We start from the raw sequence: 104,424 nt of genomic DNA on the forward strand, positions 1-104,424 counted from the left end.
ATCCCAGCCCCATTTTGAATTGTAACATGCTATGCCAATTTATTGCTTTAGGGCTCTCTGTCGCTCTGCACTGGTTTATTATTGCAGAGCAGGCACAGTGCTCTGGCTTATTGTTATAAGGCTATAATGCAGTAGGGGTTGTTACTGTCGTCAGTCATGGGTTATTATTGTATTGGGTTATTATTGTAGGCCTAAACTGGGTTATTACTGTAAAAATGCTACACTACACTGGGCTATTATTATTGTTGGGTCATCATGCTGCACTGTTTTATTATTTTAGGGTTGTAGAGCTGATATTATACACCACTCAGGCTGTGCTATGTTAACTGTAGGACAGTTATGCTGTGCTGGGTTTATTACTGCGGGTTGATTTATTGTACACAGCTAGGCTGAGGTAAGCTGTAGTGTATAACATAGCCGTACTATTCGCAGAGTGCTGCAGTGCAGTGTTGTTATTGTAGGGTTGCTGAGAGAGTGAACTGGGTTATTGTACAGCAGCTAGGTTATTGCACTGGGTTATTGCAGGGTTGCTAGGTTACAACGCTCCGGCAGCACTGTGCAGGGGCAGGGACCGGGTTGTGTGTTGCGCTGGGGAGCGCAGCCACGTGTCCGGCTCCGCACAGAGCCCAACACCATGTTCTGAGCGGCGGGGTAAGGGGGCCAGGGGGCAGGAGAAGGGGCAGGGAGGTTCTGGAGGGGGCAGTCAAGAGATGGGGGGGTCGGGAGTTCGGGGGGGGCTTTGGGGGGGGTGTGGAGAAGGTTTTGGGTAGTCAGGATACAGGTAGGTGGTAGGGTCCTGGGGGGCAGTTAGGGGCAGGGGTCCCAGGAGGGGTCAGTCAGGGGACAAGGAGCGGGGGGGGGTCGGGAGTTCTGAGGGAGGCGGGAAGTGGGTGGGGGCAGGGGCGGGGCTAGGGCAGGACGGGGCTCCTCATACTCTTTTTTGCTTGCTGAAATATGGTAACCCTAGGTTAGAGGGAAAGGCTGGACTCGCGCCCCAGCCTCCCGCAGGCCCCGGGACACGGACCAAACGCCCATCAACACCCGGCTGCAGGGGGCGCTCGAGGGCGGGATTGTTATTGTAGGGTTGCCGGGTTGCCCAGCAACTCCCGCGCTTCGGCCTTCCCGGCAGGCAGGGCCCGATCCTGCGTCCCCGCCAGCCCCCCATTGCCTGCAACCGCCGGTCCCCGCCTCTTCGGGCCGCGCAGGCGCAGTCCCGCCTTCCCCCAACCCGGAAGTGCTCCTCGCTTCCCCCCGCCCCCTCCGGTTTGGTTCGTCCCACAATCCCCCGCGCCTTCCTTTCCGACCTGTGCCCGGGCAGGGTGAGTGGCTCGTTACGGGGCCCGGCCGCCTATCCGCCGCCATCCGCCTCGCCGGGCCCCGCCGAGCCCCGGGCCCCGCCCGGCCCGAGTGGCCAGGGGACCCTGCGCCCGGGGCACCGGGTATTGCGGGCCCGGGGCACAGGAGAGGGGCTGTGGGCACAGGGGGCCGGGCTGGGGGGGGGAGGAGAGGGGCTGTGGGCACAGGGGGCCGGGCTGGGGGGGAGGGGAGGGGAGGAGAGGGGCTGTGGGCACAGGGGGCCGGGCTGGGGGGGAGGGGAGGAGAGGGGCTGTGGGCACAGGGGCCCGGGCTGGGGGGGGGGGAGGAGAGGGGCTGGGGGGGAGGGGAGGAGAGGGGCTGTGGGCACAGGGGCCCGGGCTGGGGGGGGGGGGGGAGGAGAGGGGCTGTGGGCACAGGGGCCCGGGCTGGGGGGGGGGGGGGGAGGAGAGGGGCTGTGGGCACAGGGGGCCGGGCTGGGGGGGAGGGGAGGAGAGGGGCTGTGGGCACAGGGGCCCGGGCTGGGGGGGGGGGGAGGAGAGGGGCTGGGGGGGAGGGGAGGAGAGGGGCTGTGGGCACAGGGGCCCGGGCTGGGGGGGGGGGGAGGAGAGGGGCTGTGGGCCCAGGGGCCCGGGCTGGGGGGGGGGGGGGGAGGAGAGGGGCTGTGGGCACAGGGGCCCGGGCTGGGGGGGGGGGGAGGAGAGGGGCTGTGGGCACAGGGGCCCGGGCTGGGGGGGGAGGGGAGGGGAGGAGAGGGGCTGTGGGCACAGGGGCCCGGGCTGGGGGGGGAGGGGAGGGGAGGAGAGGGGCTGTGGGCACAGGGGGCTGGGAGGGGGTTGTGGGCACAGGGGCCCGCACGGGGCTGGGGCCCAGGCCTTGTATAGGGCGGATGGGAGAGGTGCGGGTGCTTGTTTAGCAGTAGGAGGCATCTCTAGTGCTAGGGTTTGCTCCAGGTTTTGAGGGCAGGGCCAAGGGGGTTTCCTGAGTGCCCCGGAAGCTGGAGCCAAGTGTAAAAGCCTGGTTCTGTGCTTTCGGGGTGTCATGTAAGCATGGGGGGGAAGGGGTAAGCAAACTGAGGCGTGGTGCAGCACCTTGCAGTGGGGAGGGGGGAATCATGGAGTTGTAACACTGTAGCTGCATGTTTTGAAACCTGCAAGGCTTGTGCTCTGTAGAAAGTGGATTAAGCTGAACTAGACTTCTGACTGTAGAAACCCTAATGTGCGAGGGGGAAAGGGTTAGAGATGACTTGCTGGAAAGGCCCAAACCGAGTCCGTGATTTTCATTGTTGCACAGATGGCTCCAGCAAAGAAAGGTGGAGAAAAGAAGAAGGGGAGATCTGCCATCAATGAGGTGGTGACTAGGGAATATACCATCAACATTCACAAACGGATCCATGGAGTGTGAGTGGCTTTTTTCATGCCTTGTTTGTCCCGATAAAGTTGACCTTACTTTACCTGCTTAAGGTGGCTGGTGTTTGGAAATGGTTCCAGTAAGCTTTCTACCTGTTGGCAGTGGATGGTTGTAATTAAAGATGCTGATTTCAGTGTGATGGGGTATATTAGGCCTCAGTTCTGCACCTGCATGTAGACCTGTGCAGATCCAATTGTAGCATCAAGGCCTGAGTGATTATGGTTTCTAGCAAATGCAGTTCTCAGGATGTTTTTCTCACTTTCCATGATTTTTCCTAGGTATAGCACACTGCTATTGAGTTTATAGAGAGTGAAGACTTGTACAGGAACTCTGTCATTTTACTTGGGAGCTGGCTGTATAGTTATATTCAAGTGAGAGAGAGACTTTTTTTTAACTTGAGTTTAGTTTTATAAATTTTAAGGAGCCAATAATAGGAAAGTATCGGATAGATGAGAGAAGTTGTTCTACTGAGTGGAAGATAATTGATAAACGTCAATACTTTTCTACAGAAGTGGGGAGGGGGAAAAACACTGTTTTTTTTCCTCTGGTGATTCAGTCAGTTCCTTTTGTTCTTTCCACTTTCTGATTCTATAAATCTATTTCATTTTATTTACTTTTTTGAGGCTGTTTTTTTTTTCTCTCACTACCAGGAGGTACTTGGTCTGAAACACTGTTTGTGTCTTCCTCTTGTTTAGTCTTCCTGCCATCTTGCTCCTAACCTCTCTTTCCCCACCGACTCCTAGCATTAGATATTAATCTGTCAGCAATATACAAATGGTGCTTTGACATGTGCTGTGCTACCTTAGTTTAAAAATCTCATCCAAGGGGCAACTTGAAATAAGCCCTTGGAGCCAGTTAGTTCAACAGGCTTGTTGTAGTGAAATTTTATTGAAATTGTATGTACATTACACATCTGTATCTATTTAGAAATAACTTGGTGATTTTTGAGAAAAGATGCAGTTGTTGCAACAACAATAAGGTTAGCATAGTCCAACAAAACCTTTTGGCTTTATATGCTTATGGAATGACAGTCTGGCTAGATCCATGGCAAGTTTCCAGTGTAAGGGATATTTATTAAAGATTAGCTAAATAACCGTTTTCTCTGTTCTCAGGGGATTCAAGAAACGCGCCCCCCGTGCTCTCAAGGAGATCCGTAAATTTGCAATGAAGGAGATGGGTACTCCTGATGTACGCATTGACACCAGATTGAATAAAGCAGTCTGGGCCAAAGGGATAAGGTATGTCCCAGGGGCTTTAATCATGGGTAGCGGAGGAAGAATGTCACAAACACACGTGGGAGAATCTCTAAGTATCTCTTCTGTTCACCAGTATTTGCCTTTCGCTTGCAGATGTTTCCTTTCTGGTATTATAAGTGATTGGGTGAGATCTTGGGCTTAGGGCCCAAATCCACAAAGGGGTTTAGCTTCTTAGAAAATTACTGGAAGCCACAAACGCTGGGTTAGGCACCTAGACAATGAATGGGGAGAAAAAGAGGCACCTGAGAATGGGATCCACACGAGCCAGTACACTAGGCGGGGAGCCACCTAAACTAGCCAAGGGGAGATGCCTACTAGAGGGCTGTGTTGAAAGCCCTGCCCCCCTTCTCATGGCTAGGTCTGGGCTGCAGAGGAGGTTCCTATCTGTTTGCAAAATGCAGCTGGGAACTCCCTCTTCAGACAAGGTGGGGGGAATTAGGCCTCCTTTATAATCTTTGGCCAGGTGGCTAGATACCCAGATTTGGGAGACACCAGTTCAGTTCCCCCTCTTTCTGCTGAGAGAGGATTTGAACATGGGTTCCCCACCTCTCAAGTGAGTGCCCTAACCAGTGGACGATGTGATATTCTAATGTAGGGCTCCCTCAATCACTCTTGAAGTCATTCTACTTTGTAATTAAGTAGGGCCAAATGACTCTAGCAGGGTGGATTGATTTAAATAATTGATAAGTGTTTTGTATTTGTACTCTTCTTTTATTTTCATAAAGAAAAGTTGATTCTCATTGGTTGGTAACCGTCAAAATATGTTGAATTGCAACTATATATAGTCTTTACACTAAATTTAGTGCTGCTTTTTGCTTACCTGGGAGGAACTACTGTGTCTATACCCATGTATACAGTTATACAGTAGAACCTCAGAATTACGAACACCTCAGGTTGTTCATAACTCTGAACAAGAACGTTATGGTTGTTCTTTCAAAAATTTACAACTGAACATTGGCTTAATACAGCTTTGAATCTTTACTATGCAGAAGAAAAATGCTGCTTTTAACCATCTTAATTGAATTAATGAAACAATAACAGAAACAGTTTCCTTACTTGTCAAATCTTTTTTGAACTTTCCCTTTATTTTTAGTAGTTAAAAAAAAATACAGTACAGTATTATATGTAGTCTGCTGCCTGATTGCATGCTTCCGATTCTAAATGAGGTGTGTAGTCAGCTGGGCAGTTCGTAAATCTGATGTTCTACTGTATAGCTTAATTTACATTTATTCAGATTCTTAATTTTACTTTATTATGTTAGAAAATGATTAATAATGCATTTGACTCAATATTTTTTTTTACTTTGATTTGTCAAGCTCTTTGGATTGAAATTAAAATTCAATTAAATGCAAAAACCAGCATTTTAATTGTTTATATAAGATTACATTAAATATGGTGCATATGTAAGAAAAAAGTTTAGCAAAACAAAGACTGGCCTATTTATTAAACAAAGGAATTATCTGTAGTTAATTAATTGAACTGATTATTTCTGGTCACACACTCATACCCAGTTTTTATTAATAGATTGGAAGTTGAAAAAGCAGAAAAGCTTGTTTTCCTCTTCCAATCAGTTACTTAATTTTTAATGAACTAGTCATTGAGCTGAACTAGTTCAATAAACAGAGATGAAGAAAATATTCATTCTGAAGTGCTAACCTTTGCTTTTGACAGCAGTAGATGCAAAATCTGGTTCCAGGTACTTAGTTTGGTGGTTTGACTTTTTTTTTTTTTTTTTAACTTGGTAGCAAGTATGTACCATTTAATATTATTTTTAGTATTTAAACGATTGAGTATAAGTAGTTTAGGCCTTAATATAGGTTATCAATTTAATTTTAGACAGATTTTTAAAAAATAAACTTGTTTTCAATTAGTTTTTTATTCCTTATGCTCGATGGTAGGGCACTCGTCTGAGAGGTGGGAAACTCCTGCTCGGGAATCCTCTGCTCATCAGGGCTTGGAGGGAATTGAATTGGGGTCTCCCACACCCCAGCTCAGTACCCTAGTCACTGGGCTCAAGGTTATAAGGAAGGCCTCCTCCCCACCTTGTCATTTTGTGTGGAATTAGGTGTGCTCCGAGCACACCTACTAAATAAGACCCTGCAGGCAAGACCTGCCTATTTTCATCTGGTTTGAGAATCATGCTGGGGTGTAGGTGTCAGACAGGCACTCGGATGCAGAAACTTGGCACCTAGGGTAGGGAACTTTTTACATCAAAAACAATAAGGTTGGGCAGCTGCTGAGTAGGGGTTTGGTATACCAGTGATGCGTAAATTCCTTCGTGAATGTGGGTCTCTCACTGACGCCTATGTCAGCAAAACTTGTGTTGTTACGGGGTGCGAATATTCCACTCCCTATGCAGGTGTGCACAGTGCTGTGTTGGCGGGAGAGCTTCTCCTGCCAACATAACTTATGCTGCTCCCAGGGGTGGGTTTTTTATGCCAACGGGAGAGCTCTCCCCCGGCGGCATGGAGCGTCTTCACTGTACGTGTCACTGCAGCGCCAAGCGTAGACATGGTCTAAGAGTCTTCTCTGCAGCCTTGGGGAGGAAACTGGGGGCAGAGGGCACTACTTAACGCAGTGGTAGGCAAACTACGGCCCGTGGGCCACATCCAGCCCGCCGGACTCTCCTGCCCGGCCCCTGAGCTCCTGACCCAGGAGGCTAGCCCCCGGCCCCTCCCTTGCTGTTCCCCTCTCCCCCACAGCCTCAGCTCACTGCGCCACCGAATGCTCTGGGTGGCGCAGCTATGCTCCAGGCAGTGCGGTAAGGGGACAGGGAGCAGGGGTTGGATAGAGGGCAGGGGAGTTTGGGGTGGTGGTCGGGGGCGGGGTGGTCAGAGGGTGGGGAATGGGGGCAGGTAGGAATGAGAAGGGGTTGGATGGGGCGGCAGGGGGCAAGAAGCAGGGGGGGTCAGGGGCCGGGCTACATCTGGCTGTTTGGGAAGGTACAGCCTCCCCTAACTGTCCCGCCATACAATTTTGGAAACCCGATGTGGCCCTCAGGCCAAAAAGTTTGCCCACCCCTGGCAGTCTGTTCATGGACTCGCATCTCTTCCTCACCACTCTACCCTTATTCCTCTGCAGAATCAGATTCTCATGGCAGGGCAGTTTCAAAATCTTGAATTCTATACTATGGGCAATAGCTATGTAGGTTCTCCTCAGAGAGTTTGGACAGATCATTTTGTGCCTCTTTTCCTCAACGGTTACATCCTCAAAATGACAAACATAAGATATACAGGGATACTAGGCTGGGACTAGCTTTGAAGGACTAAATACAGTTAATGTCTCACAGGCCACTTAGGCTTCAAATATTTTATCCTTTTGTTACATGTGGCATGTTCAAATACCCCCTTTTTTAAAAAAACATGTTCTGCTACCATCAGATGATACCATAAGTATCTGGATAAATCTTGCAACCCCTCACACACACACAAGTTTAGCTGTTGATTCTCAGGTAGTTAGAAAACAGTGCTTTATGCTCTGTCCAGGATGAGACTTCAAGCATCTTTTTCTTAGCATATGCACAACATGCCTCAGGTGGCACATGACCAGAATTCATCCCTGAATTTGGTCTGCTGGTTGGATCATTAGCTTCCCCAGCTGGGTACTGACAGGGAGCGTGACAGGTCCAGAATGTATTAACATCTAATTGTCTGCCCTGTATTACTGTTAGTCATGTGGGAAACACTTGCAAAGATATTCAGCTAGCACACCAGTAATGGTGCTTGTTCCTCAAAGCAGACTGATCTGTCCTTATTTCCAAATGTCTCCCATTTTTATAGTCCCACTGTTTGCTTCTTGGGAGAGCCCTCCCTAGCTCTTCACTTTAAGAAGCCTATGAAAAGTGCTCTTATCTGCCCTCAGGTACAGAATTGGCAGTGACAGTGTAAACACCCCAGATCCATAAGGGCTATAGGCCACTTCTTTTAGTTACAGGAAGTCCTCACTTAACGTTGTAGTTATGTTCCTGAAAAATGCGACGTTAAGCAAAACAATGTTAAGCAAATCCAATTTCCCCATAAGAATTAATGTAAAGTGGGGGAGGGGGGATGGAGGGGTTAGGTTCCAGGGAAATTTTTTTCACCAAACAAAAGACCATATATATATACACACACACACACACACACACACAGAGTATAAGTTTTAAACAAACAATTTAATACTGGTACACAGTGATGATGATTGTGAAGCTTGGTTGAGGTGGAAGAGTCAGAGGGTGGGATATTTCCCTTACTGCTAAATGATGAACTAGCACAGGGGTCGGGAACCTCTGGCACGCGGCTCGCTAGGGATGTGCTGGCCGCAGCTTCCCACAGCCCCCATTGGCCTGGAGCAGCAAACCGCGGCCAGTGGGAGCTGTGATCGGCCAAACCTGTTGACGCGGCAGGTAAACAAACTGGTCTGGCCGGCCCGCCAGGGTGCCTACCCTGGTGAGCCACCTGCCAGAGGTTGCCGACCCCTGAACTAGCAATTGGCTGAGCCCTCAAGGGTTAACGCTCTCGCTCTACAAGGTAGCAGGAATGGAGGGAGATATGTGCATTTCCCCTTTAAGTACACTGCCTTGTTAATTAGATCAGCTTGCTGCAAGCTCCCTCAGTCCTGAGCCCTGGTGTGTCCCCCCCTGCTCTATGGAAGATGGGGTAAGCAGGGAGAGGGGGACACCCTGACATTAGCCTCCCTCTTCCCTCCCCCCGCACAGCAAGCAGGAGTCTTGGGGAATAGCTCCAAGGCAGAGGGCAGGAGCTGCACATGGCAGTGGGGGGAGGGGCAGCTGCTGCACAGGGAACTTAGGAGCGTGGGGAGCTGCCGGTCCACCCTGGTTCCAAGCCCCCACCAGCTAGCTGCAACAGGCTGCTCTTCCTGCAAGCAGTAGCCAAAGCAGGCAGCTGCCAAAGGATGTTAGAAGGGAGCATTGCACAACTTTAAATGAGCATGTTCCCTAATTGATCAGCAATGTAACAACGAAACAGGGATGACTTTAAGTGAGGTGTTACTGTATTTTCTTGGCTAAAACATCCAGGAACTCATTTTACATACCAGGTGTGATAAGACTCACTTTGTTTAAGGGTAATCTGCAACCTGCATATCACGAAACTCAAATTGTTGATCTTAAATTCAACAGACAGAAATTGCATTTATGTAAAATGTATTGAAAAGAAACTACATAAACTTATGCAATATTTTCATTATAGGAATGTTCCCTACCGCATCCGTGTACGTTTATCCAGAAAACGCAATGAGGATGAAGATTCACCCAACAAACTATACACGCTGGTTACCTATGTACCTGTCACCACTTTCAAAAGTAAGTGTACATACTCTTCTCCATTGCATGTTTTGTGAGCAAGGCGGTTGGCAAAGCCAAGCCTACTAAGCATCTGCTGCAAGGGAGACTCTTCTGGGTATCTGTGGCTGTTCTAGTATGTTGCTAGCTAGATTCATTCTTGTCAAAGAACTTTATTCTTAAATTTCTGCTGCAGAGGAAGAAGTGGGGGGCTTCTCTTGCCCAGCAGTTACCTCTGCTGCTCTCGGACCCACACAGACAGACAGTCTAACCTTGAAACTGAATAATTCTGTGAATTTAATCTTAAATGTTGTGGCACTAGTAGATTAAAAAAAATTCATAAATGTGAGTTAAGTTGTACCTTCAGGTTGGCAGTCTATTTGCTGCTTTAAAAATGCTCATCTCTATTAGTTAGCCTAGTTAGTTAATTAAAAGACATCAGCATTCTTAATCTTGTGATTAACTGCTAATTGTGGCTTTGAGTAAAGCTCCTTAGGTGCAGCTAAGATTTAGAGTAGACTATCTTGGTCACTAATCATTTGTATTTTTTTATTTTATTTTTTTGCAGGTCTACAGACAGTCAATGTGGATGAAAACTAAACTGCTTTTCAATACAATAAAGTTATAAAAGTGACACTTATTCTGACTAAGATATCCTATTGAGCAGTGTCTTTTAATGCTCAAAGATCTACAGCATATCCAAATCAGCAGTTGGTGGCTAGGCAGCTGAAATTCCTGCTTGCTTTAGTGGGGTGTTACCTTTATAGCAGAAGGATGATACGTGTTTTTGAAATATATTGTTTACATTAGAAATGGTAAAGCAGCAGTTTGTTGTACCCCTCTCAAAACAAGAACATGGGGACAGGGACAGCCCATGAAATTAGAAGGAAAAAGATTTTTCACCCAATCTGTAGTTAAACTGCTGTAGGAAATTGTTGAGACCAAGAACTTCACAGGATTCAAAAAAGGATGGGGTTATTTTCGGGATATCCATAGTTAGACAAATTTTATGCTTCACGGCTTAACCCCTGATCACTAGTGCAGTGTGGAGGAGATATGCCTCTGTATCCTCTAAAACCTCTAGTTCTTGCCTATCAGAGGCAAGAGACTCAATTACATGGACCTCAGGTTCAATGCTCCATGGCAATGTGTATGTTTGTAAAAATAGTGTCCATACAGTTATTGGTGGTGGTAGCAAAGGGTTTTTTTTTTTTTTTTTAAATTAGGTCTCTTCTCTTAAATCTTCACTGGTGCTTTTAGAAAAACATGAAGAGTAAGTTGTGCAGTATGGTCTACAAACCCCCCCACTTTGAAAAGTACCCTTTACATAGGAGGGTTAGAGTGAGTGTCCTGCGCTTACCTCATGGGTATTCCTTTTAGTTGAAGAGTTGATACAGTCCCCCTACTTAGGGTAAAGTCCAGTACAAAAAGGTTTAATTGAAAAGTGCATGTTTTCACAGAACATCAGAAGCAGTCCATGTACACTTAAGATTAGCAAGACATACAGATCTGAATACAATCAAAAATATTAATAGTTTCAATTACCAGCATTGAAACAAGTCTTCAGGATTAGTGCAAAAAAAAAAAAAAAAAACCAAATCACCACATAAACAAACTGCAGACAGCTGAGGAGGGTTTTCCCCAATTAAAAACAAAAACTCTGTAACAAAACTACTGGAGCCAGCTTCTGCTCTCCCAATACGTAATGGGTCTGCAGTGTCTTCACAGTGCAGACAGATGTTTCCTTTTACATTCAAAACAAGAACATATTTAATAAATCAATAGCACAAACTACACACCCCTTTAGCTTTTAAAGCTCTCAAACTGAGGAGCAAACAAAACAGTGCACTGCTAACTAAAAGCCAGCCTTTCAACACGTCGCTTTGGTGTAACTTCAGTGCAGTCAGTTTCAGGCAACTTTGCTACTGTGTATTTAGTTTCATGTGTTCCGCTAGTGACTGGTCACTCATTCCATTTGTTTTGAGACAGTACTGATTTAGCTTTGCATTCTCCAGTTTTGGTTTCAGTTCTAAAGGCTTTTCAAAGAAATTTACTAGTGACTGTTCAGTCAAAAGTGATGCTAAAATTTGTTCGAAGGAGATAATCCAGTTCCCTTCAGTCACAGGTAAAGATGGAGTCTCTTTATGAGTAGTCTTCACAGTGTCAGTAAAAACAATATCCTGGTCTGAGGCCGAGGCCTCAGAATGTACATCCTCAGTAAATTCATCTGATCCACTCCCCAAGCTGCTACTTCTTTGACCCACTTCTCCAATCTGAAGTAGTAAAGTGGTCACAGTGGCAATGGCTTGATATAAAGAGTTTTCCTCAGGATCTTCATGAAACATGCTGTACAAGGTTTTGCAGAACTGGATGAATTCCCTCTAATAGGCAAGGGGAAATTATTGTAACAGGTCAAATTATTGATCACACCATATCACAGATACAGTACAATAGCTGTAAAAGTTTGGGCAGTAAGTATAAGGCGAGAGAGGATTTTAGAGTACCATGCAGAAGCATCCTCATTTGTAAACTCTTGCTACAAATTTAAAGACTTTTAGCCGTTGGATAAAATGCCAAAAAAAAAAGTTACCAGGACGTACTCTGGCAGTTAGTAATACTTTCCTAATGTAATATGACAGACTGGATTTCATACAAGCCGTCTGTGTGAGTGAGAGAATGAGAGCGCCTCCAGAGAGAGAGAGAGTGTGTGTGGGTGGGAGTCTGGAGAGGGAGATTAGGATTTCATGGGAATGGGCAGTGTGTGATTAGCCTTGGGATGGGGTGACATCTTCAGTCAACCCAGAAACTGACAGTGCTGTAAGCACAACACAAGTGATCTGGGATTTGCATTAGCTGCTTGTTGGTTTTGGCCTGTGGAAAACATAGATATGGCTTGGACCTAGCTATTTGAGAAATTACCTCTTTCCCAGTACTACGTTAGTGTATTTGCAGCCAGTGGAGGTACATGGGCTCTCAATTTACAAGAGAGAGTTGCTGGTGGGGTGGTCAAGGGCCCTTTTGGATTAGCTTCACCTGGTCCAAACTAGTTCAAATTTTGAATCTAGTACACGGAGTAATTTAAGTTTGTTTGTGGTACCTGCCATTAGAAAGAGCTGCACCGTTGGGCTCAGACATTTTTAAAAGGTATTTCCCACCCTTATTTAAAATTACATCCTCAATATAGAATACCTGGCTCATTTTTGGCATTGCTTTTTCAGTTTTAGTATCCTTCTCTTTGGCTAAATCTTTAAGCATCTGCTTCAGTTGCTTCTGGTAATCTACTGTATCACCTTGGGTGGGGGAAAAACACAAACATTAGTTTTAAGTCCACTGCAACAAATTCAAATAAAAACCAGAAACTGGGGAGGAGAAAAAACTTGACCAATAATGAACTTAGAGCTGGACAGCTCTATTATGTACATAATTATACTAACAATTTTATAAATTCGACAGCACATACCATTTGTTTTTCCAAATACTAGTGGCCTCGAAGTAGACAATAAAGGATTCTTCAGTGGTGACTGACTGTCTTTCTCATTTTCTGTGAGAGCTACCAAAAAAAATTAAATAAATTGAGAGAGTTAGTGATCCTTCACATGGTGCATTAATAATTAAGAGCTTTATCACATTTTAATCCTCTGAGCTCAGGAAGAAAACTAGCATTTATACTAAAGGTGATCTTTGCAGGTGATTGTTATTTCAGCATTGCCTAGTTGTATCAGACTTTATGCTTGTGTGAAAACAAGCAGCTTACTGTAATGGAATAGCAGGAAATGTTGCCAAGAGTAACACATTAACAAAAAGCTTCACACACTGTATAAAATATTACTCAAACTCTGATCACCTAATCACATGTTAGACTGGGATTGTATCTCTGCAAGGTCAAACCAGTACTGCATGCAGCAAATCTTTTCAATAAAAATAGAGTACCAACCCCTTAGAACAATTACCTCCTGTATGGAAAAGGGCCCAGAATCGATTGCAAGACATCTCAGAGTATAGCAGCTGTAAGCCACCTTGTTTATAGGAAGACACCCAAAATTTCAAAATTCAGCGAAGAAGAGCTTAGACTGGAATTTTAAAAAATTGTAACTAACTAGCACCATTAGAAATGTAGAGTGCACAGCCTCTCAGTTGAGGGCAGCCATGTATATTCATTCAGCAACTTCTGCTTCCCATAAAGTCTGTTTATGGGGACTGGGAGAGGAAGGGAGGATGATCTTTTCCTTTCAAATTTCTTACCAGGAGGGATGTGCAGCCTGTATAACAGGTTTATCTTTTCATTCATTTCTCCATTATACATAACATCTACAAGAGGAAAATAAACAGTGCACCAGAACATTTACTTCCAGAGTTTAAAATAATCAGGAGTTCTTTAAGTACAACAGAATGTTCATATGTACATACAGCCAGTGTATTAAAATGAAATATTTAAGACCAGCAAGTGACCAGCTAGTGTGTAGGGCTTACTGTTACTAAACATGAAACACATCTAATCTAGAAATATTGGCAAGAATGCAAAGTGGCCTAGCAGAGGCTATATATTGCCACAGCTGAACAAAACCATGCCCTCATTTGGGGGGCCACCATTTTCCTCTTAATATTTCCCATACACCTCCATGACTGTCTTGTAGGATAAGCAGAGCAGTGAGGGCTCCCCTATTTTATTTAAATAACCAATGCAGACAAGGTACTAATGTTTAATTCACTCAAAACATATTGTGAAGGGTTTTTTTAAACTACTCACATCAGCTCACGTTAAGAGTTATACAGTGGCTCAGCTCTGTATCAAAAATCAGTTCTAGACATTAAGTGAGGAGATCTGTGTCTGAATACTGGATTTGGTATCCCACTACAGGTAAGGCAGTTTCAACTTTGGCAAGATATGGAGGTGCACAGCCTCATGCCATTCAGACACTAATTGCATCTCAGGCATACCCGAGCAAAGAAGTCAAGTTCCCTCCAGGTCAGGTTATAATTTTGGCGATCCAAGCACAGCCTGTGTACAGGGAAAGAGGGGAGGAGGTTGCTGTATAAGAGAAAAATAAGGCTCCCAAAGCTAGACCCTAGGTGGGCTGAGATTCTCTACTGTTCTGCCCCCTAGTTATATAAAGACTAAATGGATTATGAAACACAAAAGATACTAGGCAGCTCTCTCAATTGGGGGTGGGAAGAGAAACTAACATGGGAGAAAAGGGGATTTTGTAATCTCCAAATAAAAAAGAATGTTTAGAAAATTTTAAACGTGGTACGTCTTCTAAAAGTTTTTCCTAGCAAAAGTAAAACTTCTGGTGATTGAGAACTGTGAAGCATTTTAATATGATTTTTCAATCAGGTCCTTAGGTTGCCTTATAATTCTGATTACTTCAAAGTGAAATCAGTACAAAAGAGAGATTAGTTAAACTGAACTCAAGAAAAAGATGTCCTTCTCTCACTTTGGCATGCTAACTGAAGCCAGGCCGCCCTGCATCCCATCCCGCCACCAGCCGAGCCCAAGTGCCGGTTGGATTGTCGCAAAGGTAGCTACCTAAACAGCTAGCAAATCCTTTGAATTCGATGAGATGGTCCATATTTTCATCCAGAAGTCGGAACGTTCTTTCAGCTACAATTTGAGTGTGTTCCCCACACGTCCATGGTGAGACAAGTTTATAAAGGTTAGTGAACTGCTGAGAGTCTATTCTGTACTGCTCAGCATACGGCCGACTTGGGTCATGTCGCAGAATTACAGGTCTCATCCCTTGCCAGTAGCAGCTCATTAGATGTTCTCTCTAAAAGGAATCAGAAGCCGTAGAAAAGAAAACATTATTACATAAATTATTAAGAATAGTAGTTGATAGAGACTTAAATATTCATATCAAGGTATGCTGGAACTGTTAACCTCTTTTTGTAGGTGTGATGATACCAAGACAATTCCTAAGGAAAAGAACACTATTCAAGTCTCAAATCCGACAAATTGTCTCATGATTTCCCATGGGTAATTAGTAGGTAACATTTTCAAAACTAGTAAGAGTTTTACAATATTTTCTCCCAATTACCTAATAGTTATTGCTGTAAGGTAAACAATACACAGACAAACGGAGTCAGGTAAATATCACATCATTACTAAAAAAAGAACTGTTTCAAAGAGAATAACCCAAATCCAGGAAATTAAATTAGGAACAAGGCAATTAAATACATTATTTATAAACTTGTCAAAGCCCAGGAAATTGTAAGTAAATGGAATGGACTCCAGGTTAATTTTTTTTACTGAGAGGTGAGGCCTGGCCTCTAAAGAACATTAAGACTAAGAAAGTGAAGGGGATTTTTTGGTACTTAAGTTTTTTGCTGCTCAGCACAGAGAACACAGGTTGAAGAGCTGTGCATTATTAAACCTGTGTGCAGACAGAATTTGCTAGAATACAATAGAACCTGATTTTACGCAGTCCTTTTTTGTACTACAGGGTAGAAGGGGCAGGCTAAGGTTATCTTGTGCTCTTTTAAGTGTCATGAAGTTATTCTTGGCTCTTTTAAGAAGTGTCATGAGGTCCTTGGGACCCAATCCAAGCCCCACTGTCTTAAATGATCATTAAATTTGCTCTTTATAATCTAGCTGAACAGCCACCTGAAGGGAGGAAAACAACAAGGTGCAGTTTAACATCTTATCCAAATGACAGCACCACTGATAATATAGTAACTCCCTCTTTCTGCAGTTCTTCACTGAAGCTCTAGTATAAGGCCAAATAAAGGTCTGCAAACTAAACCGATAGAACACTGGAGCTTTCTGTCTTCATCCCTCTACTTTTCAAACATACCAACCTTAAACAAGTCATATAGTTCCTCTAACTCTTCAGGAAGAATTGAAACATCTGGGATGACAACTCTGAGCTGAAAGGAAAAGAAGGGAAAAGCACAGTGGTGAATACCAGCACTGATATAAATGGCATGGTCAAGAAATGGGTGCTCCCACATTGTACTCTACACAGTGAAAAAGGACAGCCAAGAACTGAAACATTTATGGTTCCATATGTCTTCCAGTCCCCCCTTTAAATCTATCTTAGGCACATTATGAATACAAGCAAAAAAGCATGGAGGCTAAAAAACATCAAACAGATCACCCTTAACTCACACTGAGGTGCCTTTTTAAATTTAAAGCAAGCTTAATTAGAGTAATAGTAGTTAAAAAAAACCCTAAGTGCTAGAAAATTCTACTCACCACATTTTGTTTGGTTGTATCCTCATGGTTTTGTAGAACACGAATCCTGTGTTTATAGCGCATATGCTCTATCTGTTCCACAGAGTGGTCTCCGAATTTCTAGAATACAGGAATAGATTTTTTTAACTTTTCTGAAAATGTAAAAAGTGCATAGTATTATTAGTCCTAGAAAAATGAAAGTGTTTCAGTATATTTAGTCTCTAGTTTATTGACCCAACTAGGTATTTACACCATACCCATCATTGTGGTATCTGAGCACCTTATCCAGGGGCTGAATTACCAGAGGGTTATGCTATGGAAACTCACACTGTTATTTAAGTATCACAGAAAATCCAGGAGATATCAAGTTTTATTTTACCTCATAGGAATCACGGATCAGATCAGCTATTTCAGTCACTGGACAGGGCTCCTGATCATCGCTAAAAAAGGCATGGTGATTACCGATTGGAGGTAGAGGGCTTTCCTCATTTTGAACGTGATCTAAAAACCTAAAGGGAACAAAGCAATACAAACACAGATTACTTCACTGTGTATGCTGTGAGCAGAGTAATAAGTAAGCATGGTCTTCTGGCTCAGACTTAATGGAAATATACAGGTTTTTATGCTACTAAGCTTTTCAAAATGCCTTGACTATTACTCACACTAGAATTGTGATCTAGCCAATAACTGAAGGCAGACACCCCCCAAGGAAGAACGTTTCTGTCTCCACAAAGTCTGGGACAAGAAGCTCTTCAGTCAAGGGAAGAAGCTAAGCGCAGCAGTAAATAGTACACATTGACGCAGTCCCCTGCTTCTCTCAGTATTGCCAGGAAATTTCATAGGGGCTCTATTAGCCAAATTTCCTAAATCTTTGGTTGAGATCAGACACTGATGGGACAGCAGCAACAAGACGAACTTGAATTAGACGCTACTGCATATGCCTATACTATCCCTGATGAACCAAGGGACGCACCCGACCCATGTACTTATCCGCTACACCGCTACTGACTTGGACTCCTTATTCATTCCATGGGTGGCGTACCCGAGCCTACTTATCCACTGACGCTTTAAAAACCCTTGCACCCTAATCTGGGTCTATGCCGGTTATGCGATATGTATGTATCTCTTCATCCTTGCAACCGATACCTGTAACCCCCCTTAACCCAAGCCTGACCCCAGATGTACAGTAACTTCCCTCTTAACTTGTGTATATTTAATTTTAAACATTAACTTTAATAAAAAAATTAAATCTATTCTTCTCTTACTATTGATACAGTAGCCACATTCCTTTGTATTAGTTTTAAAGCAGAGCAATTTGAAAGTACTATATAATTTGAAGTTCAGACAGAGGAGGATACCTGCTAAGAATCATCAAGGCATGTCCATCATCCTTGCTGTTACATAGTTCTGCTGCATTGGCTTCAAGAATAGCCAAGCCCAACTGGAAAATGGCTTTGATTCCATCGTAGAAGAAGCAGTCTACGACATTCACAGCACTTTCTAGGGGCATGATGCTGAGGAACAGGGTAAGGAACCACGAAAGGGAAATGGAAGCCAAGGTGGACAGATCTTTCATGTGTTCAGTCAGTTCTGGAAGTCGCTCCTTTATAAGCTCTTCGAAGACTGACTGGTCTACCTGAGCACCTGTAAGTCACAATGAAACCACAGGGTTAGCTGAGGCGAAAGGATTTGTTGAGATCTACAGTTAACAGCTGCCAAATCAACAAAATGAAATCTGAACCATCAAGATGTGTACGCACCTGACGTGAGTAACCATATTATCCTACAGTGATAAACCTCGTCCCCCACCCATCGTGTTGTGTCTATACTACTTATTGTAAGTTCTTTTGCACAAGGCCTGTGTCATTTTCTGTTAAGTGCCTAGCACCCTTTCAGGTGCTATAAAATAATAATAGCAGCAGCTGCTTTTGGCTACAGACAATTTTATACCTAAGTGCTAGCAAGAACAGTTTTAAAAGCTGCTTACTGTTCAACTTGGGATTTATGCAATAAAAATGAAGCAAAAAAACCCTTCCTTCCGGGGTACATAGTTCAGCACTCCATACACACACCAACTGCAAAAAGATGAGCAGCTGCACTAGAGTGGAAAATAAAAAACTGCTCTTGAAGGAAGTATTTATTTGGTAAAAAGTAGGATGTTTAAAAAAATATATAATTTCCTATCATTCCCAGGCGTAAGTTTTCCTTGGTGCCTTAAAGACAATCTTTCTATATGGAGCACATTCAGGCCCTGATCCTGCAATCTTATCTATTAGCCCACACCCCTGTGCCCATGGATAGCTTCACTGGAGTCAATGTGACTTCACATGCGTAAAGAATCCATGGTAGCAAATCAGATATGCGAGACCAGGGCCTTGGATTAAAGATGTTTACTGTATACAAAAAGGAGTTCTCTTTGCCAGTCATTTTCTGTATTCTGTCTGTCTGCAGTTATTTCACGCAACCCACGTTTCTCCTCCCAGCCCAGATTTCTCCTTATCAGAAAGTTCTGCTTGCTATGAAATTCCTGGCTTTAAAATCAAGCTATACAAATCTCTATGATACATCACTCAAAACTTCTACTGCCCAAACGCAGAGCACATCCTGCATCTCCTGAGACAAGAAGCCCAAAGCTTCAGCTTTCATACCCAAATCCCAAAGCACTGGACACAGCAATTTTGTTTTTTAAGCACTTTCTACATCAAGTCATAAGGAGGCACCCTAGTAGAGATGGGGAGTATGCAAATTATGCTATCATGTGAGATGGTCAGATCCAACCCTGATCCAAAGATGATTATAATAATTTGAGAGCTAAGAGCTCTTGAGAAACAAGAAAGACACAATCCCCACCTCGCAGCACATGCCATCTAACTCAGACATTATTCATCACGTGAGGACCATAAACAGACAAAAAGAGAAGGGAAAAGAGAGGAGGAAGGGAACAGGTGACAATAAGATCACGATTACTCAGCAAAACATGGACTCCACTTGACAGTTCCATTAAGCTGGTGTGTGTTTATCCTAACTCTCTCAGGCAATGAGGCAGAGTGGGTTTTTAGGAAGGAACTGAATGAGGAGGCAGAGGTAGCTTGGCAAACAAGTGTAGAGAAGGCATTTTGTGCCTGAGAGACAGCAAGGAGGATAGATAGCAGATTTGTGAAGTCAGAAGTTTAACAATAGATATACATGAAGTGCTGTACATTTTACAAAAGGCCAGGTTATTAGTAATGTTTAAATTGTGGCAGTGGCCCACCAGGTCTATTTAAGGTACTTTTATGGCCCCCATAACGGGAGTATCTGAGCACCTTTAATGTATTTACACATACAACACCCCATGAGGGAGGGAAGTGCTATTATCCCCATTTTACAGATGGGAAACTGAGACAAAGGGGGGCAAAGTGACTTGCCCAAGATCATACAGGAAGGCTGTGGCAGAGCCAGTAACTGAACCCAGGTCCTCACTGTCCTAAAGCATGGTACAAACAGAAGATGAAAGCCACAGACAAGACATAACAAATAGAGAAGACCAACAGGTCATGGTGGGAGATGGGGGAAACAAGGTAACAAAAAATAACGGGATTCACACAATTCTCAATCAACCAGGAGCAGTGTTCACAGCTTGCCACCTGCCTAGCCATTATTGGGGTTACAGTTGGCTGTAAGCGACACAGAAAAGGTGAGTTTGGAGGAAGTACTTGGAGGAGGAAGTGGCTATGGCTCAGAGGGGGGTGGCATAAAGAAAAGTGCTTGTAGCAGACTCAGGTAATCAAGGCTGCCATCAGTGGAGGAGAGTAAGACTGAGAGGCCCTCACAATAAAGATAAACAGTCAGGTACACATGGCAAGGCTAATTTCTGAAAGTAAGAGCAAGAAGTGTCTCTGGTGCAGTCAGGGAGGGAGGGAGTTAAGGGCTGTGTGTGGCACAGTCAGTGCAACGATTTTAGCAGCTGGATTTTGACTGGATGTGTTACTGTCACATGCCAAAGAGGGGGTGTCAAGGTCAGAGAGAAAGAGATTACAGAATTTATGGAGCAAGATGATCAAAGCTTGGACAAGAATTTTGGCAGAGTGGCAAGTTTAGATCTTGGAAATGTTGTAGAGGAAGAAGCAATAACTTTTAGACAAGGCCTGGATATGACAGTCAGCAGAGAGGGCCAAGTGAAAGATGAAGCCAAGATTACAAAATTGAGCAACAGGAAGAATAACATTGTTGTCTGACCTATTTTGGGGGGAGGGAGGGAGAGGGAGGGCGGAGGAAGATCAGGAATTCCCCTTTGGTCATGTTAAGGGCTAGGGCACGTCTTCAATACAGACTGAACTTGGGCTATTGGCACCTAGGTCTGAGCACTCAGGTTTTTAATAGATTCCAAGGCCAGAAGGGACCATTGTGATCATCTAGTCTGACCTCCTGCATATCACAGGCCGTAGAACTCTGCACAATAATTCCTAGAGCAGAGCTTTTAGGAAAAAAACATCCAATCTTGATTTAAAAATGGTCAGTGATGGAGAATCCTTCGTGACCTTTGGTAAATTGTTCCAGTGGTTAATTACTTTCACTGTTAAAAATGTACACCTTATTTCCAGTCTGAATTTGTCTAGCTTCAACTTGCAGCCATTGGATCAGGACTTCTAAGAATATGTCAGAGCGTTCTTAGTGCTGCAGTAAAATGAGCTATAATTCTTTCCCAATTAATTGTGGGAGAACTTGTCTGGCCTGGGCACACAGGAAGAACTGTGTGAAGGCACTGGAGCAATATAAGCATTCAAGTGGTTTAGCCTACGTCCACAGCACAAAGTGGGCAGGAAATCAGCCTGAATGTAAGCAGCACTGGAGTTTTAGCCTAGAGCCCAGGATGGCCCAGCTAGCTTGGGTGTAAAGCATCACTCCGCTTAGGTAACAGAGTTTTGTGTGGACAGGAATCAAGTTAGGGAAAACATCTGAGCAAAAGCCCAAGTTAACTCTGCAGTGAAGACAAGCCCTTAGTTGATGGAGATACCACAAGGAGATATCAGAAAGACAGGCTGAGATTTGAGTTTGGATGGAAGGAGGCAAATCTAGAGTTGAGAGGCAGACCTGCAAGTCGTCAGATTCAAAATGGTAGTGAAAGCCATGTTCGCAGTTGAGGAGCAGGTTCTGACTGATGGGACACAACGGTGCCTCATCACCAGCTGAGAATGAAACACATTGCCACTGTGTAGGTAGTATCAACTACCACACCATTAACCTTTTTACTAACTGACCCTAGAGCAATACTCCTCTAACTTAAACTAACTGCCTGCACTTATCCCTATTCAGTGACCAGGGGATACAATGGCAGATGGTATAGCTAAGCACTAAGGCTAGCAGTAAAGACAGAAAAATGAATAAAACTCAACATAAAGCAAATAGCTTCCATTTAAAAACAGTTAGGGAAGGACAAGCGAGTGCAAATAATGGAATATGAATATATATATATTCATGTACTATATATATATATATATATATATATATATATAGTACATGCCTAAGATTAGTGTATAAAACGGGTCATTGCATCTGCAGCAAAGCACTGTGCATGTAGTTACACCTTTTCACACAAGCAACTTAAATGCACATTTCTGAAAGTTTGGCCTTCTGTGTCTTAAAGGTACCTATACTGCAGAACAAGTAGACACACCCTGCATGGCATACTGTAGAGCATAAGATGCAGAAAGGGTGGAAGTTGTATCTCCCACAGCTGTATACTCTGAAGCCTGAGAAACACAGGGCTGAGATCAGCTCTTTCTCCAGGTATACAATCCTATCTTCCTCCAGCATCCTGAGATCACAAGCATGGCAGATAAGAAATAGCTACCACAGCGTATCCTTACATATGCCATCCATACAGCTGGGGGAGACATCCCAATAACACTCAATACTTTACAGGAACAAAGATTAGCAAGTAGCTAGCCTGTTTTTAATTAAACATGTGCACGGTTTAACACTTGAGGTATAAACGGAGCATCTCCCTGATCAGCAAAAGAAAATGACTGCAAAGCCAAGATGTACATTAGAAATTTTTTTTTACTAATTTTCAAATATTTCAGATAGACTCAGTGAAATCTGTAATGAGCAAACAGCAATTACACAAATATAAATGGTGCTCTCACATACCAATTCACAGATGGTATTCTGCACAGCTGTAAACAAAATCAGAATTGCAAGTTCTTTTTCATCCTGGTGCCTTGCAGTATTTCACTCCCTCATTCCCAGTGTAATATTTCAATGAAAGAGTGGAAGAGAGACAAGCTTACCTATCACTCGGTGATTAAAGTAATCTGGCAGCATCCTCTCACACACAGCAACCAGCAGCCAAAAAGCTTCCTCCTCTTTGGCATACAACAACAACACCGAGGTCAAAATATTCATAGACTGTTATGAGGTCAAAGAAGAAAATGGGATTTATTAGTTGCAGAACCCCCGCTTTCACCAAAAGCTCCTAGAGCAGGGCTGCTTTAAAAAACAACAATAAAACTTTTCAGATAAAACATCAATTAATTGGCAGGAGAAATGCCTTTCACCCCCAGGGCTCCCACCGTCTGACAGCTTACCACAAAACACTGCTCTTCTTACTGCGGAGATATCCTTTTTTTTTTTTTTTTTTTTTTTTGGCCGGGGGAGGAGGGGGGGGGGGGGGAAAGGAGGGAAGAGAGAGACTGATTCTCTTATTGCAACCCAGCTAAGACTTTAAGCCATAGGGCGATTTGCAAGTTCATACATGCCACTCTTGCATAGATGGTTCATGTTGCCCCACATGAAAACACAGCATTATATCTGTCAAGACGCAAAATGGGCATCCAACTGTGTCATAACATGGGTTTTCTGCCTCTGTAGAGGTGTCTGCATGGAAGATAAGGGAGCTGGCTCATGGGTCTAGAACTACACTACTCCCCTGGTCAGAACTCAGGAGGCTGGAGGGGAGGTGGAGACATTATTAGAGCCAATAGGTTGTAATTACACTGCACAGGTGCTATGTACTTGCCACCAGCCCGGGAAGAGGAGGATTTCAGCTCACCAAATCCCTGCACAGGTCCCCTATGTGAAGCTCATCTTTGCAGGCCAGTTTACTTTGCTCACTCGCTGAGCGCTGCATGAGATAACTTGCACTCAGCACTAACAAGAGTAGTGGGAATTTATTTTTGACTCTCAATGAAAATTCTGAACATACACAGGGAACAAGTCTGAGTCAGAAAGGGCCATTCTTACATCCTCATTTTTCAGAGTAGAACTACACAACATTTAAATTATTCTTTCATTATGTATGCAACAAATCAAAGCACGTTATTTATAATAGAGTCATTGCAAAACCCACTGAGGGGATAACAAAACTGAGTAAGCAGAGAATTGCTCTAGAGAGAGCGAGCGCATCAACATACTTGTCTACATGCTAATAATTCTTCACCTGGCAGTATCCTATTTTGGGGTTCCTATGTGCATAAGCTGTCAGAACTCTCCTCAAGGCTGCTATCCCAGTTTCATTCTGGAAGGCTGGGTGCTCAGGTAATGAGCGATGCAGGTCCCGTTCAATCTCCTCTGTTGCCATGCAACACTTGCCCATTGACGCCTCCACTAAATTTCCGTAGTAACCAGGATGGGAGGCAAAATCAGTCACAGCATCTGAAGGCAGCAGTAAGAGGAAAACATGAGGATTTCAGGTATAATGTCATTACGTGAATTATTTGTCAAAAGAAAAAACGTGAAGAGGTTTTTTTCCCCAAGGTCTATGAAATTAGACATTACTTGCATTTAGTGAACCCCTGAACCTAAAAAGGAGTTAAAATACTAGCAGTGATTTTCTAAGGGGCAATGTTTGCACAGAAAATGAAAAAGCTATTGTTAAAGCCTAAATCACACAGTAGAAGAAAAGCCAGCTTGGTACTGACTTTGTACTGTGAAACATCCCCTGCTTAAAAGCATTGCTGGGATACATTTATTCAGTACTGAATGTAATGTCCAAAAAGAAAAGGATTTAAGCCTTGCAAATGTGTCTGGAACTGGACCCAATAAATTGGAGATCACATTGTAGGGAACAATCCTGCTCAGACAGGGCAATGAATGAAATTACTTGGTAAGTCTTTTCCAGCTATAGATTCCTGCCAATTTTTTAAGGGAAGCAGCAGCACTGCAGACCTAAAGATGCCATAACTTCAAAATAGTTAGGTTTAGCTAAGATTAAATCAATACTTATATTACAGTCTAATTGTTGCCTCAAGAAGAACATTATTTCATAAACACGTGATGGCATTTTTATGCTAATTACATTGACAAAATTGCTATTATATCTGCGCACCACTAACCAATTATGAGACACAAAATAAAAATCTCTTATTGTTCTACCTAGGTATTTATACGGATACTATCCACACAGTATCTGAGCACCTCTCCTTCCTTCCTTCCTTCCTTCCCACTAGAGAATGTGATGGGATTACATGCCAAAATATCTAGCTTGGACACAGTTTTCCTTTGCTGAAGAACAATCTTTTGGCGCTTTCTTGCCTAACTGCATCTGTAGCTGTTTTCAGCCCGGGATCTGGGCTATATCCAAGATGTATTATAGAGTTCTCACCTGAAAAGAGGAGCCAGAGTTTGCCTCGTAAAGATTCTGGGATTCCCATTGCAACAAGTTTTCTAATCTTCTCTGTGCGAAACATGCACACAGTTCTGCCATATTCTGCAAAATGGTCATTCCACAGTCTTTCTTTTATTTGTTCCCTGGACTGGAAACCAGAGGATAAGTTTTAAAACAAGCAGTATGCTTTTAAGGTCTAATATACAAAAAAATATTAAATACCCTCGATTTTCCTCTTTCATAAGGATTTATTTTGGACCAGAAAATGTGGTAATAGACACGGGAGATCTACTTTAAGGGGCAAATCCTGCCCCATTCTGCCCTTGGGGAGGAACCTATGCAGTCCCACTGCACCAGGGAAGAGCAACACTAGGCAAGACAATGAGAGCCCCACTGTGTGACAGAGCCCAGCTCCATAGGGACTGCCTGCGAGCTAGTGCACCAGGGGATGCCCTGGTCCTTTTTTCCCCTCTCACAGCCTTTAGGATGAAGCAGCTCCACTCTGCAGTTGGGGAGAGGAGGTGCTAGTGTTGTGCTTTGGCCACTACTTCATGCTTTCTCTCACTACTAAGCTGCCAGAGGTCACAATTACTTCTCAAAAGGAGCTTACAGCAGCTCGACATTCATCGGGGGAGCCTGGGCAGCAGGGCCCCTTTCCCACACTCATGAAGTGGACAGAAGACTTCCCAAAAAGCCTTCAAGAAATCTCCAGCCATGGTTCTCACAGACCCGAGAGATTAGTTCTTGTGACTGTAAATAACCGTGATTATCCTAAAGATCACAAGTAAAAGGGCAAACAACTTATTTTAAATGATAGTAGCACTGACAATACCAGGCTTCCCAAATCAATTGGGAGTCTGAGGCAGGAGAGACAACCATGGGCTCCACAGGCCCATAAAGCTAGTTTTGTTTTGCTTTTTAAAGGGAAAGCTACACTGCTACCATGAATACTATGAGCTCTTTGCTCGATCCACTAGTTCATTACAACTCTTGTAAGACAGCACTGTTGAGAGGCAGTAGTAATAAGAAAGCCTGATAAAGTATAAGGTGTTGCAACTATGCAGACAGGATCCAACACCACCTCTCTATCAAAATACCATTTTTAAAAATTCACACATTTGTGGTTGTGACATCATGTGAAAAGGAGTACTGTAAAGAGACACCAGGTTTTACTTATTGTGGGAGGGATGGTAAATAAATATTTTGGGGGTGGAATGAGAAAAGAGCCAGGCAGGCAAAGGAGTACAAATGAACAAAGAAGCTTACTACAGTTTAAACTCAAAACACACACAACCACACTTACACTTTCCTGCCAATATATAGTTCACTTTATTAAAAGAAAGGGTTTGGCCAAATGAGTTACCATAGTTATTTTTAAGACTTATTTTAAAAAGTTACTCTACAATTGCACCCTAGCTGTACTTACCATCCTGAAGTCACTCCCTTCAGCTCCGGACTGGTGAAAGACTGATCGTAGTGCCTCTACATTTAACAAGTGACTGCTCTCCTTTTCACCTTCACTCTTGTCTTCGCTTTGGGAAGCCACCATTCCCAAATCCCGGGACTCACAGTCACTGAACACACATGTTGAATGAAACACGAGAGAGTTCTTGCAACATAGAATTAAAGAAAAAGAATTTTTGGAAAGAGTTTAAAAAAACTGTACTGTAGGCATAATGTTTGAGACAACAAGAGCCAACACAAACTAGTGAAGCAGGTAACTTTGTTATAGTCTTAACTTTTCCCCAAATTTGAAAATTTTGACCTAAAATTAAGTACCAAAATCCACAGTTAGGCACCTAATTAATAATGGCCTAATTAGTCATTTTGCTGAGCACTTGCAGTCACCACATAAAGTCAATGGGAGCAGTAGGTGCTCAGCACCTCTAGATCAGGATTCCATTGCTACCTTCCCTCATATTTTTTAGGAGGGAACAGGAAGTGGTTTTCAATTCTGTTTTATAGCTAAGTTAGCTACTAGCCTTTACAACTGTGCTACTCCATCATCTGGATTTAGCGGGGACACTCCCAGGTTTTGATAAGCTACCCCAACACCCTAGCTTGGGAGCCAGAGCACCAGGACAGAGACATACAGATCATCCCGCGTTTCCCGGGGCTGAGTACCAAGTGGGATTATCATGCAGATAGAGGATAGTTAGCTTTGGTGAGGCCTTAGGAGGTAACCAGGCAGCAGTCCAGGATTCAGCCTGTGGCAGGTCAGTTTTCACATCAAATAATTAGTGAATTTTTGGAGTAACATAAACAGTTTCTTAATTGATTGAGGGGAGTGGGGCAGGACGGCTGATTTTTGAACAGAGTGAGCATTCGTTTAAGGAAAAGATTGATTTTTCATGTATAAAATAGAAAATGAGCAAGGAGCACAAAAGGGGCCACCCAGGAGATTGGGATGGGGAGGAATAACACAGGAAAATGACCCAGGAGAAGCCTGAAAGCCCCCTGACGTGAGGGAAGTTCTCCACAACCTTATTCCTCAGTGGGGAGACAGAGTGTGGGAGATGCCTCCTAAAGACATGAAGGGAGGTGTGAAAATGCCTCTTCCTGAAAAATGCTGGGTTCCTGGCAGCTTAGCTGAATCCCAAGTCTTTAAGGCCATGAGAACTGACACTCAGACTGAAACTGCCTGTAATTCTCAAGGATATCAAAGTGCCATGCTCTGCCCTGCACTTCCCCTTGAGATTCCTAGAGTCCCAACTTTTTTCCCCAAGAGTGTCCCAGGAAAACCTTTTGAAATATAGTATCAGAGGGGTAGCCGTGTTAGTCTGAATCTGTAAAAAGCAACAGACGGTCCTGTGGCACCTTTAAGACTAACAGAAGTATTGGGAGCATAAGCTTTCGTGGGTAAAGTGAGGTTCTTACCCACGAAAGCTTATGCTCCCAATACTTCTGTTAGTCTTAAAGGTGCCACAGGACCCTCTGTTGCTTTTGAAATATAAGCAGCTATGCTCTCATAAGAACGGTCATACTGGGTCAAACCAAAGGTCCATCCAGCCCTATATCCCATCTACCGACTGGCCAATGCCAGGTGCCCCAGAGGGAGTGAACCTAACAGGTAATGATCAAGTGATCTCTCTTCTGCCATCCATCACCACCCTCTGACAGAGGCTAGAAACACCATTCCTTACCCACCCTGGCTAATAGCCATTAATGGACTTAACCTCCATTAATTTATCCAGTTCTCTTTTAAACGCTGTTATAGTCCTAGCCTTCACAACCTCCTCAGGCAAGGAGTTCCACAAGTTGACTGTGCGCTGTGTGAAGAACTTCCTTTTATTTGTTTTAAATCTGCTGCTCATTAATTTCATTTGGTGGCCCCTAGTTCTTATATTATGGGAACAAGTACATAACTTTTCCTTTTCACTTTTTCCACATCACTCATGATTTTATATATCTCTATCATATCCCCCCTTAGTCTCTTCTTTTCCAAGCTGAAAAGTCCTAGTCTCTTTAATCTCTCCTCATATGGGACCCGTTCCAAACCCCTAATCATTTTAGTTGCCCTTCTCTGAACCTTTTCTAATGCCAGTATATCTTTTTTGAGATGAGAAGACCACATCTGTACACAGTATTCAAGACGTGGGCGTATCATGGATTTATATAAGATGGTCTCCGTCTTATTCTCTATCCCCTTTTTAATGATTCCTAACATCCTGTTTGCTTTTTTGATTGCTGCTGCACACTGCGTGGACGTCTTCAGAGAACTATCCATGATGACTCCAAGAGCTTTTTCCTGATTAGTTTAGCTAAATTAGCCCCCATTATATTGTATGTATAGTTGGGGTTATTTTTCCCAATGTGCATTAGTTTACATTTATCCACATTAAATTTTATTTGCCATTTTGTTGCCCAATCACTTAGTTTTGTGAGATCTTTTTGAAGTTTTTCACATTCTGCTTTGGTCTTAACTATCTTGAGCCGTTTAATATCGTCTGCAAACTTTGCCACCTCACTTTTTACCTCTTTCTCCAGATCATTTATGAAGAAGTTGAATAGGATTGTTCCTAGGACTGACCTTTGGGGAACACTACTAGTTACCCCTCTCCATTCTGAAAATTTATCATTTATTCCTACCCTTTGTTCCCTGTCTTTTAACCAGTTCTCAATCCATGAAATGATCTTCCCTCTTATCCCATGACAACTTAATTTACGTAAGAGCCTTTGGTGAGGGACCTTCTCAAAGGCTTTCTGGAATCTAAGTACACTATGTCCACTGGATCCCCCTTGTCCACATGTTTGTTGATCCCTTCAAAGAACTCTAATAGATTAGTAAGACACGATTTCCCTTTACAGAAACCATGTTGACTTTTGCCCAACAATTTATGTTCTTCTATGTGTCTGACAATTTTGTAGAAGAACATAATTCTTCACTTCAGCAAGTACTAGTTATCTGTCAGCCAGTGTTTCTTAGCTTCCTGGTTAAAGATTGAGCACTTTTAGTTCTGCACAAAGAATAAAATGCCCTGATGGTTTATACAATACAGTAGAAAAGAATTTACTATAGGTTAATTCAAAAGATACTGTACCAAACACACAGTTAATTAGCCTACAGTTTATAAACACCATAGGAAAAAATCGTTACATTAATCCATAAGAAATTACTAGTAAATTGTAAATCACAGAATCATAGAAACATAGGATTGCCAGGGATCTCGTCAGATCATCTAGTCCAGTCCCCTGCATCGAGGCAGAACTAAATTTCTAGACCATCCCAAAGAGGTGTTTGTCTAACCTGTTCTTAAAAGCCTCCAATGACAGAGATTCCACAACCTCCCTTGGCAATTTGTTCAAGTGCTTAACTACCCTGATAGTTAGAAAGTTTTTCCAAACATCTAACCTAAATCTCCGTTGCTGCATTTTAAGCCTATTACTTCTGTCCTGTCTTCAGTGGCTAAGGAAAACAATTTATTACCCTCCTTTTCTTAACAATCTTTCACGTAGTAGGAGACTATTATCATATCCCCCCCATTCTCTTAAACAAACCCAGTTTTTTCAATCTTTTCTCGTAGGTCATGTTTTCTAGACTTTTAATAATTTTTGTTGCTCTCCTCTGGACTTTTTCCAATTTGTCCACACCTTGCCCAAAGTGTGGTGCCCAGAACTGGACATAATAGTCCAGTTGAGGCCTTAACACTGAGTAGAGTGGAAGAATTTCTTCTTGTGTCTTGCTTTCAACACTCCTGTTAACACATCCCAGAATGATGTTAGCTTTTTTTGCAACAGTATTACATTGTTGACTCATATTTAATTGGTGATCCACTATAACCCCCAGATCCTTTTCTGCAGTTCTCCTTCCTAAGCAGTCATTTTACATTTTGTATTTGTGCAATTGATTATTCCTTCCTAAGTGCAGTACTTTGCATTTGTCCTTATTGAATTTTATCCTATTTATTTCAGACCATTTCTACAGTTTGTCACCGTCATTTTGAATTCTAATCCTGTCCTTAATCACAGGCTTCTGACCAATTTTCTGCTCCAGTTATGATTTTAGGAGATGCAGGCCAAAAGGCTAAGTATCATCATCATTATGCAATTCGAAACAGATCAAAAGTTTAGTACCGTTTCTTTTTTTTCCAAGCAGTTATAGTGCACTGGGTTACTGGTGTTGACTTGTTTTAGTCTCAGAAGTAGGTTCTCCACCAAGCTCTCTCTGTCCTTCAGCTCAATGAACTGAAAGGCCATCTTGCTCCTTATACTAATAATGATGGGATTGGGAAGAAGACTTGTGTCCTCCATCTTCTCTATACTAACCACCTATTCCAAAAACATGACAGAAAATGTATTAGTCACCATTCAAATACACTCCCTGATATACTGTACATGCACTGAAATGTACATAAAGGGATATATTTCTTTGCACACCCATATTAATTATGACTATTCAGATTGTCTAATGGTCAGATACACGCTAAAGATCAAGATTGATTAAATTTTCTTTACTTTAGACAGATGACCTTACCTCCCTCAGTCCAAAGATTTTCAAGAGTAACTTGTGATTTTGAATGCTCAAGTTCAGATACCTTAAAGAAAAATCTGAGCACCTGCCTTCTGAAGTTCAGGCCAGATTAAGGTGTCTCAAACTGGGCACTCAAAATCATTATGCAACTTTTTAAAATCAGCTATGGTTTTGCTGACATTCAAAACAACAATTGGGATCAACATAACCAAATTCTTGAGGAAAAATGGCGTTTCTTCCCAATAGCATTGAATTAAGTTTTTAACCCTGTGAGTAGAACAATTTTTGATAGATATGAAATTAAAAAGCCGTTGTCTCCAATTATGTACATTACACCACTTGTTTTCAGATGCTGTGTCATTACAAGTCATTGCTAGGGTCAGGATATCATTCAGGAGTTGCTGTTATTGGTTCAGGATGAAAGTAGAGCTTCATCATTAAGAGATCACAACTGCAGGCACAGGGATTGAAAAAAAAAAATCTTTAAAAACCAAACAGCATCCCACTCCAGTGCATTTAAAATAGGTGCCTGGCAGTTATTACTTGCCATCTATGAGCCAGACAACGGCTAAATGAAATATATTGAAATGCTCATAATACTTGAAGGCCAGACTTTTTGCAGTGAGGGGAAAATGCCACTTAATTCTGCTGAAAGCAGAAACCAAATTCTATTGATTCTACATCAGAGTCCCAAGAAGTTAATTTTGTCTAAAAAAATCTCCATTAGATAAAAACGTACAAGTCTTTTTTAAAAGACCGGACTATCATGTCTGTGTTGGAGACCTGTGTGTCAGCACTGCCTCCAGAGCCCCCTGCTTCCCTTAGCTCCACAGGACAATCCACTGCCAATCAGTAGTCCCTTGTGTGTGGAATCCCCACAGGCTTGGTGGGGGAAGACTGTGCATGAAATGGAGGGAAAGATGCCATTGTATCTTATCTGCATGTGTTTTCAGCACCCAATGGGGCCCCAATCCTTGAAACCTTTGGGTACTACCACAGTTAATAAAATAAATAAAACTGGCACTCCCTCTTTCCATACCTCTACCTTGGGACTTTCCCAGTTCTCATCCCCCATGTCTACTAGGGGGGGAATTGGGAGAATTTGGGCCACAGTTACTGTCAATAGCAATTATTCCTTGGATAGATCAATATCAATACATTGTATTAATCGGCAATACTACTTTGAGAAATGCGTTGCCTCACCCAACTGCTGTATAGGAATTAATCTGCTAATGAAGATAAGAATAAAACGTAGTGCAACTCTCTTCCACACATGCACATCTCCTCCTGATTGAAAACAACTGTTTTTCAGCTAAGTAAATGGACAGCAGCAGTTTGGATCAGCAAAAAACAGGCACAGTGTAAAATTAAAATCAAACAGCAGACCCTACCTCTCTAAGGGGGATGAGAACATTGCAACACCCACTTTCTTTGCTGGCAAAACAGATATAGCTGTCTGAAGTATACATCCTTCCTGCTGTGTGACAGCGACTAAATGGAGTCCACAGAGAACAGTCTGCAACTTCATGTAGCTTCTCCTTCCCCGGCAGTCTGAAAAAGGCCCGAAAGAACTCACTCTGTGCTCTAGCTTCGAGATCCCTTGTAAAAAAAAAAAAAAGAAAGAGGGGGACAGAGAGAGAAATAAAAAATCTTGAAACCTAATATCTGAGCTTCCTTTCCAAAAGTAACATTAAAAAAGAAATAACAATCATTAAGAATAAGTAATGTAGAGTAAAACTGCTACACATAGCAATCTTGCCAACCAGGTCTTTGTGTGACTGTGGAAGGCTGTAAAGGTGGCAACTTCTAAGTACAAAGAACTTAGCAATTGCTCGTTTTTGACAAGTAACCTAAAAACAATATTACTACCTGTTAAGAAAGGAACACACACAAATTAATGTAAGCTGTCCCTTAGTTTTCAGTGTGCCATAGGCTTTTGTACGGGAAATGTGCACTGGGGGTGCAGGGCAGGGGACAAGGGGTAAAGGATATGGCAGCTGGAACTTGCCATTCAGGGAAGCAGTTTTGATTTTGGGCACCCAGGAGGCAACCAAGGGCTATCAGTACATTCTCCCCCTTCACTCCCTTTTTAGTCAAGGACAAAGAGGATTAATTTATCATGATTATGATTATTATTACTGAGTGGGTGGAGGTCTTTAATTCCTCATTCAATATTTATCAGCATTATCTGCTCCACTGCCACCATTCCCGATTCTTGCCTCCACACACCCCAAAGTGATAGAAAAGCACATTGACTTGATACTCCTGCTAAAACATTCAGCAGTGAAATTGTTAACTATGCTGACATTTAAATTGTCATCATTAAACTTCAGAGCTGACAGCCACTGAGATGAATTAGAACAGTTCAAAATTCAGAGCAATTTTTTGGGGGCCATTTTGCAAACTCAGACAGGCATAATGGCATCAGATACATTCAGACTGAATTTAGAAGATTTCCTTTCTCCCCTACCCCCAAACCATGAAGGCGAGAAAGAATCTATGTAAATAAACATTTAGCTTTTGCCTGGTGATGCAAAAATTTTAAATGAGGATTTACATAGCCATTTATACTTTATAAATTACATTATAAACAAGGCCCTGCTCATTACACCATGTTGTGGTAGTATCAGTGAACCACAGCCCTGATATTCTGAGGATTTCCAAGGAAACAGTCATAATCCATACTTATTTGTGGCATTAAATTTTTGACAAGTCAGTCCTATTATTCTCTTTGCTGTGAATGAGTTTCTCCAACAAAACTCACCTAGGGGGAAACAAGGCTTGTCTTTGTTCCACTGAAAGAATGCGAAGCATGAGCTGACCTATGGAGTGTGGAGCTCCCCACTCCCATACTATGGCAAGCCAAGGAAGAGAAAGCAAAAAAACCCTCGCTCCGCATTACTTAGGAATAAAGGCTAAAGTCTCTTTTAATAAATAACTTAATTTCCCTTTTTATTGAATGTTTAACTGTAGAAAAAATGAAGCCCGGTGAAGTGAGGCGGCAGAGCTGAGAGCAAATTGGAAAAGGGGAAAGGAAACTATAAAGCTAATAAACAATAGAAACAACAGAATGGACTTGAGCAGTGTTTCTGACCCACAATCTTCAGTAATAATTTTATCCCAGGAAAACAGACAAAAAGGCTCTATTCTGTTAAAAATAATGCAGAGAAGTATTCTTTACAAAGCAAGACAAAAGCTTTCTTGAGACTTAAATTTCCATAGCAAAAGAAAAAGAAACTCGGACAAGCGCATGCAACAATCTGCTATTTTGACTAAGCTGGGTCAAGATTTGCCTCTCTGTTAGCTCAGCACAAAAGTATTTTCCACTTCTGCACAACACAGATGAGTGTTAATGATAACATCCACTATCGTTCTATATAAGGTTGTTTTCTCCAGTTATTGTGCTGAGAAGGTAAGTTCCCTCCTGCTGCTATCACTTCTCATGCTTTGCGAATTGTATTAAAGTTAATTCTAGTAAAGCGACAGCTCTGCTGTGCTTACAGCTGAGAGCTGCTTACTGTTTAAAAGACGACCATTGTAAGCACTGTACTCTACAATCCACATGATGATGCAGACTCCCTTGATATTTGCTGTGCCTCATGGAGGTGAGAGAGGGTTAGTGGTCCAAACCTGGGGTCATTTGAGCAAAGGGCCCCAGAGATTACAGCAACCCTAAAAATCATTTTATAAAATCACCTGGTTCTAACTTATTTTCTGCATACCGGGGGCTCAAACTATTATTCTAATCCTCCTAACACTGATCTCAGCCACCCAGGATTTATCCCACCTAACGCCTGGCATCTATTGCCTCTTTGGCAGTTATACTGAAGGGTACAGTTTATAAATCCAGATTGGCATGTGCCAAAAAAGGTGAAATGTGCATGTGCAGCAAGATTAGAGCTCTGTTGAAGCCAGAGGATTTGCAAGGAGTCTTTTCACAATAACTGGGTGTCTCAGGGTGACCTGCTTGGGGTCACTGAACCTGAGCCGCTCCTATGCGGTGAGAGTTCAAGCCCTACTGCCTAGCAGTTTTCAGAGAATATGTCTTCTGCCCATTCCTTACTCTCTACCTGCATTCAGCGATGTTTTCCCCAAAGACCAATATTTAGGGAAGAGCCCACCAAACACCAAAACCAAAGAACTCATTTATTCTCTTATCTCTAGTTCACATGCCTCAGTGCTATTATTTCAGGTCATGTTAATCTCCATGGAGCGTTCTCATTCAACTGTGTTCATCATATTGAGATCAATGGTCCGCTTCATGACTCTCTGAGCCTCCTGATGCAGGCAGATGGATACAGCCCCTTCCCCATAAACTCGGCCCAGATTTGGGGGAGGGACTCAGCATCTCCCTGCCTCCAGCTGGTACATACCCTCTTTACCTCCCCGCGGCCCCTCCAAGCTTACCAGAAACAGGGAGGGTGCAGCTGGCGTGTGGAGGTGCTCAATGCAGTAAGAGTGTATGTGGGGGGGTGGGCTTGGAGCAGTTGGGGGTGGGGGTGGTCAGAGCCATTGGCATGATAGAAGGAATATTGGAGCAGTGGGGGGGAGAGTCTGAGCAGTTGGAGGGAATACAGGGGGTGTCAAAGCAGAGAAGGAGAACGTGGGTGGATGTTGGAGCAGCAGAGGGAAGAATGGAATGAAAATAAGGGGATCAGAGCTGTGTATTGCGGTGTGCTGGGGAGGTTCATCTATCCCCCAAAATCACCCACATCCATGCATCCCCAATGACTGCCCCCTCTCTCCAGTGACTCCATGCTAGTCCCTGTAATTTCTCGACAGCTCCTCCACTTGTGGGTCCTGTGCCAACACCTTCTTCTCTGTGCGAAGGAGGGAGAACCAGCCCTGCTGTACAGGCAGAGAGATGAGTCAGGGGCAGTGAAGGGATTACCATGGAGCCAGTGCATTCTGTGCCAGGATAATCGTACCCAAGGAGCAGGGCCGGCTCCAGGGTTTTGGCCGCCCCAAGCAGCCAAAAAAAAAAAAAAAAGCTGGTGCCTGGAGCCGACCCTGCCAAGGAGCCAGAGGCACTGAAGGGGTGCAACTGGGCTCTGGTACATGATGGTGCTGAAAATTATTTGTTTTAAACTATGGAAATTAAATACCCCAAAACTTCATTAATGGTTAGCTAAGGTCCGCTGGTGGGTCTTGTGCCCTTCCACAGCGTGGAGAGTGGCTAAACTTCTAGAAACCAGGAAATACTAAGTTAAGTATACGGACCACCCCTGCAACACCATCTTAACTCTGCTGCTCCACTCCCAGCCCCTGGAGCTGTCAGGAGCCACTGAAAGGGGAGTGCAAAGGTTAAACTACCAAGAGAAGTGGTAGATTCTTCATCTCTTCAAATCAAGACCGGGTGCTTTAGTCCATCACATATATTAGGCTCAATACAGGAGTAACTGGAATTCTCCGGCCTGTGTTATACATGAGGTCAAGCTTAGACCATCAAATGGTCTCTTCTCGCCTTAAAAATCTAGGAGTCTACAGTAAGTAGACTGAGGAAGGACAAAGAGAATACTCCATTGTTTGTGTTGTGTTCTACAGCTTTGAGTTCCAGCATTTATCTGCATGCACTCCAGCTGCATTCCCTGAGCTAGGTGTAACTGTACTGAATGGTGGAAGGATTAGTTGGAGCAGATTGGCAAGAGTTGTCACTATGATATGAACAGAGCCGCGTGTATGCAGAGAGAGATCAGTTATGCTTTATGTCAATGATTAATTCTGTAGGTTGTGTCAGCAGAGGTGCACAGGGGTGACTTTTTCCCATGGGGATTGTTAGCAGTCTGACATACACAACAGTGGTCTCTAGGGCTTAGAGAGAGGTAAGTGAAGGTAAGGTCTCAGAAGGAATCTTCAGGGCAAGTGGGGGAAGAAGTTGTAACACGTAGCAAGTCTGGCATGGTTTGAGTGGAGTCACTCACTCACTCATGCCCGTCACCCCAGTCGGGGTATGGGCCGCCAACCACAGATCTCCAGAGTCCTTTATTCTGGGCCATTTGCTCTAGCTGGTTCCAGGTATAACCCATTTTTATGCTATCAGCCTGAAGGTCACGTTGCCAGGTGTTTCTTGGACGGCCTCTTTTCCGCTTGCCTTGGGGTTCCACCGCAATGCCTGTCTAGTAATGTTGGTTGGCTGCTTGAGTAGTGTGTGTCCTATCCAACCCCACCTTCTCCTTCTGATTTCTTCCTCTGCTGGAAGTTGACAGGTCCTCTCCAAGAGGTAGATGTTGCTGATGGTGTCTGGCCAGCGGATCTGGAGAATCCTTCTAAGGCGTCGCTCTCTTCATATCCGGAATACAGCAACAGCTCTCCTGTCAACAGTCGTCTTTGTCCAGCTTGCGTCCATCTTGTCTCACTAATGCCTAGTAGGGTCACGTTGTTGCTCCTCATCTCTGCTGCGACCTGCACCATCTTTCTTGACTCGTACATGGTCCTCACGTTCCATGTACCGATGGTAATCCTCCTGGCTGCAAGAAGGGTAATCGGCTTAGTGGCTTCCTCACGACTTTCACCACCCAGCGTCATGCGTCTTCGAGTTGAAGACCCTTCTTTTTCCAGGCTAAAAGTCTCAGTTATCTCTAGGTTGATTTTTACGGGGTGGAGTTGCTAGCCCCACGCCCAACCCTCCTCTCCTCCTTTATCCTGACTTGGGACAGGCAGATGGCCCCAAAGGACCTCTCTGGTGGAGTTTTGAGTGGAGTAGGCTCAGTGTAAAAGTGTAGCCCAGATGTAGGTAGTTCCTGTTTGTGACACCTGACCTAAACCCAAGTTTTGCTTTAAGCCATGGCTACATTACAGGCATTACAGCGACACAGCTACAGCACTACAGCTGGGCTGCGGTAGCGTCACAGGTGACAACTTCTGATCCCGTCGGTGGGTGCTCGACCCCCGTCTGCCCCTGGCCCCACCACGACCCCACCCCTGCCCCGCCCCCATTCCAACCCCTTCCACAAAGTCCCCGCCCCAACTCCGCCCCCTCCCTGCCCGTATTCTGACTCCTTCCCCAAATCCCCGCCCCTGCCCCGCCTCTTCCCCACCTCCTCCCCTGAGCGCGCCACATTCCCGTTCCTCCCCCGCCCTCCCAGAGTAGCCAAATAGCTGTTTGGCGCCGACCAGGCGGGAAACGCTGGGAGGTAGGTGGAGGAGCGGGGACACGGCATGCTCAGGGGAGGAGGCAGAGGAGGAGGTGGGTCAGGGGGTGAGCGGAGCCCCGGAGCACCCATGGAGTCAGTGCCTATGAGTAGCGTAGACGCTTCCTACAGCAACGTAAGAGGTTTTTCTCGTTGCTCTAGGTAATCCACCTTTCTGAGTGGTGGTTGCTAGATCGACAAAAGAATTCCTCCATCAACCTAGCAGCATCTACACTGGGGTTAGGTTGGTTTAACTATGGAGCTCAGGGTTATGCAACTCTAACTTTTAAGAAGAGACCAGGCTCTTAAAAAGCTGTCCTACAGTGCTCATGTGCTCTGTTCCACAAGTGTTCTGTAGCAACTGTGAGAGTAGATTGCTAGTATGTGAAGCAGCACTTGAAGGGGGCAGAGTTAAATTTACATTGCAGGGGTGGAAGATACCTTAACTTTGGATTTCCAGATTTTTGGAAGTTTAGCTACTTTCCACTTTAGGGACTGAAATGAGGCACCACTGGGCAACCTTTAGTATGTATAAATGAAGTTTTGGGGTATTGAAATTGCATGAGAATTTGAGAAAGTATTACATGGTGCGTGCAGTCTCTGTGTATATGGAAATTATATAGCTATGTATATGAACTCCCCCACTATAAAATCGTGCTTATACAATATTGTGTGTATAAACACACAATACATAAATGTTCATTCATATCTGTAATATGAACAACTATTCATTGGCATTTAACAAAGACCACTTTGATGCCTGGAACATTAGGGTTCTCTCCACAAAGAAATAAGCAGTACTAGCTGAACCAATTTTAAAATCAGGCTTTAGCTAACATGGGCTACACGTCCCCTGTTTTAGCATAAACCAGAAAAGTGCATTCGAGCCAGTTTTCTAAATGTGATCTTTACTGTTCCCCCTCTTCAAAACACGTCTTCCACATTCTGCAACACAGACTTCCACCCTGCACGGTGGGTAGTGTAGGACAGGTATCAAATACCTATGCTCGTAAAATGTTAATACAGGAGTATGTCAATACTTGCCTCTGGGCAATGACGAGAAGCCTGAGCGTCTCACGCTGAGATGAGTGTTCATGCAATTTAGAAGTGCTGTGCCTTGTCTCCTACAAAACTGACGCCTGAGCATTTATAAAATGTTACAGACAGCATCCAAGACAGCGGAAAACCTTAAGCTGGCTATGTTTAACACTGGCTGTCAAACATTGCTTTGCTCAGTTTCATCCCTCCTTCCTAAACAGTGGCTGAACTCTGCCTGGCCACTGTGAACATGGCATAATTGTGTTCAATACCTGGCATACAGGGTGCACCCAGCATCCATTAGCACAAGATGATGAGCATACTGTCAGCAGGGGTTGAATATAGTAGCCTCTCTATACCAAAAGAACAAGTGTTTCTGAATACTCCTTGTTTTGTTTTGTTTTTGCGGGGTTGCGGGGAGAAGAGTATGTCTGTGCTTTATCACTCCCATTTTACAGCTGGAGAACTGCAAAGATTATGAGATTTGCTCACAGTCCCAGAGCTGTGGCAGAGCTGAATCCAAATCTCTCCCAAATCCCAGTTTAATATTTCACAAGATCAGCCTCCCTTCCCACCAGAAATCAAACACAGGAGTGCTGTAGTATAGACAGAGATATATCTTTGAATATACCTGAATTAAAAGGGACGGGGCAGCCACATACAGACAGTACTCAGTTAAGAAGGAAAAATAATCTGATATATTTAATAATTTCAGAGAGGTTACACAGGAACAAGAAAAAATACTGCTGTAACTTTGGCATCTTGCAACTGCTGATGGTGCTCACCAATACTTGTTATATTAAAATGAGAACATTTATGCTTTTTTCCTTTAAAGTTTTTTTTCATCTGGCTGGATTTCTGTTACAGTGGAGGACAGACACCAACTCATAGCTAGTAAAGTTACAACACAATATAGATACACTGTGTGTTTCAGCCAAAACAGGTCTTAAAGTATCTTAACATTTTATTTTGCCACAATGTCCTGACTCATTAGCCTCACCTACCTTTGAGCTAACAGAATATACGTTAAAACCTATATAAATTCACAAAGTGCATGCTTGCCTTTTGGCATGACGACATGCACTGCAACACCACATGAAGGTTTTTTTTAGGGGAAAAAGAGGATGCATTAGGTCAGGTCTATACTAAAACATTAAGTCAACCCAGCTACGTCACACTCAAGGGTGTGAAAAATCCACACCCCTGCACAACATAGTTAAGCTGACCTAACCATCAGTGCAGACAGCATTAGGTCAACGAAAGCATTGTAGCTACCGCCTCTCGGGGAGCTGGATTAACTACAGCAAGAGGAGAACCCCTCCCATCACTGCAGTGAGTGTCTACACCAGTGTTACTCAGACTGGCTCTCGAGCCGCAAGTGGCTCTTTAATGAGTCTCCTGCAGCTCTTTATAGCACATATTAAAACACTGTGTGATTTAATTATTAACCAATCTAAGTTATTAACCAATCTATGTTACTATGTTATTAACCAATTGTAGCTGATAAAATAATAATACTTGGTCAATCATTTTGCTGTGAGAATATTTTATATTATATATATATATATATAAAAATAAAAGCTAAATAGTTCCCCTGTCATACGGTTTAAGTATGAATACATAGAACCCCAGTATATGAAACAATGAATTCTCATTACTGCGGCTCTTTTGGGTAATGTTGATCGCTAATTTAGCTCCTGAACCCCTGAGGTCTGAGTATCACTGTTCTACACTGAAGCTCTACAGTGGCAAAAATGCAGCGCTGCAACTGTGCCACTGTAGCAGTTTACATATAGACATAACAGTAGCTTCCCGTCATTAGGGAAGGATGCCAATCCTAACATCACTGGAATTGCCTGTTCAGAATGACTCATGAAGCAAGATCAGACAGCGGCACCAGGAGACCACACCTTACCCACCACTGCTCTAAAAAAAGGTGCTGAGATGGAGGTCAGCTTTGTGGGATCTGGGAAAGAGAACAAATGGCAGCACAAGAATGAAATGCAGTCAGTACTCACATCACTGTGGGCTGAGATGAAAACTTATATGAAAAGAATCACAAGTGGAACAGAAGAGCAGAATTCGGTTACCCAAAGAGAAATGCTATGCATTTCCGCTTCTCAGCAACTGTGTACCCTCATAAATATATCCCAACAAAAGTACAGCATGTGAAATATCTATGGCAGTTAAAAAAAGGTACCTCTAAAGTTAGTTGCTGAAACAGGAAAGGTAACCCTTTAAATGTGATACAGCAAAGATTGAGATCTATGGGCCCATGATATCAGCTGTAAGTTTTCCAGTAATAAATACAATATTACCCTGGAGACAAGTTAAAATGACTCAGTTAAGGTGGTGGACCCAAGCACTGAGGCATGGCCTATGCTGATATATGGACACTGTCAAGGTTTATTATTTACAGAGAAGCATGAACAGTGTTTGGCAAACAAGCTAAGTTCCCTGTACTAAAGAACTTGTTGTTTAGATTATCTTCCCCTTCCTAATTAAAAAAAAAAAAGGGATTCCAAAGATTCCATTCTGAGTTTCAAAACCCCTCCAGCACTGAAACATGAGTGTGATGTCCCAACCTGCTGGGGCTGCTAAACTCAAGCAACTCACCTCTTTTCTTTCTGGTACTGGCAGTTCCATATTTATGAATCAACAGGCAACTAAAACAAGTAGCATTATTTTCATATGTACCAGTGAGAAGATATGATGAAAGTTAAGAAAAATATACCCCCAAAAAGAGAAAAGGAAGAAAAAAAAAGTTGTTTTGTTCCCTATTTTCCAGGGCAATCAGCAGACTACTCTGCGCTTCCCCCCCCCCCCTTTTTTTTTTTTAACCTGGGTTCCCAACTTGCACCTTGTTGGATTCTAGGATTATCTTTGTTTCCAGCACATTGAGTGACTAGTAAGACTGAACTATGATCATCTATATGTGACCTAAAAGTTACCTTTTAAAAGTCTTTTACTTAAAGGAAATAATACACATATGGCTGACAAAAACAATTCCTGGACAGTACTTCAACATTTCAGACTGTATCCTCGCTGTCAAATGTGTTTTCTGTATTTTAAAACCAACAAGGGTCATATTGGCAGGATCTCAGTTTTGTTGAGTCACTGCCTGTTCATATTCAAAGAACTAAAACAACATGTAACTACAGAATAAAACATCTAAATGACAATGTTCTGTTGGTAAGTAGCTAGATGACTTCTCACTTTTAGAGAAAGGTTACTCACTATTTTTTCATTCCGTGGGGTGAGAAGTACCTGATATGTATAAACTGGGAAGTATTTGTAAAAGATTGTCGTTTTATTCAAAACACATTGATATTCTGAGCCTCCCTGTCAGAAGCAATCACATGGATGAAAGCAACACTTGTGATGCAAGCTATTTCATCAACCAGTTTCCATTCAGCTCTGACACTGGCTTAACAATCAAAAGAACTTTTTTGCTTTAAATATTTTGCTTCAAATTCTATGGATTGGTAACTCATCACTACACAACAAGAAAAAGGATTTAAGACAGTAACAGCCCAGACAAATTATTATCCTCTTCAAATCTTATTGGCACCGTATGCACCCAATTACATTTCCACTCAGGCCATTTCCTCAAGAAGTGTTTGTCCTCTACACATCCTGAATGAGATGGAAGCAGAAAATCAAAGAAAGCAGTAAAACAGCATTTTCAAACCCTCACAAAGAAAGAAAATCTAATCTCTTTGGATAAGAGAGTTATCTTATGTAACAGTGTAGTTCATGGCACTGAACTGCATTTGCAATAAAGGCCTTTTGTGGTTATCAACTGCCCCTCAGCTTCACTTTGCTTTTGAGTGTGCTTAAATGGCCATTAATCCCTTTGTAATCCATGTCTATGATCATCATCATTACATTAAGAAGGAAGGAAACTGATTTACTATCTGCTTTGACACTAGGCCCCAATAATCTGCTTTGACACTAGGCCCCAATATTGCTCCAGCTCTGGGGCTGAAGCACCCAGAGGGAAAAATTGGTGGGTGCTCAGCACCCACTGGCAGCTCCCCGCCCAGCTCACCTCTGCCTCCTCCCCTGAGCACGCTGCGTGCCCGCTTTTTCCCCCTAGCTCCCAGTGCTTGCGCCGCGAAACAGCTGTTTCGCGCAGCTGGGAGGAGGGGGAACGCAGCACGTTTGGGGAAGAGGCGGGGCTGGGGCCAGAATTTGGGGAAGTGGTCCAATGGGGCAGGGAGGGGGCGGAATTGGGGCAGGGATTTTGGGGGAGGGGTTGGAATGGGGGCACGGCGAGGAAAGGGTGGAGTCAGAGCGGTGGCACGCGAGCACCCATCGGCGCCAGGGAAAGTTGGCGCCTATGTGATTCAGCAGCCCCTACACATGTAGTCCCATTGAAATTACAGAACTACCTACATGAGTAAAGGGTTGCAAGGTTGGGCCCTATATTACTTTTCAGCAAGATGACAACAGGAGACTCTGAAATATGAATTATAATTATAAGCTTCTATTTTCCATGTGTAGTTTATATAGGATATAATGATCTTCCACACAAGTTCTCATTTTTCCAGAGAAATGAAGGCATCTTTTAAAAAGAATTGCCACAACCCTCCCTGAAATGTAGTGTCCAACCCATCAACAAGTATAAAAAAAATACTAATGGGGGGGGGAGTGTAAAGGAGTCATTTTTATAATACACCTGTACCCCCAATATAACACGACCCAATATATCACGAGCAGCGCTCCGGGGGGACAGGGCTGCGCGCTCCGGCGGATCAAAGCAAGTTCGATATAACGTGGTTTCACCTATAACGCAGTAAGATTTTTTGGCTCCCGAGGACAGTGTAATATCAGGGTAGAGGTGTATATGGCCCAGGGTGGACTAATTTAAATTAAAGTGATTTAAATAATTTATTTTAATCATGATTTAAAAATCATCAGGCAGGAAACCATGATTTAAATATCAATTTTAATCTCGTTTTGCATTTGTACTTTTTAAGTTATTTTCTTAAAGATTAATTCTCATTGATTGGTGTAATTTGCTCCTCTTTTTTGCTAACCAGGAGGGTACACATTTATTTATAGCTTAATATACATTTATTCAGATTCTTAATTTTTACATCTTCTTCTGTTAGAAAACGGTGAATGATGTTTCTCATTTACAAGATGATTAATTTTTTTTTTTTTTTTTTTACTCATGATTTGTGTAAAGCTGCATTTGGATGGAAATTGGAATTCAACTGGAATGCACAAAAATAACATTTTAAAATTGTTTTATTTTATTAGTAAAAATGATCTTAGATGTACTGGATATGTAAGAAAAATAGTTTATCAAAACATGTTTTGCATTTAAAACTAATGGATTTACTAAATAAAGGAAGTAACTGCAGTTAGTGAATTGAACTGTTTTTTCTGGTCACATTGTCCTTCAAGATTTTAGAACTAGTAAGTCTCATTCGCTCATCTCCTTTTTATTCATAGACTGGGAAAAGGAAAAACAAGCTCCCCTGCTTTTTCAACTCTCAATTGGTTTCTCAACTATGAGTGGACTAGTCCTTAAACTGAACTAGTTGAATAATCTTAAATGAAGAAAATATTCTCTCTAAACCTGCAGAAGAGGCTACTGGTGTCAAAAGATGATTTAGAATGTCAACAAACCCTGGTTCCAGGTGCTTAGCCAGTGACTTCAACCAGTTCAGTGGTTTGATTTTTTTTAAACTTTGGCAGCAAACACCTACCGCTTAACTATTATTTAAATTTAATTTAAATGATTGTAATAGATTATATAAATTTTGCTTTGAACATACATTTTAAAATTTTAAATTATTTTTCCCCAAAAGATTAACTTATATTGGGGGGGGGGCGCGGAGGGAGAAATCAGACTTTTTATTTTAAATCAATTTGTATACATCCTGATATGGCCTATTACATTGATTCTGGCATTGCGTTAGAATACATTCTAATATTTGCTTCCAAGGCAAAAAAGGGAATGTTAAGGAGAGAACACAAGGAAAAATTAAGTGAGAACTAGTATTCCCTGAACCATTACAACAGTGAAAAAACAAGTCACTTCAACCCAAATATGTCAGAATTAGCAACTCGTTTATCCACTATTCAAAAAACAAATTTGCTGAATCATACTACATCAAAGTACCAACCTACCTAGCTAGCCACTACCTGTCTAACCTGAGTACAGGAAATGGGATTTCAACATCTTTGTATTTTCCTTTCTGCTCACGCTCTCAAGTTACCACTCGCCAGCATGTTTACAGAATGTCAGGCTCAGGAATTCTCTTGCAAACTATTTCTTCTCTCTTTTTTTTTTTTTTTTTTTTTTTTTAAGAAAAGAGAAAGGAGGGGAGGGGAGGGGAAAAACTGTGTGATTATAGGTGTGGGATGATTTGTGCTCCTATTGCTGGTTCATTAATATACATACTTCTTTTCAAACTCGATTCAGAAAACAATTTGTGGTTTGATTCGGCTGAAGGTCTTGCCACTACAGTATATCAGAATATTAAGTGCAATATTTACTTCTGTGGGGGTGGAGGGTGTTAACTTTTGTTTCAATTAAGATTTTTAATTCAAGGAGTCTTTTGGTGGGAAAAGGAGAACATAAAAATTACAAATTAGGAATCCCCCAGAAAAAAAAACTGGTGTGCAATTTGTGTCATAGCTCCTGTGCATTAGTTTCTTTACTTCAAGACAATATATTTTTAGTCCGAAAGATGAGGTTCGGAGGAACTCGTTTGTTTAGAGGCGGGGGGGGGGGGGGCGGAGAGGGAGTGGAAAGCAGAAAGAGGGTTTAGAAATACAACTGACTCTTCAGAGTAAGAGCACGCACATACACACACACACACACGATTACCAAGGCAAAGTCTTGTTTTAAAAAAAACAAAAACCTCAACAATATCCTTTTAAGCACTTTTTAAAAATCTGGCCCAAATCTTCTAGTTTAAAGAAACCTCTGGCATCACTGAATAGGCGTATATAAATAAGTTTTACTGCTTACTGCCTTCATTAAATTTACAGACTGCTCAAAATATATTCTTCAATGACATAATAGGCAAAATCCTAGCCCCAGTGACTTCAATGAAGCCAGGACTTCACCTATTAAGTGTAAATTTAAAATGCTTGGGAAAAATAATAGTGTATAGGAATCTTCATCTGCTATTAAAGATCCTATAGCACTATTCACAAGAATTTGGAAAAGGGGTTGTAATTTTAGCATCATTGCAGAAATGGCCACCAAAACCGAAGCATATTAATAACGGAAAACAGTCATTGGACACCTGTATTCTCATCAGCAGAACCTCTTCTTCCCACCTAGAAACCATTCACAAATCATTCATTCATGTAGCATGAGTGGTCTATATTTATGAGGGTGTACAGTTCTGACTGCAGGGTCAAGGGACTTGGATGTATAATTGGGAAAACCACAACCTACACGCCTGGAATGACCCCCAGACTAGAAGTATTTGACCCCATGATGTCAACAAGGGTGTCCTAGGTAAATTCCAACTTTGGTCATTATATTCTGCCCACCTAAAATTCCTTCTGCACTTTCCTTAAAAGAGAGAGTGAGAGAGCATGAGTGTGCGCGCGCGTGTGTCTTGTGTAGTGTTACAGGCACAGAATGGCTACCACTTTCCTCCCCTCAGAGTTAACTTCATTTCAGTGGTGGGTGAGGAATCCATATAGGGATTATTTGGAATGAAAGGCAAAGTGTAGTACAGACAATCGCATATGAATCTCTCACTACAGTTTTGATTCCCAGGACTCCCTGTTAAATCAACTATGAGAATAATAGAAGTAGGGACTTTCCGTCTGTCAGAAGTTCATTAGGATGGGACCACAAGCAATAATTACCATGTTATCAGCACTTGGAACGCTTACACAGAACAAAGAGCATAACAAAGAGTGCTGTTGTTCAAGGCAGTTGGAATTCTCGCTTACTGGAATTTACTTTTGGGCAATGAAATGGTACTTTTAAAAGACAAAAAAAAAGGAGTGATGTTGCTTCAGAAAATACAGAAAATGTAGGTGTGTGACTTGAATACCTACTCCAGACGAGTGGCATACACACTGAAAAATTCTATTTGAGAAGATCAAAAATATTATAAAATCTGTTTTTTCCTCAAGACACTGTTATTCAATATTTAATTACCACCAAGCTAATAAAATACTGAAAAATGGGAAATGTACTTCTATAATTCTTCTTGCATAAGCAAGAACTTTGCTTTTTACCTTTTTGTAATCTGAGTAGGATCCTGGAGACCTGGATCCAGTTCAAAGATCTCATTATCTAGTAGCCTTCGGAGCGTTACGTCTGCCAGCTGCTCCATTATCCTGAATGCCTCATCAATATTAAGGAACATGGAGAAGTCTCGTTCTTTACTTGAAGTGGTGATACGGATGATATCAGTCATAAAGACATTGGAGGTTCTTTCCAGTTTCTGGACATCAACCCAGGGAACTAGGAGTTTTACTGCCATTGAAAAAGAGCAAAAACCTCTTAGGAACTGAGTTTAAACTTTTCACAGACTTCAGAAATATGCAAACATATTAAAATTCAGAATGGACTTTAAACAGGTATAAAGGGGAAGAAAAATATTCTTCTGTATATTAAAAAAACAAAAACAAAAACCATAAATGCCTAATATGTACCCACTATTCATTCTCCCATGTTCTAGGCAGAAAGCTTCTCGTTTGAGGGATTGCCCTCTTAAGTCTCTTTTAGTTTTCATGAAAGACACTAAATCATCAAGTAACATTGACAGGAGTCCTCTCCCCACAAAGCAGGTTATGTTTCATTCGCTAGGGGGTGGCAAGAACGTGAGGAAAGGTTTCAGGGCCATCTACCCTACTGGAAATAGGCTATGAGAAAGGTGAGAACTTGGTCTCCTACTCACTTGGATAGTTTCAGGGAAGCAGCAGGCTAGCTTACTTCCAGACTGGATGGTTTTTGGCTGGAAACTAAGTCCAGAGTCTGGAAACAGAAGTAAACTGGATGACTACGCAACACAACACGTAAATGGTTGTACTAGGGAATTCAGCAGTGCACTCTAGAGTATGGTCCTCTCATACTTTTATGTGGCATAAATACTGAGCTAACAGTTTCATATATATAAATTTATAGATATATAAATTTATAGATATACTTTATAAATATATATCAGAAGTCTTCTTTGATGAGGAAGACACTGACACCACCCCTTAACAAGGCTACAAAGATCACCAGAAAACAGTAATAAAACTCAAGGCTCACAAATTACTCTAATTTAACTTCTGTAGGGACAATGTCATCAGAAAATAAATGTGTACATTTCTGTCTGTGTCCGGCTTGAGAGACCCATTTCTATTACCTATATAGTATAATGAGGTAAAAAAGAAGAGTGAGAAATACCACATATGAAATATAAAGGCCATACACACACAGTATAACTGTTACCAATGGAAATCTGAAGAAGGCTGCAATGTCACCCATAAATAGATCTCTCAAGAAAATTACTATGCATATTAATTTAATCTTCCCATTTTAATTTTTTTAAATAACTGACAGCTGTAAATTTTGTCCAGAAACATTTAATTGCATGTGACAAAGTCCAACTACAACTAAGAAGGAGTACAAGATAGGGTTTTTGATATTGACATTCTGTTAAATCATCTGTCACTACCCAAAGAAGAGAAAAAGGATCAGCGCATATTGGATGATTATGGAAGGAGACTAACAATCTGGCTACTATTTACTGAAAAGCACTTGAAAATAAATTAGATTTTCCACCTGAGTTAACCTGGAAGCTCACCCAGGACTCTCGTCACCAATGAACATAAGGACTACTCTACCAATATCGCAGGCCAATCTCTTGTTGCTAATAAGGTCATAAAAAGGCAATAATGTAAAGCCTTGTCTTGATTTGATTGTTTTGTTCTATAAAACCATGTCCATGATAATTAATTACATTTATAAAAGAGCCTGAGTGAGTTTACTGCATAATTCTATAACCATAATCCTGTCAAGAGTGTTCCCTGATTCTAACTTTTCCTATTTAATGTAGCATACTAATGTCACACAAATTGTTTATGAATGACCATAGAATATTTTAGTTCAGCAGAGCCAGACAGCCAAGGGACTAAAGACTAGTTATCTAGAGTTGTACTAATGTTATTACTAATGCTGTTGTCAAACATGCCAGCCAAGTAAGACATAACGGCTTTTATCAGTGGTGGGCAACCTGCAGGCCGCATGCGGCCCATCAGGGTAATCTGATTGCAGGCCGTGAGACATTTTGCTGAGGTTGACCGTCACGGCCCCCTCTCCCCTCCCGCCCACCCCCAGCTCCCAGTGGCCACAGTTCCCTGTTCCCGGCCAATGGGAGCCGCGGGAAGCAGCAGCCAGCACATCCCTGTGGCCTGCGCCGCCTCCCGCAGCTCCCATTGGCCGGGAAGAGTGAACTGTGGCCACTGGGAGCTGCAGGTGGCTGTCCCTGCGGACGGTCAACATCAGCAAAATGTCTCGCAGCCCGCAATCAGATTACCCTGATGAGCTGCATGCGGCCCGCAGGTTGCCCACCACTGGCTTATATTCTTTATGAAACAGGAGGAGCATGCCAAATTACAAAAAAGGTCAAAACTGGTGGCAAAAGATAACATATTTTCAAAGTTTAGAAACAATGAAAACTTAATTAAAAACTATGAAAACTTGACAGTAGCCCTTTAAGAAACTGAACATGCCAACCTTGCAAAATTCTAAATCTTTTGATCGATGTCCCTCCTTTGAGTATCTTCGAACATGTTTCAGTGTAAGTGCCCTTCTCGTTTCAAAGTACTGTGACTTCACATAAAACTCACTAACATCACCAGAAATAAAACAAGGATTTTTTGATCAAGTAGCAGACCCAGAAGATTTAGCACTTTGCCCATATTTCTGTTCATCCAACAGCACTGAAGCATTTCAATAAAACAGAATTAAAATAACTGCCAAGACTTTTTTCTTTCGGTTTTGTAATTCGTGTTTTGTTTCTCCCAGCAGTTGTGTTTGAGAAAGTGCAAGAACCATGTTCTATTGGCATTATTTTCTAAAGCCGTAAGACTTAGGCATTTTAAGTAGCATTCCTTAAATACCTTTGTGGATCTAGCCTAACTGCCACTTTAGCTGCCTACATCCAAAACGTAGATGCTAAAAAACTCCATTCAGCTGTTGCCTAATCCTATAGGTGGCTACGTTTCCACCAGTAAAGTCCCTTAGATACCTAATAATCTGCTGCTGGGCATAAGCACAGGCGCTTTAGTCCTGGCGCCCAGGTGCCAACCTCATGCCTAAGCCCAAGTGGGAAGTAAGCCAAAGAAAGACTGAAATTAACTCTATAGCCCAGTGGCTCACCTGGGATGTGGGAGACCCGAGTTCAATTCCCTGTTCCAATGCTAAAATTTGTACACAGTGGAATCTCTCTCTTGTTGAAGCCATTCCACCGTGTAAAAATAATTAGTCACCGAAGTCTGAGCGCCACCTACCCCAGAATATCCCACAGCCTAGTGACTAGGGCACTCTATTGAGAGGTGGGAGATATGGATTCAAATCCCTGCTTCAAATCAGACAGAGGGGTCTCCTACATGTTAGCTGAGTGCTCTGAGCTAAAGGCAGCCGTCACTTCCTGTTTTTTGTAAGGAAGGGCTTAGGTGCCAAATTCCACGAGAAGGTTCCTGACTGTGGATCCCAAGCAGACAGGGCCGATGAGAGGGGGGGGGAAAGCCGGTACAAATTACCGGGGCCCGGGGACTGGCTCTCCACCCCTCGTCGGCCCTGTTTAGCAGATCTGCCCTTGCTGGGGGGGCCCGAAAAAAAATTTTCACCGGGGCTCGAACCCGCTCTCGACGGCCTTGCAAGCAGAAATAGGTGCCTCCCTCTGACCCAGACTTAGGCACTTAGATAGGAAATGCCAAGGAGAGGAGTGTGACCTATTGGCTAGCTTAAGCGGCTCTCCACTCACCCTGTTGGCTTTTGCAGATCCCATTTTTCAGCACCTAACTCTCCCCATACACTGTATAGGGACCCTGGGTGCCTAACGCCGGGCTGTGGCTGTCATGAAGCAGCAGGGTTAAGTTAGGTATTTGAACACTGAGGCTAAGTCCCCTTTGCACATCTAGTCCTTAGTGACTATGACATGAAAACCAGGATAACAAATTCCTTGCTTCACAATAAGTGTCAAGTTCTCCAATATTAACAATCATTCATAAATAATTATACTTATGAACTATTCAGTATGTCAGTTGACAAACATGACAAAGAGTTGCAAATCATGTCTGTCACCCATATCAGAGATGAGAAAAAAAAGAATTTCAACACTAGACACCATCAAGTAAGTTTAGGACTAGGGCTGTCAAGTGATTCAAAAAATTAAATCGCACTGTTAAACAATAATAGAATACCATTTATTTAAATATTTTTGGATGTTTTCTACATTTTCAAATATATTGATTTCAATTACAGCACAGACTATAAAGTGTACAGTGCTCACTTTATATTTATTTTGATTACAAGTATTGCACTGTAAAAAAAAACAAAAAAGTATTTTTCAGTTCACCTAATACAAGTACTGTAGTGCAATCTCTCTATCATAAAAGTTGAACTTACAAATGTAGACTTATGTACAGGAAATAAGTGCATTCAAAAATATAATAATGTAAAACTTTAGAGCCTGCAAGTCCACTCAGTCTTACTTCTTGTTCAGCCAATCACTCAGACAAACAAGTTTGTTTACATTTGCAGGAGATAAAGCTGCCCGCTTCTTGTTTACAATGTCACTTGAAAATGAGATCAGACATTCTCATGGCACTGTTGTAGCCGGAGTCACAAGATATTTACGTGCCAGATGCACTAAAGAGTCATGTCCCTTTATGCTTCAACCACCATCCCAGCGGACATATGTCCATGCTGATGATTGGTTCTGATCGTAACAATCCAAAGCCATGCGGACCGATGCATGTTCATTTTCATTAGCTGAGTCAGATGCCACCAGCAGAAGGCTGATTTTCTTTTTTGGTGGTTCGGGTCCTGTAGTTTCCTCATCGGAGTGTTGCTCTTTTAAGACTTTTGAAAGCATGCTCCACACCTCATCCCTCTCATATTTTGGAAGACACTTCAGATTCTTAAACCTTGGGTCAAATGCTGTAGCTATCTTTAGAAATCTCACTTTGGTACCTTCTTCGCGTTTTGCCAAATCTGCAGTGAAAGCGTTCTTAAAATGAACAACATGTGCTGGGTCATCATCCGAGAATGCTATAACATGAAATGTATGGCAGAATGGTTAAAACAGCAGGGCACATAAAATTCTCCCCCAAGGAGTTCAGTCACAAATTTAATTAATGTATTATTTTTTTAATAAGCGTCATCAGCATAGAAGCATGTCCTCTGGAATGGTGGGTGAAGCATGAAGGGGCACATGAATGTTTAGCATATCTGACGTGTAAATACCTTGCAATGCTGGCTACAAAAGTGCCATGCAAATGACTGTTCTCACTTTCTGATGACATTGTAAATAAAAAGAGGGTAGCATTAGCTCTTGTAAATATAACCAAACTTGTTTGTCTTAGTGATTGGCTGAACAAGAAGCAGGACTGAGTGGACTTGTAGGCTCTGAAGTTTTACATTGTTTTGTTTTTGAGAGCAATTATGTAACAAAAAGTCTACATTTGTAAGTTGCACTTCCAGGACACAAAGATTGCATTACAGTACTTGTATGAGGTGAATTGAAAAATACTATTTCTTTTGTTAATCTTTCACAGTGCAAATATTTGTAATCAAGAATAATATACACTTTGATTTCAATTACAACACAGAATACAATATATATAAAAATGTAGAAAAACATCCAAAATATTTAATAAATTTCAATTGGTATTCTATTGTTTAACAGTGCGATTAATCGCAATTAATTTTTTTGAGTTAATCACGTGAGTTAACTGTGATTAATCAACAGCCCTATTTAGGACCAAAATTTAGGAAGGGTTGGGGCACAGGTGCTAGAACTAGAGCTGAGGGGGTGCTGCAGTGGTTTCCATTATATACAGAGTTTACAGTTTGGTTCAATGGCTCTCAGCTCCCCCACTATACACATTGTTCCAGCAATCCTGGGGTGGTGTGTTGGGGTTTTTGTTGTTGTTTTGTTTTGGGGTTTTTGGGGACAAGGGGGAGGAATACAGTATATTCTTCAAGAGAAAAAAAAATGTTAATGAAAACTGTTTTGCTTTTTTATTTACTTTCCCAAGCATGAGCCTAATTAATGCATGAGAACCAGGAAGTGAAACAGATTATAAACAAAAGTGAATGAGTAGTTTATTTTCACTGTCCAAGATGAAAAATGAACATAAATGTAAAGTAAATTATATTTATTTCAATTTTGCATTTTAATAAAGTGTTACTAGCAAAGATAAGGGGCTATTTCTGGTTATGTAGTATAATATTTGATAATGGCCCTTCATTATCCTTCAATAATCTCCAGTAATACATAAATGAAGCTTTGTGAATAATAGTAAGGCATTTTTTCCCTTTCTACTTTGATTTGTAATAATCCATTTTATTGTGTGGAGAGGATTTCATATGTTCATCATGTATTAGTGGACAATCAACAAGATATTTAAACAGAGACTGAACTAACTATGCATCAAAACAACAGCGACATTTTTCCAAGCCACATGCAACTTCTGTATTATAATCAGCAGAAGTTGCAAGTGCAACATGATAACTGGGTTCTAATAAAATAGAAAGGAAAAGAGACATCTAATTGGGAGAGGGCATGTATTAAATCCTAGAAATTAAGAGTTAATATTTTGCATATTTTACTGTACTCTAATTCAGCTTTAATCTATAAATATAATATTTGAATAACCACATGATCACAATTTGACTTGACAAAATAACTCTTCTATACATAAACAGTAAAGCCTCCCTGCTCATTAGAGTATAATGAACAAAATTTCATTCTACTGTTCCTGCTGGAGTTGTGTTAGGATTTACAGGAATCCCTATAGTCTTACTCAAGAGCATAATCCTGTTAAGGAGGAGAAGACACACACACCCTGAAAGGAAAAAAAACAGTTAAAAGGTTGTCTTCGTTTATAATTTCCATCATCCAAGACTGAGTATGGAGGGCATCTCATAAGAACGCTCCCTGGGGCTCCATTGGAAACATGGGACCATATCTTTTGGAATGGCTTAGTAGTAGTGATTATCTGGTAGATTTTTCAAGCCATTCTTAAAACTTTAACTTGTCACTTTTGTGAAAGATTTAAAGGTTGAAAAGGGAAAACAAACGTTTTAAGATATTTGGGAGTTGTTTGTTTTATCTGTAAAATTTGTTCAGAAGCTTGAAAAAACAAAATTTCATTCTTTTTCATTTGAAAATACTGGTTTTCCCCTTCCACCTCGTCACATGGAGCACAAGACACAGCTGTGTTATGTTTACTACTCATATTACTTTACAGTGCATAATTGATGTCACATAGTTCTAAGAACAGGGTTTGTTTTTTTTTTAGCCAACTTACACTTCCTTTGCTGTCTCTGTACTAACTGCAGCTATTAACAGTGGCTATTTTTGTGTGTGTGAATGTACACACCAATGGGGGAGGGACTGTTTCTGAATGACTATGTTCTGTATTAAAAATAGGTATTTAAGAATCTGTCACATCAGATACATTTTAAGGCAGATCTACTTTGGGGCCTAAACTATTTAGCACGCTTTTAGAGCAGACTGTTTTCCTGACTTCCACCATACACTTACCACCACGGTCCACTTCACATTTAAAAAAACAACAGTTTAAAGCAATTATCTATGTATACTAATAAGAAAACCGTTTGTTGTAAGTAAAATATAAAAATGGATGACACATGACAACGTAGAATTTTTAAAAGCAAATACACTCAAATTTAACAAGATAGTTGACCCAACAAAACAAGTTTCAGAACTCTTCACTGTTGCATTAGCCAAATACCATAGAAGATTAGATTTAAATACATCAACTTAAAAATTACCCAAAAAGTGATATGTATGTTTACAAGTCTGCATAGGGTATAGGGATAACAGTTTTTATATGTTCACACTTACATTCTTTGCCTAGGAAGAAGGAATAAAAACAGAGGTGGTTGATGCTCAGATAAAGCCAGCCTTGACGAGGAACTTTACCCTTCCAGCAGCAGCATGAATAATAGGTAATTAACTTCTCTGCTTCAGGGAAGTTAAATCTGGCTTCAAATTTCACTAGCGCCTCTCGAAACTTCTCAGGATCCTCCTCCTGCTCTGCTACTTTACTCCTGGTCTCTTCTGCTATCAATGCCTGATTCAATGACAAGATAATATATTACGGCAAACTGGTACTTTGCCCAAACTAGTTATTACAAGCCATCAGTACATTTTTAAAATCTCTCTTAGAAAGGTATCCAAGTTGATGTGAAAGTTATACAGACATTTACTTAGTATTTGCAGTCTGTTTACCCACACTTCCAAACCCAGTCTTCTTTTTGGCCCCAAGTTATAACTGAAAAATATTGTTCAAACTACAATTTATAATTAAAAGCTTGATACCAATAATGGCTTGCTTTGATCACCATGATTATTTCAAATAACCCAGAGAAGGCAATAAACATTATTGGAATTTCACTCAGCATATGATGGCTGTAGAAGCTTTAATTTGACTTACATAGCACAAAGCTACAGTACCAAATTTTTATATTGATCAGCAATATTACCAAGAAACAGTACAGTGAAGTATACGATAATCTGTAATAAGCTTTTAACTATTTTTAAAGACTTAAAATAATTAAGTGCTATGTCTTTTCATTACAGCTCTACAATAAATAAGGAGTAGAGAAAGACAGTTAAATACAAATTGCTTGGCTAAATGCAAATTTACTTCAGGTGCTACAAAATACAAATCAGTCCTACTGGAATACTGTAATCCCATATGCCAGATGTCTATAGCAAAGACCAGAGAGCTGATGTAACAATAAAAATATGGTCCCATTATTCAGTTTGAAACCTGCAGAATTCTAGGTGTCCTGCTCTCACTTTCATGGTCACAAAATTATTAAAAGATGTGAGTTTTATTCAAGCCTTTCAGAGAACTTGGATGTACAGGGTGTAGTAAGGAAAGATAAATCACTGAACTACTGCCAGAAATAGGAATTTAAAAAAAGAAAAACTTCTCAACAAGGTGCACGTTTTACAGATGTTGCATCAAGGATCAAGTAGGTGATGGTGTCATTTTCCCCCATTTAGGGATAAAATTTAGATACAGCAACAGACTATTTGGAGCTAGTCTTTTAAACACAGATGTTTTGAACGGTCTTGAGTCCCTGGATAGAATTTTATCTTTATTTCTGTAACATCACAGATAATCAAGAGTTTAACTGCAGTCCAAGACCAATGATATCACTGATGCTAGAGATTCATGTACTGTAATCTATAGGGCCCTACCAAATTCATGGTCCATTTTGGTCAATTTCACGGTCATAGAATTTTAAAAATAGTACATTTCATGATTTCAGCTAGTTAAATCTGAAATTTCAGTGTTGTTATTGGAGGGTCCTGACCCAAAAAGGAGTTGTGAGTGGGGGTCACAAGGTTATTACGGGGAGGGGGAGGAGGAGCTGCAGTCAGTGGTGTAGCCAGGTCCTAAGAGCAGGGGGAGCAAACATTAAAAAGGTGCCCTCCCTTGGCTCCTCCTCTGGCCACGCCCCCTTGGCTCCTCCTCTGGCCACTCCGCGCCCCCTCCCTCCCCTTGGCTGGCTCCTCCGGCCGTTCCGTGCCGCCTCCACAGCCCCCACATGGCTCCTCCGGCCGTGCCGTGCTGCACCCGCCCCCCCACGGCTCCTCTGGCCGCGCTGCGGGCTGCCATGCTGAGTCCCCCCTTGCTCCTCCAGCCGCGCCACCCCCCCTCCATGGCTCCTCCGGCCGCGCTGTGGGCTGCCATGCTGTGTCCCCCCCCTCGCTCCTCCGACCGCGCCACCCTTCCCTCCCCCCCCATGGCTCCTCCGGCCGCGCTGTGGGCCCCACCTCGCTCCTCCGGCCGCACTGCCTCTCCCCCCATGGCTCCTCCGGCCGTGCCGCCCTCTCCCCATAACTCCTCCGGCCATGCTGCCCCCCCTTGCCTGCAGGAGCCCAGCACCGGCCCAGCAGGTCAAGCTTCAGAGCGGAGCGTGGGCCCCGCCCGCTGGCGCCATGGTAACCCCTAACTAAGGCACCGCTTTTGGAAAATGTGCTGAGGAGAAGCGGCTGCTTCCCCTGCACCCCCCTAGCTACGCTACTGGCTGCAGTACTGCTACCCTTATTTCTTCACTGCTGCTGCTGGCAGTGGCACTGGCTATCTGGAGAGCGGCAGCTGCTGGCCAGGAGCCCAGCTCTGAAGGAAGAGCCACCGCCAGCAGCAGCGCAGAAGGAAGGACGGCATGGTATGGTATTGTCACCCTTGCTTCTGCACTGCTGCTGGCAGGGCGCTGCTTTTGGGTCAGGACCCCCAATTTGAGAAACACTGGTCTCCCCCGTGAAATCTATATAGTATAGGGTAAAAGCACACAAAAGACCAGATTTCACAGGAGGAGACCAGATTTCACAGTCCGTGACGCGTTTTTCATGGCCGTGAATTTGGCAGGGCCTTAGTAATCTAGGGTGTCAGAGCATTTCTGTGTTGACTACCCTCTACAAATTAAAAGCCCCTTGAGCATGGGTGCAGAGGCAGTACCCTCTTAGAAATCCAAGCAACCTCCCCCTTCCAAGTGTGTGTGTGTGTGTGTGTGTGTGTGTGTGTGTGTGTGTGTGTGTGTGTGTGTGTGTGTGTGTGTGTGTGTGTGTGTGAGATCAAGGCTGGCTTCTCACATAAGCACTGCCCCTGGACAGTGGGACCCATCATATCTTACACCTGGATCTTGTGCGTGTAGGTTCAGTTATCTGTCAATTATGTGTCTGGTGTAATTTTCAATCTTGAGTAAGCGGATGAGTGTGAGAGAGTGCGTGCATGGATAGATGTAGATAGGAAAGACTGATGGGATGTGTTAGGAAAGTATGAGAGAGAGAGAGAGAGAGAGAGATCAGCGGAGAGGAAGGAAGCAGGAAAAGAAAAGGGAGAAGCTACACAATTATAGGAACACAATGTGTGCTTAGTGTAGGATCAAGAAAAGAGAATAAACAGATATGGAAGAAAACTCAAGAAACAATACATCATGATCTATTACAGGAAAGAAAATTGGAGTGAAGCCAGAATGGGAAAGAATGTATAATGGACACGAGAAAGATGAAGCTATACACCTCATTTGCACAGGTATTAAGAACCTGCAGCTCCCACTGACTTCAGTTGCAGGTGCAAGCACTCAGCACCTCTGAAAATCAGGCCCTGCAAGTATTAAATTGAAAGGTAAATGTAATGTACTGCCAATCAACTACAGCCCATGACAGACTACACAGCTGTTATTCCTGTAGGTTCCTGAGGCATGATGGCACAGGTATTTTTCACCATAGCTAGTAAGCACCTAGGTATGTGGATATCAGAAATGAAAATATTGTGTAGACATACTTTCCAACTCTTTCCAATGCGGGATGACAACAAACTAATGAGACCACTGATATGGAATGTGGAAATCAAGACTTGAAAAAGAAAGCTATGTACATTTCATGACAAATATAATTGTGTTCAGAATAAATATAGCTGCAAAGTCACCTCATTTTATCAAAAATATTGTCTAGATGGGCAAAAGCTAATATGGACACAAACAGTTGGTAGACTGGTATAGTTCCACAATATCAAGAGTTATTTCTACCAATTCCTTTACTAGTGGGCAGGGGAAAGATGAAAGCAAGACAACTTTTCTTACCTTTACTTTCCCTTTGACAAAACTAACAATATCTTCTTTATTATCAAAAACAGACAAAGTATGGAGTAAGTTTTGCTCCAGCCACTCCCAGTGCTGATTTATCTCCTCTAAAGTGGCACCTAGAAAAGTAAAAAGAGCTAATTAAAAACCACATAGAAGAAATTGTGAAAGAAACTAACTAAAAAAAAATTAAATGCAGTTGTGTCATAGTGCATTAAAAGAAATTAAGTTTCTGAAGTCACAAATGAAAACTATTAGTAGCAAATAGGTCAATAAGATGTTACATTTCAAGGCATAACTAGAGGAAACAAAAGTAATACTATTTTAAGTAGTCGTTTTTAGTACTTTTAGTTTTCAAGATCTGAATACAAGTTCTCTGCAGACAAATGCTGGTCTGACTTTCAAAGCAGAAAAAATACAACAAAGCTTCTTACTGCCCTGTCTGGATGTGGCTCATTTTTGATTTAAGGTTTAACTCTCCTGCCTCTCCCAACAAACACATGCTCGCTCTCTCTCTCTCTCTCTCTCTCACACACGTATGTGCCTTTGGGAGGAGGTTATGTGACCTTTAATTTGGTACCCTACTCATGAAGGCTTTTGTAATAATCAAGATGTCTGACAACAAAGGAGTTTGGTTTTGGTTGTTTTAACACTGCTTGACAAACCTAAAATGAGACTGTCTCCAGTTTTGGAGAGAGGTGGGTAAATAGATTAAGCTTTGAAACATGATGGATTTCTTTAAAAAGCAATACAATTTATTCTTATTAAGTACCACGTGTACCTATGAACTCCAAAAACGTGATTTTAGTCTCTGGCAGTTTGCTTCAGGCAAAATGCTTGTTGAGCTCCACTACTCCAAAAAAGCTGCAGTTGTGCGTCATAACAACATGAGACCAAAAAAGTGCAAGGAAAAGAGGCAAGTTGTAAAACAGCACTACTAGGAAAAAAGTAGCCACCCCACAAGATAGCTCCTGCCAGTCACTCATTGAACAGGATAGGTAACAGGTAAAGAAGGCATGATGTGCTCTTTTCAGTGCCCTGCTGGGAAGAGAGGCAACAGTGAACAAAAAGAGCAGAGCGTGAAGGAAGAAAAAGAAAATTCAAGTACAAATCTCATTATCACAAAACCTGAGATCTGTAAACATCAAAGACTGCATGTCGCCTCACACGGCAGAGATGATAAATTTAGCTAAACATTTTCCACCTTCCTCTGCTAGGTTTCCCACAAGGAATGCCAACTGGCAGGGAAACTTTCCAAGATTTAACTTCCTCAACAGGAAGGTTTTGCGATGGAACTTCATAAATATCATCAATCAAGGCAAAAAATATAGAAGAAATCATGAGAAAGAAGATAGCCATTTAGATGGCCTTTGCTAACGATTAGGAGGACCACACGCTGTAGGATATTAATTAAGACCTATTGTTTCATAGGAGATGTTTTAATATAAAATGACAATTTATTAAATTGAACATTTAAGCCTGGACAATGTAGATAAAGGGTAAACATAGTGGGGATGAATCAGCGGTCTGCCTTTGTGTGTGCAGTCTGGAATGAGAGACTACAGTAAGGAGGAGTATTCCATAGTAGTTGGCATATTTTCTTTTTTGCTAGACACCTTGTCCAAGCACTGATCATCTCTCACCTGGACTGCTGTAAATCTTCTCTCTGCCTTACGGTCTACCCACTCATTCTGTTCAAAATGCTACCCAAGTTATCTTCCTCCTCTCTGACCATGTCACCTCACCGCTTCGTGACTCCCTCTCCTCCCTGAGCTCCCCATCTCTTACTCCCTAAATTCAAGCTCCTTGTCTTCAAACACAAGCATGATCTAAGACTTCATCTACACGACAGACCTCACAGCACCACAGCTGTACTGAAGCAGCTGCGCCGCTGAAAGATCGCTTGTGTAGCTGCTCTATGCTGATGGGAGAGAGCTCTCCCGTCGACATAATTAAACCACCCCAAACGAGCGGTAGTAGCTATTTCAGCAGGAGAAGCTCTTCTGCCGACACAGTGCTGTAAACACGACCACTTATGACAGGGAAACTTCGGTAGCTCAGGTTCTTTATTTAGAACATTGAGCAACACAAGTTTTGCCGACATAAGTGGTAGTGTAGACATGGCCTTACTCACCCCTTCCCTGGCTACTCTCATTCCTTCTCATGCCTCCTATGCTCTTCCCAATCCTTTTGCCTTACTCCTCCCTTCATCTACTCCTCTCATTCTGCTGCATGGCTTTTTTTTTTTTTTTTTTTTTAAATACTGCTCTATGCCCAGAGTCTCTTGTCCCCAGCTGCTAAGCACCCTCTCACTCCTTCTTCTCTCCTCCGAACCCACTTATTCGATAATCCCCACACCCACTCTGTTCTGAACTGTCTTCACGTGTCTTGCCTGGTATTTTTTGCAGCACAGCTGTAGCCGGGTTGGTCCCAGGATATCAGAGAGACAAGGTGGGTAAGGTAATTTATTTTTATTTGAGCAACTTCTGTTGGTGAGAGAGACAAGCTTTTAAGATACACAGAGCTTTTCTTCAGGTCTGAAAAAGTAAGTAGAGTGTCACAGCTAAATACAAGGTGAGACAGACTGTTAAGCACAAGAGGTTACAGGAGACCAGTTAAAATGAAGGGGCAACTGACACCTCTGCGGTCACAGGACAATCTGCCCCACCTTGTAATTAGCAGTGACACTATGATTACCTTTTCCAGACCTGAAGAAGAGCTCTGTGTACCTTGCAAACTTGTCTCTCACCAACGGAAGTTGCTCCAATAAAAGATATTACCCTCATCCACCTTGCCTTGAATTTGTACATCTTATTTTGCTTGTAAATGCTCTGAAAAGGCAGAGAACATGTCTTTGTGTGAAAGCTAGCATTTAAGCCCACAGACCCTATCTAAGTGGACTGTTAATAATTCATATTCCATTTTTCAACAGTATGTTAACTATCCAGCAATGTGGGGGCAACACAACATTACGTACTCTCATGCTAGGAGGCACAGGAGCTGCTCCTTGGCTGCATTTCCAATTTTTACTGCAGTAGAAACTGCCTGTAACCCCCTTCAACCCAGAACAATCTTTGGATTGTTGAGGGGAATCTTGAGAGCCTCTCCAGCACCTCACTAGTACAGGGAGAAATTAATAAGCAGATTCCCCCAGTTGCTACAGTAGAACCCTAACATTGCTTTTCTGCTCCAAGGCTCCAGCTTTGTGGGAACTTACGGGGGCAGAGTCTCAGCACCTTTTCCACAGGCCCTTCCCTAAATAAATGCAGGTATCAGTTTTGGGGAACGAGGATAAGCAAAGAGCCACAATGGAAGAGGCAGCTTGGAAAACTTCAACACTGTACTAAAGAGAGTCGGGTTCTGCTGTGTTACTGACTAGTATTGCCAGCCCTAGCAGGAAGCCTGCTTCTTCCCCAGCTGCTGAAGGCAGCATTTCATAACAAGAGGATTATTAGTCAGAAGCAGGTTACATTTTTATTGTTCTTAATGTCTTTATGGATTTTTTGCTCATAAAACTGCAAACATGCTTTGACTACAAAAGACACATAAGAAATATAAGAACAGCCATACTATGTTACACCACTAATCCGTCTAGTCCAGTATCCTGTCTTCCGACAGTGGCCAATACCAGACGCTTCACAGGGAATGAACAGAACAGGCCAATTATCAAGTGATCCATCCCGTGTCATCCAGTCCCAGCATCAAGCAGTCAAAGGCTTAGCCATTTTGGCTAATACACATTGATCAACCTATCCTCCATGAACTTCTCTCATTATATTTTCAACCCAGTTATATTTTTGGCCTTCACAATATTCCCTAGCAATGAGAGCCATAGGATGACTGTGAGCTGTGTAAAGAAGAACTTCTTTTTGTTTTAAACCTGCTGCCTATTAATTTCATTGGGTGACCCCTGGTTCTTGTTATGTGAAAGGGTAAGTAACACTTACTTATTCATTTTCTCCACACCATTCATGATTTTATAGACCTCTATTGAATCCCCCCTTAGTCACCTCTTTTCCAAGCTGAATGGTCCCAGCATTTTTCTCTTCTCATATGGAAGCTGTTCCATATCCCTAACCATTTTTGTTGCCCTTCTCTGTAGCTTTTCCAATTCTAATGTATCTTTTTTCAGATGGGACAACCAGAACGTCACACAGTATTCAAGGTGTGGGCATACTATAGATTTCTAAAGTGGCATTATGATATTTCCTGACTTATTATCTATCCCTTTACTAATGGTTCCTAACATTCTGTTCGCTTTTCTGACTGCTACTCCACATTGAGCAGATGTTTTCAGAGAATTATCAACAATGACTCTCAGATCTCTTTCTTGAGTGGTAACAGCTAATTTAAATCCCATCATTTAATAAGTATAGTTAGGATGTTTCCCAATGTGCATTACTTAGCATTTATCAACATTAAATTTCCCCATCTGCCATTTTCTTGACCAGTCATCCAGTTTTGTGAGATCCCTTTTGTAACTCTTCCCAGTCAGCTTTGGATGCAACTATCATGAGAAATTTTGTATCAGCTGCAAACTTTGCCACCTCACCGTTAACCCCTTTTTCTAGATCATTTATGAATATGCTGAACAGCACTGGTCTCAGTTCAGATCCTTGGAGGACCCCACTATTTACCTCTCTCCATTCTGAACACTGACCATTTATTCCTACCCTTTGTTTCCTGTCTTTTAACCAGTTACTGATCCATGACAGGACCTTCCCTCATATCCCAAAACTCCTTACTTTGCTTAAGAGCCTTTGGTGAGAACCTTGTCAAAAGCTTTCTGGGTCCAAATACACTATATCAATTGAATTACCCTTGTCAACGTTTGCTGACCCCCTCAAAGAATTGTAACAGATTGGTGAGGCATGGTTTCCCTTTACAAAAGCCATGTTGACTCTTCCCCAACAAACCGTGTTCAACTGTGTGTCTGATAATAATAGTAAAAACCAATGCAAAGAATTAATTCAGCTTTTCTGCAACAGCCTTGTCTTCCTTAATTACTCCTTTAGCCCCACTGACTGACTAGCAGACTTCCTGCTTCTGATGTTGTCAAAAAAAATTTGGTGTTAGTTTTTGTCTCTTTCGCTAGTTTGCTCTTCAAGTACTTTTTTGGCCTGCCTCATTCTATTTTTTGCACTAGACTTACCAGAATTTATGCTCCTTTCTATTTTCCTCACTAGGACCTGACTTCCAATTTTTAAAGGATGTCTTTTTGCCTCTAACCACCTCTTTTATTCTATTGAGCAATAGTGGCATTTTTCTGGTCCTCTAATTATTTTTTTATTTGGGGTATACATTTAATTTGAGCCACTATTATGGTGTTTTTAAAAGTGTCCATGCAGCTTGCCAGCATTTCACTCTTGTCACTATTCCTTTTAATTTCCATCTAACTAGCTTCCTCGTTTTTGTGTACTTCCCCTTTTCAAAGTTAAATGCTACTGTGGTATTTTCCCTCACTCAAAGATGTTAAATTTAATTACATTATGGTCACTATTACCAAGCAGTTCAGCTATATTCACCTCTTGGACCAGATCCTGTGCTTCACTTAGGACTAAATCAAGAATTGCCTCTCCTCTTGTGGGTTCCAGGACTAGCTTCTCCATGAACCAGTCATTAATGGTGTCTAGAAATTTTATCTCTGGATTCCATCCTAAAATGACATGTACCCAGTCAATACGGGATTAGTTGAAATCTCCCATTATTATTGGGTTTTCTTTGTTTGTAGCCTCTCTAATCTCCCTGAACATTTCACAATCATCACCCCTCCCCCCTGGTTTGGTGGTCGGTACCATATTCCTACTGCTATATTCTTCTTGTTCAAGCATGGAATTTCCATCCATAGAGATTCTTTGGTACAGTTTGATTCATTTCAGATTTTCATCTTATTTGACTCTGCTTTCCTTCACATATAGTGCCACTCTCCCACCAGCGTGACCTACTCCATCATTCCTATGTATTTTGTATCCTAGTACTACTGTGTCCCGTTGATCATCATCATTCCACCAGGTTTCTGTGATGCCTATTATATCAATATCCTCATTTAATATCAGGCACTCAAGTTCACTCATATGAGTATTTAGACTTCTATCATTTGTATACAAGTACTTATAAAATGTCAATATTTAGCTGTCTGCCTTCATGTGATATAATTGAACGGGACTCTTTTTCGTTTGACTGTTTTTCTTCAGCTCCTACTTGTACTTTATCAACTTCAATCCGCTCCTTTTTACTAGGACAGAGAGAATCCCTGTTAATAGATCCTCCCCTAAGGGATGTATGTGCTCCTCTGCACCTGTCAACTGTTCCCCTGCTCTTAGTTTAAAAACTCCTCTACAACTTTTTTAATTTTATATGACAGCAATCCCGTTCCATTTTAGTTTAGATGAAGCCCAAAAGGATCTCCAGTTCCTAATAAACCTAAAACCTCCTCCTTACACCATCGTCTCATCCATGCATTGAGACCCTGCAGTTCTGCTTGTCTAATTGTCCTGAACATGGAACTGGAAGCATTTCAGCAAATGCTACCATGGAGGTTCTAGACTTAAATCCTTTACGTAGCAACCTAAATTTGGCCTCCAGGACTTCTCTCCTATCCCTATGTCACCTACATGTACCAGCACCAGCGGCTCCTCCCCAGCACTATACATAAGTCTATCTAGATGTCTTGAGAGTTCCACAACCTTTGCACCCGGCAGGCAATTCACCATGGCGTTCTCCCAGGCATCACTAACCCACCACCTATATTTCTAATAATCAAATCCCCCAATACTATTACCTGTCTGTTCCTAATAAGTCATCTCCCTCGGAGGGGGATCCTCAGTGCAAGAGGATACCATGGCATCATCTGCAAGGAGGGGCCCAACTATGTGACTGTTTCTCTCCCCTCCAGCTTGATGTTCTCCTTCCTGGAGACTTTCATCCTCCGCAACACCATAAAGGCCGTCAGATTGGGAGTGGGACCGCTCTACTGTGTCCCGGAAAGTCTTGTCTGTGTACATCTCTGTCTCCCTAAGCTCCTCCAGCTCAGCCACTCTGCTGTCAAGAGACCGTACTCTGTCTCTGATAGCCATGAGCTGCTTGCACTGAATGCACACATACACCACCTGCCCACAAGGCAGGCAATCATATACGCTGCATTCAGTGCAATAAACTGGTTAGCTCCCCCTCTGCTGCTGAATCCACATAGTATAGATTAATGCAATATTGATCTACACAACCAGAGTTATCTTCTACTGACTTGGAAAAATTAACTGTTACTTACAACAATACATCTTGGAAATCCATTTGGGGAAGGGGGGAAATTCAAGGTCTTAAAGTGTTATTTGTTAAAGGCTTTTCTAAAACTTCTATAACCTACAAAAAAATCTTAACCATTCCAGTCAAACAAGTGGTTCCCCTTGAAGTGAAAAACAACAGCTGCCCTAGCAGACTGAAGAAATCTGCATAGAGTAGAGTAATGATCAACCCCAGAGAGGAATATTACCTACATGCTACTGAGCAAGGGACCTAAGCATTCTTTGAGATGAACACTGATTTGCATTTTAAAATGCCAAACTCATTTTCTTCATTACAAGAGCAATATTTAAGAGCATGAAGTATTCTGTTAACAAAACATTCTCTCTTTAGTGGTGTGTTCTTACCTTCCAAATAAAAAAAGAGTACCAAGTGAACAGCAATTATGAAAATGAGGAAATGGTAGCACCTAACCATAGCCAAAAATAACATGAAGAACAGACTCTCTGCAAGCTTCCCAACACAAATGTAACAATGCACATCAATCCTGACCTACTACCCTTCGCTCCCGTTTTGTATCTTCAAAATACACTAAAAATCATAGAGTGGTTTTGAGGTACAGACAGGCATCCATAGGGCAATGTTTTCCAATGCATGGAGCACTTCCTCAAGGGGGTAAAAGGGAGAGCACACATGCATGCACCTTCAAAATGTGAAATGTGTGCAGCTGAGGAAGAGACATCTACCAGAGTTTTCAGTAAGCCATGAACAACAACTCTAATGTGTGAACTGCCCCATTAATTTCAATGAATACTAAATCTAACACCACCAGTGATATTTTAAATGTCAACATTGTTAACTATTTCACTGCTCAACACCGTGAAAAAAAGGAGAGGAAATATGTTATGAAGATCTACACCAGCATTTTCCAAAACAGGAGGAAGAATGAAGGACTAGCCAGGAGAGCACAGGAAGTGTATAAAAATGCATACATTAACATTGGTAGGCTTTAAACACCACATAGCGGGGCTGCTATGATTTACAACTGGTTTATTTTTCTTAAGGGGTGTTCAGCTTTGAAAAGCATGGGAAACACTACATTAAGAATTAGTTTAAAGACTAGCAAACTCAAGTCTTCAGAGTGCACTATTCTTCACCATAGGGTCACCTAGCACTATGATATTTTAAAACATTTATTATTTTAAAACATTTCATATTTTTTAAAACATCTCTTTCGTGAGATTTTATTGTGATCAGAAGAGCTGGGAGACTTTTTTTTTTAAATAAACGGCAGGTAAAAATTAACTGCCGATACACGTGTTGATGAAAGACCAGAACAAAAAGCCTCCTGCTGCAAGCGGCCTGCACAGGCTACTATCTGAAATGATAAATATGTGAATGGAATGACCACATTTTTTTTTCTTGCTTAACAGAAAAAAACATTCCCTTATGTTATTAATACCTTGAATTATAACCAATAGGTATTTTGGTTATTAAACAAGTCACAGCCAGTAGCCTTTACACACACATGAGGTTACTAATTTTGGTTACCTTCAGCGTCTTGGACATGCAGATACTGAGCATGCTCAGAATTTAGCTTTGGGGATTTTTTTAAATTGGTATGTAACTCACCAGCAGCTATGGCCCAGTAAACTTCTGATCCATTCAATAACTCACCACATGCTATGGCAGAGTAAACTGGTGATCCTGGAACTTGAAGTAAAATTCGAAATGGAGCAACACGTGCATTAGAATCTAGCACTGCATCCAGGGCACCCACCAAACGACCTGAACACACACACAAAAGGAGAATGACATGTTTTAATTACAGCAGCACCAACTCTCACTGAGACCAGTTTATCACTATTAGACCTATTCACGTTTAAGACCCTCAAATTAAGCACTGAACAAAATTATAACAAAGCTCTCTAACATTGGCTTGTAAAATGGAGAAGTGTTCAAATGCACCAGAGACTAGAGGGCCAGGCAGACCAATCGGAAGACCAAGTTTTTACGCTTCTAGTTCGTTTATTATGCTATATATACATATGACTAACAGAAGCTTTGAAACCTAAGCTATGGTTAGAATACATAAACATGTATTATTTAGAACAGTCTCAAATGCATTGTGTCTCAGATTCTATTCCATAATAATTGGCTCCTGAGTAAAACAAGTCTTAGCATATTATTGCTATCTGTTTGAACTGGAGTCATGAATTTGCAGGTGAAAATATAACAAAGTACCAAACCCTCTCCAATTATTACAGGAAAAACAATCCAAAAAAAAAAAAATCAAAATTCCTCCAACTACAAAAGATGAGCACTTAAAATGTGCATTCCCCCATTGCTGCATAAAAGGTTCTAATTCTGTAAGATGATCTTAAAATTCTGTATTTTGCCAACAATAATAATACAATTAGGAGTGTCCTATGAGTCCGCATCCTGTCATCAGAGGAAGCTGTAGGGCAACGGCATAGCACAGTCTAGCCTGCAAGTTTCAAAATATTGAAGACCATGTGATTAACAAAGAAAGAAACAGCCCAGAGACTAATTTTTTCATCCTGATAAAAAAACCTATGAGTAGGGATTTTTAAAAGCATTTAATTTAGGCCTCACCTTGGTCCCATTTAAGTCACTGGCAAAAGTTAGACCAAGCACTTCTGAAAATCCTAATAAAAGGTCAGACTTGTGAAATATGGTTATTTTTAGAGAATACAAGAAATGCACCCATACAATGAAGCCATGTAAGTACATGGGAAATGAAGGGTATTTATCTTGTTTCTCGGTTTGTGCAAATTAAATTCCCTTTTCTGTCCTTGAATGACTGATCACAGCAGCCAATTCCTCTTTTCACTCTGTACTTCTGCTTACCAGTTCCATAATGTTCACTAACTGTAATGAACCAAGTTTCCAACTGAACACAAGTAGTAAATAAATGAAAATAATAAATACCACCCACTCCCCGGATCGGCCAGTTTAGCCACAGTTTAAATATTATAAAAACAAAGTACTGAGAAGTCAAAACTAAGAAGAATCCTTTGAATATATTATTATATTTTAAAAAAAGATCTGAGCCAGGTTCATACACAAACTCCAATGATGATTCACTGGAATATACATCTGAAGTCTCCCTCTTCAGTTAGTTTTGTATTTTCATAATTAATATCATACATGAGGGGCCTGACTGAACTTCCATTAGTTTCTATGGAAAGACTCTCATACACTTACGTGGGATTTAGATTAGGCCCCAATCTATTTTTAATTTGGGTAGGACGGAAGGCCCTTTCTAGTTTCACAAGTAACAATGTTGTCTAGATTTCTGATCTCACATATCTGCTGCTGATTCCAGGGCAGTAAAACAAAGGTGCACCAGTGATGCAGAATAAGCAATTTGTGCACATTTCACACCTGTATTTTGATTATTTTCTTCAAGAGAGAAAAATATTAAGTATTTAGCGCAGATTAAAACAATTTCCTAGTTTGACGTAAAAGCATATCAACAATCTTTCTGAGGTAGCCTCATTACTATGCTTTAGCATGTCTATTTTGAGGTGCTACAGCAATGGCATAGGTTGAAATTTAACTGAACAAACTCCAAAAATAGATCTTTCAAAAATTAATCAGCGAGTGCTATAAAAACTATGCAACGTTAGCCAAAACTTGTACATTAACCTGGTGAAGACTGAGTACAAAGTTTAATATTAAAGAAAGGATGAAAGCTACTTAAATTATTCAAATGGTGCTGCTTTCCAAGTGTTTTTTCTATCATATAAACGCTGAACTCTGCTTAATACTTGTAACATACAACAACTGCACAGTGCTTCCCCCTGAATGAACCAATAAAAGCATGCAAACAAAAGAACTTTCTAAAGGGACACAATTTGAATTTTAAAAATCAACTTTTTCTTCAGATTTTTTTTTTTTAAGTTTCTGATAGAGCACCCTTTAAAACAGTCCTTTTTAAAAAAAAAATATTTTTCTTACACACACACACACACACACACACACACACACACACACACACACACACACACACACACACACACACACACACACCACTCTCCTGTTGATGTTTGAGGGTCTTCTTAACCAGGAAGGAACTGATTGACTTTTACAGGAAAAAGCAAATCTTACTATCCATAAAAGCCTATCAAATAAAATAAACTAGGGAAAAAAAGAAAAATATGTTTTACTAACTTTATTATAGTAATCATAGGTCGGTCTTGATACCATGTATGGAACAAAAATTTCAGAAGTAAATATGATTTTCAAGTTCATTGCATTCTTTTAAACAATACTACTACCAGCTCTCTATTTCAATTTTTCAGCTTCAAACAATGCAAAATCATTTCAGGGGGAAAAAATAAAGCTACCGAGAATAAAACGCAGTTGATTTTTTACTGCAGTACAGAAAGCTGCAGCCACAGGTTTTCTAGTTAGACTTCAGAGTCCAGAAACAGATCATCTCATGAACATCACAAGTCTTTTCATGATTTTATCAAGATTACAAAGAATGTTGAAATGCAAGGGGAAGGTCCAAATCCAATGTGGACGTCCGACAAAGCTTGGGGGGGAGGGGAGAAGAAAATTGCTTTTCTGCTTTAAAATCAGTTTGTGCTCAATAACATAAACACTTTCCCTGGACATGGGATTTCAAAGCAAGTGTTTAACTTGTATTCTTATGGAAACAAACAGCTCTCTAAAACAAAATTTGCACTCTTCCTGTAGATCATGAATCTTAACTACAATTTTTGTTTAGTTACATTTCAAATATCTATCTTTATGCACATTTTACACAACCTAAATAGTTCAAATCAAATACTGCAAAGTTATACCTTATATGGAAAGTACAACCAAATTAGAATTACAATAAAAGTTTCTAATCTGAAATCCATTTTATAGAGTTCACATTATTTTATGCACACCAGTTCAATAAATAAATCAATCCAAGTACAAGCTAGCAGGAGACTGAAGCACTATTTTCAGATCCTATGACGGATAGGCAGTGTATTTGCTTTACCAAGATCATAGTGTAATCTAATCAGCCTGGACGCAGCATGCTACATAACTGTATGATTAGGTCTTCTTATTCACATTAATCCCAACTCTGTGTGTAACACAGCTGTGCACACTTTTTTTTTCCCTTTTGGGGGGGGGGAGGAGAAGGGGGAGAAAATTAAAGTGATACCTTTCTGGTTATCAAATAAACTTGCAGAAGTATGATCCACCATTTGAGCTTATTCTGTATTTACCTGAAACCTCAAAGAGAAGAAGATATCACAAACTGCTATGTATGACCCTACACTTTGAGTCCCACAACTCACAGCTACAATCTAGAAAAGGACCAATTACAGTAAAGTCACCTGAAAAACACTGATTTCTATGTAAACGTATTTATTCAAACTCTCAGGAATGCAGATTTCTCTAAATTGGTGTGAATTATCCATATGATATTTGAAGCATTCCATTAAACTTTGAGGGACTGGATGTTCGAAAATGAAAGGTGGACTCAAAATTAAACACTTTGAAATCTGGGTTTGTGAAAAATATTGATTCTTTCCATCTGTCAATTCAAGATTTTGGGGATGTAATCTAAGATGTAGTTAATTAACACAGGTCAGGCAGCACCTGATCCACAGATCTCTCTTCAAAGAACAAAAGGCTATCTCTGCCCATCTACACTGCACCTACCTAGGTAAAACTAAGGTAAAGTATTAAAAAGTGCGTATGTGCCCATTTACAAAAGTGACCTGGGCAGTTAGGATCCTAAGAGTTTTTTGAAAGTCAACAGGACTAGAAGCCTAAACGCTCAAGCCACTTTTGAAAAAGTCACTTAGGGTGTATCTACACTAGGACTAGAAGGTGGGATTGCAGCAAGTGTAGGCATACCCAAGCAAGTTTTGGTTGAGTTAGCTCACTAAGGCCTCGTCTACACTACCAGGGTAAGTCGACCTAAATTACGCTACTCCAGCTATGTGAATAACGTAACTGGAGTCGATGTAGCCCAGGTCGACTTACTGCGATGTCTACACTGCTCTGTGTTGATGGAAGACGTTTTCCGGTCAACTTACCTTACTCCTCTCGTTCTGGTGGAGTACCGGAGAGCACTCTGCAGTCCATTTAGCAGATCTTCACTAGACCTGCTAAATCGAACCCTGCTGCATTGATCACCGCAGCATTGATCCCTGGTAAGTATAGACATAGCCTAAAAAAATAGCAGTGTAACCATAGCAGCATGGACTAGCCCATAGATGCTGGAACTAGGGGTGCTGGGGTGCAGCAGCACCCCCGGCTTAAAGTTTCCATTATATACAGGGTTTACAGTTTGGTTTAATAGCTCTCAACACCCCCACTATACAAACTGTTCCAGCACCACTGGACTAGCCACTCAGTACAATCCTATCTAGGACGCTGGATAGACACCTGGGCAGCTAGCTCAGGCTGCTGCAGTTGCACTGCTCTTTCTATCGAGCTAGCTCGATACAGTTAGCTCAGGTATGCCTACACATGCTGTAATTACTCCTCCTGATTACTGGGTAGTCACACCCCTCGGGTGCTTTTGAAAATTGTAACTAGTCTAGCAGCAGATCCCAGATTCAAGGGTTTACAAAAGAGCCAAGCTTGCTATAAAATTCTAGCTCTACTAGCACATTATTTTGCTCTGATATATCCATACTCAGTAGCTCATTAAGCATTTTAGTGCCATGTGCCATCCCTGCCTCTCAGGCTACGTCTTCACTACCCGCCTGAATCGGCGGGTAGAAATCGATCTCTCGGGGATCGAATTATCGCGTCTCATCGGGACGCGACAATCGATCCCCAAATCGACGCTTGTACTCCACCAGCGCAGGTAGGAGTAAGGGCCATCGATGGGGGAGCCGCGGAGGTCGATTTGCCGCCGTCCTCACAGCAGGGTAAGTCGGCTCGGATACGTCGAATTCAGTTACGCTATTCGCGTAGCTGAATTTGCGTATCTTAAATCGACCCCCCTGCCCCTCCCCCCATAGTGAAGACGTAGCCTCATATCCTCTCTCATCCAGAAGCTTATAAACATAATCAAAACAGGAAGACGGGAGCAAAATGAGTGGTCAGGTAAAAATGAAATGCTTTTACACAAAAGAGTAATAAATACACTGAATTAAAACAAGATGCTTCCATCTGTTGCAACATGAGTGAGGTTCAAATTCAGGATGACAGCTAATGGTTGTGAGAAACACTTTCTGCTCTACATCCCAGACTACAGCGATGAGGCTTTGGGCAAGAAGAAATACGTGGGGGAAAAAATCACGTCAAGAAAATACAGAAGTTATGTCTTCTCTAAAACTTTTAGAAATAAAAATTGACAATGAAATAACTTCTGAATTGAATTAAGTATTATTCACCCTAGTTCCCTCACAATATAGCTTATTATTTTTGTTGCCATGTAACATCTGAACAGCTCAAGGCACTTTGCAAACAGCAAATTAGAAAGTTACAATACCCTGTGAGGTTGGCAGTTACCTGTATGCTACAGATGGGCAAAGTGGTTAAGCAACTTGCCTGTTATCATAGAGGAACTCAGCAGAGCCAGGAGGAGAATCCAAACCTTCCAACTCATAGACCCCAATTTTTCCCTTATGCTCTGGCTGCTTTACAGGTAGCTTAACTGGTCTCTCCCTAAGGATTCAACCTGCAAAAGGGGAATCCCTGGGTGGGGTAGAGCTATAATAACTGCACTGTTCTGTTGATTACCTCTGAAGCATCTGGCACTGGCCAGTGTCAGAAGACAAGATACTGGGTCAGATGGACCATTGGTCTGACTCAGTATGGCCATTCTTATTTTCTTACCACCCTTCTGATCCTCTTAGCACAAGTGATGTGCCTAGGAAAAAAGGCATGTGGATGGAAACTGCTGTGTTCTAGCTATCAGAACAATCCACTGGGTTCACAGGCAGCTGGGCAGAACTAACTGGAGCAGTCTACGGCTGGTCCAACTCCAGGACAGGTAGCAGCATAAAGGCAGCTTAAAGCACCTTTGCATCCCCCTACTTCTGATCTGCACTGAGCTCATTTCTGATGTGGCTCAGGATCTGGCCCCCATCCTTGTGGGTTAAATATAGGCAAAGAACTGTGTTCTGGTGAACAGGTGTTTGGTATAACAGGCAGGGGAACATCAATACAAGGAAAACCTAACACCAAAATTGGCATCAAGTTCTTCCTAGAACCAGTACAACATGACACTCTGATTGCTTGCAGCAGTTCTAAATGTTTTAGTCATGCAGCAGTGATGTTTAACAGATTCTTGCTTTCACTCATACTTCACTGAGGAACTTCTGCTTTATAACTCTAATATCAGGAACATTTTCAGTTACACAGACAGCTAAAGACTAGTGGATAAATTCTACCCTAGTTTACATCTCATACAAACATCTGTTTAACTCACCGAGATTGCACAGGGTACAGATAGGGCAGGTTTCAAGCCAACAAGACACACATACAGTGCTGTATTTCTTACTAGCTTTCTCAATTCAACTCAACAGAATTTATACAGATAGCAAGGAAAGATATTTAAAGGGGGGGAGGGAGAGAGAAATTAATACTACACTAATCCTGCTGTAACAAAATAATAATAATAATAATAATTTCCTTGGTGATGATGCTGGTTTTACCACATTTGAAAAAAAGCTCACAAAGCTAGATTTCAGAACTAAGGGCAAACGTTTATGCATGTGTAATACACTACATAGGAATAATCCCACTGAAGTCAGAGGACTACTTTCATGTGTGTTTGCAGGATCAGGCCCTTCGACGCTTAGGCAACAAGTCAGTGCCTTAAATTACTTTTTCACCATGTAAAAGTGAACTGAAACTACAACTGTTTGTGTTACTTCTTCAACTGAGTATCCAGCATTATGTTATTTGTGAAGTTGGAAGTTATCATATCCAAGCAACCTAAATTTTTACTTTTAATGGTATTATTTCCCAAGTTTTCTTCAATGTTTTCTGTGGCTTTATATTACTCTGAGGGTTAGCTACCCATTTGTTTCATAAGCTAATATCCTTGGAAATTCAAGATACGATCATGGGGTCTGCTGTCATAGGAGTGCTGTAGGAGAGTGAAAGGGATGTGATATAGGAAGGGGGAGGAGGAAGGAGCAGAAGTATGCACATGCTTCCCCACTTCCTAAAAACCCATACTGAACTTCTCCTAGTGTGTTATGAAAGAACAAATATGTACCATGACCCTCTCTTCTTCTCAGGCCATTTTTCCAAGTATGCTTTTATCCACATAATTCTTGCAGAGGGTTGTCACATTTATTTTAACAGGAGTCAACATGACAGCAGCCTAAGATATACTAAGATAAGGCTGCAGTCCAGTTGGTTCTAAAGTCTACAGAGATAAAGGCTCTGTCGCACTACAAGTCTAGAAAAACTGTTTCCAGCCTAAAATTAATGTACCTGATAAATATGTGGGACATATATGCTCCCTTTTGATAGTCCCCTACATTACCACAATATAAATTCTGTTGAATACTGTCAAAAAAGAATCCCTCACACACATTTTGTTGGTGCCATATAATGCACCCACAAAGTTATTAGAAGCGTTGTAGTATTACATAATTCTAGTAACCACAAAAAACCTTTAGAAATTACCCATCTTGTTGTTCTGCAGAGTCTGTCCACTAGACACAACGGCAACAAACAAATACACATTCCCTCTATATTCATTCCAATCTCATTTTAGCTAGTTAGTGATTTTCAGTGTTAAAGGGGCTGACGTTCACAATTTAAACAGATACAATCCATGCTGGAAGGCTAAACATTAGACTTGAAACCTCTGTTTTGATTTGCAGGTGCATTCATGGCTTTCATGGCATTTAAAAACACACATCACCGCAGTATCTGTGTGTATGCATAAGGCACGGCTCCTCCACTCTGTTTGCTGGTCCTATTTTGCTTTGTAACCTGCAAGCTCATAAGATTAGAGCAGGCAGAGCAAACAGATAATGCCACATGCACACAACAAAAAACACAAAATGTTTGTTGGTGTGGCCCAGCTGAGAAACTGGGCCTTCATGTTACAGCCTTTGTTGAAGACAGTTATTTATGCATGTGATTCCATGTTTTAAGTTATTTGCAGCCCAAATTCACTTGTGGAGAGGTCACCTTCTTCAGGAAAAATTTAAGAAAAACATGTTTTTAAGAGAGACCTTTTAAGATGTTAAAGAACCAAACAAGAGGGAGGGAGAGAAATAGGATATCAGAATTCCAGTTGTGGGCAAGGCTACAAAAACATTTTGATTAAAGTCTAAAGGCAGGTCTACACTTAAAAAGCTGCAGTTACGCTGCTGTGGCACTTCAGTTAAGATGCTACTACACCAACAGAAGAGCTTCTCCCATCAGCATAGTTAATCCATCTCCACGAGAGGCAGTAGCTATGGCGACGGGAGATGCCCTCCCATCCACACAGCACTGTCTACATCGGGGTTAGGTCAATATAACTGCATTGCTCCGGGGTGTGAAAAATGCACACCCCTGAGCGACGTAGTTATACTGATGTAAGTTTGTAGGGGCCTAAGTTATTGAATAGCCTATTGGTTAGAAAGAATCGTTTTCTCCTATGAGGGGGAGTAGTGACAATAACTATAACACCTGTTCTAGGGAAGCTATTCCAAACCCTTAATAATTTTTGTGGTCCTTCTTTGTACTTTTTCCACTTCTAATAGATCTTGTTTGAGATGGGAAGACCAGAACTGCACATAGTATTCAAGGTGTGGCCGTACCATGGATTTCTATAGTAGCATTATGATATTTTCTGTCTTATTATGCATGTATAGTTGGGATTATGTTTTCCAATGTGCATTATCTTGTATTTATCAACACTGAATTTCATCTGTCTTTTTCTTGACCAGTCATCCAGTTTTGAGAGATCCTTTTGTAACTTTTTGCAGTCAACTCTGGTTTTAACTATCTTGAATAATTCTGAATCACCACCAAACTTTACAACCTCACTATTTACCCCTTTTTTCCAGATCATATTGACTATGTTGAATAACAATGGTCCCAGTACAGATCCTTGGGGGACCCCGCTATTTACCTCTCACCACTGTGAAAACTGACCATTTATTATCTTTTACCAGTTACTGATCCATAAGAGGAACTTTTCTCTTATCCCAAGATTGCTTACTTTGCTTAAGTAAAGTGCCTTTGGTGAGGCACCTTGTCAAAGGCTTTCTGAAAGTCCAAGTACACTATATTCACAGGATCACCCTGGTCCACGTTTGTTGACACACACACCCCTCACCCCTGTCCCCTTCAAAGAATTCTAATGGATTGGTGGGACATGATTTCCCTTTACAGAATCTGTGTTGATTCTTTCCCATTATATCATGTTCATCTATGGGTCTGATAATTCTGTTTTTTACTATAAGTTCAACCAATTTGCCTGGTACTGATGTTAGGCTTACCAGCCTGAAATTGCCAGGATCAACTCTAGAGCCTGTTTTAAAAATCAGTGCTACTGTCATCTGGTACAGGGGCTGATTTAAGGGTTAAAGTTACATACCACAGTTAGAGGCACTGCTATGGGTACCCGCATGGCACTACAGTATGCCAACATCTTTATGGCTGATTTAGAACAACGTTTCCTCAGCTCTCGTCCCTTAACGCCCCTACTCTACTTGCGCTACATTGATGACATCTCCATAATCTGGACCCATGGGAAGGAGGCCCTTGACGAATTCCACCAGGATTTCAACAATTTCCACCCCACCATCAACCTCAGACTGGACCAGTCCACACAAGAGATCCACTTCCTGAACACTACCATGTGTGATGGTCACAAACACCACCCTATACCAGAAACCTACTGACCGCTATACTTACCTAAATGCCTCCAGCTTTCATCCAGACCACACCACACTATCCATTGTCTATAGCCAAGCCCTAAAATACAACCGCATTTGCTCCAATCCCTCAGACAGAGACAAACACCTACAAAATCTCTATCAAGCATTCTTAAAACTACAATACCCACCTGGGGAAGTGAAAAAACAGATTGACAGAGCCAGAAGGGTACCCAGAAGTCACTTACTACAGGACAGGCCCAACAAATAAAGGAACAGAACGCCACTAGCCATCGCTTACAGCCCCCAACTAAAACCTCTCCAGTGCATCATCAAGGATCTACAACCTATCCTGGAGGATGATCCCTCACTCTCACAGACCTTAGGAGACAGGCCAGTCCTCGCTTACAGACAGCCCCCCAACCTGAAGCAAATACTCACCAGCAACTACACACCACACAACAAAAACACTAATCCAGGAACTAATCCCTGCAACAAATCCCGTTGCCAACTCTGCCCACATATCTATTCAAGGACCAAACCACATCAGCCACAGCATCAGGGGCTCATTCACCTGCACATCTACCAATGTGATATATGCCATCATGTGCCAGCAATTCCCATCTGCCATGTACATTGGCCAAACCAGACATCTCTATGCAAAAGAATAAATGGACACAAATCAGACATCAAGAATTGTAACATTCAAAAACCAGTAGGAAAGCACGTCAATCTTCCTGGACACTCAATAACAGACTTAAAAGTGGCCATTCTTCAACAAAAAAACTTTAAAAACAGACTCCAACAAGAAACTGCAGAACTGGAATTAATTTGCTAACTTGACACCATCAAATTAGGCCTGAATAAAAACTGGGAATGGCTGGGTCACTACACAAAGTAATTTTCCCTCTGTTGATATTCACACCTTCTTGTCAACAGTTGGGAATGGGCCACATCCACCCTGACTGAATTGACCTCGTTAGCACTGACCCCCTACTTGGTAAGGCAACTCCCATCTTTTCATGTGCTGTATATTTATACCTGCCTACTGTATTTTTCACTCCATGCATCTGATGAAGTGGGTTATAGCCCATGAAAGCTTATGCCCAAATAAATTTGTTAGTCTCTAAGGTGCCACAAGGATTCCTCTCATTGATTATACCAGTTAGTAGTTCTGCAATTCTATTTCTGAGTTCCTTCAAAACTCTTAGGTGAATATCTTCTGGACCTGGGGACTTCTTAGTTTCATTTATCAATTTGTTCCAAACCTTCTCTATTTACACCTCAATCTGGGACAGTTTCTCAAATCTGTCACCCAGAAAAAATGGCTCAGGTGTGGGAATCTACCTCACATCCTCTATGGAGAAAACCAATTGCAAAGAATTCATGTAGCTTCTTTGCAACGGGTTTACCTTCCTGGAGTGCTCCTTTAGCACCTTCAACATCATGTGGCTGCACTGACGGTTTGGCAGGCTTCCTGCTTCTGATGTACATAAAAAAAATTTAATATTAGTTTGTGTCTCTTTTGCTAGGTTGCTCTTCAAGTACTTTTTAGGTCTGCCTAATTATACTTTTCCACTTGACTTGACAGACGTTCCTTTCTATTTTCCTCACTATGATCTGACTTCCAATTTTTAAACAATATCTTTTTGTCTCTAACCACCTCTTTTATTCTGTTTAGCGATGATGGCATTTTTTGGTCTTCTTACTGTTTAGTTTTTTAAATTTGGGTATACGTACAGTTTGAGCCTCTATTATTGGTTTGGTTTTTTTAATTTCCATGCAGCTTGCCAGCATTTCACTCATCACCGTTCCTTTTAATTTCCGTTTAACCAGTTTCCTCATGTCTGTGTAGTTCCCATTTTTTAATTTAAATGCGTATCTTTGGTATTCCCCACCCGAAGGATGTTTAATTACAGTATATTATAGTCACTATTATCGAATGGTTCAGCTATATTTACCTCTTGGACCAGATCCTCTGCGCCACTTAGGACTAAATCAAGAATTGCCTCTCCTCTGGTGGATTCCAGGACTAGCTGTTCCCAGGAAGTCACCATTAATGGTGTCTAGAAATTCTCTCTCTGAATTCCATCCTAAGGTGACAAGTACCCAGTCAATATGGGGTTAGTTGAAATCCCCCATTATTATTGGGTTTTCTGTTTTTGTAGCCTCCCTACTCTCCTGGAACATTTCACAGTCACCGACACTATCCTGGTTGGGTGGACAGTAATATAGTCCCACTGCTGTACTCTTATCATTTAAGCATGGAATGTATAGCCATAGAAATTCTATGGTACAGTTTGATTCATTTCAGATTTTCACCTTATTTGGCTCTTGTCTTTTTTTCACATATAATGCAACTCTCCCACCAGCGTGATCTACTCTGTCATTCCTATATATTATATACCATGGTATTAACATGTCCCACTGGTTATCATCATTCCACAAACTTGCTGTGATACCTATTTATCAATATCTTCACCTAATACCAGGCGCTAAAGTTCACCCATCTTAGTATTTAGATATCTTGCATTTGTGTACAAGCACTTATAAAATTTGTCAATTTTATTTAGTTGTCTGCCTTCATGTGATGTAATTGAATGGGACTCTTTCGTTTGACTGTTTCTCTTCAGCTCCTACTTGTACTTTATCAACTTCTGTCCTCTTTACTAGTATATAGAGCAGGGCTGGGCAAACTTTTTGGCCCGAGGGCCACATCTGGGTATGGAAATTGTATGACGGGCCATGAATGCTCACAAAATTGGGGGCTGAGGGGCGAGAGGGCTCTGGCTGGGGGTGCAGGCTCTGGGGTGGGGCTGGGGATGAGGGGTTGGGGGTGCAGGAGGGTACTCCACTCTGGGATCTAAGGGTTCAGAGGGCGGGAGGGGGATCAGGGCTGGGGAAGGGGCATGGGAGGGGATCAGGCTCCGGGCACCACTTACCTCAAGCAGCTCCCAGAAACAGCGACATGTCCCCCCTCCAGCTTCTATGCGGAGGTGCAGCCAGGCGGCTCTGCGCGCTGCCCTGTCCACAGGCGCCGCTCCTATTGGCTGCAGTTCCCGGCCAATGGGAGCTGCGGGGGCAGCATGTGGAGCCCCCTGGCTGTCCCTACACATAGGGGCGGAGGGGGGGGGGAAATGCCGCTGCTTCCAGGAGCAGTATGGAGTGGGGCAAGACCCCAACCCTGCTCCCCGGCTGGAGTGCCGGAGCTGGGCAAGCCCCAGACCCCACTTCCCAGTGGGAGCTTGAGGGACGGATTAAAACGTGTGGAGGGCCGGATGTGGCCCCCGGGCCATAGTTTGCCCACCCTGATATAGAGAATCCCTGTTAATAGATCCTCCCATTAGGTATGTGTCTGTCTGAAACACATGCTCTTCCGCACCTGTCAGCTTTCCCACAGCCCTTAGTTTAAAAAAGTCATGGGGGAGTTTTTCATTAAATATGCCAGCAATCTGGTTCTATTTTGGTATAGGTGGAGCCCATCCTTCCTGTATAAGCTTCTCCTTTCCCAATAGGGAATAATAAACTTAAATCCCTCCTATTAACACTATCGTCTCATCCACACATCAGTTCCCAATTTGAGTCCAAGATGTTGGTTGTGACCTGTGAAGCCCTAACTGGCTTAGAACCTCCCTTCTTGAGACCTCTCCATGAGCCATACTGCAACAGCTGCTATCAATGGGGATATTTAATGTGGAGTCCCTCAGCATAAGAAGCTGTTAACAGAATGATGCTTTCCAGGAAGGGACCTCAACTTTGTGGCCTACTCACGCCCTTGGTCTGAAATAGCTTGAATTCTGGAGTATGCTAAACGCCTCGTTATTTGCACAGGTGATGGAGGAGGAACAGGCATAGTAAGGGCTAATGTTTGTGAGGAATGGGGATATTGTTTGGACTGGACTTTATCATAGTTTATTATTTTTGGCTTGAAGATGCATAGCAGCTGCTGGCTTTAATTTTGCTTATATTATATTTTTTTGTTTCTGGAAAAGGAATCTAGACCCTAGCATGGACACTTTTTTATTCTAAATCAAAATGCAGTAAATAATTTGGCAACTGGAAATTAAGAAGGGAACCAGCACCCTGTGACCAGCCAGCTCTCTCTGGACTACCAGAAGAAGCTCTGTGGGCAACAACTTGAGAACAGATGCTTTGCATTCTGCATTAGGATGGCATTTTTTTTAAATGCACCCTAATATCTTATTCACTTTAACTAATGCTATGAATTGATCAAAACCTATTTTCTACAGCTTCTGAGGCCAGGTCTACACTACAGGCCAATATTAGTGTAACTACGTTGCTCAAGGGTCTGAAAAATCCACAACCCTGAGCAACGTAGTTATATCGACCTAGCCCACCTTGTAGACAGCACTGTGTCAATAGGAGAGCTTCTCCCGTCGACAAAGATACCACCTCTCGGGGAGGTGGATTAACTACACCGACAGGAGAAGCTCCCCGTCAGCATAGAAGCATCCTCACTTAAGTGCTACAACAGCGCAGCTGTGCCATGCTGATGCAGTGTTTTAAGTGTAGACCTCCCCCAAGTCTACTTTCCTAAAGGAGCACGCAGATTCAGAGACTATCAGTATAGAAGAAATACTGATTATTTTTACCAGTGTTGCTTTACACTTAGAATTAAATGTCACCTTCAATGATACTGCCAAATTCCTTAATGCATTTCCACTCTTTTGCAGCTTCTCACAATCCTCCACGATTTTTTACCCAGTAAAACCATCTATAACTGAACAATTTCATCAGTGTATAGTCTACTTCCTCCTACACTGGGGTGCAACTCTCTCTGAGCTTCTCTCCTAGCTGAGACAGCCATTCAGTGTGATTCAGGTATGAGAGCCAAGAGACTCGCCTGCACTACAGGAGCTGGGAGTCAAGGTGGCAGCAGCAGGCTCACCACCTTCAGAACTATCTGACAACTCCTCAACCCCCTCACGCCTACCCCTGCCTTCCTTAGGTTTTGATTCTGGACATCTTTTCCCCTTTGCTGACTGGTTGAAAAATACTATATAAAAATAATCAAATGCACTCTCAATGAACTTTCCCATATCATTTTTACCTTGCGCTATTGAACTAATTGCTCTGTAAACTACTGGGCCATATCACCTTAAGACAAGGCAGATGGGGAGAAACATTCTTAAAGAAGTATTAGTTTGTTATTTCATATTTCAGGACTTTATAAAACATGTGTTCTGAGGTAACATACATCAACTTCTATTTGTATTATAGTAAATTTGGGCTAGAACCTGTCAGATTTGCTTTGTAGTCTAACTGTGCTTAACTAGAATTATGAAGAACACTAATGCCCTATCTATACAATTGGACTGAAAGGATTTGCTTATAACACTGTTCCTAGTTTGTAGAGTAAATAGACTACACTCATGTTTCTAACTGAGCTAAAGTCTTGGTTATGCTTTATATTCCCGTTTAGGGAACACAGTTAAGGTCACATTTATGCAACAAACTGGAACTGTGTTGTAACAAAGTCAGAGGAAAACTGAATCGTAACCAGTTACTGTACTGTACTCTGACTCTGTTATTATTGGAGTGCTTATGTAGTCTTAAATGAACCTATAAGAACACCATATATTTTACACACACACACACACACACACACACCACACACAGTCCTAAACTAGGAATAAATTTTTAATACAAAAAGTCCATCCATCAACTTAACAAGTCAATAGATGAGAATCTGACCAAACCTGCTCTTACTAGAAAAAAGTCACTTTTTCTGTGCGGCTTCTTATTGTCATATTTAGCTTATACTGAGTCATTCTCAGCAGAGCTGAACACAACTCAATGCACCATGGAAGTTCAGGGGCTGAACATTAACACACAGCATTTCTGAGCATACTATTCACTACCCCTACCCCAGAATTTACACGAAAATGGAAAACTAAGTGAATAAACCTGTTAAAAAGTTATATTTACATGTAAAATATGAATAATCTAATTTTATTGCTGCATTTTACTAATATACATTCATAATTTTTCAGCTGAAAGAAGAATGCTGCATTTGAAAGGGAAAAAGCAAATGGAACAGATTACCGTATATACTCGATCATAAACTGGTTCGTTTATAAGACAACCCCCACTCCCAAGATGTATAAGTAAAAATGGAAAATTTTTATGACCCGTTCATAAGCCAACCCTATAATTCAGGGATCAGCAACCTTTGGCTCCCGGGCCATCAGGATAAGCCACTGGTGGGCCGAGATGGTTTGTTTACCTCGAGCGTCTCTGCAGGCATGGAGGTAAACCTAAGTAAACAAAGTGTCCCGGCGCACCAGCTGCTTACCCTGACAGGCCGGGACAGCAACTGGTGGGGAAAATTTTTGGAGGGGAGAAGCTGGGAGTCAGAGGAGTAACCCCTATGACCACCCCCCACATGACCTCACCCCTAGCTCAGGACCCCTACACTCTCCCCATACCATCCCTTCCCACGTTATCTGGGGAGGGCCAGGGGAGGATGTCTCTGGCCTGGCTGGAGCTGCTCCGGCAGGCTGGGCAGCGCGGCCGCAGCCTGCTCCAGCAGGCCAGACCGGGCAGCATGGCTGCAGCATGTTCCAGCGGGCTGGGCCAGCGGCACGGCTGCAGTGTGCTCCAGCAGGCCGGGCGGCGCGGCCACAGCCTGCTCTGTGGGGTGGGACCGAGCGGCACGGCTACAGCTGCTTCCGAGCCTGAGGGGAGAGCAGCATGGCCAGAAGCGGAGAGACTCTGGCTCCGCCTCTTCCCTTCTGTCTCTGCTGGCTGTGCTGCCTCTCCTTGCTCCCTCTGTTGGGGTGAGGGACTGTGTCCCACCTCTCCCTCTCTATACCCGTTCATAAGCCGACCCCCTTCTCTGGTGCTTCCCTTTTTTACTAAAAAAAAAAATCGGTTTATGAACGAGTATATACGGTAAGTTGTGTCCATAAGTGTAAACCTCTGGTTTACAATTTTTCTTCCCTGGGTTATAAGAACAACCCTACAAATATTTAGAGGACATAAAAAAAATCACTTAGAATTCTGTTGGACATAAGTAATATGTAAGAATATGGAATACTGCATAAACAAACTTTGCAACTAGTTAGCTATTGGGGAAGGAGTGGGAAAATAATCACTAGCTTTGCATTGAAGGTTATTAATCCAACATTCCAAATCTTAAAATACAAAAAGTTAAACAAGACATTAAAATTACAGGAAATGTTCTTTTGCTTTGAACAGAATACACAGTACTAATCCAATCAAATGAGAAGTGAGCTGAAACTTCCAACATCCTCTCATAAAAATGACAGTAGTGCCACAGCCTCAGTCTGTGCGACGAAGGCACTCTGACATTATATTACTATAAATGAGACGGATTTGACACTACTCTTGATTATACATCTTATGGACAACCAGAGATTACCATTTACCTAAGGCAGGGCTGGACAAACTTTTTGGCCTGAGGGCCACATTTGGGTATGGAAATTGTATGGTGGGCCATGAATGCTCACGAAATTGGGGGTTGGGTGCAGGAGGGGCTGAGGACTCCGGCTGGGGGTGTGGGTTCTGGGGTGGGGCCAGAAATGAGGAGTTCAGGGTGGGGGAACTCTGGGCTGGGGCTGTGGGTTGGGGTGCGGGGGGGGGGGGGTTTCCAGCTGGGGGTGCAGAGTTTGGGGTGTAGGAGGGTGCTCCAGGCTGGGACCAAGGGGTTCAGAGGGCAGGAGGGGGATCAGGGCTGGAGCAGGGGGATGGGGCGCGGGAGGAGGTCGGGGTGCAGGCTCCAGGTGGCGCTTATCTCAAGCAGCTCCTGGAAGCAGTGGCATGTTCCCCCTTGGCTGCGGGAGCTGCAGAGCCGGTAATTGGGGCGGGGACAGCGTGTGGAGCCCCCTGGCTGCCCCTATGCATAGGAGCCGGAGCGGGGACATGCCGCTGCTTCCAGGAGCCACGGCACGTGCAGAGCGGGGCAAGCCCCCGATCCTGCTCCCCAGCAGCAGCTCGAGGGCCGGGCCATAGTTTGCTCACCTCTGACCTAAGGAAACCATAGATTCTTCACGGAGACTACAGAAAGATACCAGCACATATTAGTTATTAAGTTCAAGTTCAACCTCCCACCTCTTCCAGAGCAACAACGTAAGCGATCTACTACAAAAGGATTTCTTCAGTTATATTTATATACAACCCCAGAATCAGCCAGAGCTACTGAATTACATCTTGATTAAAGTTAATTTGTGGATAATTTCATCCTGAAACACGCGCTTTCCAGAACACATTTCAGATTTCCTGCCTATATCCTGATCCAGCAAAGCACTTAAGCATGTGAGTAGTTCCACTGAAGTCAAGGGGACTACTCACATGCTCAGGGTTAAGCATTTGGTTAACTGCTTTGCTGTATCAGGTCCCTAGCAAGTCTAGAAAACAAATTACACAAAGTGGGTGATCAGCAGATTAAGAGATCTCCTCTCACCTTCTCTTGTATGAAAGTAGGCCAGTTTTCCACACCACCTGCAACCTCAACTTGTATCAGTGAACTTTGCTAGTATGCAGAAGATTAAGTGACCGTAGAGGTTATATGTTTCTCTTATGTACACACCTGTTCAAAGTTCAATACAAATACACTACCCTAATGACAAAAACAGACATGAAAGACTAGTGCTTTCATGTGACATATGTCTACCCTATAGTTCAATTCTTTGGGGATGAAAAAAGAATATATCTAAACAAAATATATTCTTCTGCTGTGCTGTGTTAGGTTTATTTGTACTTTCTGGATAGATTAACCTGGAAAGAAGGGTGAAATGGGTTGGAAAGAACAGTGAGTAAGTAAATAAAGAATGGACCCAAAAGCAGTTGTTCACGCACAGGCACAGTGAAAACATCATATACTATCACGGTGGCTTACATGCCTTTGTGCACATTAAAATGTATTAAGTGACATCTGATCCCTCCTTTAAAAAACAACCTCCATGATTTATCAAAGTTAGGGAAGTGAACTGTTGTATAATTTTAAAGTCAAAGATGGCTCTACTAATAATAGTACTTTGCATTTTTATTGAATCTTTCATCTGGAAGCATACCACCTATCAAACCTTGTGAGGTAAGCACTCAGTTTTCACTAAGTTAATGATGGAGCCGGAAACAAAACCCAAAACTCCTGACTCAGACACCTGCTATAAAAAATAAGTAGTGTAATCTCTTCCCATGTGGGTGACATTTCTTTAATCTATTTTTAGAGTCTATTTAAAAGTCCTAGAAATTTCAAGCCATTTTTCCCATCACTGAACAAACTTTTTTTTTTTTTTTAAGTTTTTTTACACTGAAAGTTTCACACTGGTTTTAACTATTTTCTTTCACTTTGTTTCCCACCATCATGCTAATTTTTGACTGTTCCAAGTAAAAGAGAATTGTAACATTTTGCTTATGTTCATCATAAAGTGCACTTAATTTTTTCTATGTATTGTTTTCCATTTGTAAGATGCACCTAACCTCTAGGCCCTTCTACAATACAAACAAAAGCTGATTAAAGAAATACGATTAATTTTCTTAAGATGGAGGAAATTAAGAGGATAGAAAGAGAAAGGGTGTTTTCAGTTAGTCAGCCAAAACAGATTTATGCTAGCCTTATATAAAAAGATTGTATACACTGCAGATTTAGCTTCTGCATTCAGCCAATAGGATGCACCAGGAACTTAGCTAGACAACAAACATCAATTTTTTATTTTAAACTTGCGGGTGTCTGCCATGGAAAGCTCAGAAGTAGAGACTTCACATTTGTGATTTCAGCAACATGATCAACCTGGTCCTAAAACTAACAGCTGTAGAAGCTATTTTTAGATCTGAAAATTAATCTCTATCATCCCTGCAATCAAGGAATGATACGTTCCACACAAGGAGGAAGGGGAAAACATAATATAAACCCTAGGGCAGGGGGCTTAAAGTCCCTGCCCACGGGCCATCTGTGGCCCAAGAACCTCCCCAATGTGGCCCTAGGGGCTCCACCAATTTTGGGGCCGGGTCTCTCCCTTGACCCTGCCTACCGCCCCAGGGCGCCTCCCCCCCCTTCCCCGGGCAATTTAAATCAGCCCGGGGCCCCATTCACCACCAGCATCGCAGCAGAGCTGAGTGGCTTCCTGTGTGCTCGCTCCATGTGGCTGCCGGCCCCTCTCTGCGGCCCCAGGGCGGGGCTGGGCTGTGCCTCTGTGCACTGCCCCCATCCCGACCGCCCCTGCGGCCAATGGGAAGCTGCGGAGGCGGTGCCTGGGGGCAGCAGTGCTCCGCCTTGGAGCCCCAGGTAAGCACCACACCCCTGACCCCCTCCCAGAGCCCGCATCCCACCCCCTCTCACCCCCAAACTCCCTCCTATAGCCTGAACCCCACCCCCCTCTTCCGTCCCAGAGCCTGCAACCCCACTCCCTCCTCCTACACCCCTACTCCCAACCTCAGCCAAGAGCCTGCACCCCAGACCCCCTCCCCCATCCAAACTCCCTCCCAGAGCCTGCACCCGGCACCCCAATCCCCTACCCCAGACCTCCTCCCTGACCCAAACTCCCTCCCAGAGCCTTAGGCAGGTGGCTTAAAGTCCCCGCCCACGGCCTTAGGCAGGTGGGAGGTGGGTTCTGGCTGGCATGAATGACATTATTGGCCCGCTGGGAGGATTAGAGGCCCTAAGGTAAATTGAGTTTGAGACCCCTGCCCTAGGGGTTAAATCTTGATCCTATCCCCTTGACTTCAACTGGGCCAGGATTTCATGAAAGTTACACAATTGTAACATGACAACCTCAGTCTACTGAATCAGAATTAAGCATTCGTGGTGACAAACAGTGAATGCCTACATAGCCAGGAAAGACACAGACTCCAAATAAAATGGAGATAACAGAAGACAATGCCACATACGGACAAGAATCATAGAACAATTCTACCTTTGGTACATCAAATAAACACAGTAGCCTTTAAAAGTGTCTATTAAGGAATAAAAAAAGTTTGAGAGATTTAAATAGCTCAGCTTTCTTTAAATTACAATCCATCATAAGAAATCTGAATTTAAAAAAATTAAGATATAGACTACAATCTTCTTTCTTCAGAAGTCAGACTCATTGAAGAGCAGAATTCCTTCCTCTTTTTGCTTGCCGCTGTCTTTCTCCATCCCCAACATGATGTATTATCATATTCTTCATGTTTTGGTCTAATCTGGATTGTAAACTTCTCAGAGCAAGGACTTTGGACCAAATTCTGTTCAATTACTCTAGAGTTAACCTGGTATAACTCACTGATCCTACTGAAATTACTCCAGATTTACACTGTCGCAATTTAGAGCGGAATATGATCCATTGTTTTCATATTTTCTAAAAGTACCATGCACAACTAAGGTGCTAAATAAACATTTTGTACAGTCAAATGAAGTAAAAATGCAAATGTAGGTTGGAAGCTATTTAATGGAAATATGAAGTTGCAAATGCACTACTAAATCTAATTTTTCACCATGTATATTTGATAGGATGACAGAAATCCTATGAGCATTAAGAAAGTACATGCAGATAACTGCCACCAAATCATTTTCTTGGCCCGACTCAATCAATTTTAGTTCTGAATTTGTGAAGCTCCTCTTGTTTCATTAGTTAATCACGTCCGAGCCACAGACGTAGAAACAGATCACTCAAGGTGATTTTCCTCAGATCTATCTTTGATATTACTGACTGCAAGGTTTTTTGTGATTTGTTTGTGCAGTTCCCAGCAGGGGTGGATAGAATCAATCTTGAGTGGCTCTACCCCTTTCATTTTTAGAAATCCCAAAGGATAGCTCTGGGCAATTGCTTTTCTTCATCCATCTGTATTATCACTGCTGCTTTTCGTGTGTATATGAAGCAGCAAATAACCACCATAATGGCTAGACCTGCTTAAAGCAGAATTTGACAACATGGTCATTAAAATGATTGCGGCCAGTCTGTACTAAAGCTGCATTTGTGGTAGCTCAAAGAAGTGAAATTTTAAGACAAATGCTAATATACCCCTTTTGGTTCAATCACTAACCTGGGTACAGAGTGGTATCTGTGTTAGTTTGTATCAGCAAAAAGAGGAGGAGGTTTGAAGTCAATTCCATAAAAAAAACTGTGAAGCATTTGTAATTTTCACTAACCTCGGATGCATGCAGTGGATGAAGTGGGTTTCATCCCATGAAAGCTTATGCCCAAATAAATGTGTTAGTCTCTAAGGTCTGGTCTATACTACCCGCCTGAATCGGCGGGTAGAAATCGACCTCTCGGGGATCGATTTATCGTGTCCCGTTGGGACGCGACAATCGATCCCCGAATCGGCGCTCTAACTCCACCAGCGGAGGTGGTAGTAAGCGCCGCCGACAAAAAGCGGCAGAAGTCGATTTTGCCGCCATCCTCACAACGGGGTAAGTCGGCTGCAATACGTCGAATTCAGCTACGCTATTCACGTAGCTGAATTTGCGTATCTTAAATCGACTCCCCGCTGTAGTGTAGATGTACCCTAAGGTGCCACAAGTACTTCTCGTTCTTTTAACCTGGGTAGTTACACTAGTACAGCTCCCCTTGAATTGATGTTGAACTTACCAAGTTTCAAGAGACTTGGTCAGAGTCAAAGAACTCTGAAGAATCAATCCTTTATTTTAAAAAAAGGAAATACAGATATTAAGTGCTGGATGATATTGCAACACATGCATGAAGGAAATTTAAACCACCATAATTGTATGTGTTTTTCACTCAATGCTTGTATAAGAACAGTACGGGAGTTTGTTTGTTTGGGCTCACTCTTCTCACCAGCATCTCTCTCCTTTCATTCCAGGTTAATCCACCTATTCTGAAAACTGCTATTTTTCTTAGTTTTTCTACACTGTCCATTAGAATGGAGTCTATGCACTAACTTAGTGTTTTTGGTTACCTTTAAGAATTCCTTACCCTCTCCTTGTCGTCTGGATTATTTAAACCTGCTAACATTCATAGAAGACAAAGGCAACACTCCCTGCAAGGCAATAACTCAAATTCTTACGGCAGGGTGATCAGCACTGCACGCATTATTTCTTACGGAGTTTAACAAGTACTTTATAAAGCGGGACACGCTTTTGTTTTGTACCGAAGCAGGCGGACAATGGGATTCTGTTTGCTTTCCGGCTGCAGCTGAACAAACAGCCCATGGTTTTTCAGTGCTTTACCCACAACAATCCTCAACATCTTTTTCTCACCTTAAAGGGAGAGATTTTCCAGCAGCCCGGAAGGAGCATTTTACCAAGTATCTTATCGAGCCGCCAGAACAAACCACCCCAGCACTGGTGACTCTGGAAGGGCCACCCCCATGGCCGCAAGCAGACCCCGGAGCCGCCGGCGAGCAGGAACCCGCCGCAGCTGGACCCTCGGCAGTGACCCGCTCCGCAGCCACAGACACACACCCCCTGGCCCCGTCTCCGCGCTGAACCCAGCACCAGCCTCCATCAGAGCCCGCCAGGACACGGAACAAAGAGCCTGCTCCGGGCTCCCCCGGGCAGCAGCAGCCGCTCCGCTGCCCCGACCGGAACCAGCTGATTCCTGAACCCGGGGCCGCCGCCCGCTGCTGTGCCAGGCACAGGGCGTGCGGGGCGCTCCCGCTTCCCCTCCTTCCCCAGCCCGGCGGGGCCCGCGGCTCCGGGGGGCAATGGCCCGGCGGGCCCCACCTGGGCGGCTCCCTCCCCAGCCCCGGCCGGGCGGTACCGGTGAAGCGGCCCCCGCCGTCCCCGTGTCCGCGCCGCCGCTGGAGGACGAAGTAGCCGCTGCTCTTCTGGGTGACCCAGAGCTTGAGCGCGTTCTTCAGCAGCACCTCCTCGGGCCGCAGCCACATCGTGCCGCCGCCGCCTCCCTCCGGCCCGCTCGCATCGCGGCCCGGCCCGGCCGCGGGGGAGGAGCCTGGACGCGGAGCCGCCGCTCCCTCCCCGGGGACACCGCGGCCGGGATTCGCTCTGCGGCGCCAGGAGACTCCCCGCCTAGCCCGGCCCCGCAGCGCCTCCCCCACGCGGGACGCCGCACTTCAGGCGCTCAGTGCCGGGCCGGGAGAGAGGAGACCCCGGGCACCCCGTTGCGGAGAGGAGAAAGACCCCGCCGCTGTCCTGGGAGGCACTGATTTCCCTCGGCCCTGCTTCCCCCCCGCTAGACATAAGCAGACTAAGCAATTGTTTCGGGGCCTGAGGAACTCAGGGGAGCCCCTATTAATTATTAGTATGTGTTGGGGGGGGGGAATATTCCTGCTTAAGGCCCCCAGTGGGCTCACACCGGCACTGATTCTCCCTTTCCCTTAAATCCTGCTGAGAGTGAAATCAGTATCCCCTGGCTCCACACTCATCCAGCGATCCTCCCCATGGCTGCTGAAGACAGGGGCTGCTGGTTGCTCCTCCCCCCATCCCAACTGCCAGGAAAAAACAGTTACTTACCTTCTGTAACTGTTGTTTTTTGAGATGTGTTGTTCACGTCCATTACACATTAGGTGTGCACGCACCGCGTGCACGGACGTCGGAAACTTTTTCCCTCAGCGGCTCCCGTCGGGCCGGCAGGGCCCCCCCTTCCCGCCAGAGCGGCGCCCCGCTCTAGGGTATATATATCCCTGCAGGCCCGACCCTCCCTTGGTTTTGCCGGTGACTCCGACAGAGGGGAAGGAGGGTGGGAAGTGTAATGGACGTGAACAACACATCTCGAAGAACAACAGTTACAGAAGGTAAGTAACCGTTCTTTCTTCTTCGAGTGATTGTTCACGTCCATTACACATTAGGTGACTCACAAGCTTACCATTGGAGGAGGGTAGGAGTCAAGGAACAATCGATTGAAGCACAGCCCTGCCGACCACCGCGTCCTCCCTGGTCTGATGATGGATTGCGTAGTGGCCTGTGAATGTATGCACCGACGACCAGGTGGCCGCTTTACAGATTTCCTGGAGTGGAACCTGCGCCAAGAAAGCCGCCGAGGACGCTTGGGCCCTAGTCGAGTGAGCCCGGATCTCCGGGCTGGTACATTGGCGAGCTCATAGCACGTGCGTATGCATAGCACAATCCATGCTGACAAGCGTTGTGTCAAGGTAGGCTGGCCTCTCGTTCGCTCCGCAATGGCAATAAACAGTTGAGTTGATTTGCAGAATGGCCTGGTCCGCTCTAGATAAAATGCCAAGGCCCTACGGACATCGAGGGAATGCAGGCTGCGGTGGCTTGGGTCCATATGGGGCTTAGGGAAGAACGCCGGTAGACAAATGTCTTGGCCCATGTGAAAATGCGTGACCACCTTTGGAAGGAATTTAGGGTGTGGCCTCAATTGCACCTTATCCTTATGAAAAACTGTATAAGGAGGTTCCGAAGTGAGGGCTCTCAGTTCCAATACCCTCCTGGCCGATGTGATGGCCACGAGAAACATACCTTCCATGAGAGATGCATGAGGGAGCAAGAGGCTAGGGGTTCAAAGGGTGGCCCCATGAGTTTAGTTAGGACCAGGTTGAGATTCCACGCAGGGATCGGCGGGCGTGAATAGGGAAACACCCTTTCCAGTCCCTTGAGGAATCGGGCTACTGTGGGGTTGGAGAACACCGAAACTCCCAACTCCCCAGGATGGAACGCCGATATGGCAGCCAGATGCACTTTAATTGAGGCGGGGCAAGCCCTTGACGTTTGAGGTCCAGCAAGTAGTCCAGAATTGACGGGACCGAGGCCCGCAGAGGCTGCATGTGATGAGGCTCACACCAGTGGGAGAACCTCCTCCATTTGGCAAGGTAGGTCGCTCTTGTGGGGGGCTTCCTACTACCAAGGAGAATTCGCTGGACCTGGTGAGAGCACCTGTGCTCCGTATCGTTTAGCCAGAGAGATACCACGCCATGAGATGTAGCAACGGTAGGTTCGAGTGGAGTAGGCGACCCCGGTCCTGTGTGATGAAGTCGCGATGGAGGGGGAGGGCAATCGGGGCGGTTATGGACAGTTCCAGCAGGGTCGTGAACCAATGCTGGCGTGGCCATGCCGGGGCAATGAGGATGACTGCCACCTTGTCCCTGCGGGTCTTGTTTATGTAGAACACGGCGGTAGTGTTGTCCGTCAGAACTGACACGCTGTGGCTTCTATGGTGGCGTGAAAGGTCTGACAGGTGAGGCGAACCGCCCTTAGCTCCTTCAGATTGATGTGAAGCAACTTTTCTTCCCTGGACCATAAGTCCTGGGTCCGCAGGTCCCCCAGGTGCGCCCCCCAACCCAGGTCCGACGCATCTGTTACTAACGTCAGAGTGGGTTGCGGGGCAGCGAAGGGGACCCCCTCGTAAACCTGCTGCTGATTGAGCCACCAGCGGAGGGAGTTCAACACCCGAGCCGGGATTGTCACCACCAGGTCTAAAGGGTCTCTGTTGGGGCGATACGTTTGGGCCAGCCACAACTGTAATGGCCTGAGTCTTAGGCCGGCATGTCTGACTACATGTGTGCAGGTCGCCATGTGCCCCAAGAGTTGCATGCAGCACCTGGCCGTAGTCGTGGGAAATTGTTGGACAGAGCCTACGACCCTTGGAATGGCCTAGAACCGTGACACTGGAAGACTTGCCCGCGCCACCACCGAGTCCAGGACTGCTCCTATGAAGTCCAGTCTCTGCGTGGGGATCAGTGAGGACTTGGGCACATTGACCAGTAGGCCGAGCTTGCAGAACACCTGTAGAGCCAGCGTCATGTGGGAGCGGACCTTGGCCTCCGACCTGCCCGCGAGGAGCCAGTCGTCCAAGTACGGGTACACGCGCATCCGTCTCTTCCGAAGAAAAGCTGCCACCATGGACATGCCTTTTGTGAACACTCGTGGCGCTGTTGCCAGGCCGAAGGGCAGGTACGGTAAGAAGGAACTGAGGGGGGGTCGGGCCTGCAGGGATATATATATATACGCTAAAGCGGGGTGCCGCTCTGGCGGGAAGGGGGGGCCCTGCCGGCCCGACGGGAGCCGCTGAGGGAAAAAGTTTCCGACGTCCGTGCACGCAGCGCGCGCACCTAATGTGTAATGGACGTGAACAATCACTCGAAAAAGAAGCAGGGTTCTCCTATTCTCCCTCAGAGAGATGGGCCTGTGCACACATAAGTGTTGGAATTGGGGGTGCTGTTACACCCCCTGGCTTGAAGTGGTTTCCATCATATATAGGGTTTACAGTTTGGTTCAATGGCTCTGAGCACCCCCATTATACATATTGTTCCAGCACCCCTGCCTGCACATTCCGGAACAGGCCTCCCTTTTTTGCCCCTTGGAGAAGGCAAGGTCCTATTATATGTTAAATACTGTACTGCTGCTCCCTGGTGAGAGATGTTCAGAAGCACACACAGCTGTCTCTCGGCATTACAAATCAACCCTGGTCAACATTCCTAAACGTGCCAGGGTATTAGCATACCGTACCTGCCACCATCCTCTGGCACTCACACACAGTGCATTGCACATTTTTGGCATATATTTGCATCAATTCAGATATGAGCTATCTGCAACTTCCTTCCCATTTTAAAGTCACTCTGTAGCAACATCCATAGATAAATAATGTTCATGTTATATATCCATATTGAGCCTAGTCATTTTCATATTAACAAGTCAAAAAAGGGGGTGGGGGGAAGCAAAGGGATTCCAAATGTTTTCTGGATCCCAACTGTGCAGACCTCCTGGCTTAAGAATTTGCAGGCTCAGGCCCTAAGTACCTACTTAACTTTTAAATCAGTGGAACTATTCACATGCTTAAAGATATGTACCTGTGTAAATGTTTGCAGAATCAACATCTTACTTATTACTTAATCCTCTAAAGTATGAGAAATGTCAGGGACTGGCTGAACATGACCCAAATGGCTTAGGGCTAGGATTGTTTCTCAACACTCACACACATTATTTATTATTTGTATTCCTGTAATGCCTAGGAGACCCTACTCAAGGACTAGGGCCCCACTGTGCAAGGTGCTATATAAGCAGATCAAAAAGTTGCCCCAAATAGCTTACAATCTAAGTCTCTTCTACTTTTGTGAAATCCACCGGCATCAGAAGTTCAAACAAAAAAAACCCAAAACAGTAACTTGCTGGAGTTTCCCCAGCTGAAGGGCACAAACCTGGGAGTCTATAGGCAGAAACAGCAGATGAGGCAGATCTTCACTAATTTTTGTTCAGAAAATGGAGTGGGATAGGCATGCATGCCCCATTGTCATTTTAAATAGTTTTGAAGAAGGGATTTTGAAAACCAAGCACTACTACTGTAAATCCTGCCTGGTATTATTTTACATTGGTAATCCTGATGACCACTGAAATATGAATGCCTAAATCAGGGGTTCTAAAACTTCATTGCACCGCAACCCCCTTCTGACAACAAAAATTACTACAGGACCCCAGGAGGAGGGACTGAAGCCTGAGCCTGCTCAAGCAAGCCCCAACACCCCGGGGGTGGGGGCAAAGTCAAAGCCCCACCTCCTCAGGCCGGGGGGGCAAAGCCAAAGCCCAAGGGCTTCAGCCCCAGGCAGGGGGTCTGTAACGTGAGCCCTGCTGCCCAGGGCTGAAGTCCTTGGGCTTGGGCTTTGGCCCCTGGCCACAGCAAGTCTAAGTAAGCCCTGGTGACCCCATTAAAACAGGGTCATGACCCACTTTGGGGTTCTGACCCACAGTTTGAGAATCGCTAGTCTAATTCCATGTCTAGAGTTCTCTCTTGGTCAGATTCTGATCACAAATAATAGTAAATCTGAAGTAATTCCATTATAATCACTGGCGTAACTGAGGTCAGAATCTCTCTCCCTCTCTAGACTCAATCACTGTGGACCAAATCATGTACTGCTAAATTGGGCAAATTTCCCTATTAATGGAGAATTTTGATTAATAAACAAAGGATTTGGCCGTTTGCTTGCAATGCACAAGATGTTATATGTATTCTGAATTCTGAAAATTCTAACAACTCGCAGCCAGGTATGTGGCATGGCCAATGATAACTGGCATTTGGAATACCTGAAGGTGACTGTTTTGATTGCTTTTTAGGTACCAATTAAATACACCTCTACCTCGATATAATGCTGTCCTCGGGAGCCAAAAAAACTTACCGCGTTATAGGTGAAACCGCGTTATATTGAACTTGCTTTGATCCACTGGAGTGCGCAGCCCCCACCCCCGAGCACTGCTTTACCGCGTTATATCCGAATTTGTGTTATATCAGGTCGCGTTATATTGAGGTAGCGGTGTAGTTTATTAGGCCAAACACTGTAAGCTAACTATAGTTTGTTCAACTTTGTTTTCCACACAGTATGTGCATGATCTACACAAGTATCAGAATTTTGTTTTCATACTACAGAATGGCAAGCAGAAGGAAAAGTGAATGTACCACTAACTGAAATATTAAAGGGAACAGATGAGGGATGGAGGAACAATAATGTCTTTTAAAATATTAATTATTGAATGAGAAGAGGTTATTTAAAACGCTCAGTCAGAACATGGGTATTCTAGAGTATGATTTGAAGTAGTAGTGAGCAGGATGGTGTTTTTTCCCTTCATAAAACAGTTTGGAAGAGAAGTCAGTCTCTTTTAAAATTAAATAACTGTTGATTGTGGCTAGATTTTATGTATGTTTATTCCTTCTTTTGTTCTGATTTGACACTCATTGCTATTTTTTTTTTTACACTCAACCTTGACTTCAGTGAAAATTGATTTGAAAAGTACTTGAAAAGAAGACTGATTGAGTTGTTGATCTTTAAAATGAGATTTCTGTCCCATGAGGAAACCTTTTCCTAGGACTAGAAAGAGAGCAAGGCTAGAGTACAATAACCTTCCTTCTATTTTAGTATCACATATCATGCTCACATGCCATTATTGATTATTCCTTGAGACTTGCCTCTGGATGAGCCTAATTAACAGTACTCCTTCAAAGTCTCAGGCTTTTTAACCTCATCAAAGTTGGTTAAAAATCATATCATCAAAAGACATGCAATTTGCTGCTTTTCTGGCATATGGAATCAGTGGAAGGAGACTAACACAAAACACCATTAATAAGTGGCTGTGGAGGATCAGACAACTGAAAACCAATCAAAAACCTAAAGAAGAGTTCATTCTAAGCTTGAAAGCTTGTCCCTTTCACTAACACAAGTTGGTCCAGTAAGAGAGATTACCTCAGCTACCTTGTCTCAAGGATAATATAATAAAACAAAGGGCTATGGTGATACATAATGTCATAAATATTCCAGATAAATTGAAAATAATTGTCTGGTTCCTTTTCAAAGTGGAAGAACAAAATTTTTCTAGGAGCAGAGTTGCATGTTGAGTGGACTGACTCTGAATAAGGCTAAATAATGGTTGCAAGAAGAAAAATACATTTTTACAACACCTTTCAGTCCAAAGCACTCAAGGAACAAAATGCGGCCACCTCTGGCAATCAGCTGACCATAGTCAACAACTAAAGCAAGGTGATACTGGAGGGATTTCCCCCCACCACCACCACCCCAGTTATTTACTGGTTATTTCCAGCAATCAAGATTTTAATAGTCTAAAAATCTTTCTTAGGAATCTCACCTACAGTCTTGCATTGGTGATATGTACAGGTACACAAAGAGGGGGAAATGGTGATCCAGCCATAGTACCTGCCTGAGGTCTCTGAAGATATAAACTTTGCAGGTGTTCTCTCATAAATTCTGTAAAAGAACAGGACAAGTCAAGCCAGGAAGCCCTTTATTGGGAAGGAATAGACTGAAAGAAAATAAGGTTTCTGGGTTCCTTCCATCCGTAATATGCCTTCTGAAAATGGGTATAGGTTATTTATGATCACTGATATTTCTAGATTTAAATACAGTATTAACAAATAGCACAAGATATTGAATTTGCAGTTTAGCCTACATAGGAGCATCCAGGGTTAGCAAAGAGCTTCATGGACATTTTCAAAAAGGAGTGGCCCTGAATATGCTTGGGATGTGGCATTGTATATTGAGGCACATTGTATACTGACCCCACACAGACACCCCCTCCCCGATGAGCTGTATCCCCTCCCACACACACCCCCCACTGAGCCCCAACAACCTTCACCTGGAACCCCCTGCAGAGTCCCATTACTGTTGCACCCAGAACCGTCTAATAAGCCCCTGTGCATCCAGATCCCCCCCGCACTTGGTTCCCCCACTGAGCCACCCGCACCCAGATTGCCCCACACAGAACCCTCTCAACCCACACCTGGATCCCCTCCACACTGAGCCCCTCCACACTTGGATCCTGTCTTGCTGAGCCTGCCTGCCCACACCTGGTGCACCTAGCACAGAGGCCCTGGGGTGTTTTGGGGGCAGGCCCAGTCCTTGCACTCAGGGTTGGGTGCAGCCTCACCACTGAGTCTGTGTCCCGAGGGGGAAGCTGCACAGTGATCTCCCATTTCCATGAGCCCGTGGCCTGTGCTCCCCAATGTCATGTTGGAACCTCTGGATTTATTTATTGACAAATAAAATTTGCACACTTTTGCAGACTTTTAAAATATTGTGTGCAGAATTTTTAAATTTTTGGCACCGAATACTCTCAGGAGTAAAATTGTCATGTCTGACTAGATCGCAAATGGCAGTTAACAGCAAAGTACATATTTGTAACATTCACTCCTGCCCCAGTGAACTAACAAATTCAAATATCTGTAATAAATCTTAGGACATGGCTACACTTGCAGTTGTAGAGCACTGGGAGTTAAACCACCCTTCGGACACTGCAACAGGGAAAATGCTGCCGTGTGTTTACACTCTCAGCTGTAAGCGCACTGGCATGGCCACATTAGCAGCTCTTGCAACACCACAAAGAGCAGTGCATTATGATAGGTATCCCAGTGTTCAAGTGGCTGCAACGTGTTTTTCAAATGCGGGGGGTGGAGTGGAGTGTGACAGGGAGTGTGTTGTGTGTATATGGGGGGAGAGAGAGTGGGTTTTTGGGGTGCTGAGAGTGTATCAGCATGCTGTCTTGTAAATTAAATCCTCTCCCCCCATCTCTCTCTCTCACACACTCACAGCATGCAACATTCCACACTAATGGCTTGCTTTGTCCCGGAGCAGATAAGCATGCCGGCTGTCAAAAATTGAGCTTTGAAAGGGGCTATCTGCATTCCTACCACTGATTCCAAAACAATGACAAGAGTGGCCACTTGACTTAAGGGGATTATGGGACGTTTCCGGAGGCAATCAAAGTGCAGTAATGCAACACCTCGTTCACATTGACGCTGGGGCATGTCAGCTGAGGCGCAACAAGCGTTATGCTTCTCATGGAGGTGGATTACCAGGAGCGCTCCAGCTGCAGAGTCCAGACGCTCTAAGTGCCTTGCCAGTGTGGATGGGTCGGGAGTTAGGGCTCCTGGGGCTGTTTAATGCGCTCTAACTTGCAAGTGTAGCCATGCCCTTAGTGGTTTTGTTTAGTGATTCTGATTAAGTTAACAATTACTTTATAAAGAACAAGGACAAAAAGTATAATTTGTTACCCCTTTTGACTCAAACAGGTAGCCAGTATTCGGGACCTTGCTGTTATACCAATAGAATAAAAACCAGCAGGATCTTATTAAGAGGGATAAGGCAAAGATGCCACATTTATTGTAAATATACTGATAAAACAAAAGATAAAAGTAAACAACGTTGTTTGACTACTTATTTCTTATACACACACACATACATATATAGAGAGATTCATTCACACAATCATTCATTCAAGTTCTGTATAGGTGTTATAGTTACCAGCCTAGAAGTTGCTCATGCCAAGTTACTGGCCAGGTATCTTGGTCATGAGGATGGAGCCGAGTCTGTGTCAGGTGCACCTGATGCTCCTGGAGGCTGGCAGCAGAACCAGAGACTCAAAGTCATCAGTCTTTAGAGTTCATTCTTATAGGAATTAATTCCTATGTTAGGGTATGTCTACACTACGGGATTAATCCGAATTTATATCATTCGAATTTGGAAAACAGGTTGTATAAAGTCGAAATGTATGCAGCCACACTAAGCACATTAATTTGGCGGTGTGCGTCCAAGTACCGGGGCTAGCGTCGATTTCTGCAGCGTTGCACTGTGGGTAGCTATCCCATAGCTATCCCATAGTTCCCGCAGTCTCCCGCGCCCATTGGAATTCTGGGTTGAGATCCCAGTGCCTGATGGGACAAAAAACATTGTCGCAGGTGGTTCTGGGTACAGCCTCACCTCCTCCCTCCCTCCCTCCCTGCATGAAAGCAACGGACGGCAGACAACCATTTTGCGCCTTTTTTCCTGGGTGGGTGAACACTGCAGACTCCATACCACGGCAAGCATGGAGCCCGCTCAGCTCAAGACAGCAGTCATGAACATTGTAAACACCTTGCGCGTTCTCGTGGAGTTTATGCTGAGCCAGGACCAGAAAAACAAGGCGAGGAGGCAGCGGCGGCGGCAGCGCAGCGACAAGCATGATGAGGACATGGACATGGACACGGACACGGATACAGAATTCTGTGAAACCACGGGCCCCGGTGCTTTGGAGATCATGTTGTTAATGGGGCAGATTCTATCCATGGAACGCCGATTCTGGGCAAGGGAAACAAGCACAGACTGGTGGGACCGCATAGTGTTGCAGGTGTGGGATGATTCCCAGTGGCTGCGGAACTTTCGCATGCATAAGGGCACTTTCATGGAACTTTGTGACTTGCTGTCCCCTGCCCTGAAACGCCAGAATACCAAGATGAGAACAGCCCTCACAGTTGAGAAGCGCGTGGCGATAGCCCTGTGGAAGCTTGCAACACCAGACAGCTACCGGTCAGTTGGGAATCAATTTGGAGTGGGCAAATCTACTGTGGGGGCTGCTGTGATGCAAGTAGCCAAAGCAATCACTCAGGTGCTGCTACGAAAGTTAGTGACTCTGGGAAATGTGCAGGCCATAGTGGATGGTTTTGCTGCAATGGGATTCCCTAACTGTGGTGGGGCGATAGACGGAACCCATATCCCTATCTTGGCACCGGAGCACCAAGCCACCGAGTACATAAACCACAAGGGGTACTTTTCAATGGTGCTGCAAGCACTTGTGGATCACAAGGGACGTTTCACGAACATCAACGCGGGCTGGGCGGGAAGGGTTCATGACGCTCGCGTCTTCAGGAACACTACTCTGTTTAAAGGGCTGCAGCAAGGGACTTACTTTCCGGACCAGAAAATAACCGTTGGGGATGTAGAAATGCCAATAGTTATTCTTGGGGACCCAGCCTACCCCTTAATGCCATGGCTCATGAAGCCATACACAGGCAGCCTGGATAGGAGTCAGGAGCTGTTTAACTACAGGCTAAGCAAGTGCAGAATGGTGGTAGAATGTGCATTTGGCCGTTTAAAAGTTCGCTGGCGATCATTATTGACTCGCTCTGACCTCAGCCAAAGAAATCTCCCCATTGTTATTTCTGCTTGCTGCGTGCTCCACAATCTCTGTGAAAGTAAGGGGGAGACCTTTATGGCGGGGTGGGAGGCTGAGGCAAATCGCCTGGCTGCTGATTACGCACAGCCAGACACCAGGGCGATTAGAAGAGCACACCAGGAAGCGCTGTGCATCAGAGAAGCTTTGAAAACCAGTTTCATGACTGGCCAGGCTACAGTGTGAAATATCTGTTTGTTTCTCCTTCATGAAAACCCACCCCCTTTATTGACTCATTTTCTGTAAGGAACCCACCCTCCCCCTTCCCCCAGCTTTCTTTCAAACCAAATAAAGTCACTATCATTTAAAAATCATTTATTCTTTATTAATAGATTAGAAAAAGAGGGAGGGAACCCGGGTGGGATTTGGGAGGAGGATCGGTGGGAAGGAAAAGGCCACTAAAAAAGGTTAAAAAAATGACAGCCTTTTGCTTGGGCTGTCTACTGGGGTGGAATAGGAAGGTGTACGGAGCCTCCCCCCCCGCGTTCTTACACGTCTGGGTGAGGAGGATACGGAACATGGGGAGGGTGGTACAGGGGCTGTAGCGGCAGTCTGTTTTCCTGCAGCCGTTCCTGAAGCTCCACCAGACGCCGGAGCATGTCTGTTTGCTCACGCAGCAGCCCCAGCGTTGCATCCTGCCTCCTCTGATCTTCCTGCCGCCACCTCTCATCTCGAGCGTCTCTCCTCTCCTCACGTTGGTCCCTCCTCTCCTCACGTTGGTCCCTCCTGTCCTCACGTTGGTCCCTCATGTCCTCATGTTGGTCCCTCCTGTCCTCACGTTCACTGGCTTCTTTCCTATACTTTGAAACCGTTTCCTTCCACTCATTCAGATGAGCTCTGTCACTGCGGCTGGATTCCATAATTTCAGAAAACATCTCGTCTCGCGTTCTCTTCTTACGACGCCTTATCTGTGATAGCCTTCGGGATGGAGGAGGGAGGCTTGAGGAATTTGCAGCTGCTGTAGGGAGGGGAAAAAAGAGAGAATTGTTTAAAAAGATACATTTTGCAGAACAATGCTTATACTCTTTCACGGTGACCAACACTATTCACATTACATAGCACATGTGATTTCTGTGCAAGGTCGCATTTTGCCTCTTAATGCTGAGTGCCTGTGGCTTTGCTGCTAGAGATCACAGGTCTGGGCAACAGAATTCGGCTTGCATGCGGCCATGGTAAGCCATTGTCTTACGGCTTCTGCGCCCTCCTTTCCCACATACCAAGCATAGCCTGTAGAGTGCTGCGGTTTTTCTGTTAACATTCAGCAGCAGCAGAAAACAAACTAACCACCCCCCCCCCCCGACATGAATTCTCTGGGATGATCGCTGTACCCCTCCCCCCACCGCGTGGCTGGTATCAGGGAAGATCCCTGCAGGAACCAAACTAACCACCCCCCTCCCCCGCCACCGCCCCCCTCCCGCCATAAATTCTCTGGGATCATCACGGTACCCCTCGCCCCACCACGTGGCTGGTAACAGGGAAGATCCCTGCTAGCCAACCGCGAAAAGCTCAGGGCCAATTTCCCATCTGCGCTTGGCTAACTGCAGGGAAGGATTTATTTTCCACCACAGGCAAACAGCCCAGTAGGAACGGCCACCTCTGTCCCCTTAATTAAGTTCCCGTATTTCAACCAGGTTACCATGAGTGATATCACTCTCCTGAGGATTACACAACAAGATAAAGAACGGATGTTGCTTGAATGCCAGCAAACACCGGGACTATACGCTGCCAGGCTTTGTCAGGCAATGATACCAGATTACTTGCTGCAAGCATGGCGTGGTCAAGTGTCCTACCATGGAGGACGGAATAAGGATGCACTGCCCAGAAACCTTGTGGCAAGGCTTTTGGAGTACCTCCAGGAGAGCTTCATGGAGATGTCCCTGGAGGATTTCCGCTCCATCCCCAGACACGTTAACAGACTTTTCCAGTAGCTGAACTGGCCGCGAATGCATCCCAAGTCCTCAGGGCAAAGTAATCATTAAAAAACGTTTACTTTTAAAACAAGTTTTATATTTTAAAAGGTAAACTCACCTGAGG

General features: G+C 43.1%; 2 protein-coding genes across 13 annotated transcripts; one reads left to right on the plus strand and one right to left on the minus strand.

Annotated features, from left to right (window-relative positions):
- The first annotated feature begins 970 nt into the window (after nt 1–970).
- RPL31 (ribosomal protein L31) lies at nt 971–9,901 on the plus strand. 2 transcript variants are annotated; one of them, XM_005283256.5, is made up of 5 exons: nt 971–1,319; nt 2,608–2,714; nt 3,837–3,962; nt 9,170–9,282; nt 9,830–9,901. In XM_005283256.5, the coding sequence occupies exons 2-5, from the start codon at nt 2,608–2,610 to the stop codon at nt 9,859–9,861; spliced, it is 378 nt and encodes a 125-aa protein (XP_005283313.1). In that variant the 5' UTR covers nt 971–1,319; the 3' UTR covers nt 9,862–9,901. The 2 variants fall into 2 exon arrangements, with proteins under 2 accessions (XP_005283313.1, XP_042696721.1); XM_042840787.2 differs by having other exon boundaries at nt 1,284–1,439.
- A 777-nt stretch (nt 9,902–10,678) lies between these two features.
- Nucleotides 10,679–92,009, minus strand: TBC1D8 (TBC1 domain family member 8). 11 transcript variants are annotated; one of them, XM_005283254.4, is made up of 20 exons: nt 91,748–92,009; nt 67,870–68,025; nt 58,999–59,117; nt 55,241–55,469; nt 47,385–47,625; nt 32,382–32,589; nt 30,594–30,788; nt 26,446–26,628; nt 25,017–25,167; nt 23,853–24,067; nt 22,705–22,822; nt 17,791–18,076; nt 16,812–16,941; nt 16,454–16,552; nt 16,057–16,125; nt 14,789–15,029; nt 13,504–13,569; nt 12,722–12,811; nt 12,451–12,551; nt 10,679–11,642 (listed from the first exon to the last, which is right to left on the minus strand). In XM_005283254.4, the coding sequence occupies exons 1-20, from the start codon at nt 91,872–91,874 to the stop codon at nt 11,184–11,186; spliced, it is 3,483 nt and encodes a 1,160-aa protein (XP_005283311.2). In that variant the 5' UTR covers nt 91,875–92,009; the 3' UTR covers nt 10,679–11,183. The 11 variants fall into 11 exon arrangements, with proteins under 11 accessions (XP_005283311.2, XP_005283312.2, XP_065436967.1 ...); XM_005283255.4 differs by having other exon boundaries at nt 67,915–68,025; nt 91,748–91,996; XM_065580895.1 differs by lacking the exon at nt 91,748–92,009 and adding an exon at nt 86,509–86,527 and having other exon boundaries at nt 67,915–68,025.
- Between the last annotated feature and the right edge of the window lie 12,415 nt (nt 92,010–104,424).

This window comes from Chrysemys picta, chromosome 1, assembly GCF_011386835.1.
Source record: "Chrysemys picta bellii isolate R12L10 chromosome 1, ASM1138683v2, whole genome shotgun sequence".
Lineage (NCBI taxonomy): Eukaryota > Metazoa > Chordata > Testudines > Emydidae > Chrysemys > Chrysemys picta.

Bases quoted from the DNA above. Each gene is read 5' to 3' on its own strand.
- RPL31 (XM_005283256.5), top strand. From the start codon at position 2,608: ATGGCTCCAGCAAAGAAAGGTGGAGAAAAGAAGAAGGGGAGATCTGCC. The intron at 2,715-3,836 runs GTGAGTGGCTTT...CTCTGTTCTCAG, and splicing joins CACAAACGGATCCATGGAGT to GGGATTCAAGAAACGCGCCC. The intron at 9,283-9,829 runs GTAAGTGTACAT...ATTTTTTTGCAG, and splicing joins ACCTGTCACCACTTTCAAAA to GTCTACAGACAGTCAATGTG.
- TBC1D8 (XM_005283254.4), bottom strand. From the start codon at position 91,874: ATGTGGCTGCGGCCCGAGGAGGTGCTGCTGAAGAACGCGCTCAAGCTC. The intron at 68,026-91,747 runs GTACCGCCCGGC...GTGTGTGTTCAG, and splicing joins CGGCGGGGGCCGCTTCACCG to GTCGTTTGGTGGGTGCCCTG. The intron at 13,570-14,788 runs GTAGCTACCTTT...TTCCTCTTGTAG, and splicing joins AGGATTTGCTAGCTGTTTAG to ATGTTATGTATAATGGAGAA.